The 135,693-nt window shown below is 43.0% G+C and overlaps 1 protein-coding gene across 1 annotated transcript; it reads left to right on the forward strand.

Annotated features, from left to right (window-relative positions):
* The first annotated feature begins 22,485 nt into the window (after window positions 1–22,485).
* LOC126212797 (uncharacterized) lies at window positions 22,486–90,323 on the forward strand. Its single transcript, XM_049940198.1, has 6 exons — window positions 22,486–22,556; window positions 22,680–22,827; window positions 65,163–65,321; window positions 69,917–69,937; window positions 76,311–76,784; window positions 89,549–90,323. Coding segments are annotated over exons 3-6 (1,272 nt in total). The 5' UTR covers window positions 22,486–22,556; window positions 22,680–22,827; window positions 65,163–65,319.
* Window positions 90,324–135,693: the final 45,370 nt, after the last annotated feature.

Below are 135,693 nucleotides of genomic sequence, written 5' to 3' on the forward strand. Positions count from 1 at the left end.
ATTATAAGAGATGAGTGGGCACCACACCACAGTAACAACATTTGTAATTGCTCTCTAAAACTACTGTGGTGTACAACAAAAATTGGAATCGGTAACTAGAACTGACATTCTATATAGGTCCATTCTAGTTCTCAATTGCCATATATGCTAAAAAAACGATCTAATTAATGAATCATCAAATGGCTGGAATCGGTATATAGAACTGACCTATGTTGTTGTTGTTGTTGTGGTCTTCAGTCCAGAGACTGGTTTGATGCAGCTCTCCATGCTACTCTATCCTGTGCAAGCTTCTTCATCTCCCAGTACCTACTGCAACCGACATACTTCTGAATCTGCTTAGTGTATTCATCTCTTGGTCTCCCTCTACGATTTTTAGCCCCACACTTCCCTCAGATACTAAACTTGTGATCTCTTGATGCCTCAGAACGTTTCCTACTAGCCGATCCCTTCTTCTAGTCATGTTGTACCATAAATTCCTCTTCTCCCCAATTCTGTTCAGGACCTCATTAGTTATGTAACCTACCCAACTAATTTTCAGCTTTCTTCTGTAGCACCACATATCGAAAGCTTCTGTTCTGTTCTTGTCTAAACTAGTTATTATCCATGTTTGACTCCCATACATGGCTACACTTCATTTCTTCAGAAACGCTTTCCTTGCCATTGCCAGTCTACATTTTGTATCCTCCCTATTTCGACAGTCTTCAGTTACTTTGCTTCCCAAATAGCAAAACTCATTTACTATTTTAAGTGTCTCATTTTCTAATCTAATTCCCTCAGTATCACCTGATTAAATTCGACTACAGTCCATTATCCTCGTGTTGCTTTTGTTGGTATTCGTATTATATCACCTTTCAAGACACTGTCCATACCGTTAAACTGATCTTCCAGGTCCTTTGCTGTCTTTTGACAGGATTACAATGTCCTCAGCGAATCTCAAAATTTTGTTTTCTTCTCCATGGATTTTAATTCCTACTACAAATTTCTCTTTTGTTTCCTGTACTACTTGCTCAGTACACAAATTGAACAACATCAGAGCTATGCTGTAACCCAGTCTTACTCCCTTCTCAACCACTGCTTCCCTTTCATTCCCCTTGACTCTTATAACTGCCATCTGGTTTCTGTACAAATTGTAAATAGCCTTTTGCTCCCTGTATTTGAGCCCTGCCACCTTTAGAATTTGAAAGAGAGTATTCGGGTCAACATAGTCAAAAGCTTTTTCTAAGTCTACAAATGCTAGAAAAGTAGATTTACCTTTCCTTACTCTATCTTCTAAGACTTATCTAAGTCAGAGGGTCAGTATTGCCTCATGTGTTCCAATATTTCTACGGAATCCAAACTGATCTTCCCAAGTTTGGCTTCTACCAGTTTTTCCATTCGTCTATAAAGAATTTGCGTTAGTATTTTGCAACCGTGACTTATTAAACTGATAGTTCGGTAATTTTCGCATCTGTCAATACCTGCTTTCTTTGGGATTGGAATTATTATATTCTTCTCGAAGTCTGAGGGTATTTCGCCTCTCTCATACATCTTGCTAACCAGATGCTAGAGTTTCGTCAGGGCTGATTCTCCCAAGGCTGTCACCAGTTCTAATGTAATGTTGTCTACTCTGGGGCCTATTTCGACTTGGTCTTTCAGTGCTCTGTCAAATTCTTCATCCAGTATCGTATGTCCCATGTCAGCTTCATCATATATATGTGTGGGCTGCAAAACTCTGAGTTTGTGCTAGTCACAGTTTTGCAGTCCTCGTCTGTCGCACGGACTTTCTCCCCTATCACTGCCAGCTTTTCTATATTGCAAACTGGGAAACATAGCACAAGTGTACCTTCAAGTATTGATCTTTTAAAGCGTTGCAAATTGGAGCACATAACAACTTCTGAAATGGTCGGCTGTGCTATTCTGTGGGTAAAAGACAGACTCGTAAAAGATTCCCCAGTCGCCAGGAAACGTAATGTTACAACCAGCCAGCATCATAACAGGGCATTTACCGGTACTTATTTGGGATCTAGACTGGTATGATCACAAAACGTATAAATATATGACTTAATTCTTGCTGTCGAGAGTGTGAGACAATCTCCCTCATGTCACCCTTGCAGGTCTAGATATACATACACCTGTATAACCAAGTGTCGTAACATAAAACTAAATGTTGAATCTCTAATTAAGAACACTAGTAACCTACATAAGAGAATAACAATTACTTAATAAATAATGATGAAAGCAATTTCTTATTAAACAGTAACCTTGAGCTCACAAAAATACTTTGCACGAATGAGGTTCCAACATGTCACATGGTCCCCCTTGTGTTTCGTGCAGTAGAACGAACGACTTTACAAGAGGTCAACAGCTCTATTTGCTTTTCTCGTGTTACTGCTTTCTACTGCGCATGTGCGCCGGGTACATCGCGAGTGGATGGTGTAACAGGTCTACACGAAGCAGCCTGCAGTCACAGATATGCACACTTGGAGCGCTGACGCATAGATATACGCTTTATGCGCATCGTGTAGTAGGGTCCAAAGACTGACCCTACAACCTGAGCTGAACTGTCCGCCATGTTCTTCCCACACGAGTTCTGTGAGTTTTCCTCTTCTTCTTCGTGCTCTACTTCCAGAAGACAAAACTTCCTGTATGCCTCCCAGCATTCTTCGTCAGAAGAGTCCTGTGTATAGTGATCTTCACTTCTCTTAGACTGCCAAATTTGCATTCTTTTATGATTTTTCTGGTTGGTCTCTAGGAGTTTGCGAAGTGGTTACAGCTGCAACATCCACATTCTCCATCATTCTACTACCAGTACTAGTTGCATGAGAGACACTTTTTCCGGATGAGACTATAATCTGTCTTCTTTTCGTGTGACCTTTATCCCCAGGAATGTTGAGAGTTTCCTCTCTTTGAAGAAAGAGCAGAAATGAATTGTTCAGATCGTCTTGTTGCACCTCTCTGTGTCTGATACTTTCAAGAAATGGTTCAGCACTACAGAGGAATGTCGCAAACTTCCTAAAGCCACTTTGGAGGTTACTTTATACATTTGACTGCATCACATAAAGAGTCCTTTTCAGCAGATCAGGACACTGTGTTTAGGAAGAACAGCACACTTCATTCCTTCAAGTGTTTGCTTCCGCTCACAGTACCTGCCGCCATGCAACTTTCATGGGATGAAAAGTTACATCTAAACGTTGAGTGAGATGGGTCGACTTTTGTGGAAGACACGTGAAATTATTGCCATTTTCTCTACACGTCTGGAAAATTTGGATGTTCAAATGGGTAGAGGGATTGGCAGCAATCACAAGCTTTTTTCCTTCCAGTTTCTTCAGCTTGGACAGCAGTATGGTCTCAGATCAGTCATTCTATGTCACTGCATCAAACCATCCTGAACTAGAATGATTGTAGGACGAGGAATTCCGTCTTATGCAAGACACCTTTTCGGTTTCGTTTTACCCAGACGTTTTCTGTGCTATCTTCAGTGGCTTATTTTATTTTATTACTGTAAAATTGTCGTTACATATTAGCATTTAGAGAAACGTTTGGTACAAAACATTTATAATTGTGAATGAATAACTGTTGTAAAATATTATACATCATTTGTTTACAGTTCACAGTTGAGATATGTAGTAACGACCTGACACACTTATGTTGTTTATTACATTATGTCTGAAGTTCTAGTTATAGCGTAATTGGCAAAAGAGTGGATGTATGCATTAGTTTACATACCTTACATGAAGCTATTGGGTATTTATGTTAGTAGCTAGTCTGCTACACACTCTACAACTTTTCATCTGCAAACAGCAAAACGGGAATCGGCAGTAAAGCTGCAAGTAATGAATATGATGAGTAGGGGCGCTATGAGTATAGTGTGGGACAATAAGTTGAAAAAGTGGGTCTCACGGGAGGCGTGTCAGAGAAAAGTCCTTGCAGTCGCAATATCCTCTGTGTCCTAGGTGGCTCAGATGGATAGAGCGTCTGCCATGTAAGCAGGTGGTCCCGGGTTCGAGTCCCAGTCGGGGCACACTGTTTCAACTGTCCCCGTTGACTTATATCAACGCCTGTACGCAGCTACGGGTATTCATTTCATTGTAATTTCATTCTAATGAGCTGCATGGTCACCGATGGTATCTGTTCTATCGGATATGTTCAAATGAACAGATACCTTCTTCATATATATAAAACCTTCTTTGTCACAATTGAAGATCTATACAAATAACACTCACACCAAAACCACTCATGAGAAAAAAATACACCCATTCTCTCTCTCTCTCTCTCTTTCTTTCTCTTTCTCTCTCTCTCTCTCTCTCTCTCTCTCTCTCTCTCTGCCACAGTGCTGAACACACACACACACACACACACACACACACACACACACACACACACACACCCGCGCACGCACACACACACAAACAAAACATCAAAAACGCCAAATACACTTCAGACTTGGACGCATCACCCAGACAAACACGCCACGAAACAAATGAATACTACAAAGCTACAACAACACGTAATGGCGGCGAAAACTCTACCCATGTTGTAAGCTGGCTATGATTTCGCACCTTACAAGCACTCGTCTACATACTTTGCCCTGATCTTCAACCACAATTAGGTATCATTTGATAGGTTGTACATGGTATATATGAATATTAAAGAAGACTGACATTGTCACGTATGCCTAGTAAATAACTGTTAACGCTTTTGCATGAAAGGTGATCGAATGTGTTTATTATCAAAACAGCGTAATGAATGATTATTGCCTATACTAGTAGAGGTTGGAATGCCAGTGGAGATGAAACGGCAGACGCAACTCGAGCGCTGGGTGGAAAGAAAGACCGCATAAAGGTGCTGGTTCTGCTTGACACAGGAAGTGCCAAGACGGACAGTCTGGACTCCTGGGTGCGGAAACACAATACAGCGGCGGCTGGCCAGTCGTGTAGCTAGGCCAGAAGGATTATACTTTGGAAACGATGAAAATCTTGGATGCAGCTGAGAGGAACGAGGAAGTGTCACCTCGGAAATCACGCAGGCTGGGTTATTTTCGCGGATTTTACTCAGAAGCGTACCATTTCCTAGCAAAATTTCTGCACTGGATGACAAAAGACTAAAATACGATTGGTCGGCGTACAGAAGAATCTGTAGAGAGGGTGGGGAGCCGAGCCTTGCTGGGGAGCCAACGGTGGAGAGAAGAGGACTTCCGTTTTCGAACGCCCTTGCGTGACGTTCGCTCAGTGTCAGCTTTGTTGCTACAGGCCGGCTTGCTGTCTTTGCTCTCAGGAGAGTTTACAGTTAGAAGGGTTAGGCACTGTACTGTTTCGAACCTATATGATTCTGGACTCGGCCTCCGGGTTGGAAGTCGCCACTGAGCACGTAGCGTTCAGTGATTGAGAGCATTTCTTCTGTATACACTTACATCGAGGCGTTATTTGAACTCCACCCTTGTGGCTGGGAGTTCGCGTCTCTCGTCTGTAGAACACAGACAGGAGAAGACAGTATTAGAGTATATTAGTCAGAGGACTGCCTTCTGCTGTCCTAGTGTTTGAAATAGTTTTATTTTGTGGCTGGAGTTCTTCCATCATCGTAGACATGTACGAGAACTATCATTCCAACGAATCGGATGCAGTACATACGATGATAATGCTAATTGCTTCAGGTTATTAGGGTCATGGTAGTTTATTTCCACTGAGGTTCCACACCTCCGTAGATTATCTTCTAGTGTTTGGTACGAAGATGATGTCAGTCATTTCACGTTATTTATGTTAGATCACGTGGCCATAAAAATGGGCAGAGTTGGGCAATTGATCATCAATTTTTAGTCAGGAAATATAGACAATTGTATTATAAGGGGTTGTTTTTTAATCTACAATAAATGTAAAATGAGAAACAACGTTTATCATTTAGTAGTATTAGTTGCTTTAACCATTCATTTATGATGAGGTTGTAATTTATATGTTAAAGAACATTAAGAGCTCCTAAGATCTGCTTCAGGATGTAGTCAGACAGGGCCAAATCATCATTTTAATGTTCAATATTTTCCGTTGCGCACATCAATTTTACACCCACCTGGAGTAACATCAAGGAATGTTTGAAAATCCGTAGAAGTATGTGTTGTCAAACGACCAAAAGTCACAGAAATCAGTGTATTCACCTTGTCAAAAATATATGATAAAATACTACAACATCAAAGCCGTAGGGTACACACAAAAATGTGATATATTCTCATTTCCGTTCGTAAATGCATAATAAACAGAAAAATAAAAATTATGCTTTGCTGTTAGCGGATGACGAGCTGTAGATTGTGTAGCAGACTTGCTACCAACATAAGTACCCAACAGCTTCATGTAAGGTATCTAAACTAATGCATACATCCACTCTTTTGCCAATTAAGGTACAACTTGAACTTTAAACATAATGTAATAAACAACATACAGTGCTTCATGTCGTTAATACGTATCTCAACTGTGAACTGTAAACAAATCATGTATAATATTTTACAACAGTTATTCATTCACAATTTTAAAAGTTTTGTACCAAACATTTCTCTAAATGTTAATATGTAACACCAATTTTACAGTAAAAAATAAAATAAGCCACTGAAGATAGCACAAAAGGTGCTGAAAGTTGATGGGTAAAGCGAAACCGAAAAGGTGTCTTGCACAAGGGGGAATTCCTCGTCCTATTTTCATAGCAAGCACGGACATAAGAAGAACTGCAACACCACAAGTTGATTATAATGACTGTACCTGCATCCCTTTGGACCTCTCTCCATCCGTGTGTTCCACAGCTGCCTAGACTTGAAGTCAACATAGGGCGGCAAAAGTTACTCTGCTGCACTGCCACACATCATAATGGAGCAACTAAATTTAGAAAAGTACAAATTCTTTCCGGGTATTTTGCACCTCGGCGACAAATAACCTTGCTTTTACCAGGATCATCTATGAGATTCGTCTCATCGAAATTCCAGATGTGTGACTATGTCTTATCTGTCGCTACCGGTCAGATTTTCAATGTATTTACCGGACACAGTTTCATCAACTGCTGCCCTGCTGTATTTGATGTTGGCGCCAAATCTTTCAGTCAGTTGAGGATGTCATTGAAGGAAGTCTTTTGTCTAATTTTTCCGTGGTATGTTGTTGGAAAATGCTTTCACTTTACACTACGTTCTATCCAGATAAGTTTTACTACATAATGCAGATCAGCAGAATTTAGGGGGAAGCCGTGATCACTCATCATTTCTATATACGATATAAACGCATTCTCCTCATCTTCATTAACAACCTGCTTCATTCCTGGGGTGTTTTGGTGTTTTTTGTTTAAGCTTGTTAAAAATCGCACATCTTGGGATTTTGAAGTGATTTGCAGTCTTTCTGCTGGAAAGTGTACCACTTTCCAGGCATTGATCTAACTGTTAGGATGAATAATCGATGTATTGACATGATCCTGGTTTCATTTTGTATTCACGAACCATATCTATGAGAAATAATACAAAAATATAACTAAAAACATTTCATAGAAATGAGTGGGGCTACTTTGCTCCATTTTATGAGTGGTGCAAAGTAGCTCCACAATTGTTGAAATTATATCCTAACTTATTTATTTTTGAATAAGAGAAAAACAAACGCAACCACATAATCAGACTAGGTAAATTTTAATTCAGCATTAAATTCTACAAGAAATGGTTGTATACTTACCCATTCAGTAATAAAATTTTTTTCTGCTAGAGACGACTTTCCAAACGCAACTTTCAGTTTGATAAAAAATACTTCAACTCCATGGCTTCCACTCAGCAAATTAACACAAAATGGCAAATCCAGAAAGTACTGAAAGGAAGACTGTGATGCCATCTAAAGATTGAAAGATGAAAGGTATTGATTTTAGTTGAAGACTTCCCCTCCAGAGGAGTTTGAAAGTTTTTTTCATTTCTGGAGCAAAGTGACCACCATAGGAGCAATGTAGCCTCAGTTTACGGTACTATTTAAGATTCCCATATTTCAGCATTGTGAAAGATACCTTCACACAGTGCATAAATATTGCGTACTGCTGATATTGTATGCCGACAATATAGTCCGCCAACATTGCGGCCACACGAGTAGTTGCAGGCGCATTTACAGGACACCCTTGTCCGGCGATACATATCTGGGCCACAAATGTTTGCCAGGGCCCACACTACTGCCACGGAGCGCGCGACTGCGAGCCGCTGGGATGGAGCGCACCTTGCTCGCGCTTGCGTTTTACAAGCAGTGAACTGAGAAATAAAAGAGAAATCGGTCAGTACAAATACCTTCTTTTTTTAAAGTAAGCGGAACACTTTAGAAAACGTAACCCGTGAACTGATACATACCGTTTCAAAGTCCCACCAAAATTTCGCCACGAAAGTGGGTAAAAAATACGCGAGAAACTGGTCATGTGCGAGTGGGCCTCGGACACCGAGGGTTCCGTACAAAATTTAATTATATATATGTAGCCAGTCCATATGTATCGCGAAGTAAGAATCTCGACGGTTTCTGCCTGCTATCAGCATTGATGCTGACAAGGTATCGGTCCCAGGAGTTCAAGAATTTCGAGAATGACTTAATTTCAAGCCTGAAGTCGGATAAAAAACGACAAAACATGTTTTTTCATGTTATATAATTAGAAATTAATACTTTTCGGACTTTTTCTTTACTTTTACTGTGAAACCTTGCCCGCTGGCACGAGTTCACGACCCTACGTCAACAGGAAACAGCCTGTAGGTTTCGGTGAAGCTGGGATTGTTTCCAGCTACAGTCCTGCAGGACTGTTTGTTGCTGTGCGTTTCGTTGTAGTTGTGCTGTGTCGTGCTGTGCTGCGTTCGCGTGTCTTAATTTAGAAAGTGCGTCGAGAGGCCATCCCTGGACCGACACGAGGTTTTTCTTGTTCCCCGTCGACTCCTAAAAACCGACAATTCGCAGCTGTGAACGAAAAATGGTGGACATTGTACTAGAGTGCTGTGACTCGGTGCAGGAGAAGAAAGGCCTACTCTACACAGTCTCAACTGAGGGCTGCTACGCGTGCGGGAAAGTACACAGCCGAGGAGGTTTCCCGAACCTCGTCTGGGCGAATCACCTACTGGATTCGAAAGAAAACGTAACTGGTGCTATATTATTATAATTTTAAAAATTTTCAGTATTTTCCCATGTTGTTGTTGTTGTTGTGGTCTTCAGTCCTGAGACTGGTTTGATTCAGCTCTCCATGCTACTCTATCCTGTGCAAGGTTCTTCATCTCCCAGTACCTACTGCAACCTACATCCTTCTGAATCTGCTTAGTGTATTCATCTCTTGGCCTCACTCTACGATTTTTACCCTCCACGCTGCCCTCCAATGCTAAACTGGTGATCCCTTGATAACTCAGAACATGTCCTACAAACCGGTCCCTTCTTCTAGTCAAGTTGTGCCACAAGCTTCTCTTCTCCCCAACTCTATTCAATACCTCCTCATTAGTTATGTGATCTACCCATCTAATCTTCAGCATTCTTCTGTGGCACCACATTTCAAAAGCTTCTATTCTGTTCTTGTCTAAAGTATTTATAGTCCACGTTTCACTTCCATACATGGCTAAACTCTATACAAATACTTTCAGAAAAGACTTCCTGACATTTAAATCTATACTCGATGTTAACAAATTTCTCTTCTTGAGAAACGCTTTCCTTGCCATTGCCAGTCTACATTTGATATGCTCTCTACTTCGACAATCATCAGTTATTTTGCTCCCCAAATTACAAAACTCCTTTACTACTTTAACTGTCTCATTCCCTAATCTAACTCGCTCAGCATCACCCGACTTAATTCGACTACATTCCGTGATCCTCGTTTTGCTTTTATTAATGTTCATCTTATACCCTCCTTTCAAGACACTGTCCATTCCGTTCAAGTGCTCTTCCAAGTCCTTTGCTGTCTCTGACAGAATTACAATGTCATCGTCGAACCTCAAAGTTTTTATTTCTTCTCCATGGATTTTAATACCTACTCCGAACTTTTCTTTTATTTCCTTTACTGCTTGCTCAATATACAGATTGAATAACATCGGGGAGAGGCTACAACCCTGTCTCACTCCCTTCCCAACCACTGCTTACCTTTCATGCCCCTCGACTCTTATAACTGCCATCTGGTTTCTGTACAAATTGTAAATAGCCTTCCGCTCCCTGGATTTTACCCCTGCCACCTTCAGAATTTGAAAGCGAGTATTCCAATCAACATTGTCTAAAGCTTTCAGTTTTGAATAACATCATTTTTCAATAACATAATTTTTCAGTAACACGTGCTCTATTGTTCCTAAAGCCAGCTCAGTTCAACGTGCAGGGGATTACTGTACACGCAACGTAGGTCTGACGTGTCGCACGCCGGGATGGGAGTGAACGTACAGGAGTCTCCCGTTCCTCCAGTCCCAGTATTCCTCACGTGAAGTAGCGAACTGCAGTGCACGTACGTACCGTTAAATTTTTACTGGTAATGTACTCTCAGTTCTGTCCAGCTATCTGACGAATGTACGTGCTTTCACTTAAGACAAGGCGTGATGAAGTCATGCATGAAAGAAACGATTTCAATATGCAGGACATTCGAAACACTCTGGAGGAGTTCTACAGCTAACGGGAGCTTTTGCCAGTTTTGCGAGAGAAGATTGTGCTGTAACTGCGACCGGGACGGTCGCGGGGTAGCAATGACGAAAAGCGCAGAGAGGCCCGCGAACAACAACACAACAGAAGAGGACGGACACGACCGACGAAGGACAGAACGAATACAACAAGATCGAACAACGGAGTCACAAGGAAACAAACACGCCCACCTGTACACAGAACAAGGAAGTAAACTGTCCAACGAGAGGCGAGGTGTCAACCGACGTACGCGAGATTAGACTGACTGGCTGAGCTTTCCTTTTTCTTTTTTTTTTTTTTCTTTCATTGATTTTCAATTCCCCCCGAAAGGGGCGGGCTGGCAGCAGCTTACTACGCTGCTCTACAGCCTACAGACTTTTTTGAAGAAGAAAGAAACAAGGAAAAACAGGCGATAAAATGGTGATTTTAAGTGTAAAATGGCGTAAAAATGCGGAAAGTAAAAACAGAAAGCATAAGGGGGTTGGCAATGTTGTTAAAATACACAGGAATCAGACAAGTAACATAGTAGTCACACAATTAAAAAACATGGCGACAGTCTGGTTTCTGTTCGCAAGAGGTAAAAAAAGCACGCCCAGCGACAGTATGATGGCTGTTCGCTACACTTCCCAAAAGACACAACACGGAGCACTCACTGGAAAAACACACCGTAAAACACTGCACGAAAATGGCGGCACAAAGATGGCACCCCTGATCCAAGGCAGTTGGGGGGGGGACACCTGGAGTAGGGGGAAAAACAAGGAGGGAGGAGAGGAAAAAACGAAAAGGGGGGGAACCAAGGAGGGAGAGGACTAATAAAGGGTGGAGAAGGGCAGACGCCAGAGGGAATGAGAGGAGGCAGAGGGGGGGGGGGAATGTAAAAGGACTCGAGGGACAGAAGGGGGCAAAGACAAAGGTGGGGAAGAAAGAGGATGGAAGGGGGGGAGAGGGAGCCCGGGAAAAGGGCAGAGGAAAGGAGGGGGAGTGAGGATCAGAGTTGATAGGAGGGATAAATGGAGGGAGAGAGGGCATCATCCGGGAGGGGGAGTTGATGGAAGCCACCTTGGGAAAGGAGATGTAGCTGGCTGAGCGAGAGGCAGGCGCTTACGTGCTCTATCGGGGGCGCCGCTATTGGCCGCTGGGACCACGTGTTCCGCTGTGGCGCCCTCACACTAAAGGTGGGCTAGGATGCGTGCGCCGCCACAGCTTAAGCTGGGTTCACACTAGCAAGTCGCTTGCAGAAGTTATTGCTGCAAGTTATTGCTAGCTGCTTGCAGCTGTGTTTACACAGCAGCGCAAGAATTAAGCAAGATCTTCCGCAAGTTCTTTGGCAAGAAACTTGCGTCAACAACTTGCTGACGCTGTTCACATATGATTTCAGTACCACTGCGAGTGTCAGCCGAAGTGTAAAATGACAAGTAGGCGGGTGAGATATGCTGCTGCTCTTGTAATTGTAATGCAAAGCGTGAAAAAGAAAAGAGAAGTATTTGGGTTAGAGAGTAGATAATGAGAAGATCGCAAAATGGTGCCTGTAATAACCTTTTGCAAGAACTTAGTATCGAGAGCTCGGATACTTTTGCAGAATGTCCTCAAATGATCTGGAGTATTTGTTGATGTTAATAGTGCACGTCATATCAAAACGAGACACAAACTTCGGAACTGCTATTTCAGCAAAGGAACGTTTGCTAGTCACTCTACGATTTATAGCTACCGGTGAGCTACGAATAAAATAGGCATTTCATTTATTTATGTGAAACACTCAACCAAAAAAAGTTTGAATTTTGAAATCTTTTCTTTGTAGAAGACTCACACAAGTCCCTAATGTACTTGTTTCATATTCCCGTCAGCACGATTTCTCTGATTGTACCCGATGTATGTAGAGCCTTTTTCAACGTCTTGAAAAGCGTAAATTATTTGAAGGTATGTGAAAACACAACAATGAAATTAAATTTTTATTCAAATAAACTGCAATTTACAGAATGATATGCTTATAAAAATGTTTTTTTTTTTCTAATTATCATAAAATGGAAAGTGACAAGCTAAGTAAATAGAACATGTAATAGTGACACATCGTCTTTTTCTAGACTCCTAAAACAACAAGCGAGTGGATGCAGGTGGCAAAGGGGTTGTCTCTTCAAGTTATGCTACTTTCTCTGTACTTTTATAGATGTGTCGAATATTAACGAGATTTCATTTAATGCGCTCATCTTCCTCACTCTATCCTTAAAGTCTCGGTTATGCACGTTCCGTATTTCGGGGCAGCTCTCCACGGCTTCAATAAAATGTTCTGTATCCTCCTTCATCCATTCCTGTTTCTCCTCCATTTCTGCAATTTGTTTGCATATAATACGTTAGATGGTTGCATAAAATTGAGTCACCACATCAAGTAAAATGTCAAATATGAGTGTTATGCAGACGACACACTTACTATAACTTGCGCTTCCTACTTGCAGGAAATAAAAATAAATCGTAAAAGCTGCAAGTTACTTGCAGATGCTTCTCGCGTGGTGTTCACACTGGAAGCGGAAAACGTGCAGCAAGTCACTTCCGCAATAAACTGCTACGGTCGCAAGTCGACTTGGCGATATGTTTAGACTCGCAAATCTCGCGGCAAGTTCCTCTGCGCAAGTAAATTGATGCAACAGCTTGCTGGTGTAAACCGAGAATTGCGGCGCCATGGTGCAGAGACCTCTATGGCTCTTCGACGTCCATGACGTCTGGCGCGGATTCAAATGCCGCTGCGCGCGGTACCAGAGATTGGATGCAAATGGAGACGTAGTTCCCTCGCAAAAGTTTTGAAACCGGTGGGTTTTGTTTGGCGCCGAGAGCGCAATAAATGATCTGGAGCGTCGTGACATTGTGCCTCGGCATTACAGCCTCCTGGTACAGGTGAAAAACGGCAGGCGGGGTGCCAGTGAAGTGTGCTACTTGAACGAGTCTCTGACAGGTAACGACACGACGTTCGTCAAATACTAGCGAGCAGAAGGTGTCACAGGTACGGCCGTCGATATTTTTTAAAATATCAGGAATCCGATATCCCTCCCAGAGGACACCGGGACAGCCCGTGTGTTCCGTCCGAGTCGAGAGCTTTGCCGACAGTAGCGTAGCTACTGGCAGGGTCACCCGGGGAGACATTCTATCTCGACAGAGGAGCCAGATAGAGTGTGTCCCACAACATAGGGCCGGGAAGGCAATTTCTCTAAAGCAGTAAACCCGATACGAGTCCTTGTCCTCCGAGTAGGGAGTTGGGCAAGCGGCTAAGATCCCCTTCCCGTACAAAAACCCTGTTCAGTAAACTCAAAGTAAGGAAGCCACACTGATATGTGGACAACGACACAGCACTGTTAAAGGGGAAGGCAAAGGCAAATGGAAAACGGAAAACGATATGTTTATTGGAACCTGGAATGTAAGGTCTTTATACAGGGTGGGGAGGACACTGCCAGAACAGCTCGATAAAACCGAGACACGCATAGCTACCCTACAGGAAATGTGACAGAATGGACACAGAGTGCTCAATATGGGAAGCTGGATATTTTTCTACCTCGATCCCGAGAGCGATTGTGAATTCGCTACAGCCTTCGCAGTAAGACAAAAATTTACACATATAATGGGTGGATTTACTGGAATAACATCTAGAATATCACAAATGAGATTGAAGACCCAATACGCAAACTACTCATTGACCAATGTATGTGCACCTACAGAACTAGGAGATTACCAGAACAAAGACACATGTCACGAGAACTTTGAGAGTACCTATGACAGATGCCCTGGGCTTGATGTTAAAATTATTATTGGACACCTCAACGCACATATTGTAAAAGATTATTATTGTCCAGCAATAGGAAAGCATAACTTCCATGGATACACAAATGGTAATGGGCACAGAGTTGTCCAGTTTGCACTACCACATAGCGTGGCTGCGGGTAGCACTAAGTTCCCACACAAAAGGATCCATAAAACAACATGATGCAACCCTGATCAGCATACCCTCAAGCAAAACGATCATGTAATTATTTATGGCAAGTATTTCTCAAACTTACTAGATGTACATACCTATGGAGGAGTTAATGTGGATTCAGGCCATCATCTTGTAATTGCAAAACAAAGACCTCGAATATCTAATGCGAGGAAAGTCAGAGGAATGTCTCAAAGAAAGTATATGGTATAAAAGGAAAAACTGAAATGATTGCAAAAACGTACTCTGAGAAGGTTACTGGGAAACGTGTGGTATACACTCCTAACGTAAGTGATACTCTGGATCAGGAATGGAATGCTCGCAGGGATGCAGAAGAAGTGCTAGGGAAAGAAGGAAAACAACCAAAAAATTCCTGGTTTGATGAAGACTGTAAAAGAATAAGTAATGAGAAAAACTCGGTTGATAGGAAAATGCTAGATAAATCGTATAGATGTATAGCGGAAAGAAATTATCAAGATAAAAGGAAGGAAGAGAAGCAATTGGGTCAGAAGAAGAAGAGGGAATGGAAAACAAAGCAGACTGAAGAACTGGAGACAGCTGAAAAAAAAAATGATGTCGAAAATTCTGTCAGACAATTGACAGTGAAAGAAGAACATTTAAGCTGCATGTTAATAAATGAAAAAGTAAAAATAGAGAATTATTAACTGATGACCAAGAGATATTGGAACACCAGGTTGAATATTTTAGTGAACTGTTGGATGCTCCAGAGCAGCCAGTAGAAGATGGTGAGGCCACACACTTCCCCCCCCCCTCTCTCTCTCTCTCAAGGAGAAAAGAAAAAATTAGCCTGACTGAAGAACACTAAGGCACCATGGACTGATAATATAGCACCAGCATTATTGAAAGCCAGAGGAGCTGAGTTAAATCTCAGGGTATACAAGATTTTGTGCCTTATCTGGCAAAAGAAAGAGTTGTCAGAAGAATGGAATGTAGCGATAGTGTGTTTGATACACAAGAAAGGTGGTATATGTAAATGCAGTAGCTACAGAGGCGTAATACTCCTAAATATTACATATAAAATATTGTAAAATATCTTGTTTGGTAGACTCCCACTAATAGCAGAAAACATTATTGGACATTATTAATGTGAATTCACACCAGGAAAGTCAACTCTGAACAAGATTTTTACTCTCCACAAATACTAGAAAAGACCGACGAATTTAATGTTGGTGTGCACCATCTTTTCATTGATTTCAAATCTTCATAAGACACAATAAACAGGGCATAAACTTTATGAGGCAATGCGAGAATTTCGGGTGCCGAAGAGGTTGGCGTATTTGATAGGCGTTACCCTAAGGCACCCACAGTGTACTGTGTGAGTTCAGTAAAGGCCATCACCCCGGTTTCCCACATCAACTGGGCTAAGGCAAAGTGATGGTCTTCCCTGCCTGCTCTTCAATCTGGCACTTGCAAAAGTGGTGTGTCAATTGGGTATCCAAGCAAGAGGTACTATCTGCTATAACTCTGTACAATTGTTGGGATAAGCAGATGATTTGGACCAAATAAGTAGAACATTTAGAGACTTAGAAAGTCCCTTCTCAGCTCTAAGACTGAGGGCAGAGAAGATGGGCCTGAAAATTAATGAAGGATGTATAATGGTACAAATCAACCTTTACAGCCCACAGTAACCTTCGATGGTCTGACTTTTGAGTGAGTGAGACGTTTCAGTTATCTGAGAGCAAAGACAGAAGCAAATGCCAGCACTTTGACAGAAATTAAGGCTCGCATACATGCTTCAAATCGATGTTATTTTGGAATGCTGTGACATTTTAAATTCAAGCTTCTATCACGAGAGACTTAGTGCCGATTCTACAAAATGCTGATACACCTAGAAACGTGGACGACTGCAAAGCAGGGTGGAGGTAGACTGACATCATACGAAAGGAGAGTACATTGAGGAGAGCCTTTGACCCTGTGTATGAAAATGGGAGTTGGAGAATGCAAAGGAATGATGAGCTTTATGTCTGCTGTAAGGAGGACGGTGTGGTCAAGTTCATAAATTTGTGGAGATTGAGATGGGCTGGACATGTAATACGACACAGTGAGACAGATCCTGCAAGGAAAGCCTGCTGCAGTGAACCTGGAGGAAGAAGAGCAAGAGGACGGCGAAGGCTGAGATGGAGTGATGAAGTTGGAGAAGACACTGCCCGCGTTGCTTGCCATAACTAGAGGTCTGCAGCGCAATCCAGAGAGGAATGGCAGAAAATTATCTAGGAGGCCAAGTCCCTACCTGGGATGTAGTGCCAATGTAAGGAAAGGGAATCCGATATATCGATATTTTGTAACGGTATAGTTATAGGACGTCGATGTATAGAAGAAATTATCGATATGTCGACAGGAAATATATCGACATACCAGCCAAAAAGTACTTGCTGCACATTCTAAATATACTGCCAGCTTTAGAGCTGTATATTTAAGATTTGATGTATTATTAGATATTCTGTACATTATGAAGTTAGCAGCATTCCCCTTAGAGCAAGACCTGAAGGGAAAACGGTGCATGTTCATGCTTGGTAACAACCACTTTGCTAACAATGTTCAAAAAAATGGTTCAAATGGCTCTGAGCACTATGGTACTTAACAGCTATGGTCATCAGTCCCCTAGAACTTAGAACTACTTAAACCTAACTAACCTAAGGACATCACACAACACACAGTCATCATGAGGCAGAGAAAATCCCTGACCCCGCCGGGAATCGAACCCGGGCGCGGGAAGCGAGAACGCTACCGCACGACCACGAGCTGCAGACTGCTAACAATGTTAACTGCAGGTAAGTGGCACAATAAAAGGTGCCTGATGAGTCTGTCGTTCGGTTTTGAAACATACCTGATTTGTCTGGAACACTTCATGTCGACTTCCTTGTTTTTTTTTTTTTTTTTTTTTTTTTTTTCTTTTCTGCAAAGGCCAGCGGCCCAACAGTTGTACTGTCAAATTTGCGTGGTGAAGCTGGAGGTTGCACTTTCTGTTGGCAGCAACGTCAACATTTCGTCTCACACGTCCTGCTCACCGCAAAGACCAAACTTGTAATTTAGATTTTTGTTCATTAATTTCAACAATTGTTTTTGAAGAATGTCGATAAGATGAAATGATATATAAGTTGCGTTAAAAATTGTTTTTTAACTGAACTGGTGTACTATTTCTTTATGTCGGACATCTTGTTATTCCATTCACACCGTCCCCTATAGGACTTCTTCTTTGTGCCGTCTGTATTTGCTTCACACAGTCAAAGAGAAAGACTGGAGGGGTGAAAGCTCAAAAAGTAGTAGGACTATTTCACAGCGTGAATGTGAAATTATGTTCTACTAGTATTTCAACTAACAACTTCAAATATTTACCGGAAATTGTGAAAAAATAATATAAACTAATAATATCGGCATTTGATGTTGCAATTTCGATATCAATATATCGATGAAGAAAAATTTCGCCGACTATAAAGCCCGGTCCACACGCAACGATGTGTCTGCGCAGACATCGGCGCAGATGTCTGTACATGCAAAAGATCGCTGCAAATGTGGTGTGTTCACACGACACAAACCCCAATCCACTACTCGCCCGCCATCTGTCGGTGTAGAAAAGAAATATCAGTGGCAAGCGACTACGCTCCCCACATACGTCAAAAATTTAATTCAGTTATTTTGAAATATAGAAATGGAGGAAGTTCTGTTGTGGTCTGTGTTCGCAAATTGTGTTGCAAAAAAACATTCAGACCAACCGCAGGAAACAGAGAAAGCGGTCAAAATGGTGTAGACAGTGGCTGCCAAAGCGAAAGCAGTTTTCTCACGTAAATGTACTGCGAGATTTGCACGGCGAACCTTAAGAAAGCCAAGCAGATCAAAATACCATAACGTTGGCTGGTATACTTGATCTACTCCTACACCAGATCTTCTAGATTTCTGAACTTTGGATAACTCTTTTCGGTAAACAGTTCGCAACGCATTTTTTTTTTTTTTTACTGTTTCTCTGTTTGCCGAGGCGTCAACTGCCCGCAGTTTTTCAATTAGAGCATTGTATGGTGCTGTTTTTTTGTCGCGGTCACTATATTCTTCACTTTTAATCTTCCACGAACATGGGTGGTTTCTATATACTTCAATGAATTCACTAACAAACTCTCGAGAACACTGACGAGTATCGGCCATTTGAATGCCCTGTGCGCACAAATACAAACACTAGACTGAGCAAACAGCTGTTTCGCGCCAGATTTGCGGCCATCTCCTGTCCACACGCTCCAACTTGTATGCGCAGACATGGTTTGAGCCCACAGATTTGAGAGGTTTCGCTCAAACCTCCAACTCCAACTCGCAGGTTTGCACACACCTCAGGTCGGTGCAAATCTTCTGTCCACACGCAACGATCTGTCTGCGCAGATGTGATGTGCGCAGACAGATCGTTGCGTGTGGACGGGCCTTACGGTACAATTTAAAAAATATCGATATATCGATATGTTATCAACAGCCGTAGTTAAAGGTGTTATTTTGCAAAAACAGACATAATGTCTTAAGGGATAACAGCAATCAGTGATTTTATAATGTTACTTAAAGTCCGCCTTGATTCCAATCAAGACGGACTTTAAGTAACACTATAAAGGTGTTATTCCCAGTGATCTCCATACTACTGGTTATGCCGTAGGATAACGTCAGAGGGCTTGATTATTGGTAGCGTAGGATCGGCAAGCAACCACACCTCCGGTTTTGGGTGAAGTCAACTGCAGATAATTTATCGTGGACAAATGAACTCCACTGATTCCGAAAAATGGTTTGCAGGTATGGTAGTTCCTAATATTCCACCCAATTCTGTAGTGGTGATGGGTAATGCGGCATACCCATCGAAGTTGACAGAGCGCCTAATAAATAAGGTCTCAGGATCACGATGTTAGAGTGGTTTCGAGACAGAAAAATAAAATGCAACGACTGAGAAAGGCCGAATTGTTAACTGAAATAAAATGAAACAAACCAGCCTAGGCCATGGATAAAATCGCTGAGAGCAGAGGCTGTTTGCTGCCCTGTAACTGCGATCTAAATCCTATAGAATTGGAATGGGCCAAAATAAAACACGGTTTCAGGAGAAAAATGTCACTGGTGACATGTAGAAGGAAAAACTGCAGAATCTTGTTAAGGCTGCCCTCTTTTTAGATACTGCACAGAACTGGCGAGGTTACTGTGGAAAGGTGCAGCAGCTGAAGCAAGACTATAATTATAGAATGATGGAAATGACTACTGACGAAGTTATCATCAATACCACACTCTCAAGAAATGACGATGATCTTGAATCATGCACAGATGACAATGATTTTAAGTGAACATCCTATTGACCATTCTTTCGGCATAGTTTCTGCTAGGATATGTTTAATAAATGCAATGTGCAAACGTTCCAAAAATGAGATTTTGTCTACCGATTTATAGTGCCGTGAACTTTACATTCATCTACTTTCATTTTTCATTGTTTCAGGTTAATAAATAATACGTAAGTTGTGGATGAAAGTCTTGTGCATGAATACGTCTTAATAGTCCCCCCCCCCCTCCCCCTGATGGACAACACAGGAAACCCTCGTCAGCTACGTGCAAGTCCACCATGGGAACCGTGTTCGGTGCATCCAGTGTTAATACTGGCAGTCATCAGAAAAATGAAAGTATATAAATGAATCCTAAATGTTTTTTATCGAATTGTTGTACTGTTTCTTTCAGGGTAGCAGTTAAAATTACGGTCCTGAAGCCAATACGTAAGTTGTGGATGAAAGTCTTGTGCATGAATACGTCTTAATAGTCCCCCCCCCCCTCCCTCTGATGGACAACACAGGAAACCCTCGTCAGCTACGTGCAAGTCCACCATGGGAACCGTGTTCGGTGCATCCAGTGTTAATACTGGCAGTCATCAGAAAAATGAAAGTATATAAATGAATCCTAAATGTTTTTTATCGAATTGTTGTACTGTTTCTTTCAGGGTAGCAGTTAAAATTACAGTCCTGAAGCCAATCGATCTATTTTGTCAACAAATACAGCATCCAAAAAAAATTGTAATGTTTACACAAGGTGAGGCTCAACAGCCATACGATATTATATAAAAGGCATTTTAACCATCAGCTGTTTATTTGTCCCATTAGTCATCTACCAGTTTCGATTACCAGTCATCATCTAGCACGTAGGGTACAATAGATTAGTTAAAAGTATCCCATATTCGTTTGAAGCTGAACAATATTGAAATTATCCAGTGTAATTGGTGCAAACAATTTGTCATAGAATACCGACAGTCATATCTTATGCCAAACAGACAGACATCGTGTTAATGTATACGACCCCGCTTCTGACACCAATGTTAATGTATACGGGCAGGGAAGGGGGGACTGGGTAGTTACGTATGCCTAGTGGGCATCCAGGGCTGCCGTTAAAAGACAAAACAGGAAATTAGGTACAATAAAGAGGATATATTTCAAGGTACAGCGTACAAGGGGCGCGCCTAGGGTCGCAAGTTGCCAGGTTCAGGCCAGTCTAGGAGGTCTGACAATTAATTGAAACAGGCAACGGAAGGGGAAGCGGTTCAAGTTAATGTACGTTGATGGCCGGTCATGAAAAGCAGAGCCAGAGGCTCTGCCTTCCAAAAAGACGTATGTTCTGCTCGACGTCTGGATTACAAGAGAGAGAGGCAGCTGTGTTCCGCACCGCAGAACACTCCACCATCCACAAACGTGACCTGTATTCCAAGCACGCTATTGGCTAAAACCAATGGCGTGAATTCGCTAGCAGTTTCAGCAAGGCGTCTCTTGTCAGTAGCTTTGCCGGCCGCGGTGGTCTAGCGGTTTGATGTGTCGGCAGCTGGGCCAACACCTTGTAGATAGAGGTGGCTTAAAGGGCACGCGAGACTAACGCAGACGGGCGTGAAGTACTGGAACAGGATACGTAATTAATGCTATGAAGAAAAGAATGGAGCTTCTCATATACTTAGCTTTAATGTATTCTTGTACATCTCTATGGTGAACACAAGTGAGACTCTAATTACAATCACTGTAAGGCTAATGGCGCCTTGCTAGTTCATAGCCATGAACTTAGATGAAAGCTATTCTGTCTCTCGGCTAATGAGAGAGAAAGGCTTCGTACGTCTAATCGCTAGCTCTGTCGTCCGTACAACTGGGCTCAGTTCGAGTCAGTCTCTCGAGACCTGCCTTGTGGTGGCGCTAGGTTTGCGATCACACAGTGGCGACACGCGGGTCCGACATGTACTACAGGACCGCGGCCGATTTAAGCTACCACCTAGGACGTGTGGTGTCTGGCTGTGACACCACACGGTTCTAGGCGCTCAGTCCGGAACCGCGGGACTGCTACGGTCGCAGGTTCGAATCCTGCCTCGGGCATGGATGTGTGTGATGTCCTTAGGTTAGTTAGGTTTAAGTAGTTCTAAGTTCTAGGGGACTGATGACCACAGATGTTAAGTCCCATAGTGCTCAGAGCCATTTGAACCATTTTGTCAGTAGCTTTAACTGGACAGAAATGCCTCGGTTTCGAAAGACAAGAGACTAGTGTTACGTAGGCACAGCGTTAAGTTGCTCTAGGAGTAAACTTGTAAAGATTTGACTGGGCCTTCGAAATAAATTTTTTAAACCAATTCTTTAAAATATTCCTTGACTGGCCGCCACCATGTACAATCACAGGAGAAACTAGTCTGCTGTACCCTCTCTCATGGATAATGGTTAATATCCGAAACCGGTAGTTGACTAATGGGGCAAACAAGCAGCTGAAGGTTAAAATGCATCTTATAAACAAAATGTATGGTTTTTTGCCAACCCACGCATGAACAAATAATGCGTGACTTGGAATCTTCTGCATGTACTGCATAGTGGTTCGATGTAGATGAAACTAGATTTTAAAATTATTTCCCGCGTTGTTATTGACCTGTTTGGCAGAATAACCGGTAGATGGTTCTGCAGTGTGCGCAATTGGACTTGTTATCGATCTGATCCGTCTGTTGTTGCCGGACACGAGTCAAGACAATTGGGCGTTGACAGGTGACGAAATACTTGTTGATGCTGTTTTATTTACATTTCACGTTGGCATCGAAATATGGCTTTTGTTTAATGTTGCTTATGTCAGTATGGGCTGTAATGGATTTTACGACTTCATGTTCACAGTTGCACACCACCAATTAACGGCGCCCTTGCAGCCGTTTCTTAGTTGAGTATATATGCTTCGCTGACACTCTGAGCATGAAAATTTGAGTTGGAAATCGCCAACACGTCTTAAATCAACTGTCAGAAGAAAGACAAACTTATATTCCAGGTTAGCAAAGCTAAACACTGTCAAAATATGGCGGTTGGTGATCGTTAGTAAAAAAAACATAAATTTCTTTACGTTAGTAGTTAAACTTCACGTATGCAAATCTAAGGCAGATTCTTGAAGATTTCCAACCCTCGGTGTGTGGCGGACCGTATTGAAATTCAGTTAACGCCTCTGCCACTTCGAGGCAACACTTTTACCGGTATTTCCAACTGTATAATGTAGTTTGGCAACAGATAGTTTGATCCTGTACCAGAAACTGTTTTAGTGCAAATGTTGCCTGTTTGTTTACACTTGTATGTGATATGATAACATAATACCGTTTGAGTAGATATTTGTGACTAACCATTTTGATTTTTCGCCATTTCTATTCTTGATCAGATTTTGACATTATGTTAAAAACTTCAACCATTACTGTGACTCCTGTATTATTTCTTTAGTGTTCTTAGACAAATACAAGATTTTATTTTGGGTGGTTACACACTACGTTGCAGTTTGTCATGTGTGCAATCAGTTATCACACAAAAAAATCAGGACATCTGAATGAGTGATTTAGTACTTATTCATTTAAATTTCTTTTTGTTTGTTGTAAACATATGGTGACTTTTGAAAACATCAAATTGTTTACAAAGGTATGGTACATATAAAATTTTTGTGTACAAAGTTTTAATACATAACATATATATTTACATAGATTAATCGATAATATATACAGCTTAGATTTCTTTCGGTGAATACAGACATTTATTTACAAGGAAATTTTTAATTTTGTTTCAAAGGGAGTGTCAATGTGTGCTCTATGGATTCCGGCAATTTGTTTCACCAGATATATGGACAGAAACTGTATTTATTTCTTGTTTTGTGGTTATGTACAGCATGACATTTGGGTGTGTCATCCTGTTAGACAGTTGGCTGTGTAAGTACAACGTGCTGCTCATTTTCTGTTGTAAAATGTGGCACAGTTTTCCCTCTGAAGATTACCATCCAAGTACAAAATAATATATTTAAAGTCTTCATTGTTTGTACTTGAATTCCACAAATATTTCCTACACATCTGTGGCATGAATTGCTTTCTTTGAACTGCAGTAACTGTGATTTTGTTCTATTGCCTTTTAGGCCCTTGTTACTAAAATATTTACTAGTCACTTCTTTTGTCCTGTGTGTTGAATGTTATATCCTCCTCATTCTCACCATAAAGCAGCAGAGAGACTCGTCAGCATAAGTAATTATATGTGACTTAGAAGTTTGTACAATACCATCTACACACCCCTGGTGCAAGCACCCTGCATTACTGTTTCACTCGTAGACTAAATGTTAATTTTTTTTATATATATATATATTTTATTTTTTTATATAATTTATATTTGTACAGTATTTATGTCATTTTAGGTATGTAGACAGGAGTTCCTGAGATGAGTGTTTGATATTACACGCCCTCAGTTTCTACAACAGAAGTGCACAGTCCACCAGATAGAAAGCCTTTGTGAGATCTAAAAATGTGTCTACAGTAGTAGAAATGAGAAGATAGATTATTCCCCTGATACGAGATCTTTAAATACACTTCAGTGATAAGAAACTCTTTTATGCCACGTCATAACGGCTTTGTTTTAAATTTTTTAAGTACCTCAGAAGTCAGTTATAAGTTTCGATACCTGTGTAAAGAGGCCTGTTGTCTGTGCTGTGTCTTGCCAGTGATTGTCAGATCTCTCTCACTGCTATAATTTTTGCATTCCCGTTTAGGTCGTATAGCGCTTATGTTTTGTAGTTAGTTGTGTACTCTCAGAAATGTATGTGTATTGAACATACCAGCTGACTGTGTCCCGTGATGTGATGATGTGGTGGCAGTTTGTGTTATATGTTTGTGAACAGGAACAAAAAAAGAACATCTGCAATACTGCCTTTGTATCTGTATTAATTTTTGGAACATAGGTTGTGGAGACAGACTGATCTGTAGAAGTATAGGTCAGATGGAAAGCAGACAGTTCGGTTGAGAGTTGAAAAAACTGACGAATGTGAATATGAAGTCTAAGTTGTGGTGACATTCAGATCTTAAGTGTAGACTGAAATCTAGATTAGGTCGAAATTTGACAGTAGTTAGTTACATGTTCCGTAAATCGTTCAAATGATTTTATTAATTGAAATTATGTGGAACGAGGCAGTTTACAAGATGTGAATATGTGATTAGTGTTAACATTAATGAATGCATTATCATCTTTAGTCCTGCTTGTGCAACAGTACGGTCGTGAATTGGTGCGGAAGGCTTCAGTATAATTAATTTGGTACTGTTGAACAGCTCTTTATACAACTCATTGTAGCTGAGATTGCACAGAATCCTTTACTAACTAATTTTGAGGGATGGACGCAATTTGAATGTTTGGCTGCAGCACATCCCCATGTGTGATGAGTGGATGCTCTGATGTACACATTTGCTCACGATTCAGAACTGAACATTGTATTCAACTTCATAAAAAACTGCATGTGATTTTACCAAGGCAGATGTCTGCCTGATATTACGTCAAGGAAAGCTGTTGTATAATTTCCTTGCCATTGTCAGACCGACATGCCAATGAATCCATCCAGATTTACACCTTAGTCGGAAGTATGCCAAGACTTGGTCTTACTAAGGTTTGCTGCCTAGGCAATTACTTTCAATATAATTCACTGAGAAGTGTAGAACACAAGAAGAATCAAGTGCCAGATTATTCTAATTAGATTGCAAATGCATTGCATCATGAATTTCATCTTAATTTGTTTGTGTTCTTGTTTTGTGTAAAAAGTTAGGTAAGGAAGTACTTGGCGTTTGTGTACACGGCATTAATGCAGGTCTGTTTTGTGTTAAGGTCTTACAAGGTTATTCAGTGCCAGAAGTCACAAAGGTAGACCTAGTCTGTTTACAGTGGACACTGGTTGTAAACACAACTGTAACAGGCCACTAATACATTGAAACATATATGTGTGTAATTGTTAATAGTAGTACGACTGTCAGTGACAGATGTGTATGCTGCCACAGTTAGTTAATAGTTTGGCGTTGGTATGTGACAGTTATGAATTCCTGATTCACTGGGGTGAATATTTATTTCATATTGGCCCCATGATACCTGATGGAAATATCGGGACCTGTCAGTAAATGACACAGAATGAAACATTACAAAATCGTGTAGAGTATCGTAACATTTATGCAGTTTACGGCGTGATCTTACAGACAATGAGTTTGGCATTAAGTATGTATGAGTAGGCTAAAGTTTGCAATGGGCCGTCCATGCGGAGATGTTGGATGCCTACGATTAGATTAGATTGCTATATGGCTGTCTGTCAGACTTTTGATGCTATTAGGTAAGTGACCAAAGACTTTTGTGGCAGCATAATTTACCCCCTTCTGAGCCAAAGTTAGATTTAACCTTGAGTGGTGAAGATCATCCTTTCTCCTAGTGTTGTAGCCATGTACACTGCGATTACTTTTCAATTCGTTCCGATTGTTAATAACAAATTTCATAAGTGAATATATATATATATATATATATATATATATATATATATATATATATATATATATATATATATATATATATATATATATATAATGATGTGACTTACCGAACGAAAGCGCTGGCAGGTCGACAGACACACAAACACACACACAAAATTCAAGCTTTCGCAACAAACTGTTGCCTCATCAGGAAAGAGGGAAGGAGAGGGAAAGACAAAAGGATGTGGGTTTTAGGGGAGAGGCTAAGGAGTCATTCCAATCCTGGGAGCGGAAAGACTTACCTTAGGGGGAAAAAAGGACGGGGATACACTCGCGCGCACACACACACACACATATCCATCCACACATATACAGACACAAGCAGACATCTCACAAGCATATTATATATAAAAAGAAAGATGATGAGACTTACCAAACAAAAGCGCTGGCAGGTCGATAGACACACAAACAAACACAAATATACACACAAAATTCAAGCTTTCGCAACAAACTGTTGCCTCATCAGGAAAGAGGGAAGGAGAGGGAAAGACGAAAGGATGTGGGTTTTAAGGGAGAGGGTAAGGAGTCATTCCAATCCCGGGAGCGGAAAGACTTACCTTAGGGGGAAAAAAGGACAGGTATACACTCGCACACACACACACACACACACACATATCCATCCACACATACAGACACAAGCAGACATATTTAAAGTCTGCTTGTGTCTGTATGTGTGGATGGATATGTGTGTGTGTGTGTGTGTGTGTGTGTGTGTGTGTGTGTGTGTGCGAGTGTATACCTGTCCTTTTTTCCCCCTAAGGTAAGTCTTTCCGCTCCCGGGATTGGAATGACTCCTTACCCTCTCCCTTAAAACCCACATCCTTTCGTCTTTCCCTCTCCTTCCCTCTTTCCTGATGAGGCAACAGTTTGTTGCGAAAGCTTGAATTTTGTGTGTATATTTGTGTTTGTTTGTGTGTCTATCGACCTGCCAGCGCTTTTGTTTGGTAAGTCTCATCATATTTCTTTTTAGATATATTTTTTCCACGTGGAATGTTTCCCTCTGTTATATATATATATATATATATATATATATATATATATATATATTGTGAGGCTACAGTGAAGATTTCTAGCTCTTTAAATAAGTGTCTGCAGGATGATCTTGGATGAGCTCCAGCAATCATTCTGATTACACGCTTTTGTGCAATGGACACTCTTTTACTCAATGATGAGTTACCCCAGAATATGATGCCATATGATAGCAGAGAATGGAAATATGCATGGTAATTTACTCAGCTGTATATCGCCAAAATTTGCAATGACCCTAATAGCATAAGTAGCTGAACTCAAACGTTTCAGCAGGTCCTCAGTGTGTTTTCTTCAGTTCAACCCCTCATCAATGCATACACCTAGAAATTTTGAATATTCTGCCCTAGCTACCAATTTCTGATTGAAGTCTATATTTATTAATGGTGTCATTCCATTTACTGTGTGGAACTGTATATACTGTGTTTAGTCAAAGTTTAATGAGAGCCCATTTGCAGAGAACCACTTAATGATTTTCTGAAAAACATCGTTTACAATTTCACCAGTTAATTCTTGTCTGTCAGGTGTGATAGCTATACTTGTATCATCAGAAAAAAGTACCAACTTTGCATCTTCGTGAGTATAGAATGGCAAGTCATTAACATACATTAAGAACAGCAGAGGACCCAAGACCGAACCTTGTGGCACCCCATTCTTGATTGTTCCCCAGTTTGAGAAATCACCAGTTTTTGCATATTATGTGAACTGCTTATTTCAACTTTCTGCACTCTTCCCGTTAGGTATGATTTAAACCATTTGAGCGCTGTCCCATTAATACCACAGTACTTGAGCTTATCTAGAAGCTTTCCATGATTTACACAATCAAAAGCCTTTGATAGGTCACAAAAATCCCAACGGATGACTTCTGGTTACTCAGAGCATTGAATATTTCATTAGTGAAAGTATATATAGCATTTTCCATTGGAAAAACCCTTCTGGAAACCAAACCGACATTTTGTTAAAACTTTATTTTTACAAAGGTGTGAAGCTACTCTACAGTACATTATGTTTTCAAGAATTTTGGATAAGGCAGTCAGAAGAGAGATTGGGCGGTAGTTGTTGACATCAGACGTGTCCCCTTTCTTATGCAGTGGTATAACAATGGCATACTTCAGTCTATCTGGGAAAATACCCTGCTTCAGTGTATGATCACTTATCTGCACCCATCCATGTACCTGGCCCTATGCTTTAATTAAGGGAAAAAAACAAAAACAAATCATACCAAACATTAATTCACAATTCAGCTGTTCCACCATCTTAGATATCCCCAACGGGCCCTTGTAAAGTTTTACCTATGAGGATATTAATGCAATATCTTAAGGTAATGTGACAATTTTATGTTATAAAAATTGCACTTCATTTTTCAAGGAATTTACTTACAGTGTAACAATGGTGGTCCATTAGAAATCACTCAAGTATTATTATTACTTCTATTTTCTCAGACCTTAGGTCTGATTAAAAATGGAAAGTGACGCGGACCTTCATCAAGCGTGACTTCCTTTTAACTGTATGGTATATGTTATATTGTATTTAGGAACTTTCGGGTTATTGAACACGTATCAATAATTATGGATTTCTGTAGTTGTATATATACGTTTGGATGTAGCTGTATTGCATTGATGTACTGGTGGATATTGTGTGGTATGACTCCTGTTGTTGACAGTATAATTGGTGTAATGTCAACTTTATCCTGATGCCACATGTCCTTGACCAGCCAGTTGGATGTATTTTTCAATTTTTTCTCCTGTTTTCTTCTGTATATTTGTTGTATTGGGTATGGATATTTCGATTAGTTGTGTTAATTTCTTCTTTTTATTGGTGAGTATGATTTCAGGTTTGTTATGTGTTGTTGTTTTATCTGTTATAATGGTTCTGTTCCAGTATAATTTGTATTCATCATTCTCCAGTACATTTTGTGGTGCATACTTGTATGTAGGGAACGTGTTGTTTTATTAGTTTATGTTTTATGGCAAGTTGTTGATGTATTATTTTTGCTACATTGTCATGTCTTCTGGGGTATTCTGTATTTGCTAGTATTGTACATCCGCTTGTGATGTGATCTACTGTTTCTATTTGTTGTTTGCAAAGTCTGCATTTATCTGTTGTGGTATTGGGATCTTTAATAATGTGCTTGCTCTAATATCTGGTGTTTATTGTTTGATCCTGTATTGCAATCATGAATCCTTCCGTCTCACTGTATATATTGCCTTTTCTTAGCCACATGTCGGATGCGTCTTGATCGATGAGTGGCTGTGTTAGATGATACGGGTGCTTGCCGTGTAGTGTTTTCTTTTTCCAATTTACTTTCTTCGTATCTGTTGATGTTATGTGATCTAAAGGGTTGTAGAAGTGGTTATGAAATTGCAGTGGTGTAGCCGATGTATTTATATGAGTGATTGCTTTGTGTATTTTGCTAGTTTCTGCTCGTTCTAGAAAGAATTTTCTTAAATTGTCTACCTGTCCATAATGTAGGTTTTTTATGTCGATGAATCCCCTTCCTCCTTCCTTTCAGCTTAATGTGAATCTTTCTGTTGCTGAATGTATGTGATGTATTCTATATTTGTGGCATTGTGATCGTGTAAGTGTATTGAGTGCTTCTAGGTCTGTGTTACTCCATTTCACTACTCCAAATGAGTACCGTAGGTCAATATTGGTATAGCGTAAGTATTTATAGCTTTTGTCTTGTTTCTTGCTGTCAATTCTGTTGTCAGTGTTTTTGTTAGTCTTTGTGTATATTTTTTCTTTCAGTTCTTCTTTAATATTTGTATTATCTATTACTATTTTCTGTCTGTATCCTAGATATTTATAGGCATCTGTTGTTTCCATCGCTTCTATGGAGTCACTGTGGTTATTCAATATGTAATCTTCTTGTTTAGTGTGTTTTCCCTTGACTATGCTATTTTTCTTACATTTGTCTGTTCCAAAAGCCATATTTATATCATTGCTGAATACTTCTGTTACCTTTAGTAATTGGTTGAGTTGTTGATTGGTTGCTGCCACTAGTTTTAGATCATCCATGTATAGCAAATGTGTGATTTTGTGTGGGTATGTTCCAGTAATATTATATCCATAATTTGTATTGTTTAGCATGTTGGATAGTGGGTTCATAGCAAGGCAGAACCAGAAAGGACTTAATGAGTCTCCTTGGTATATTCCACGCTTAATCTGTATTGGCTGTGATGTGATATTATTTGAATTTGTTTGGATATTAAGTGTGGTTTTCCAATTTTTCATTACTATGTTTAGGAACTGTATCAATTTAGGATCTACTTTGTATATTTCCAATATCTGTAGTAACCATGAGTGGGGTACACTATCAAAAGCTTTTTGGTAATCAATGTATGCGGAGTGTAGCGACCTTTGTTTAGTTTTAGCTTGATATGTCACCTCTGCATCTATTATCAGTTGCTGTTTACATCCTCGTGCTCCTGTGCAGCAGCTTTTTTGTTCTTCATTTATAATTTTGTTCTGTGTTGTATGTGGTATTAATTTCTGTGTAATGACTGAAGTTAATATTTTGTATATTGTTGGTAGGCATGTTATGGGGTGATATTTGGCTGGGTTTGCTGTGTCTGCTTGATCTTTAGGTTTCAGATAGGTTATTCCATGTGTAAGTGTATCAGGGAATATGTATGGGTCTGCAATGTAACTGTTAAATAATTTAGTTAGATGTGAATGTGTTGAGGTGAACTTCTTTAGACAGAAATTTGCTATTTTATCTTTTCCAGGGGCTTTCCAATTGTGCGTAGAATTAATTGCTCGGGTGACTTCATGTTGCAAAATTATCACTTCAGGCATTTGTGGTATCATCTTGTATGAGTCTGTTTCTGCTTGTATCCATCGTGCATGCCTGTTATGTTGTACCGGGTTTGACCATATGTTGCTCCAGAAGTGTTCCATGTCTGTTATGTTTGGTGGATTGTCTATTTTAATGTGTGTGTTATCTATTGTTTGGTAAAATCTCTTTTGGTTTGTGTTGAATGTTTGGTTTTGTTTCCTTCTATTTTCACTTTTTTTGTATCTTCTAAGTCGTTTGGCCAATGCTTGTAATTTCTGCTTCTTTTCATCTAATTGCTCTATTGCTTCTTGTTGTGAGATTTTACCTAACCTTTTTCGTTTTTTGTCTGATATTTCATTTCTTATAAATTGTGTTAGCTGTCCGATGTCTTTTCTCAGTTTTTCTATTCTGATCTGTAGCCTGTGTTGCCATGCTGGTTTTGTGGGTTTCTTCTGTGTGTGGGTTGGTTCTGATCTCTGCCTAGTGTGTATATTTAGTGTAGTGAGTGCTCTTACGTAAACCAGTAGTTGTAACTCTTCCATAGTTGTATTTTCATTTATTTTGTTGTGTATGATTGTGTTGATAGTTGTTATTGTTGTTTCGACTTGTGGGTTATTTGCAAGAATGGTCTAATGTCTGTATTTGTATTCTGTATATGTCAACTGAAATTTTTCTTCTATATCTAACATGTGTGTCACTTCATGTTCTATTTGTGCTTGTTCTGGTGGCTGTCTTACGATTTCGTTTTCCTCTGATTGTTTAATTGGTGCGTGTTGTTCTTTGTTTGTTTGCTCTGGGATGTTTGAGTCCATTACTGTATTTTCTTCTTTTAATTGCACATTATTTTGTTCCAGTATTTGTTGTACTTGTTGTTTGATGTTTTCTAATTCTGACTGGGGTATCCTGTTATTTTTTATTATTACACGGATCTGATCAGCTAGTCGTTGTTCTGTTAAAAATTTTAATTCCGGGTATCTGGTAATAAATGTTGTGTATACTTGTGATCTGTATCCAGTTGTGTTGGTTCCTAGGTTTGTTGGTTGGTAATAACAGAACATGAGGTGTTGATTAACTTCATCTGACCATCTCATCCTCTGTCTTTGTTTTCCTTCTAGGGTGGTTGCAGGAAGCATATCCTGCAAAACACCTCTATTTGCATTTAAATCATTTTCCAGTTGGCTAGCAGTGTTGTTACCATTGTGGGCGGGCATAGGGTTCAAGCGTCGTCCCTGACCATGACTGCGCTTGTCCGAGGCTTCTTTAGTTCTGTCCTGAACCAAGTATTATTATTATTATTATTATTATTATTATTATTATTATTATTACTACTACCTTCTTTCCTTTCTCAGACGTTATGTCTGGTTAAAAATGGAAAGTGACACGGATCTTGATTAAGCGTGACTTCCTTTTAATTGTATGGTATATGTTACATTGCATTTAGGAACTTTTGGGTAATTGAACATGTATCAATAATTACAGATTTCTGTTGTTGTATATATACATTTGGATGTAGCTGTATTGCGTAGATATACTGGTGGATATTGTGTGGTATGACTCCTGTAGTTGATAGTATAATTGGTATAATGTCAACTTTATCCTGATGCCACATGTCCTTGACTTTCTCAGCCAGTTGGATGTATTTTTCAATTTTTTCTCCTGTTTTCTTCTGTATATTTGTTGTATTGGGTATGGATATTTCGATTAGTTGTGTTAATTTCTTCTTTTTATTGGTGAGTATGATGTCAGGTTTGTTATGTGGTGGTGTTTTATCTGTTATAATGGTTCGTTTCCAGTATAATTTGTATTCGTCATTCTCCAGTACATTTTGTGGTGCATACTTGTATGTGGGAACGTGTTGTTTTATTAGTTTGTGTTGTATGGCAAGCTGTTGATGTATTATTTTTGCTACATTGTCATGTCTTCTGGGGTATTCTGAATTTGCTATTATTATTATTATTATTATTATTTACTTTCCTTTCTCAGACCTTAGGTCTGGTTAAAAATGGAAAATGACGCGGACCTAGATCAAGCGTGACTTCCTTTTAACTGAACGGTATTTTTTTTTTTTTTTTTCTTTCGAATAACCCATTTGGAGGGTACGATGAATCAACTTTGGCTACTCTTCATTGTATTAGATTTCTTCAGTTTCCAAATTTCCTTCATCCTTTTAGAGTGTTGTTCCCTTTCTTCTTGAGTCCACTTTCGTCTAGTTATTTTCTTTCTCTCCTGAAATTCTGCCTTTTGAACTGCCTTTCTGAAATGTGTTCTGTTTTCTATTGTGTCTATTGTAACTCCAGCATTTTCAATGTCCTTTTCAGTCTCTATGAACCATGCTGGCTTGGATTTTTAGCTATTGAGTAATGTGAATATCCGCTTGGTTAGTCTGTTGTTATCCATTCTGAATATATGTCCAAAAAACTGTAGTCTCCTCTTCCTCACTACATCAGTTAGTTTCTCCGTTTTCAGATATAGCTCTCTGTTTGGTCTTAACCTGTATTCAGCATTATCGTTTCTTTTAGCTCCCAGTATTTTCCTTACAATTCTTCTTTTGACCTTCTCTAGTTTCTCAAGATCTCCATTTCTTGTTAGTTTAAGTGTTTCTGCCGCATAGAGAGCTTCAGGTCTGGCCACTGTTTGGTAGTGTCTTAATTTCGTGTTCCAGGACAAGGATTTTTTATTATAAATGTTTTTGGTCATATGAAACACTCTTTCCATTTTGTGCACTCTAGTTTCTGTAGCTATCTTTTCTTTGGCATTGTATGTAATCCACTCTCCTAGGTATTTAAAGGAATCTGTTTTGTGTATTGTGTTGTTGTCAACTGCAATATTTTGAGGAGCATCACAGATGTTTGTCATAAACTTTGTTTTTTCGTAGGATATTTGTAGTCCTACGTTGGCTGCTTGTTTTTGTAGTTCTCTTATTTGTTCTTGGGCACTGTCTAGTGAATCTGTAATCAATGCCATGTCATCTGTGAAGGCTAAATAGTCGACAGTGATCTTGTTTGGATTTCTCCCTAGTTGAATCCCTTTAGTATTGATGGCCTTCCTCCATTCTCGAACTACCTTCTCCGAGACACAATTGAAAAGACAGACCATCTCCCTGTCGAACACCTGACTTTATTTCAAACGATTTTGAGAGCTCTCCCCTAAATTTTACTTTCGATTTTGTATTTGTCAAAGTACCTTTAATTATTGCATTTGTTTTAGCATTGAGTCCCAATTCTTTTAAGATATCAAGCAGTGTATTTCTGTCAATTGAATCATAGGCTTTTTTTAAATCCACAAAAGTAATTACATATTTTAAGTTCCTGATTTTCCTCATTTCTATTATGTTCTTTAAATTTAGTATTTGTTCTGCACATGACCTGCCCTTCCTAAATCCAGCCTGATACTCTCCTAGCTGTTTGTCAAGTATCTCTTCTGCTCTTTTTAAAAGCGCCTTAGAAAAGACCTTATAGGTCACTGGTAAGAGGGAGATTCTCCTATAATTGCTAGGATCTGTTTTCTTCCCTTTTTTATGTAGTGGATGTATTAATGCAGATGTCCAGTCTGGTGGTAGTCTGTGTGTTGTCCAGATTTCTTTTAGTATTTCTGATAGACACTGTATCATGTTGTCACTAGAGTACTTCCATAGTTCAGCAACTATATTATCCTCTCCAGGGGCTTTATTATTTTTAAGCTCTTTTATGATTTCTTTTATTTCTTCTGTGGTTGGCGGCTTGGAGTCTGGTGGTGTTGGGTTTACAATATTGAAATTAAATTTTTCTTTCGGTGGATAACAGTTATGTAGTTCTTCAAAATATTCAGCAAGTATTCTACAGTTCTCTATGCTACTGTATGCAGTTTTCTGCGTTTTTGGGTCCGTGAAAAATAGACTAGGAGGAGAGTATTTCTTTAAGTTACTTTTGAAGGTTTTGTAAAAGTCCCTAGCATTGTTCTGTTTGAAGTTGGAGTCTATTGATGCTAGTTGGTCTTTTATGTATTGAACTTGGATCTTTTTAAGGCCTTTTGAAGCTTGCTTCCGGGCTTCTTTTAGGGAGTTCCTATTTTTATCATTTTTGTTGGCATTCCAAATGTTCCAAGCTCGCTGTCTTGTTAGGATTAGTTTGTCACACTCGTCACTCCACCAGGCATGTTTCCATTTTTTGGTAAGGAGAATGGTTTCTTCTGCTGTCTGTACTATATCTTTTTGAAGTTGTTCCCATGTTTTAGGTGTTTTCTTTTCCAAAAGTGTCCTGAAATTGTGTTCCTTGGTTAATTTCTGAGTGTCAAACTTTTTAGGTTGATATTCGCTCTTTCTTTTATATATTGGTCTAATTTTGAATTTAACGACAGATAGATAGTGATCTGAATCTAAACTTGCACTCTTAGCAACTTTTACGTTGAGTATCTCTGATGCAGACAGTCTGCTTATAGCAACACGGTCAAGTTGTTTCTCCCCAAAGACTGGATTCGGGGATACCCATGTAGTTTGTTTTCTAGGGAGTTTTTTGAAATATGTAGACTTTAGAACTATGTCACGTTCTCTGCATAAACTAATAAGTCTTTCTCCATTTGCATTGGTTCTTTTATGTGCAGGGAATTTGCCTACTACGGATTGGTGATGACGTTCTTTGCCGATTTGAGCATTAAAGTCTCCCAACAATATTATTGTGTTTTTGGATGAAATCTGGTCTAAGGTGTTTGACTGTTCCTGCCAAAAAATTTCTGTCTGTTCTTTTTGTGTTCTGTTTTTCTCATTTTTTGGTGCATGTGAGTTTACAATGGTATACAGTTTGTTTACTGATTTGAAGGTTAATGTTGAAAGCCTTTTGTAGGGTGTAACACGCCCTTTTATTTTATTTTATCGTTATTCCCGCTCGTTCGGGATCTAAATAGCAGCCCAAATTTAGATAATTTATTAATGTGACCGTGTACCTAATGGGCTGGCAATCGGATTGGACTGCTCAGGGGATGTTACATTCCGTATTGTCCTTCGCAAATACTGTAATACGTACTGTTTGGTGGTAAGGAGGACACAACACAGTTTCACAAACAAGATCTATATTCTTAGCAAAAGCACAAAATAAGGAGACAGCCACTGCCTTCGTCAATACACTGTTAATGACGGCTAATCTCGGCACAGGTTTCTCCAGTTATCCTCAATCGTCACACGCAACATCCGATCACTGTAATCCGAGTAATGCCGGCGCGGTAGACGCGGAAGTTCAATAGCGGCACTCAGTATCACTGAAATCACTCTGTAATTAAACTTTCTCACTTTCCCGTATAATACTAACACAAAGGGGTTAAACCGCGGCGGTGGCCACTCCCTTTGCCGGTAATTTTCCTTAATTCAACTGCCGGCTTCCGCACAGCTCTTCCCGCCTCGCGGGAACCTACCACACCCTGACTCCGCACTCTCCACACTGACTGCTCTCCGCCCAGTTCCTCCCGCCTCGCGGGAATCTACCCGAGCAGCAGTGGGCACTCCGGTGAACCCCCTCTAGCTCTCGCGACCTGCACACACACTACTCGATAGTTGCCCTGTCGACCTGTGTGAGCGCAAACTTAGTAGTAAGGGCCTGCGGACCCCTTACATCCCCGCCCTCAAAAACTTCTTTTGAACCGCAGGTGAAAAAGAATCGGCAAGGGATTTAAAAACATTGCTACATTTGAACAGAACATGCAATACAAATCATTAATGAATTTACAATTTGCAAAATAGTCCTGGACTCCGGTAGTGGGCTGTCTCCACTACAATTTCTACAAAAAGTTATTACATCACATAAATAGCATTGTCCAAATTACAATTTTTTTTTCCTCAACCAGCAATAGTCCTCTATAGTCCAATATCAAAATGAAAACACACAACATATACACTCAAAAATTATTATCTAAACACAGAATATATGAACACTACACTACCATTTAGCTATTACAGTTTTTATATCTATCCTTAGATAGTCTTTGACACGAAATATGCAACTCTAATTGTAATACATCACAAACACAATGTAAATAAACACTTCCCTCTTTCAAAAGCCCATTTTACAGCTAAATGCTCTAACCCTGTCCTATGCCACTACTTCAAGGAGCTTAGACTCTCTCAGTTCATACATTTGCCCTAATCGAGTTCCTCTTCCTCATCTGGGTTAGTTCTGCTCTCGTGCGAGTAGTACCTTTTTATGTTTTCCACGTGCTCTTTACCGTGCACTCTCTTTGTCCGTGCATATTCCAACTCCACAGTGTTAGGATGACCAATTTTTATAATTCTGTACGGTCCTTTATAAACGTGGTTAAACTTATGTATTTCAGAGTTTATTTTCTTTGATCTAGCATGAACCTTTACTAATACCAGGTCTCCCACTCGGTAAGTTATCGGTTTCACTAGCTTGTCGTGTCTCTCCTGTCTTTTCCTAGCCTTCTCCTTCGTACTTAATTCCACCAACTCCAACTTCCCTTCCCAGGTCAATGAACTTCCTGGTGGGTAGACTACCAACTCACGAAAAATACTATCGGGTTCCTGATTGAGCAATACTTCACATGGTGCAAACCCTGTAGAATCATGTGGGAGGTGATTCCTAACCCGCTCAAATTCTTCCAGATATTCTCTCCATGAACCATGCTTCCTATGACAGTAGGTTCGGCATAAACGGTTCAACTCTTTCATTGTTCGTTCCGCTGGGTTAGAAGCTGGCCTATACCTAGAAATGGCAATTTGCTCTATTCCGTGCTCCCTTAGCATCTCTGTCCATTCCTTTGACCTGAACTGTGACCCATTATCACTCAATATTCGCTTAGGTATACACACCTTTTGAAAATAGTCTTTCTCAAATTGGTTAATGATGGTTCTACTAGTAGCTTTCTTCAATGGGTAAAATTTTATGTACTTGGAAACCAGTTCTTCCGCTACTAAGATTTGTGTGTAATTCCCTCGTGAGGCAGGAAGTGGCCCAAAGAGATCCACTGCAACTATGTCCTTAATTGCTGTTGGTACAATTGGATGCATATATCCTTTGTGCTGTACTGTGGTCGTCTTAGATTTCTGACAGGTGTCACATGTACTCGGTATTTTACGTATACGCCTTCCCATGTTGTTGAAAGCACAATCCAACTTCAACTTTTCCAGACACTTCTTCGGTCCATAATGCGCGTTACTATAGTGCGTATACCAAATTAATTTTTCTACCACATGCTCAGGCACACAGAGTTTCCAGTTCTCCTCATTCTCCCTGTTTCTTTTATAAAGTATCCCATTGTGAATATAATAAAATGTGCGAATTCTTTCCTCTCCTGCACACCTGTATTTGTTTTTAATTGTCTTTAATTTCTCGTCCTCGTTCTGTTCCCTACGCACATTCTTTAGGAACTTTCTTATGAATTCTTCATACTGTACTCCCTTCATCAGGTTGATTCTAACTCCTTCTCCTTCCGGCCTGTCCATCAACATTCCTCTTGAGTCAGCTGGTAATCTTGACAAAGCATCAGGTATTATATGTGTTGCTCCTGGTTCATAAATTATCTCAAAGTCATAGTCCTGTAATGCCAGGGCCCATCGCGTTAGTCTGCTATGCCTCAATTTGCTTGCAGTCAGAAATGTCAGGGCCTTATGGTCAGTCACGACTTTCACATGCCTCCCGGCCAAATAATACCGGAAACGTTTAAACCCCCACACAATTGCCAATGCTTCCCTTTCAGTAATCGAATATTTTCTCTCCCAAGCATTTAAACTTCTGCTACCGAATGCTATTGTTCTTACTCTCTCACCTTTTCCGCTCCTCTCTACTTGGTATAAATGTATTCCTAGTCCATAGTCAGAGCTGTCTGCTCCTAAATAAAACTCCTTGGAAAAATCTGGGTGGTACAATATATCTGCACTATATAGTGCTTCCTTGATATTCTCAAACTCGGTTTGGCACTCTGCACTCCAATGCCACGGCATCCTCGCCCTGGTCAATTCCCTCATACTCGGGGCATTAAGTGCAGATCCCTTGACAAATTTTCTATAAAACTCACAAACCCCAAAGAATGCTCGCAACTGTTTCTTACTATGGGGGGTCGGAAAATTTCTAATAGCCTCCATTTTACTAGGATCAGGATAGATACCCTCCTCGGATATTATATGGCCCAGAAATTTTATCTTTGATTTGCCAAATTCCGACTTGTCCAGATTTACAGTTACCCCTGCGGTTTCAAAAGCTGCCAAGATTGCATCCAGTCTATCCAAATGCTCTTCCCACGATTCGCTTGCTATCAAGAGGTCATCTACGTAGACGGTGACCTTCTTAAGTAACTCCTCGCCTAGTATCTTATCCGTCACTCTTATAAACTCAGACACTGACACATTTAGTCCAAATGGCAACACTCTAAATTAATAGCACCTTCCTCCATAAGTAAATGCTGTATACTGGCGAGACTCTGTGGCCAATGGTATCTGCCAGTACCCAGCAGTCAAATCGATACTACTAAGCACCTTTGCCCCTCGGAATTTTTGAATCAGTTCTTCTATAGTTTCTGGTTTGTCCCTCTCCGGTTCGATGATTTTGTTCACCGTCCGGGCATCCAAAACTATCCTTACTTTTCCATCCTTCTTATCAACAACAAATAGGGGGTTGTTGTATTGACTATTGGCCCGTTCGATAAACCCGAGGTCCATCATCCTCTGTATTTCTTCATCTACTGCTCTTCTTTTCGCCTGGGGAATGGGATACTGCTTTATATTGAACGGTTTATGGTTCTTTATTTTTAACTTACACTCCACTCCTTGCATGATACCTGGCCGTTGAGAAAATACTTTACCACGCCTGTATAATACTGTAGCTAATTTCTTCTTAGTCCTCTCATCTAGGTGCTTCATCTCCTCCAATTTTTTTCTGATCTTGTCCTCTTTATGTCTATCCTCTCGTGCTAGTCCCTCAAGGTATATCAACACTTCTGCTCCTGGTTCCTCTTCCCCGTATCCCGTGGTGGGTTCCTCTTCGTGACACAAATTTATTCTTCTGAATTCTTCCTCTTCTTCGATTGCACTCCCCTCAGCAAATTTCAACCTCTTCTCTTCTCCCTTTCTTCCTTTGACTTTGATAGTACCTTCATCAAAACTCACTACCGCATCAACTTCATTCGACCAATCTATCCCTAAAATAATCGATGTGTTCAATCCATCCACCACCAAAAACGTTGTTTCGTATTCTTCTCCCTCTATTTCGAATGTAATTAACACTTGTTCTTTAATAGGTTTACTCTTTGCACCCAACGCGTTCACAATTCTCACTCCACTCACTGGGAAACTAGGCAAGTTAACATTCGCTTTTAGTATCTGTTCATATAACCTTTTGGATATTGCACACGCTTCACTTCCTGTATCCACTAATGCCTCGATATTCAGTCCACATAACTTGATCCCTATCATGGGTAGCCTGGGTTCTTTGGGAATCTCACTTCTTTCCTCCAGTAGATCCTCTCTTAGGTCTCCGCCATTGTCGTGTCTTAGTAGGTTTATCCTGGCCCTCGTAGTTCTCACTCCCGATCGGACCTCATCTGGAGTGTTATTCAGTTTTCCGGTCTCTCCTCCTCTTCTATATGCACCGTGTCATTCATTCGCCTATCCCATCTTCTCTCATGATCTCTTGGTTCTTCATTCCTTCTCCAATCATTTCTCCATTGACGTTCACCACCATGGTTCCTGTATCCATGACCGCCACCTCTTCCTCTATAATTAGACGAATTACCGAAATGATTCCTGGGGTCATTACCTCCTCCTCGGTTTTGATCATTAGGTTGATTGTGTCCCTGTGATCGAACAGATTCCAACTGTTCCAGTATCTCCATCAAGGCCTCCCTATTTTTAATTAGGCTCCCGGATATAGTTTCTTGCATTTTCTGATTCAATCTTCTTTTTATCGCAGATATCATGACGTTATCACTCAGGGGTTGTTCCAAGGTCTCGTTCAATTCCCACAAGTGTTCGGCAAACTCTCTCAACGTTCCCCTCCATGTACTAAGTGATTTGCGATGGAGTAGGTCTTCAATTGCTGCACATTGATGACTTGTGGACCAGTATTTCTTCAAGAATTCCTCTTCAAACTGGTCATAACTAGTAGTTCCTTCCTTCTTCCGGACCCCCCAAGTGAATGCCTCACCTTCCATTCTATCTATTGCAAATTGAATCTTGTCTGAGTCCTTAAGTTGTGCTGGGAAAACTCCTTTTAGCCATTTCATAAATATCATTGAGTGCAACCCTCCTTTCGGTCTAAATTTCTGCCCTGTATTACTTTGGATGCACCGATTATCACTGCTCATTAATGTAACGACCTTACCTTCCCCAACGGCTAAGGTGGCATTGCTAATTCGTCTATCAATTTCTTCTGTTTTGCTTTCCAATTGCTGCACTCTCTTGTTATCCTCTTCTCGTTGCACAGCTATAGCATTTCTCAGATTGACAGCTAATTGGTTCTGCCTATCTCCTATCCCCTTAACCGCCTCATTGCATTGTTTCTGCATCTGCGTCACCTTGGCGATTCGATGATTGCAATTTGTTTCCACTTCGTTGATTCTTTCTCCCAATTCGGCTTTCGTTTCTTCAATATTGTCTTCTATTTTTTTTGTTAATTTTCCTTCCACCTTCTCCACGTCTCCCTGGACTTGGTCTATACTCTTCTGTAGCTTCTTCTCTTTCTCGTTGACGTCCATCTTCAGTCGTTCTTGTAGCTCCTGCATTTCCTTCTTCAGATTACATTCCATCTTCATCTGCGATGTTTTGATCTCTTGTGCTATAGTCTCTTGTAAACGCTTCTCTAACGATGCGTTATTTTCTTGTATACTTTTTTCTACTGATTCTCTCGTTTCTCGTGAATTCCTCTCTAGCGATGCGTTAGTTTCTTGTAAACGCTTCTCTAACGATTCTCTTGTTTCTTGTGAATTCTTCTCTAATGATTCTCTGAGACCTTTCTCTAATGATGCGTTATTTTCTTGTAGCAAGGCTGCCAACATCGACCGTATATCTTCGCACTCTGAAACTGGCCTAGCTCTCATCGTTTGTCCCGGTGTCTCAGGATAACTAGTTGAATGTGCTGATGGGCTTCCTAATGACAACCCACAATCACTGATTCCCGAATCATCTCTGTTCTCCTGTCCTATCCCTTTTCTTTCGACTACTGCCTCACAGATCTGCTTATCTTCAGTAGACATGTTCGGTTTATTTCTGATGTACAGACAAGTAATTTAATATAACCTCTAATAATCCAAAACACTCCTAATTATCATGAAACTAATCAAACAGTATCTGCAATCCTTTCATTTAGTTCCCAAAATGATACAACATGCATGAGTACTGAACATAACAGCTCTCAAAAACCTAAATATTTTCAATAACAATTTCCACATACACAGTTTATGTAAAACTGTTTCAAACAAGATAATCATAACACTCACAAAATCTATAAATGCAAATTCATCAAAACAATTACCATTTATACAGTGCAGTGCGCATAAGTAAGCATGCTATACTTCAGAGTATGTTTCGCAACCTTTCTGAAATTATTGCAATTGAGCACTTTTCCTAATGTAAATACCAGTTAAAAACTGTTTATTTATCGCAAATATTGCACACTGCAATTTACTGTTACGTTAACCCGTCGTCTTCACTCACCAACCGACGTTACCGCGAGCCGCGATGTTTTGACGTTTGAGATGGGCGTGGCTGTGCCGTCGCTGGAGCTCGCGTGAAGTTGAAGATCAGCTGCAAGGCGACGTAGTTCCTCGTCGGCCGCTCCGTGGCGCTGCAGGCGGGCGTAGTTCGTAGTTCGGCCGCTAGATGCCAGAACTGCGCTCGTTGTCTCGAAGTTGCGTCGCTCCGTGGCGCTGTAGGCGGGCGTAGTTTGTAGTTCGGCCGCTTGATGTCGGGACTGCGCTCGGTATCTCGAAGTCGCGTCGCTCGCTGTGGTGTCGTGTGAAATCACCTCGCGGATCGAAGTTCTTCGGTGCAACTGCTACACGGGTCTGCGTGACGTCACTCACTAATTGCGTCGCCACAATACCTTGTCGTCAGCATAACAGTTTGTGGGTCCACACGTAACTGTCCGATTTTCATCGTTCAAAAGGCAATTTCGGTCACTATATTACTACAAAACACCTTTCTAACAACTTTTGTGACGAAATCTTAGCTCGTTTTGCTATTTTACTGTTCACACGTGTCTTTCTTTAGCGTCCACTTTTCACAGTTTTTCGTGCGAATTTTTGCATTTGCACTTTACCACACAGTTTATTGACGCTATTTGGCTATTTAATACGGCAAGAAAAACAATTTAGTCATAATCGTGCGATATTATTACTTCGTATTGTTCAAAAAATGCACTGTTCCTTATCGCGATTTTAACGTTCATGCACTGTCCCGATTCCACATTGAAAAATTAGTACGACTCGTCCGAAAATTGCACTTGTCCTTTCACGGTAAGCCAAGGGTGTAACGTACCCTTTTATTTTATTTTATCGTTATTCCCGCTCGTTCGGGATCTAAATAGCAGCCCAAATTTAGATAATTTATTAATGTGACCGTGTACCTAATGGGCTGGCAATCGGATTGGACTGCTCAGGGGATGTTACATTCCGTATTGTCCTTCGCAAATACTGTAATACGTACTGTTTGGTGGTAAGGAGGACACAACACAGTTTCACAAACAAGATCTATATTCTTAGCAAAAGCACAAAATAAGGAGACAGCCACTGCCTTCGTCAATACACTGTTAATGACGGCTAATCTCGGCACAGGTTTCTCCAGTTATCCTCAATCGTCACACGCAACATCCGATCACTGTAATCCGAGTAATGCCGGCGCGGTAGACGCGGAAGTTCAATAGCGGCACTCAGTATCACTGAAATCACTCTGTAATTAAACTTTCTCACTTTCCCGTATAATACTAACACAAAGGGGTTAAACCGCGGCGGTGGCCACTCCCTTTGCCGGTAATTTTCCTTAATTCAACTGCCGGCTTCTGCACAGCTCTGCCCGCCTCGCGGGAACCTACCACACCCTGACTCCGCACTCTCCACACTGACTGCTCTCCGCGCAGTTCTTCCCGCCTCGCGGGAATCTACCCGAGCAGCAGTGGGCACTCCGGTGAACCCCCTCTAGCTCTCGCGACCTGCACACACACTACTCGATAGTTGCCCTGTCGACCTGTGTGAGCGCAAACTTAGTAGTAAGGGCCTGCGGACCCCTTACACTTTCATTGACAGATTTAAATTCTACTATCGAGTTTAATATATTATGGATTACAATGAATCCTGTTCCAAATTGGGCTACATTCTTCATAACTCTTTTTCCTGGCTTCCCTTTGAATATTCTGAATTCCTCTGAATCGAATGAATGTTCATCAGTATACCTTGTTTCTCGGAGTGCAGTTATCATTATATTTTTCTGTTTTATAAAATTTATTAACGTTTCAAGTTTTCCTGTTCTTAGAAGTGAGTTTACGTTGAACGTTGCCAAGTAGTTTATATTTTTGTGTTTAACTTTACTTGTTGCTCGCTTAAGGCAGGTTTCAGGATGCTCCGACTCATCCTTCGCACATTGCTGTAGGACCCCAGAATCCGAATGCCTACTTTTAATTTCCTTAGAAATTGGAGATCGGTTACTCCCTGGGGTAAAATCTCTTACAAGGTGCGTATCCATTGTCGATTGTTTGTTGGGTTAGGGGAACGAGTCCCCTAAGGATTCTACTCGAGGTTATTAGCTCCGAGGAACGGTTTCCAGCCGCACCACTGGTGGACAGACGCTGACCACTCGGCCGCTCGGTTCAAGACAGACGCCAAGTGGATTTTTTTCTTCGGTTGCCTCTCGTGCTAGTTCCGCCGCACTGAGAACTATTCCCTCCGCCTTCACTACCGTTGAGGTCCTCACTGTAGTCCTAGCGAGGAGCCTTGACAAGGTGCTGTCACCCGGGCCAGGTGAACCTTGGTTTTTTAACGAGGTTGTTACTCCTCCCCCTCCTCCTTCCTCACCTCTCGTACGGTGAGGCCCCGGGATTGGGACCGGCGTAGCGGAGTACGGTCCGGTATATGTTATATTGCATGTAGGAACTTTCGGGTAATTGAACACGTATCAATAATTACGGATTTCTGTAGTTGTATATATACGTTTGGATGTAGCTGTATTGCATTGATGTACTGGTGGATATTGTGTGGTATGACTCCTGTAGTTGATAGTATAATTGGTATAATGTCAACTTTATCCTGATGCCACATGTCCTTGACTTCCTCAGCCAGTTGGATGTATTTTTCAATTTTTTCTCCTGTTTTCTTTTGTATATTTGTTGTATTGGGTATGGATATTTCGATTAGTTGTGTTAATTTCTTCGTTTTATTGATGAGTATGATGTCAGGTTTGTTATCTGGTGTTGTTTTATCTGTTATAATGGTTCTGTTCCAGTATAATTTGTATTCATCATTCTCCAGTACATTTTGTGGTGCATACTTGTATGTAGGGAACGTGTTGTTTTATTAGTTTATGTTTTATGGCAAGTTGTTGATGTATTATTTTTGCTACATTGTCATGTCTTCTGGGGTATTCTGTATTCGCTAGTATTGTACATCCACTTGTGATGTGATGTACTGTTTCTATTTGTTGTTTGCAAAGTCTGCATTTATCTGTTCTGGTATTGGGATCTTTAATAATATGCTTGCTGTAATATCTGGTGTTTATTGTTTAATCCTGTGTTTCAATCACGAATCCTTCCGTCTCACTGTATGTATTGCCTTTTCTTAGCCATGTGTGGGATGCGTCTCGATCGATGTGTGGCTGTGTTAGATGATACGGGTGCTTGCCATGAAGTGTTTTCTTTTTCCAATTTACTTTCTTCGTATCTGTTGATGTTATGTGATCTAAAGGGTTGTAGAAGTGGTTATGAAATTGCAGTGGTGTAGCCGATGTATTTATATGAGTGATTGCTTTGTGTATTTTGCTAGTTTCTGCTCGTTCTAGAAAGAATTTTCTTAAATTGTCTACCTGTCCATAATGTAGGTTTTTTATGTCGATGAATCCCCTTCCTCCTTCCTTTCAGCTTAATGTGAATCTTTCTGTTGCTGAATGTATGTGATGTATTCTATATTTGTGGCATTGTGATCGTGTAAGTGTATTGAGTGCTTCTAGGTCTGTGTTACTCCATTTCACTACTCCAAATGAGTACCGTAGGTCAATATTGGTATAGCGTAAGTATTTATAGCTTTTGTCTTGTTTCTTGATGTCAATTCTGTTTTCAGTATTTTTGTTAGTCTTTGTGTATATTTTTTCTTTCAGTTCTTCTTTAATATTTGTATTATCTATTACTATTTTCTGTCTGTATCCTAGATATTTATAGGCATCTGTTTTTTCCATCGCTTCTATGGAGTCACTGTGGTTATTCAATATGTAATCTTCTTGTTTAGTGTGTTTTCCCTTGACTATGCTATTTTTCTTACATTTGTCTGTTCCAAAAGCCATATTTATATCATTGCTGAATACTTCTGTTATCTTTAGTAATTGGTTGAGTTGTTGATTGGTTGCTGCCACTAGTTTTAGATCATCCATGTATAGCAAATGTGTGATTTTGTGTGGGTATGTTCCAGTAATATTATATCCATAATTTGTATTGTTTAGCATGTTGGATAGTGGGTTCATAGCAAGGCAGAACCAGAAAGGACTTAATGAGTCTCCTTGGTATATTCCACGCTTAATCTGTATTGGCTGTGATGTGATATTATCTGAATTTTTTTGGATATTAAGTGTGGTTTTCCAGTTTTTCATTACTATGTTTAGGAACTGTATCAATTTAGGATCTACTTTGTATATTTCCAATATCTGTAGTAACCATGAGTGGGGTACACTATCAAAAGCTTTTTGGTAATCAATGTATGCGGAGTGTAGCGGCCTTTGTTTAGTTTTAGCTTGATATGTCACCTCTGTATCTATTATCAGTTGCTCTTTACATCCTCGTGCTCCTTTGCAGCAGCCTTTTTGTTCTTCATTTATAATTTTGTTCTGTGTTGTATGTGTCATTAATTTCTGTGTAATGACTGAAGTTAATATTTTGTATATTGTTGGTAGGCATGTTATGGGGCGATATTTAGCTGGGTTTGCTGTGTCTGCTTGATCTTTAGGTTTCAGATAGGTTATTCCATGTGTAAGTGTATCAGGGAATGTGTACGGGTCTGCAATGTAACTGTTAAATAATTTATATCTAAAAACAGAGATGATGTGACTTACCAAATGAAAGTCCTGGCAGGTCGAGAGACACACAAACATGCACACAAAATTCAAGCTTTCGCAACAAACTGTTGCCTCATCAGGAAAGAGGGAAGGAGAGGGAAAGACGAAAGGATGTGGGTTTTAAGGGAGAGGGTAAGGAGTCATTCCAATCCCGGGAGCGGAAAGACTTACCTTAGGGGGAAAAAAGGACGGGTATACACTCGCGCACACACACACACATATCCATCCACACATATACAGACACAAGCAGACATATTTAAAGACAAAGAGTTTGGGCAGAGATGTCAGTCGAGGCAGAAGTGCAGAGGCAAAGATGTTGTTCAATGACAGGTGAGGTGTGAGTGGCGGCAACTTGAAATTAGCGGAGATTGAGGCCTGGTGGATAACGGGAAGAGAGGATATATTGAAGAGCAACTTCCCACCTCCGGAGTTCGGATAGGTTGGTGTTAGTGGGAAGTATCCAGATAACCCGGACGGTGTAACACTGTGCCAAGATGTGCTGGCCGTGCACCAAGGCATGTTTAGCCACAGGGTGATCCTCATTACCAACAAACACTGTCTGCCTGTGTCCGTTCATGCGAATGGACAGTTTGTTGCTGGTCATTCCCACATAGAATGCGTCACAGTGCAGGCAGGTCAGTTGGTAGATCACGTGGGTGCTTTCACGCGTGGCTCTGCCTTTGATCTTGTACACCTTCCGGGTTACAGGACTGGAGTAGGTGGTGGTGGGAGGGTGCATGGGACAGGTTTTACACCGGGGGCGGTTACAAGGGTAGGAGCCAGAGGGTAGGGAAGGTGGTTTGGGGATTTCATAGGGATGAACTGAGAGGTTACGAAGGTTAGGTGGACGGCGGAAAGACACTCTTGGTGGAGTGGGGAGGATTTCGTGAAGGATGGATCTCATTTCAGGACAGGATTTGAGGAAGTCGTATCCCTGCTGGAGAGCCACATTCAGAATCTGATCCAGTCCCGGAAAGAATCCTGTCACAAGTGGGGCACTTTTGTGATTCTTCTGTGGGAGGTTCTGGGTTTGAGAGGATGAGGAAGTGGCTCTGGTTATTTGCTTCTCTACCAGGTCGGGAGGGTAGTTGCGGGATGCGAAAGCTGTTGTCAGGTTGTTGGTGTAATGCTTCAGGGATTCCGGACTGGAGCAGATTCGTTTGCCACGAAGACCTAGGCTGTAGGGAAGGGACCGTTTGATGTGGAATGGGTGGCAGCTGTCGTAATGGAGGTACTGTTGCTTGTTGGTGGGTTTGATGTGGACGGACGTGTGAAGCTGGCCATTGGACAGGTGGAGGTCAACATCCAGGAAAGTGGCATGGGATTTGGAGTAGGACCACGTGAATCTGATGGAACCAAAGGAGTTGAGGTTGGAGAGGAAATTCTGGAGTTCTTCTTCACTGTGAGTCCAGATCATGAAGATGTCATCAATAAATCTGTACCAAACTTTGGGTTGGCAGGCCTGGGTAACCAAGAAGGCTTCCTCTAAGCGACCCACGAATAGGTTGGCGTACGAAGGGGCCATCCTGGTACCCGTGGCTGTTCCCTTTAATTGTTGGTATGTCTGGCCTTCAAAAGTGAAGAAGTTGTGGGTCAGGATGAAGCTGGCTAAGGTAATGAGGAAAGAGGTTTTAGGTAGGGTGGCAGGTGATCGGCGTGAAAGGAAGTGCTCCATCGCAGCGAGGCCCTGGACGTGCGGAATATTTGTGTATAAGGAAGTGGCATCAATGGTTACAAGGATGGTTTCTGGGGGTAACGGATTGGGTAAGGATTCCAGGCGTTCGAGAAAGTGGTTGGTGTCTTTGATGAAGGATGGGAGACTGCACGTAATGGGTTGAAGGTGTTGATCTACGTAGGCAGAGATACGTTCTGTGGGGGCTCGGTAACCAGCTACAATGGGGCGGCCGGGATGATTGGGTTTGTGAATTTTAGGAAGAAGGTAGAAGGTAGGGGTGCGGGGTGTCGGTGGGGTCAGGAGGTTGATGGAGTCAGGTGAAAGGTTTTGTAGGGGCCTAAGGTTCTGAGGATTCCTTGAAGCTCCGCCTGGACATCGGGAATGGGATTACCTTGGCAAACTTTGTATGTGGTGTTGTCTGAAAGCTGACGCAGTCCCTCAGCCACATACTCCCGACGATCAAGTACCACGGTCGTGGAACCCTTGTCCGCCGGAAGAATGACGATGGATCGGTCAGCCTTCAGATCACGGATAGCCTGGGCTTCAGCAGCGGTGATGTTGGGAGTAGGATTAAGGTTTTATAAGGATTGAGAGGCAAGGCTGGAAGTCAGAAATTCCTGGAAGGTTTGGAGAGGGTGATTTTGAGGAAGAGGAGGTGGGTCCCACTGCGACGGAGGACGGAACTGTTCCAGGCAGGGTTCAATTTGGATAGTTAATTTCAAGTTGCCGCCACTCACACCTCACCTGTCATTCAACAACATCTTTGCCTCTGCACTTCTGCCTCGACTGACATCTCTGCCCAAACTCTTTGTCTTTAAATATGTCTGCTTGTGTCTGTATATGTGTGGATGGATATGTGTGTGTGTGCGAGTGTATACCCGTCCTTTTTTCCCCCCTAAGGTAAGTCTTTCCACTCCCGGGATTGGAATGACTCCTTACCCTCTCCCTTAAAACCCACATCCTTTCGTCTTTCCCTCTCCTTCCCTCTTTCCTGATGCGGCAACAGTTTGTTGCTAAAGCTCGAATTTTGTGTGTATGTTTGTGTTTGTTTGTGTGTCTGTCGACCTGGCAGCACTTTCATTTGGTAAGTCACATCATCTTTGTTTTTAGATATGTTTTTCCTACGTGGAATGTTTCCCTCTGTTAAATAATTTAGTTAGATGTGAATGTGTTGAGGTGAACTTCTTTAGACAGAAATTTGCTATTTTATCTTTTCCAGGGGCTTTCCAATTGTGCGTAGAATTAATTGCTCGGGTGACTTCATGTTGCAAAATTATCACTTCAGGCATTTGTGGTATCATCTTGTATGAGTCTGTTTCTGCTTGTATCCACCGTGCATGCCTGTTATGTTGTACCGGGTTTGACCATATGTTGCTCCAGAAGTGTTCCATGTCTATTATGTTTGGTGGATTGTCTATTTTAATGTGTGTGTTATCTATTGTCTGGTAAAATTTCTTTTGGTTTGTGTTGAATGTTTGGTTTTGTTTCCTTCTATTTTCACTTTTTTTGTATTTATTATTATTATGTTTTCAGATAGGCTTTCAAACACAAATTTGGTATTATTTGGAGGGTGGTTGTGCAATCGTATTCCACACTGGAGCAGAGTTTTCTGATATACAGGATTTCTGGGTTCGGAGACAGGAATATTTTTACAGTTTTTGGTTCTATGACTATTCGTAGAGCTGTTTGCTGATGTGCACTCAGTCGTGGTAAATATATTGTCAGGAATCTTTGTACATATTATTGTCGAGACGTGTTTTTGAGTTTGGAATGCAGTTTGAGTGCAGGGTGCATTTCCCAGAATGTTACTCCCCACCTGATGGCAACCTGGATATGCCTCTAGTGGTGTCTTTCTGTTACAGCTTATTTCTAGCACCACAGCTTATAGAAATCAAATTATAGTTTAGCTGTTAAGTGTGCTCCAGTTTAAATCAATTCAGGTAGAGAAAGATAACGGTGGGAGTAGGACAGGGCTCGGTTTTTTTCCCTACTGGTAATTTACTGGTATTTGGCGGCACACTTCAGGCGAGCCGTACAAAATGTAGAAATACGTACAAAAGTGAATAGAAGAGCGATTAATGCTGACAACACACTATTAGTAACAGAGAACATAATGTAGCTGTGAACACTACTTACAAAAATTAAGAGTCGGCAGTGATTTTGGTTCTCAAAATGAATTTTAGTGAAGTCAGATACACGATTATTGCTGAAGCTCCCAAAGATCTGATTAGGTATTACAATTAACACCGTACCCACGGAAAGGTTATCAAAATATAAATGTTGTGCCATTCAGACCAGTGATAAATTCCACCAGACCTGGGAAATCAGTAGCAGAACTGAAAAGACTACTGCTGTCTTTTTAAACGAGACCTTTCTTTACCATCTGTAATTTAAACTCGGAACTAAGGCGGCTCTTCCGAACAAACGAGTGCTGTACAGTACCGATACTCTCGTACAGACTGGAGATGCGGACAACTAATGAGGCAATAACAAAGAAGGCTGAAGCATTTGAAGTGTAGTTGTGATGACGAGTGTTAGAAATTTTCTGGATGCAAAGAATTATCGACAAAGACATTCTGAGGCAAAAGGAATACGGGGACACGATTAGAACCGGAAAACTAGTGTACTGTGGCCATATTAAGGCAAGACAAAGATACGGTGTTCTAAGGCTTGTAATCGGAGGTAAAGTTGTAGGGAAAAAACCAGTGGCTTCAGAATGTGAGGAAGAAGTTCAGATAAACTTTCCTGCAGCTGTTTGAATCTGCAAAGTCAGGACCAAGATTAGCTCTAATGACGGCCACCTTGTGCAGAAAGATGGCACTCGAGAAGGAGAATGCAGAGATTATGGCTGCAGAAACTGATGAAGCTTTGGGTGGGTAGGGGGAGTGGGAAGAGTAAAGGGGCGACGAGGGACCAGTTTGCACGGGTCTGTAACAGTCAGGCTGCAGAACGAACGTGCGGAAGGGGAAGAGCCTCGTTCGGTGACAGAACGACGCGGGGGACGGCGGACCGGCAGTAAGGAGTCGAGGTACGGAACGAAACCGAGTCGAATAGGAGGAGGGACGCAACGGCGCTAGGTAGCGGTCGCGGGGTGGGCTGGGATCGGAGTGGGTTACTGCGAGATCGCGCGTGACGTACGTGGAGCGCCAGTCTCGACCGGGCGGCCTAGCGTGCCGGAACACCGACTGCAGACCCGGGCAGAGGTGCCGGCTGTCAGGGAGTGGGTGGGTGGCCGCCCGTCACGACCGAGGGTGGACAGCGGAGCCGTGCGAGTGAGCCGCCCGCTGTGAGAATGTGGGATCCGGCAGTCCGGTCGACTGCGGTCAGGAAAACTGTTGGCTGAGCCAACTGGGTGGGAATTGAGCTGGTTGCTGCCTCTTTTGGGTGGAGCGAGACAACAATGGGGGGGGGGGGTGTCAAAGAAACCAAATGGTAATCTGAGTGCTCTCTCTCTCTCTCTCTCTCTCTCTCTGTGTGTGTGTGTGTGTGTGTGTGTGTGTGTGTGTGTGTGTGTGTGTGTGTGTGTGTGTGTGTGTGTGGACCACTGTGAAGTGCATGGCAGAGAGTATGAGGTTTGTCCAGAAAATACGTATAAAAGTTGAAGAATAACTTTATTTTACAATTATTCAGGTATTACAATACGGTCTCCTTCAAAGTACTCGCCCTGAGACGCGATACACTTCTGCCAACGCCGTTTCCACTGTCGATAACATTGCTGAAAGTCTTCAGTTGTGATGTCGTTCAGTTGGCGTGTCGTTTCCGCCTCGGTGGCTTCCACATCTCCCAAGTGCCGCCCCCGAAGCACCATTTTGCGTTTCGGGAACGTGAAGAAGGCACACGGGGCTAAATTGGGTGAATAAGGCGGGTGGTCTGTCACGGTGATTCAGCTTCGGGCCAAAAACTCGCGGACAACGAGCGACGTGTGAGCGAGCGCATTGTCGTGACGAAGGATCCACCTGCCCCCTTTTGCCAACTCCGGTCGAACTCGGGCCGCACGAGCTCTGAGACGTGTCAGAACTTCGACGTAAAAATTTCCGTTCACTCTCTGGCCTGGAGGGACAAATTCCTTGTGAACAATGCCCCTAGAATCAGAGAAAGCAATCGACATTGTCTTGACATTGGAGCTCGATTTTTGTGACTTTTTTGTTCTCGGTTGTCCTGCTAGTTTCCATTCCTCGCTTTGAGATTTGAGCTCCACATCGAATTCGTAAAACCGGGACTCGTCTCCCGTGATGACTCGGTCGAGAAAGTCCCCTCGTTCCTCTGCTTGCAACCGATCCTCACAGCACTCGACCCTCTTCGCTTTCTGTTCTGGCGTCGAGAGCTTCGGTACAATTTTTGCACACAATTTCTTCATTTCAAATTCTTGTGTCAGGATTTCGCGAACGATTGTTTTGGGGATTGACAGCTCGTCAGCAATCATTCTGACCGTCAATCTACGGTCTTTAAGAACACAAACCTGAATTCGTTCGACATTTGCATCGCAACTCGATGTCGACGGGCGTCCCGGGCGAGGGTCACCGTTCACTTCTTCTCGGCCGTCCCGGAACCTTTTTAACCACTCGTTCACGGTCGGTTCCTTCAGAGAATTGTCTCCGTTAACCTTTCTCGAACACTCAAAAATCTCACTGCCATTCTTGCCTAGCTTTGCAAGAAACTTGATGTTGACCCGCTGTTCCTCAATGCTGACGGTAGGTGAAAAGGATAACTGTCAACAAGCTGCTGCACACTCCCAACTTCACGCTGAGTGCTCTGACTCGAACTGAGCATTGATGGGATCGATTACAGCAGTAGTCCCACCTGGCGGTGACTGCAACCTGTAACATAAAGACATTATTCAACTGACCGATGACCGTAGCAGTCTGGTCCCTTTAATCCCACAAACCATTATTCAACTTTTATACGTATTTTCCGGACAAACCTCGTACATCCCATTATTGTACAATTTAGTGGGATTTCTTCCCATTCCATTGATGCAGAATGCGTGGGAAGAATTCCTCTGTGTATGCCGCGATTAATCTAGTCTCGTGTGCCCTAAAGCAAAACAAAACAAACAATCTAGTCTTGTCCTCGTGATGCCCACGTGAACAATAAGTAGGGACTTGTCGGATATTTCAAAAGCCATCATTTACACTCGGTTCTCAAAACTTTGTAAGTAGACTTTCTCAGGATGTTTTACGTCTGTCTTGTTTGAGAATCTTCACGTAAGTCTCCAAAATGAGTAGTTCAGATGATAAAATAAAATTTATATGAGCAAAAGTGAAAAGTGAAACTGGAAATACCCGAATTAATCCGAGGACGTTGTCGTTAAAGGAATCCCGATAAGTACGGGCAAATCACAATTACGCCACGTGCTGCCGAAGAAATTAATACTGCGACAGATTCCCTCGAATCCGGAAATTCTCATAGAGTTGATACTATCTCGTAAAGTAGCAAAATAATGTTCTTCACATATATACGATGTGTTCGATCACGTATCCGTTACAGCACTTTCGTTAATGGTATTTTCAGAAGGACTGAAAAACTGAACCTTCTGTCGGGCTACAACTGTGTGCCAAACCTCACCGTTCGCAGGCGCCTGCCCGAGACCTGCTCTCAGAGCTTCGTTATCGAGTCCGCCTACGAGGGCGGGCTGTGTACGCGTCCCGGGTTCGGCAGGTTTCGTATCGGCGCACACACTGCCACAGTGGGAAAGTTCGTCCCGAAGACGTGGATATGCTGTTGCTTGACCCCTTTACGGTGAATGCAGTCAGACAGATATTAATAACTGCTCACCAGTCTCACTACTTACTTCCTTCTAAGAGATAGTGCAAGATGTTGGAGAATTGTTGGGAATATATTCTCTAGTACAGTTTGGACGAGAAGAGAATAGAAGCTTTCGAAATGTGGTGCTACAGAAGAATGCTGAAGATAAGGTGGGTAGACCACGTAACTAATGAGGAAGATTCAGGATTGGGGAGAAGAGAAGTTTGTGGCACAACTTGACTAGAAGAAGGGATCGGTTGGTAGGACATGTTCTGAGGCACGAGGGGATCACAAATTTAGCATTGGAGGGCAGCGTGGAGGGTAAAAATGGTAGAGGGAGACCGAGAGATGAATATACTAAGCAGATTCAGAAGGATGTAGGTTGCAGTAGGTACTGGGAGATGAAGAAGCTTGCACAGGATAGAGTAGCAGGGAGAGCTGCATCAAACCAGTCTCAGGACTGAAGACCACAACAACATCGACAACAACATTTTCTCTGGTGTTTCAGCAGATATTTGCAATTTCATTGTTACGTTGTGGGTTGGAGTCAGATTAGACAAATATTTCTCATCACGTCTTTCATGCGATGCTCACTGATGAGAGAAAGCACCGATATGTTTCCCATTATGGCCTGAGGTGCTGGAGTAGTTGATCGTGTGTGTGTGTGAGGTGTGGGCAGTCGTGTGTGTGTTGTGTGTTCTTGCTCTTGTGTACGAATGGTGTGTTTGTCTTTTTTACTGACAAAGACTGTGGCCTAAAGCATTACATAAATGTCTTTTAATTGTGCCAGTATGCAACTTAACGTGTCTTCTTTACGGTAAGTAGCAATCTGTCTTCACCTACATTGTTGATATTCCTACTTGGAGTTTTCACTGTTTGATTTTTGGCATTCTTCTGTAGTGCCACATCTCAAAAGCTTCAATTCTCTTCTGTTTCAGTTTTCCCACTGTCCGTGCTTCAGTACCGTACAATCTTAAATTAAAGCCCTCGTTTGACATCTGTAGACTCTTTGCCCGGGTCCGTCTGCTTTTTATGTCCCTCTCGCTTCGTACGTAGTGGATTTTATTCCTTAACGTCATCTACTTTGTGACCTCCACGTCTGATGTCGAGTTTTTTGCTCTTCTCGTGTCTACTACTTCTCATTACTTTTGTCTTTTTCCAGTTTACTCTCAACAGTAGGGGCAAAAGACTACATCCCTGTCGTACATCCTTTTCAGTCTGAGCACTTCATTCTCGGTCTCCCAGTCCAATTGTTCCCTCGCAGATATCGTATGTCGCCCACCTTTCTCTGTAGGTTGCCCCTATTTTCCCCAGAATTTCAAACGTGTCGTACCGTATCACATTATCGAACTCTTTTTCTAGATTGACAAATCTTAAGAACGTATCTCGATATTTCTTAAGTCTCGGTTCCATTACCGAGCACAGTGTCAGAAATGCCTTTTCGGTGCCTCTATCTTCCGTGGAGCCAGACTGATCGTCATCTTAGGGATCTCAAATTTTCTTTTCCATTCTCCCGTACATTATTGTCGTCAGCAGCTCGGACGCACGAGATATTTGGCCGATCGTGCGATAGTTTTCGCACGTATCTGCTGTTGCTATCTTCGGAATTGTGTGGATGATATTTTTCCAAAAGTCTCATAGTTTCTACACACCCATTCGAATAGTTTGGTTGCCATTTTTCCCAAAGGTTGTAGAAATTCTGGCAGAACATTATCTATCCCTTCCACTGTATTTGATCTGAAGTCGTTCCAAGTTCTTTCGAATTCTGACTCTAATACTGGATCCCGTATGTCTTCGTTGTGAACTCCAGTTTCTTTTTCTGTCATCAGATAAGTTGCCTCCTTCATAGAGGCCATAACTGTACACTTTCCACCCCTCCTCTCCCTCTTCTGCATTTAACAGTGGAACTCCCATTGCATTCGCAATGTTAGCACCCTTGCTTTTAACTTCACCAGTCTGAGTCAGTGCTTCCAGTGACATCCCCCCTCCCCTCCACAATTTCTTCACTTTTTCCTGCAGCCATTTTGCCACAATTGCCCTGCACTTCCTATTTATTTCATTTGTAAGTCGTACACATTCCTCTGTTTCCGGGAATATTTTTGTACTTATTCGTTTTGTGGATCAGTTGAAGTATTTCTTCTGTCGCTCGAGATTTCTTCAATGCAATCTTCCGTGTACTTACGTCTGCCTGTCCGACATTTGTGATCGGCCATTTTAGATACGCTCATTCCTCATCTAGTGCAGTGCCCGCTACGGTTCTCGTCGTCGCAGTATCCGTACCGTTAACGAACTTCGGCGTCTCTCGTCATTCCTCCGTACTTCAGTATCCCACTCCCTTCCGCACCGATTCTCCTGTAAGATTCTCTTAAACTTCAGTGTACTCTCCATCATTACTTAATTGTGGTCATCTGCTTCTGGGTACGCCTTTTGTGCAATATCCGATTTCGGAATCTCTGTCCGACCGCGATTTAATCGGGCCGGAATCTTTCCGTGTGTCTGTGTCTTTATTCGAGTATAAAGCCTCTTCTTGTGATTCTTAAACAGAGTATTCGATGTTACTGTCTGAAAATTATTGCAGAACTGAATTAGTCTTTCTTCTGTCTCATTCCTAAACCTTTCTTCTGTTCCTTCCCCTACAACCGCATTCCAATTGTCCGCGATTATTGGGTTTTCATCTCACGTTATGCAAAGAATTACCCGTTCGATATCCTCGTATACATTCTCTGTTTCTCCGTCTTCTGCTCGCAGCATCGTAATGCACACCCGAACTACCACTGTCCGCCTCGGTCTGCTGCCGACTCGGACGGGAACGACGCTGTCGCCGAACTGTTCGCAGTAGCTCCCTCCCTCGCTGCCCTACCTCCCCATTCGTAACGAATCCTGCCTCTGTCGATATTACACTATATCTGTGTGACCAGAATTCCTTTCCATTTGACTTCACTGACCCCCACTATATCTAGATCCAGTCTTTGTGTTTCCCTTTTCAGATTTCACAGCTTTAATACTACGTTCGAACTTCTGAAATTCCTCGCACGGACCCTCGGACTATCATCCTCCCGTCAGTTATTCCGCCTTTTTCTCACGGTCACCTTCCGCGTGGCAGTCACCTCCGAGAGGTCTGAACGGATAACTGATCTGGAATCTTTTTGCCGACGGAGAGACCGTCACGCCACTTTTCTAATTAAAAGCCACACGTCCTGCGGATACGTGCTACGTACCTTTAATACGGTGTCTTCCACTGTCTTCTGCACTGTCACACCGTCGATGACTCCTCCCGAAGACACGAGTGTGCCCGTAACTGTGTCTGCTCCTCTGCCTCCTTTGACAGAGCCGTCGACACAGCGAGGGTGACTTCTTGCCGGAAGTTTTCGGCTGCTGTTGCTGGTGATTTCTATTCGGAATGTAAGCAGTGGCCGGGTTTGAACTGGAACTTGTGACGTTGCAGTAACTAATCGGTGATGCTACCCCCTAGACCGCGGGTCACAGGTAACCTACTTCTCTCAAAATAAGGTACTTAGTTTCAGAAGCTGCTCCTCTTTCTGTCAGTTGCGTGTGGACCGTCAGTGAATTTAGGCGGATCACAGTAAGCACCACGCAGTTAGAAATAACGCACGAGTGTTAATGGTTAAATGAAACAGAGTATTCTAAATTTTTAGGTGTTTATTTTGATAAGGACTCCAAGTATTTGTGTATTACCGCTCTTTTTTAAATGTCTGAGCTCTGAATCTTTTATTTTTCAGATAGTATGAGATTTTGAAATAGTTGGCTTCCTTTGCCTGTTATTGTTCACTGACGTCTTGCGGCATCGTAGTCCGAGTTAAAAAAGTGTTTACTTAGTTTTTTAGATCTTTCCACGTTCAGTGGATCATATTTGTGAGTACTAACTGTAATATGGAATGAGTCGGTTTTGCAGTTACAGTTCATCTGCTCAGTAGAAAATGTGGCATTGTTAATGTATCCATTTTTCTTGTTGTTGAGCTCTGTGGTTGTGAATTTTATTGCTTTCGAGAATACGAGCCACTTTGTTATGTATTTTTATTAAGTATGTATTAAACGAACTGAAGCAAAAGCTCAGGATGTAAAGAAAAATACGTACCAGTGGGGCCCTTTCTTGTACTTCTAACAGTAATATGGCTACATGCTGACCAATTAGGTGATTTATTAAGTTTTTTTATCATCATCATCGTCATTATTATTATTTAAAGAAACCCCTACTTTGCTTTGAGACTCCTTTCTGTACCACAAAAAGGCTGAATGATCGGTAATGTATGCCATTTCTCTCTACGGTATTTTATTTGTGAATGTTGCTGTTGTTTTAAAACTGTTGTCGACTGTCGGCAGCAAACTTCATTGGGGTCTAAATGTGCTGCAAGTTTGTTGTGGGTACGGTCACCTGTTTGAAGAGCTGTCTGCTGGAGGTTCCACACACTGTTCTCACTCCACACTTCTGTGCAACAAACGATTCCTTTCCCTCTGACGACTTACCCCAGGTATGATCCCGTAGGTTATTAGTGAACAAAAGTAGGAAAAGTGATTCGACCTTTTTGCTTTTTGACCTCCGTAATCTGATGTTACACGTAACACAAAATGTATAGAGCTTAAGATTTATAATGTGTGACTCGTAATTCCGGTTCTCGTAAGTATAAACACAGAACTGTTTAATAAGAATAATGCGTGGTGCTTACGCTACAACCTCTTCCGGACAGCTCTTTAAACAGCCGAGCATACTGACAACAAATAGGCCGACAGCACATTTAGTCCCGTACGAAGTTTGCTGCCGACAGTGTGCCACGACACTAAAACGGCGACAGTGCTCTTAAATGTAATACTAAAGGGATAAACGACTAACCACCTCTTGGCCTTAGTGTACTTCGTAAAGGAGTGAGGTATTCAGCTACGAAGGGCAGTCAAAAAGTTTGATTTTGAGGATGGTACTGCAGCACACTGTGAGCCCAGCGTGGGTATATAAGCCCCGACACGTAGGTGAGGCAACGGTACGGCGCTCGTGTCTCTCCGACGGGTGTGCGTTAAATGCAGTAATGTGAACTGTGCCGACATTGTTACCGAATGTCTTCCCTCGGCTGCCGGAGGACGGGCACCAGTAGATACCTTACCTGTCATAAAACGGGCAGCACGAGTGTCCAAAAATGCCGCAGTGAGACGGTGCGGAGAGTTCCCCGCCAGTCGCAGTTCGGCACGAGATGCGGGTCGCCGTGGGAGGCACTCGAGCACCTGCCGTGTTCTCCCGATTTCTCCCCCGTTTAATTATCGCGCCGTCAGTCCCTTACGAAAGGCCTCGGGAGGTCGACGATTCCCGTCGGACGAGGATGTGCGGCAGGCGGTTACGGTGTCCTTCGCGCGGCGGGACGCGGTGCTTCACCGAAGGGGCGCTGTCGACCCGCAGCGTCGGTGGGACGGCTGCCTAGGTGCTCGCAGCGATTTTGACCGACCGGTGTACTGATTCTGGACTGCAGGACATTTGGAGGTGAACTTTTTGATCATCTGTAACATAGAACTTCTCGACCGGCTACTCGTTGTGATGTAAAGGATTTAATGGATACTAAAATTAAACACGAACCAAAATTGTAATTGCTCGATGTGTGTGGCTCAGTGGTTAGGCGCTAGACTACAAATCCGAAGGTCTCGGGTTCGATTAACCGAGCTGCACTGCGATTCAGAATTTGCGTCAAACTGCAGGCCCCCTGTAATTGGGCTGTGTGTTTCAGTTCTCCAGATCGGCGGACGGCTGCCTCCGACAGGACTGTCCCCGGCACGGCACTCTCGTGTTCAAAACAACTCCGGGATTCTGTGACAAGTCCTCCTCCTCAGTAGGAGAATTTTTCAACATGTGCATGCAGGAGAGAGAGAGAGAGAGAGAGAGAGAGAGAGAGAGAGAGAGAGAGAGAGAGGGAGAGAGAGAACCATTGAACTATATTCAGTACAAATAATGGAAAAAAAATTGAAATATCACATAAAGGATTAACGCGTAGTCATACTTTCTGCCGAGAATGTGTACTGTGATTGTAAAACCGATCCATTCCACGTCGTAGTGAGAGGTTGGAGTAAAGATACAAAGAACGTGCGAACGACTGGTTCTGTCATCCGTTCTGTCAAGTAGCTCTCCGCTGTTCACTGTGGGCGGGTTGCTTACGTGTAGAGCGAACGGTAAAGGCCCGGGGACCGATCCGCAGTGCGCGACTCACTTCGCAGTAGCCGGACGAGAACTGTGCCCTTCGGAAAAGTCGTTCCCCACGTGTTCGCTCTCCTTAACCGGATACCTGCCTCGGACGTACAATTGTCGGAGACTGTTGGCGGACTCTGCTGGCCGTATTGAGATTTGACTACTATTACTGTTCTGTTCTCTACTCGAGCTTAGAAAAACGAATATCGTACTGCTGACGAGAGGGGCCAGTAATGTGCGTTTCAGTTTGCAGGTACTCGTCTGCCTCTGCCTGCAGGCTGCGCGTCGACTGTGTTTGTGCCGAACTGGGGGCGCCTCTCCTGCACTCCTGGGAGAGGACGCGAGGGATTGCCGAGGTCATTTCGGTCTTCCGTCGTCCTTGTGTAAGTTGGCTCGGACACCCTCAGATTTCTTGCAATATTTGCTTGTGAATGTCTGTGCTGACCAAAAGTGCCCAAGAGAGGAATTTTTTCATGGATATTTCTTGGTCTCAATCATATTCACATAATAATAATAATAATAATAATAATAATAATAATATATGCAACATCGTATGGTTTTGCACCTACTCAAAAATGGAGAGTGCTACAGTATTAGATTTCAGACACATTGCAAATATATTTTCTAAACATGCTATGAACTTTATATTACTTTTCAATTTACGTAAATATTTTCTAATTGCTCAGTTTTTCCTCAGAACTGTAAGGGGGCAATCAAAAAGTTTTCATTTGAAGGTCATACGGGCAGAGATCGGTTTCCCACTGGTGCAAAATTGTGGCAGCATTGAGGTCATCATCTGACTGACACGTGGGGTTGACGGTGTCTGTTCAGTTTACACCCTGTTCCACTGCGTGAAGAAATCCGTAACTGCCTGCTGCACGTCCTCTTCCGACAGGAATTGCCGGAACTTCGGGGCCTTTTTTTGAGGGACCGAACGTGTGACAGTCACACAGGAAGAGGTACAGACTGTAGGGCAGGTACACGACTGTCTCCCAGTCGAGGGGGCGTAACTTCCGCATTACGAAATTTGTGACGAGGGGGTATGCTTTATCGCGAAGTGGCAGTGCCCCATTCTGAGGTGTGTTTTTTGACGGATGTGCTGCCTTGTAGACATTCTTCGTTTCCTGACTGTGTTCGTGCTTCGGCAGGCAGGAAAAGACTGATGGCACCTCGGTCCCGGTTGGACCCCTTTGGTAATAACGTCACCGTAGTTCACATTTCGGCTCGTGCCGCACACGTGTCGGAAAGACACGAATGCGACACTCGTCCCTCGCCTGTGTGACGTGTTTATACACGCGTGTCGGAGTTGCTCTGTTTTGCATACAAGCTGCAGCAACGGCCTCAAACGGAAACGCTTTGATGGTTCATTATACATTATGCTTTACTAATATTACAGTGTATTGAGAGGAAGGCATATTGCATAATATTCAGCAGGACACAGAAAAAAACAGTTGGACACATTTTTCTTAGTATCCAGTGGAACACATGTAAGATTTTTTATTCTGCCTGAAATAACATTACTACAGTTAAAAATGTTACATTATGTTGTACTTTTATTAGTCCTCTTTCATTTTTTGCACAACATACAATAGAATAGGAAGCAAGTTAGTTGAGCAGTTATATATTGTTGATATATATTTTATACTGTATACTATAATACCGCAAAAGTCTATATAAATAATTATATAACACATGAAAACTTATTTTCTTGAAGTTGTTATACATGCATAAGCACAATATAGAGTTTCTGTATTGACAAAAAATTAAATTGTGTATATGTGTCTCTGAAAACAACCTGTGGTCTGGAAACACCTCATGTCGGTGAATTGTCAGAATTACTGCAAAATTTTAAAAGGGTCCTAAGACATGTTGCTACCCTAAGAATTCATATAAGCAATGGCAAATTAAATAAGCCTCCAATCGAACTTTCCAACTTTAAAATTTGATAAAGTATCTATGGCAAGATGGCAAGAAAACACACGTTCTTCAACGGTTAGCAGTTTAACGGTGACAAAAACGAAACAAACGAACAAAGGAGCTAAACTGAAACATTGACGTCAATACGTATGACACACACCAACATTACTACTGACGCTGGCTGAGATGAACGAAACAGTGGAATTTCGGGAGAGTCCACTCGAAGGGAAGTAACCCAGGCAGGCGAACAATCGTACGGCACGTACGTCTATCGATGAAACGGCACTGCGGAGAGACTTTTTGAACACCGCGTATTTCCATTGTTCTTCTGCTGTCGAACTAGTTGCTCGAGACACTTTTTGGAAAACGTGTTCAAAACTGCTTCGCAACGTCGTCTGTCTGGACCTCTGGACGCCCCCCCACCCCCTCCCCGCCTCCCCTCTCCCAAATGAATCCAGACATCCCAGTCGACAGTCAAATAAAATCTCACATTTTGGATGGGATCGAGACTGGCCGATCTAGGGAGCCAGTCGAGGTGCGACACGAGGCACGACTGGCACCTTCTCAGGAGCGTCATCGTGAAGCTGTAGAAAACGGGGAAATGTTCGGTTACCGAGAATTTGAAATAAGCCTCCTGGTTTGTTTTCACAGTAACACAAGTGAACGGTCAGGTTGTGGTACAAAAAAGACCGCAAAATCTCACTGAAGCACTTTGGACCAGAACTGCAGCTTCCAGATCGTGGGGGTTAAATGCCTCGTCGACCTGCCAGTACATTCGGTGGTAAAGAGGCTAAATAGTGATACATCTGGCCGTACGACGTGCCTCGAACTGTCCGCCGTCGAGTCCGTGTCGTCCGACCTGTCGGAGAGGCGCGGCTCCTCGTGCTGTCGCGAGCGGTGGCTTTCTGCGGGATAACCGACTAGAAGCGTCTGTTATGCAGTGTTCGCTCTGCAGTGTTCTTTGCAAAACTGGACGAGATCGGCTCGTGTTCATCGAAGGTCGCGATTCTCGTAACGTTCGAAACCTATTGTCACCACTGAGGTCAGATCGTCGTCTCTGTTTGCTGTCGGTTAGGACCTTTTTACGACCACAGTTCGCACGCCGTCATTACGTGGCCGTCCCTCGTAGACACGTCGGTACACCGATTGACTGCGCAACTTCGTTCGTGTTGCAGTCGTCGGCACATCCGAACGGGATAGTTCCTTTCTGCTCTCCTGTTACGTCGTAACAGTGCCGTCTCGTCAGGGCTGTAGCATTAATGAGGGTACCTATTCTACGAAGTGGAACGTCATCTCGAATTCAGTAGAAATGTCAGTTACCTCGAATATCTCCGTACGGTTCCGTTTTTGTCGATTCTCGACGCAGTCGTCCTACTGTGCAGTGCCCCCGATTATTCTGTCGGACTCTGTTCCAGTGCAGCGGATAGACTGCTGTAAGGGAAGTCGCATTCTGTATCGACCGGCTACGAAGTCGTGTAACAATGTTTTTGATAATTATTCTGTGTTTTAATGTTTCTTGTAAAGTTTTGTAAAATCATTTAAAGAGAACTCTTATCTACAATGTCTTCATAACTCACGACAACTCGGCAGGTGACGTACGGAGGTAAAGGTAAGTAATTGAAAAACAGAATTTATAACCAGCTTCTTCAGTTTCTTCTTCTCCGGGATGAAACTGATGTCATTTGAAGCTCTTCTTCCGCGTAGCGGTCTCCTTCTCTGTAGTTCCCGTCACGCCGAGCCACAGTGGCGAACTGTAAACGATTTCTCCGGTGCGAGTAAAGATAACCGTTCGACGTTGTGTGTCCCTGGTGGACTGTGTTCACATTTCTCCTTCTGTATCTGGACATCAATTGAAAATCAAACGTGTGCACAGTAGAAATTCCTTTCGATAATTCCAACTAAAATCAAATATCTCCACGGGAAATTTTTATTGATATAGTAGGAGGTTGCTACCTTAAAAACAAACATAAACCTCTGCAGTGGTGGCCCACCTTGCTGCACTGCGTGAATACAACACACACACACACACACACACACACACACACACACACAACCATCTGCTCTGTGGGGGTGGCTGATACCCATAATACCCAGTGATCTTCCACCACACGTACAGCATTCATCCTGAAGAGCGTGAGACGCCTGCAGTTGGCAGTGACAGCTGTCTGCGTTTTGCACGAACAAAACTTTATCCCTAAAAAAGATCCCTCACATGCCTCTCAACGGTATCTGCGTCTCCAGTGTCACATCAGTCCCGTGTCGTTCCAGAGCGCCGTAACACCACGTCGGGGAGTCTCGCCTGCCGTCTCCTCCGCCGGAGCCCGAAGTGACGCCGCCCTGCCGCCGACTCCGAGGCGCCGTCTGCCGCTAGCGGGGGATATGGAGGACGCGCAGATGTGAGACCCGAGTTCTTCTGCACCTCAGAATGTGAGTTTATCTGACTTGCATAAGACCCACTCTAATTCAAACTACGTATTTGACCTAGTTCTCACCTGCCTTGTTGCAAGAACACATACACAGAGAAGGGGAGGGGGGGGGGGGAGGGAGAGGGAGGGGGGGAGAGAGAGAGAGAGAGAGAGAGAGAGAGAGAGAGAGAGAGAGAGAGAGAGAGAGAGATGTTTACACAGGTTATCGCTATGGTAGCTCTAAAAAATCAAAAGTTGTCAGTTGTGTATGCGATTACTAGAAGAAAACATTAAATTTCAGTTACAGAATAAATTGTACAAATCTAAATGCTGTCAGTTTAACTAAATAATTAGTGATTACAATCACGAACAACTTAAATTCGAACCATCACATAGCTAATGTGGGGTAGGGAACCGAAGACTGTATATTTTGGCAGAACACACGACAGGTCTGCCAGAGCGACTGCCCACACTACACTCGTCCGTCCCGTGCTCGAATATCACCGTGCGGTGCAGACTCGGTGCCGCGTAGGGTCGACGGAGGACGTCGAACGGGTTCGCAGGTGGGCAGCTCGTTTTGCACCGTCACAAAATAGGAGAGTGAGCGTCAGAAATACGACACACTCGTCGAGGTTGCTTTTGTCGAGACGGGTGCATTTTTTGTCACATCGACATCTTTTCACGAAATTTCGATCGCCGGCTTTCTCCTCTGGAGGTGAAAATACACTCCTGGAAATTGAAATAAGAACACCGTGAATTCATTGTCCCAGGAAGGGGAAACTTTATTGACACATTCCTGGGGTCAGATACATCACATGATCACACTGACAGACCAACAGGCACATAGACACAGGCAACAGAGCATGCACAATGTCGGCACTAGTACAGTGTATATCCACCTTTCGCAGCAATGCAGGCTGCTATTCTCCCATGGAGATGATCGTAGAGATGCTGGATGTAGTCCTGTGGAACGGCTTGCCATGCCATTTCCACCTGGCGCCTCAGTTGGACCAGCGTTCGTGCTGGACGTGCAGACCGCGTGAGACGACGCTTCATCCAGTCCCAAACATGCTCAATGGGGGACGGATCCGGAGATCTTGCTGGCCAGGGTAGTTGACTTACACCTTCTAGAGCACGTTGGGTGGCACGGGATACATGCGGACGTGCATTGTCCTGTTGGAACAGCAAGTTCCCTTGCCGGTCTAGGAATGGTAGAACGATGGGTTCGATGACGGTTTGGATGTACCGTGCACTATTCAGTGTCCCCTCGATGATCACCAGTGGTGTACGGCCAGTGTAGGAGATCGCTCCCCACACCATGATGCCGGGTGTTGGCCCTGTGTGCCTCGGTCGTATGCAGTCCTGATTGTGGCGCTCACCTGCACGGCGCCAAACACGCATACGACCATCATTGGCACCAAGGCAGAAGCGACTCTCATCGCTGAAGACGACACGTCTCCATTCGTCCCTCCATTCACGCCTGTCGCGACACCACTGGAGGCGGGCTGCACGATGTTGGGGCCTGAGCGGAAGACGGCCTAACGGTGTGCGGGACCGTAGCCCAGCTTCATGGAGACGGTTGCGAATGGTCCTCGCCGATACCCCAGGAGCAACAGTGTCCCTAATTTGCTGGGAAGTGGCGGTGCGGTCCCCTACGGCACTGCGTAGGATCCTACGGTCTTGGCGTGCATCCGTGCGTCGCTGCGGTCCGGTCCCAGGTCGACGGGCACGTGCACCTTCCGCCGACCACTGGCGACAACATCGATGTACTGTGGAGACCTCACGCCCCACGTGTTGAGCAATTCGGCGGTACGACCACCCGGCCTCCCGCATGCCCACTATACGCCCTCGCTCAAAGTCCGTCAACTGCACATACGGTTCACGTCCACGCTGTCGCGGCATGCTACCAGTGTTAAAGACTGCGATGGAGCTCCGTATGCCACGGCAAACTGGCTGACACTGACGGCGGCGGTGCACAAATGCTGCGCAGCTAGCGCCATTCGACGGCCAACACCGCGGTTCCTGGTGTGTCCGCTGTGCCGTGCGTGTGATCATTGCTTGTACAGCCCTTTCGCAGTGTCCGTAGCAAGTATGGTGGGTCTGACACACCGGTGTCAATGTTTTCTTTTTTCCATTTCCAGGAGTGTATTTTCTCGATGCCCCGCTACCTACGGAGGGGCGATCGTCGTAATAAAATAAGACAACTCTAAGCTCGGACAGAAAGATTCGAGTGTTCCTTCGTCCTGCGCCATTTGAGAACGGAACCGTAGAGTGGCACTTCGAAGCTTCTGCCAGCGACTCGAGTGTGAATTCCAGAGCACTCGTGTAGGTCCGCAGAGAGGATCCCGTGCAGCATTCTGCAGTATATAATTGGATGCCGGTAACGACGTACGTCAGGTGGGGCACCCACCGGAGTCACGTGACACGTGGCGTGGCGAGACGCTCGCAGTGCGGGGCGGAGCCGCGCGTGCCGGACTGAGACGCGCTGCACCCTTCACAGAATCGTTTCTGTCCGTGTTCGAATACCGGTACGTTCTGCCGCCAGAAGTTACTGACGGACAACTACGGAGCAGTTTGGAATAAATAATAAAATATAGTTGTCGAGTGTTTTCTCTAACGGTTAGAGATCTGATTATTCACCACAAATTTCGAGAATAACTGTGCACACCTTACTACAAATGAACGTGTCCGTAAATCGCTGTCAGCAAATGCACTGAAGTAATATTTTCAAACTGGTGAATGTAACGAATGCTTCTGACAATTTCTGCACGACACGGGTGCGTGTGACCGCTCCTCCACCAAACAGTGGCTCCCTTTTCACGTAGGTACGCGTGACCGGTAGCCTTCGGCCACTGACGGTGTCAGATACGCTGCGGAAAGGCACGGTCGACTTCCGAAGTCCCGGAAACTGGCGAAGTGTGAGGAGAACAGTTTACTCTGTCCGAAAGTCGAAGACAGCGGTACTCCCTGAGATTCCCTCGTCGAAAGACGTAGCGGTACGCTCGCGGTGTACGTGATGCCGTAGGCTGTCTCCTTACGTACGTACGTACAGTGATTTGTGCTCGTATCGAAGTAATCCTGAGTCGGAGAAGTTTTGAGATGTCCGCGGCGACAGGGACAGACGGTGCTCGCACGACAAAAGGTCGGCAAAAGTAATGGACAGATAGTGTCGTTCTCTACGGGAGGTGGCGAAATTTGCGGCCGTCTCATTCGGTACCGAAAAAATCGAGAGGAGGTCGGACACTCGAGCCGGCCACGTGACGGGACCTCCCGTTCTGATCCTCTGCCCGAGATACGTAGCGTCGTGTCGTGTCAGTCACGTACTCGGACAGAAAAGTGTGCACGTGCTCTGCCGTGTCGCTTCTCACGGTAGATATGTTATCCTTGCTGCACTTGAAGTGCGTGTTACTGGCATTCCCAAGCTTCCGGTGGCTCGGTGTTACTTCCAAGACTGTAAGTTTCTATTCCAAAGTAGTTGTATTTTCACTCCTCCGTTGACTTCTTCCAGTTGAAGCCTGTGACTCCCGTCTTTTCTTTCTCCTAGCCACTGTGTGGATTGCCTCTCGATGCCCGTTTCCGTTTTAGAGCATTTCTCCTTCCCACGACATCCTGAATGCCTGTAATTGCTCTCGTGTCTTCTCTTCTTTTCCAGTCTTTCTTAGTGAGACCTAGGTGCATAATTTCTGTAGTTATCTGAGCTGTTCAGAATTTTCTTTTCCAAAACTCATTAAAAATCAGAGTTCCACAGATTAGTACAGGAAGAACGCATTGTTTGAAAATGCCCCTCTGTGACTCTCTCATTATTAACAATTTAAAAACTGTCGGGAGTTCTTCTCTGAGTCCTCCGGCCTAGCCCGGTTTCGAAGAAAATTTTGGGTTTCTATTCGCCTTCGATATCAGTTAACTGACAGAGATAAACGTACTTGTCAACTTTTTTTAGCCCGGCGTTCGGCAAACTCAATTAGAGGGATCTGTCTATAGACAGTATGACAGTTGAAATTTCTCCTGTGAGCCAAAATATTTGAACTTAAGCTACGTAAGTAGATATGTTGTCATAACTTAATTAGGTTACTACCAAGTTATTCGTTGCTAAAAAAGAAAAGCCCTCAATCTGATTGAGATAAGTTCACTGAGGTCGACCCCTTCCAACTCTCCCGGTATACTTGTTTTGTCTATCTCCTTTCATTTGTCCTCTCTGTAAATCCACTTAATAAATTTTAAGTAAAGTTAAAAAAAGTTGTACTTAAACTATAGAATGTTCGATGAATCTCAATATAGTGTGTAATTCGTTGAAAATATTAAATTATAAAGTGTCTGTAAAATTACATTGTGACAAAGACTGGCAGTGAGTAATGAGAGGAAAACCTCGCATCTCCTCGGAAAGTCGGGTAAGTCAAGTTAGTAAGTTGTCTTTAATTTTAGGCACGATTCTAGGTTGTTGCAGACAGTACAAGTTCTCAATTTACTTTTCGTATGGTACACGTTTGAAAGTGATAATTTGCACAAATATGTAGATGTAAATACAGAAAGAGCAGCAAAATCTAGTTTTTTTAGCTAATTAGATGAGTCAGGAATACTATTCGAGGTATTAAAAATCCACATATCTTCCTTCTCCAGGTCTTTCAAAGGAAACCACAGGTACTGTGAATTAAATTTACATTTGTTTTTTTCCCAATGTGTTGTATCAGTACAAAGACCTCAGATTTCAAGGTCTACAGATCTCTTTGTTGTTGTTGTTGTTGTTGAATCATACTGTGTAGGCTTTCACGGCCGGTGTTGTCTTCAGTTGAAACTTCCTGAGAGGCCGTGGTCGACGTATAAAATTTCCACCTAACGTTTCGTCTCCATCTGTGGGAGACATCTTCTGAGGCCGTCCGGCTACTGCCACTGAGGCTCCAGCTACTCTCGCGTTTACAGAGCACACAGAGGGCTCCACCATTCGTCACGCCATGCCGACAGTATGCCTGTCTTTGGAAGGTGTCGTCATTCTGCTGGCGCAACGTCGACATCCGTATTTTGTCCAACTTTCAAACTTCCTGTTTTCTATTAAAATTACTATGGTGTTTGCAAATCTCTATTGCTTCTCTTTACATGCGTGCACGATAATGGGACGTTCGTGCTAGAACGCCTGTGGATGTCGACATTGGCGCCAGCAGAATGACAGTCGATTACTCTTAATAGAGAATGACGACGCCTTCCAAAGATAGGCATACTGTCGGCATCACGTGACGAATGGTGGGTGCGCTCTGTAAATGCGAGAGTACCTGCAGCCTCAGTGGCAGTAGCCGGACGACCTCAGAAGGTGTCTCCCGCAGATGGAGACGAAACGTTAGGTGGAAATTTTATACGTCGACCACGGCCCTTCAGCCCGGAAGTTTCAATTGAAGAATTCTTTTGGGGTTGCAATAGGAGGCTCGCATCACTTTGCTGTCTCTGAATTCGTATTTATAGGTATTGCTTTGACATAGCAAATATCAGTGTGGAAATTATTTTCTCGAGGATATGTCAACAGGTTAGAAAGTGAATAAAAGTTTCTATTTCAAAATTTTGTACAAAAAGAGAGAATTTGTTTTCTAATGAAATAAATTTTTCTAACAAGGAAAAAAATACATTTCCTTTCTCCCTCAGTTTAGAGGAGACGTAATGTCCACAGTGAGTTAAAATGTCCGGATGCACTGAGTGTTTGTTAGTTCCGCATAGTGAACACCCTTCTCGAGGAGAATTGCTTTAATTTCTCGGTAACCGACTCACCTCGTTGGGTGGCGGAAGATGTACGTACTCACTCCCTGTCTCACCTAAGAATTTGTTAAACTGGTGAAGATTGAGAGCTTTAGTTAAAATGGAGTTCATAATCGCAATCACCAATTGCCTAACTTCGCAAATTTCTTTTAGAATTTTCTGCATACAAAGCGCTTCTTGGCGAACGATGTAAGTACCTCGCGATCGGAATATCGTATTTTTCGATGCACTGCTATTCAGTGTATGTGCTGTAACTTTTCCGTGTGTTTGCTTTGTGAGGGGCAATCGTGCTGGACATTCTGCTTCAGAACCTGCAGAAGACATAAACTGTGCAAAAAGTGAAATGTGCCGCATCGTTTATGTCACAACACCCACTGACGGCTTTTGATAAACCTGAAGTCCGTTTAAGATCTGCAACATCTCGGTTGGTCATATTTTAAGACATCTTGACTGTTGTTGCACTGCTTTAGCAGACAGTGATAACTCTTTAATGTTGTTTAGATTATCTGTATTATTCTTATAATCCCAAAATAGCTCTTCAGAAGCGCGTATTAGACATCTGTATACAGTTTTCCTATCTCAGTGATCGCCGGACTAACCACGAGACTTGCAATATTGGCACTCTTAGAAGATTGCGTTCTGTAATTAAATACAGAATTTGATTTTTCTTGACCCTGCTGAAGTTCTTCAGTTGCTTTCTTCCTCACAGTACTGATACCCTGTTAATACATCTCCCAAATTTTATTTCTTGTTTTGGGCTAATTTTTCCTGACAAATGAGGCAGCTCAGAAGACCATTTAAGTTTTGAATAATGACGAGCCTCGGTCAGTTCAATTTTTAAAGTCGAGCTTTTCATTTTCCATTTATCTCCGCTTCAGCTCTGTTGCCGTATCAAAAGTAAGTAACCTGTCGACACAAAATAACCGTACCACCACCGGGGCTCGAGTGGCAGAGGGTGGGTGCGCGGGGGAAGGTTTCGCGACGGGGACGATTGCGCGTGCCGAGAGAGGAGGTGCCGGCCTGCAATCCTGGCTCGTGATTTATTACTTTCCTCGACCGAATCTTCTTTCGGAACAAAGTGAGTAATTAGTGAAACAGTTCCCCACGTAATGATGTTTCACCGAGAATCCGTAATGAAATCGAGCAAAATTACAGGGTGTTTGGAAAGTTGTTGTGCTCTCGACTAGAGAATGTAAATGTAGATTACATTGGAACTTCAAAAGAAATTGGCAGAACTGTTTTTTTCATAGATATGTGATATCCTTTTACTCATTCTTAGATTACGGTGCTTTCATCTGAGGGACACAGTTCTCTCGTCTGACACATGTTCGACAATGCAGTAAATACACAGATTTAGTGCAGGGGGCATTTGCTCAAAAATTCCTAAGAACAGCTGGACCTCACAGTAATGCGGTTTATCGACAAAATTTTGAGAGACGGACTCAGTGTTAAAAGCCAAACAAATGGGAATACTCCCCCTCCCCAAACTAAATGAAGAGAAGTTGTCGGCTATTTCCGATTGTACAGCCGATACCAGCTAAATCTCTGCACCGTCGGTTACGAGAAAAGATATCGGGCTCGCAACTGCACGTAAAGTGCCGAGGCAAACGTAAATTGAAAGATGCGGATCGTGAAAAACAAATCTGTTACTACAATCGGTTTGTATCTCTTGTCGATAGGAATGCAATGTTCTCGGTGTCACCTACTGTGCAGATGCAGCCCTGCTCAATCTCTCGGGTCACTTTAAGCCACAAAATACACAGTTACTGTCAGTGGAGAAGTGTTGTTGCACTATCAAAACACTGGAGTGGTTGTAGCAATATCCGTATGATGCATTGTCGGACATTAATTTTTTTGAACAAATGGTGAACGGTGATATTTGTTCAGACTTTTTACTTTTGGGAGCAGCAATCACCCAGTGCACTTTTTGATTCAGTACCTGAAACAACTTTATATATGAGAAGTGTGTCACGATCAGAACAATGGAACATGTTCAGATTCGTATAGCCACCTGTAACTCCACACAGAGTTTCTGAACACCCTGTGTAATGTATACGTAGCCGCAAAACTGAATCTTTAAATGACATTTCCACTGGATCCATAGAAATTGTGTATATAACTTCGTAGAAATTGTGTATATAACTTCGTGAGGTACTGCCTGCTAATTGAGCACAAATATTTATACTTTAAATATGACCAGTGACAAACCTCCGGATAAGTATTTGTGACTATAAGTAATTTTAGCGTACTGGAATATTCGTTTCGTCTCCGGTAGTCCTCTCCGTAGATGCCAGGGTGTAAATCTGCCTTCGTGACGTGAGCATAATTTATGGGCACTGGGTTTTCTAAAAATTTCCACAAACTATAAAAATACCTGCCTCTGCAGCTCGTATGCGTATAAATGCAAAATATAAAATATTGATATTCTTCTTAATTACAAATCGTCTTTTGCACGTAATATTATCATCAGTTCAAGTAATATTGCTATATGCTCATCAAATGGTTTTTTTACGAACTGAACAGATTTTGACAATACGTGAAATTATTATATCTTTTTACAGTACTTTTTGTGAGCTTGTAATTAAAATACGAATTACTTAAGTTTCTGTTACTCTGGTTTTATGTGGAATAAATTACCAACTTAACACCTAATAATGATTGTCTTGGATTCCACGGTTTTCTGTACAAAATAGTATAAGACTATAATATCTTTAAAAATATACTTGATACTAACAAATGGTTTTCAGCATGTAATAAGATAAATAGTAAAGTTTCTTTTCTCATCCATATACATCAGTGTCTGCACCCTTAGTGGCACTGAATTCCATCCCTCTCGGTGCACAATTCTAGACCTCCACGGTGACACGTTCAGATGCGTTTTGGACGCGTACCTTCACGTCCTATAGGTCTGTAACCTCGGTTCGGTACAACAGATGCTTTAAAAACCCTACAGGAAGAAATCTAGTGGTGTGAGGTCGGGGAATCGTGGCGGCCGCGGTATCGGACTGTCTCGTCCGATCCACGTATCTGGAAACTTACGGTTTGGAAATTGACAGGCATTTAGCGACCAGTGGGTGGGTGTGTCCCGTCCTGCCGGAATATGACATCGGGTTGCAGGTGTTCCGGTCGTGGCGCGGCAAACTCTCGTGACTTGTCCAGGTAAACACTGCCACTGACGGCAGACAAGATAAAATAGACCGGTGCTGCAGTTGTGCAGCAGCCCGCACCAAATGTTGACCACAGGCCCGTCTCTTCCCATTTCACTTGTAATGCGAGGATGCTAGGAAGCCCACGTACAAACGTTACGACTATTCAGTTTGACGGAGACACGAAACGTTGCCTCGTCGGAGAAACGACTCTTTTTTTTTTTTTTTTTTTTTTTCTGTAAAGGCACTGTTTGCGTCAGTCTCGCCTAGCACGTCCCCTGCAAACTGTTCGTGCCGAGGTTCGTCCGTAGGCTTTAATGCCGGAAGCAGCTGCACCTCGTAGGGACACAGTCGTAGCCTCTTCTGTGAGGCACTGTTTACTGTCGAACATCTCATTTCTGACACACCGGCTGCCGTACGCACCGATTTTGTCAAACTCCTCGCCGACGCCCATTTGTACCTCGTCCGCGTCGGCATCCGAAATGGACCGACGACACACCTCCTTTTTATGGAAAACACCACCTGTTTCTGCAACCGACATATGCCGAGCTCGAATAGTCAGTAAGGGCAGCGGTCGCCCCTGATTTCCGATGTGTACCTTTTTTTCACAGAGAGCTTCTTAAAATAAAATAGTTAATAAATGATGATATGTAGGTTTCGTGATGACACGAGAGAATAGGTGCAGCACAGAAATGAGAAAAAGAATTGCAAAAGCTAAACATTATTTTTTTTTTTAAAAAAAAAAAAAGAGCTCAATGTTCAGTGAACGAGTCTTTTAGGGATTTAACTGATATACGGAAAGGAAAGAACCTAGGGGTATATCAACAAAGGAGGCAAAAGATACATCGTAAGTAACAGATATGAAATTCGTCAGAAAGTGAAGAGTGTGGCGGAAAGAAGGAAAGAGTGGTCGCAGACTTTGCGAGTCGACTGGCTGAGATTTCTCTGCTTGTCGGAAGATGCTTCACGTTTACGTGGTGTATCCTGCTTTATCACTTTTTGTTCTTTTGCCCCAATTCCCAGAAAAAAAGGTAATTTCTTACAGTATTGTACCGCAGTGCATCATTGTACATTTTCTACACTGGCATTTCTGTCCTGCTCGTGACTGCTATCTGAGTCATGGTGTTCTTAGTTTTGTGTGGTAACTCTCTGACTTGCATTTACAATATTTTCTCTAGTGATCATATAAAATCACCAAATACTGCGCGCGCGCGTGTGTGTGTGTGTGTGTGTGTGTGTGTGTGTGTGTGTGTGTGTGTGTGTGTGTGTGTGTGTGTGTGTGTGTGTGTGTGTGGGCTTGTACCTTTTTATTGAGTCTGTTATTAAGTACTATTTTATACCATGACTATTAGTGTCATTTTAATGAATGTTTATTAGTTTTGAAGCTCCCTCATCCGTACAACAATTTTTTCAGCCGAAACTACAGCAACAGACCTCATAATTCTTAGGGGTCGTCACTCGTTAAGTTTGTTTCCACAGTAAACATTGCAACACGTGTTTAAGAGCACACAGTGTCACAGCCTATCGTTTCTAGAGTCGTGTGATTTCTTGGTGCCGCGCTTCATCCGATTCGCCACTTTCTGCTCAGCTGTGCGCACTTCCTCACCTCTGTTTAGCACTGACACTCGGCACCCTCCATATATTCTGACATCTGTCTTTCTCTGCCAGTTTTGCCCTCTACAGTTCCTCAGATGTTATCCCCCGATAACTCTATACACGTCCCTGTGTCGTGTCAGTTCTTCTGATCACTGTTTTCCATCTATTCCTTTCCTCACCATTTCAGATGACATCTTTCCTTGTCATTAAAAATAATTTCTGTCATTCATCTTTAACACCTCGTCTCAGATGCTCCAGTTCTCTTATTCTGCACTTTTCTCACAGTTTGCGATTTATTTCTACATAGTTCAGTGCTCGAGACATACATTCTCAGAAATTTCTTTCTCAGATCAAGACTAACATTTGGTAGTATAGATCTTTTTTTTTTGTAAGGAACACGTCTTTTCCTTATGCCACTACCTTACTTATATCCCTCTCACTGTGTACGTCACACGCCTCCGTGCTCGTGACGTGACACAAATTTTCAACTTTCCCTCTCCGATGTCTACGTGCCCCGTCCCGGTTCGCAGACGCACGATGGCCCAGGCCATTGCCGCCGCCGCTGCCGCGGCGGCCACCGCCGCCCCCGCCACCCCCCCCACGGTGGACAGCCTGCCGGCCGAGGTGCTGCTGGAGGTGTTCTCCTACCTGCCCCTGGCGGACGTGGCGCGCGCCGCCACCGTCTGTGAGCGCTGGCGCGACCTGCTGGCACGCCACACGGCCGTGTGGCGCCACAAGGAGTACTTCACGCGCAAGAAGTCGAGCCGGGACGAGGTGGCGTCCATCGCGAGCAACATGCCACAGCTGCACTGCGTGCACGTGCTGCGGGACAACGAGTTCGGCGTGCACATCGCGTGGCCCGAGGCGGCCATCAGCCTCTGCTGCGACGCCCCCGCGCCGCCCTTCGTGCGACCACCGCCACGCCGCGTGCCCGGCCCCTACACGGTCGAGTTCAACACACGGCGCCTCGTGGTGTGCAGTGCCACCTTCCAGCACTGCCTCAAGTAAGTGCCGCAGCCCGAGAGGGAGGGAGCGGGGGCGGCGGGGCCGTTCGAATCCCCCCCCGCACCCGGTGTGACATCGACGTTCCGTCACTTTGCTCGGGTCCGGTACTAGGTGGCACGGGTCGGGTGTGTAGTGGTTAATAAAAAAGAAAAAAAAGAAGAAAAGAAAAGGTTGAAAATGTGGGAAGAAATTCTGAATAAAAATGGGGGTTTTAAACTCGTTAATGACCGTGAAAAAGGGAAAGAATGAAATGCAAGTCGGATTTCGTATTACAGAAAAGTTATCGGACTTTGTGATTCGGAAAAGCTATTGTTGGGGTGGTCCTTGTGGCGTTTCTGAGCAAAAGTCAAACCAATTTCCACTACAAAAATTATTTGAAAGAGAACAGAGAATAACAAAATGTGAGTAACAGGGGGAAATGACGTGGATAAGAGTTCATTCTTTACCACGTTAACACGTCTTCTCTCGTATGGTGGCCAGGTCTTGTTCTCCAAAAATTTCCCGTTTCATTTCTGCATGAAAAGTCGTAGCTGCCCCGAAATTTTGCAATCGTTCAGGGATCACTAATTTATACGAATCAAAACCATCTCGGTACTGAATGCAATTTATTTTACGTTGCTACTTCCATCCTCTGAATTTCATATTAACTTCCACAATACGTCTGCACATCAGTGAGTTTTTTCGTCTTAATCCGACCACGACTAGCTAATAAGTAAGTTGAGCTTCTGCTCTCAAAGACAAAAGCGGGTAGAAAAACAAAAAGAGTTACAATTCTAGTACCTTCATTTTCTTATATATTTTCTCTGCCGTCGAGCGCTCGAACAGCTGCGACGGTATAATTTATATCCGAGGGAACGAGTGTAGCGCGGCGAAATTCAAAGTTCCGCTACAGGTGGCCCCACCTCTGACGGGCTCTGCAGCTGGCACCCCCGTCCGAACAAACCTCTGCTCCGTCTGCATCATTATCGAAAATTATCTGTATCCCTAGATAAAAGCCAATCCCACCTCCCGTTCCCCAAATAGTGCGTCAGCCCCGGAATCGCTGCCTCCCCGTCGAATTAAACGTAAAAATTTCCCTGTCTGCGCACCACGTCTCGTGTCGGAAGTACTCAGATTTCCAGTTTCCGGCACGCCCTGATCCCTCACCCGACCGGTGCTACGGGAAGAAATCTCCGTGAGGCGGGCACCCCCGATCCACGGCTCCTCCGTTCGCGGGACGCCGCTACCGTTCGGTGTCGACCACCGGCACTGCGTCTCGCGAGTATATTTTGAAACGTCCGTGCGCTTCTCCACCCGCTTCCGCTCGGGGCGACGGTCCTCGGAGCACGCGCCGGCGCTCTCTCTCGCAGAGTTATTTCTGTCGTCGCCCCACCTCGGAGGCACACTCCGTTCCTCGAGACGACTGACCTGGTGCCGAATATTTGACAGAAACCGCAAGAAAGTTGTGCCGGCCCGCGTATTAAACCGTCGAATTGTTTCGTCTGTCTGTGAGCGTCATTTGTCCAAAAGAGAGGCAGACTCGGTTTTACGCGTGACACGTCCAAAGTAATAAGTAACACCGAACGTCCTATTCCCGTCTCGGAGCACGACTACACACGAACACCCGTCCTACCCCAGTAACCTCGTCGACCCGGACACTGCCCTACCCTACCTCCCCATCTGCACGTCCCCAACACCACAAATGGCTTCTGGTGATAAGTTACAGTGTTACGTGGCTTTATGCTTAATTACAGACTTACTATTTTATCAGTCGATTTGTTTTCACCACGTAACGTCCGCATTCTACGACCTCCTTCGTTGCTGAGCAATGTCTCACTTTTCGTTCCGACGTTGCAACTCTTCCTTTCCTATATCTTTACTACTTTTTATCTATATCGACGATGAACTATTGGTTTTGCCGTTTAACAACTTCTTAATAACTGTGGAAGTATTGCAGCCATTGTGTCCCACCTGTACGTTTTACACAAATCTTTCGAGACTCGATCGATCTGTTTACAAAGGGAAAGCAGAATATCTCTTCCTCTGACGTCGACCTGGGAAGCTGGACGCCCTCGCGGCCCGGGCTCTTCCGCGGCTCGCGGTAGTTGCGGCATTCGTTTTATTCCTCGCCCACTTGCCATTACGTCGAACTTTCGTGGCGGTTGTCGGGCGACATCTTCCACGTTATCTGCGACGTAAATAAACTTTCTGCCCACAGTATTTCTGAAAACCCGAGAACGTAATAATAGTAACTGTTCTTACAATTATTTGTATAAGTCTCAGTCGATTTAATGAGGGGTGGGACAGGCCTGAGCCTCGAGACACCACAAAAGCATCGATGTTGTCGGCATCTCCAGCCCGAAGACTGGTTCGACGGAGCTCTCCGTGCTACTCTGTCGTGTGCGAGCCTCTTTCTCTTCGAATAGCAACTGGAATCGACATCCTTCCAAATCTACTTAATGTATTCATCTCTCGGTCTCCCTCTACAATTTTTACCTCGCCCACTTCCCTCCGACACTAAATTGGCGATCCCGTCGTGTCTCGGAATGTCTCCTATCGCATTATCGAACTTTATTTGTCCGATAAAATGTGAGGGGGGACCAGAAGCTGAGGTCACTAGATCAATGTTTGTGTAGTACCTGTTACGGGGAAGTTACCAGTAGGCAGTATTTCTGATACGTGCAGTTGGCAGCTGCGCCGAGTTTGTCAGCCGGAACCTACAGAAGTAGTCACGGGCAAACACAAATACCGATTCGTAAGGAAAACCGGTCCCGCAAAGAAATTTGCTCGGTCGTTCAGTTTTTGTAGGCGAAACGTGTAAGTGGAGCTGAAATTCACTGACGGCCTGTAGAAGTTTACAGAGAGACTGTAATGTCTCATCGGCACGTCACGCGACAGTGTCGGCGGGACGGTCACTCGAGCGGAAAGCGAGGAGGCCGGTGACTCACTCCGGACGAGGAGGCGGTGTACCGTGCGACAGTGTGGCCGAGCACACGAGGGTGGGATTTTTTACTGGTAGCCGGTACTGGCGGTACAGAGTAAAATGTACAGTTTCACTGCAGGCGTTGTAACCCAAGTTTCTCACCGTCCCTCGTACACACACACACACACACACACACACACACACACACACACACACACACACACACACACACACACACACACAAATGTGTCAAACAGTGCTCAGAAGAGATTGCATAGCACCTTTTCACCTTATCCTTTGTTTTCTTTTCTTTCTAAGTATGAAATAATGTTACGGAACTGTATTTTTTCTCCTAAAGTAGTGTGAGTTTTTCACTGTTAAGAAGAGGTTTTAAATGAAAACTGTTGCGTCTATTTATGTTCCTATTTACGATACGAGTCTACTTTCCCTTTGTCCGGCCATTGTGAAACCTAATTATTTCCCACTTCTGTACACTCGGTCTCTCTCGTGGAACGACATTAGTACAGAAAGCATCCTCCGAGCCGCCTCGCGTGACTTACCCGACGTGTCACAGAACGGAGAAGACGGCGGGGTGCAGCTTACGATGACGCGGTGGCGCAGACTCCGCCACTGTAATGTGAGCGGGTACACCCGGCGGGGCGACAGGGCCGGTGTCGGCTCCCTCCCCTTGAGCAGCCCCGGCACTGGTGACTGTCGTCCTTAACTGACGTTTCGTTATCGAACTTTCTGCTCGTATCGGTTAAGTTAATAGTTTACACACTGCTGTTTACAATTTTGTAGTTACAGAAGTTTAATTTTAGTCCGTTTACTGCTGTAGTAACTATTACCGTATGTCTACCTAGGAGATAATAGACGTTACTGTGGGGAAAAAAAAAAATTACAGCTAAACATCATTGTGCAACAAAGCTAGATTTTAACAACAGTGAAATAAGATAGATTGCCATCCACAACATAGCAGAGCCATTGAGCAGCAGGTAGCCACATCTCTCTCTCTCTCTCTCTCTCTCTCTCTCTCTCTCTCTCACACACACACACACACACACACACACACACACACACATTTATACATGCAAAACTCTCACACATGGGGCTACTGCCATTGAATTTTTGCAGTTGCTAGTTTTGTACGACTTTAGTATTCGGAAAACAATTAGTTGATGAGCTATTTTGATTTGTCTCAGTTGTGTAATGGCTGTGGACCAATTTGACTTCCATTCATGTAGTAGTGACACTTTGCATCTATCAAAATCTTCACTAATTGAGATTTGGGATGAAAGAAATTGCCGTTTCAAATTGTGTCAATGGTCTTCCTTAAACATATAATCTTTCGTGACTAATTTTTATCTTCTCTCATTATCAAAGTATTTAAGCTTAACCGTTTCATGGTTTTTACTCATTTTTTAGAATTTATTAAGGTACCTCGGCTGTTACAGTGTCTTATTTCGGCCAGAATTACAAATATGCCTTCTAATAATTTTTAACTTAGACCATTTTGTAAAAAAAAAAAAAAAAAAAAATTGGTATGCATACGTCCCACTGATCATTCATTTCTGGAACCGATTTTCCTCACAATGAAGTAGTTACTACAAATTAGTGTAAAATTTATGAACAATGCTTATTTGCACCAGAATTTAACATAAATGTATTGGAAACGGTATACCCAATGGGAGGCCCTAGCCACACGACATTTCCATTTCCTTGGAAATTAAATGTAACTCATTTTTGCCAATATGCAAACATGTGGTATACTTTATTATTTCCAACAAAACATACATTTTGCTACTTAGTGAATATTACTTAAATTGCGTGAAATTTTGGAAAGCAAGGTAAAATACAAAGTGGCACATTACAGGGTGAACAAACATATTTTCTTCGTTTTTCAGTGTCTTTTGTGCTGCAAAACCTACACCGCGTCCCGGTCTTCTGCTCCTCAGGAATACGAGACCCGACATTCGTAAGCCTTACTTCCTGTGGCACTGCAGTGACACCTCTTTTGCTAAAACAGAAAACAGGTGACGGGCCCTTCTTCATTCTCGATTAAAATCCGTTTATCAACTGCCTCGCTCGTCTCATTCGAAATGACAGCCGGTTTGCGTTTTGTCTCGACAGTCGAAATAGTACACGAGAGTTGACGGTGGCTAAGTGAACAAAAAAATAAAATAGACGGTGCCGCCGTTTTACTGATCGCCTGCCGACCGTACACCTTTCTCGTAGCTGGTCAAAACGATCTACTCCACCCGTAGTGCTGTTATAAACGTGTACTACTTCAGGACATGAAATGCTGATTGTGGATCCGTCTTTCAATTTTCTTTTGATGAATACAACATCTTTAGGATTATGTGCAGTTGAAAGGAGACAGACTGCTTTGCTATCTCCCCACTCAGCAGCAGCAACACCAAATTTGACAGCAAATGTAAACTCTCCGCGGTTTAGACTCGGTAACTTACTCGCCAAAAATGGAGGTAGGCATTTTCTGTTTACTCTGACGGTACCACAGCTATAAAGCCCCTGTTTTCTCAGTTCCTTCATTAGTCTAAATGTTGATAAGAAATTATCAAAAACCACAGTTCTATTTAAATTAAAAAATGGTTTACAGAGTTCCACACTACTCTTCCACACATTTGGCAATCTTTGAATTCCCCTCTACTGGCAGCAGATTTACCTGTGTAGACACCAAAATTTGAAATAAAACCTGTGTTTGCATCAGCAAGGCACCAAATTTTGTAACCTCTTTTTACAGGTTTCATGGGCATGTACTGTTTCAGGCTTGTTCTTCCTTTGAATGTAACCATTGACTCATCAACTGCAAGTGAAGTAGAAGAGTGATATACTTTCAGACTTTTTTTTTTTTTTTTTTTTTTTTTTTTGGGGGGCGGGGGGGGGGGGGGGGCTGCGATAAGTGGTCTCATTTTGTACAACTTGTCATAACCGGGATCATTTGTTGCTGGCTGAAACAAATTATCATTGCAGTGAAGGTTCTCTATTATTTTCTTACGAGCAAGTGTCATAACATTCGATGCTGCATTTACATTTAGATGTGGGTCTGAGCTCCAGTAACTGGCTGCTGCTTCAGCTAATTGATGAATACCCATTACTGTGATCCTACCTAGAAAAGCTTTTAGTTCCTGAACTGTGAGTTCCCACCACTGTGCGCTATTCTTCTGTTTGGCATACAAATTTGTTTGAAAGCAGATCCGTTGCATCATCGAATCGTCGAATAATTTTTCAAAATACGCAAGTTCGTTGTCTGCCAAAGCAAAGTTTACTGTCGGTTTTGGGTCGAACACTGAGGGTAGATTTAGTTCTTCAAAGTGAGTTACATCACCGTCCCAGTGAGAATCTGTAAATTCACCAGTTTCGTCGTCTCGCTCAAAATTCACTCCACTTTCACTCGCAACACTGGTGTTTTCATCTATCGACAAATCTAGTTGCACGTCGTTGTCGACAATCTGTTCCGTATAATTGTGTGTCCGTGTTTCTAACGGTGTGCTTGGAGTAGACAAATGATCGCGAGATGAAAAACCCTCCTCTAGATCGTCATCATCACCAGCTTCGATGTCCGTTTCTTCTGGATTATCTGGCAGTGAAAATAAAAAATCCAGGATCTCGCTGTCTCGCAGCTTCTGAATAAAGTAACAGTAACGTGTCTTAGTTCTAAACCACATACCGTACTTTTACTAGCACAAAATGTTACAGAAAAAAGCTGTTTCTCTTAAATATAAGTCCTACAACATCCTAACATAAAGGAACTGTAGGGTCACACGATGGTTACTGGGACACACGTGTGTGCCACTAATTGTAACTGAGCTAAAAAAATATTTTAGAAGTAAAATATGTTTTAGAAAGAGTAGTTGTCATTTGTAAATATCTAAGAAATTGAAAATAGAAAAAATACTTACTTTGGACATTTTTAGTAGTCAGAATACGCCGAAAACTGTCTCGAGACAGAAGAAATTGAAGTTTTGGTGCGGAAACTCGCGCGACAACGCACTGCGACAGTCACAGCCTTCCACAGACTGAGAATTTCAGTGCCGCGATTTTTCTTTCAGAGTTCAGAAGAGCTGCGAACAGATGGCAGGACTGAGCAGAAATGTGCAACTCGCTTCCCAGTGTTTTAAATAAGGCCCAAAATTAGTGGGACATACGTGTCCCGGCAACCACGAAAGGGTCAAAACCTGGAAGGGCGATCCTTACCTTCCACCTCGTCATCACACCAGAGCCTCCATTCGGACAGATATTCTTTCAACTCGGGGAACAGGAGGTAGTCACCGTGTGCCGAGTCTGGACTGTACGACATTCTGACCGAAGACTCGGCGGAGACCGACAGTTCGGTGGGCGACTCGTGGAGAACACTTGCACTTTCCTTTGCCATTCCACTTGTCTCGTTCTGAGTCTCCTCAGCAGCAGTCGGTGTTCATTGTTGTCCCAGCAGGCAGAGAGTCGGCCAGTGGTGCCCCCTCCGTGTCGCAAACAAAAAAAAACCGACCGACCGAGGTAGCGCGCGGGACTCGCATTCGGGGAGCCGACTGTTCGAACCTGTATCCGGCCGTCCGATATTAGGTTTCCCACGATTTTCCAGAATCACTTTAAGTAAAAGCGGGTACGGTTCCCGTGAGAAGGCGACGCGGATTTCCTCGTCCGCTGCCCTCGCCCGGTCCGAGCTCGCGTTCGGTCCCCGACGAGACGTCGAACACTGATCTCCTCCTCGTCGTTCGGGTGTCTGGGATCCGCACCGGGTCGGATCGAGGAAGACGTAGGAGCAGTTCGGAGGTGGACTGCCGGATTTGTGTCCGGCAAGTTCGAGCGTCGCAGAGCCACTCCGTGAACTCGAACGGGAATCTCCGGAGGGAAGACGGCGCTCTTTCCGCGAGGCACTACTGCACAAATTCGGAAGAGTGGTTTCGAGGTCGACCGCAGAACGATTCCTCCGTTCGAGGACCACGGAGACGACACGCGGGAAGTTAGGGCCGATACGGAGGCTTACGGGAGGCTGTTTTTCCCTCGCTCTATTTTCGAGGAAGTGGCACGAGGTACCCGAGTCCCGCACCGTGCACCGTACACTGTACGGTGGTTTCCAGAGTAGAGACTGTCTGTACACTTTCGTCAATTTTTCACAAATCTCGACGAGTTTAAAGCTTTTTGCATTTGAAAATCAAATAACTGCAGGAACTTTGCACTCGGCAGCAACATTCGGCGGGAGCTCCATTTCGAATGCGTGCCGGGCAGAGACACAGCGCCCGAGTCGAGGACGGACGTGCGCGCGTATTCGGGACCGGAGGCGGCGCCGCTCGTGTCAGTGTGGTCGACGACCGTGTTAACGGTTCTCCTGTGTCCCCAAGAAATAGGTGGGATTTCCTGAGCCGTCAAGTTACAGAACAGAGTAATTTCTAAATAATTCTCGTTACGAAACAATTTAAAAAAAAAAAATCAAACTGAGAAATCGTCTAGAAACTTCTTGTACAAGTTTTTTTTTTTTTACCGAATTACTCGACTGCCGTAATAGACAAATATGCGACCGCTGCAGAATCCTGAGAAATGGCAATCGGGGTTAGGAATGTCGGCATTATTTTCACGCGAGGTGTCGCAATACGACCCGTATTAACCGGTGTCGCCCACTTCCGGACACGCAGAGGTCGTCACTCTCGCTGCGCGGTACTGGAGGAAGAGCAGAGTATCTCAAAACTCTGGAGTCGACTCGGCGCTGGAGCGGGAAGCGTCTGCAGTAGTGCCACTGAGCCTCGACCGGCAGAGTGGGCCGCGGCGAAGCCTTCCAAATCGGTGAACAATCCGAGAGACGTTGTGAGTCTGTTAGCTGCTGCCCAGCTGTTTCCAGTCGCTTTACTGCTCGGGAAACGGGGCAAAAGCACTCGGACATTCCGGAACATTTGTTTATTCCATTACATTACACGGTAGCTTGTTGCCGGTAATTTAAATACGGGCTTCATTTATTCTCGCAGAAATTATACGGTGTACTTCGGTGCCGACTGCAGATAAGTCTCTTGGGGGAAGGATCTCGGAAAAGTAAATTCTGTCGCTACGGGAGCTGCAGGTAACAAACTGTTTGGACCGTTGCCTCAGACACAGAATTGAAGACAATTCGAGCCACACTGCTGAGAATTTTTGGAGCACCAGTATAAAGGGCGTGGCACTCTCTGAGAGGTAAGCCCCAGGTGGAGTACTCTGTGGGCCACTTTAATGCACAGACTGGGGGGGGGGGGGGTTCGACATTCTCGCACGGTTGTGGCGACACGCCACGCCTCCCTCGGTCCTGAGCCGTATCCGGCCTGTCCCAGTGATTTCCAGTGTCTTCCTCGGCCCTTTTCTCGGAGTGAACCGATCCGAAAGGCGCGGCACCAAAATAAATATGGCGACAACTGTCAGTAAACTAAATGCTACAGTTTGGACAAACCTCTCAGTATTGAAGAAAATGTGTCTGTTGTCGTACGCCGGAAACTTCGGTAGTAAAAAGAATTAACTTCGCGTGCCCGTACGAGAAATTAAATGGTGGATGGAATTTCGGCAGGCAAGTTATGCACACCTGAACATCACATCGAAATCACTGCAACTGAACAGATTTATCTCGACAGGTACGAGATAATATCAAACTACTGTAGAACCCGTAAAAAGAAATGGGATTAGCTACGTACACGAAAAGCGTAATTTAGTGCCGGGCCCTTCGGGTCGTCAAATGTCGTGTCGGACGACGTACCGAGTGCCGCGTCACGGGACCCGGTCGGAGGATGCGCGGCCTCGTGGTACTGACAGTGTGCACACCACTGGCAGGGAGTGTCTTCGGCACTGGAGGGCAGCTGGAAACGACTCCAGTAAGGTCGTGCCGGTTTAACTGGAAAGTCGTCATCCGTCAGTTAGTACAGATGGACTCCGTGTGGAGTTATTCGAGTCCAGCTTCGGATTATTTTTCGCAGTAAAATTACGGACGAGGGTCGGAAGACGTAGTGCGACAGCTGGTGACAATTTGTTTGTAGACCGAACAACCTGGAGTCCGTTATACGTAAAACCGATAGCCGCGGTTTATCTGACGGTGGTCAAATGTTAACAATAAAATTTACTGGCAGGCTAGGTCAGATTACGAAAGAAAAGTACCGTATCGCAAAATCGTAAATGGTGACTCGATAGCAGAGTCGGGAGAGAAATTGTGGGAAAAATAACGGAGAAATGTATAAAACACCCTATGTTGGAAAATTTAACTCTTTCATAAACTCATTCTTTTAAAAATTTGAGTCTTGTTTTCCCCTAAAACAAATACAGGCAAAATTGAAGAGGAGCGAGGGTGAGGGGGTGGTTGACTACTGGGACTGAAATATCCTGTGTTAGGAAGAGCGATCTGTACGTAATTCAGACAATGAGCAGTAGTGAAGGTCTGAAACTCTTTTATCACCAGATCTGTTGCAGCTCTCCGCACTACTCTGCTGTGTGCAAGACTCTTTGTTCTTTACACTGCTACAACGCAATACCTTCAGAAAAGACTTCCCAACACTTAAATCTATGTTAAGTATTAATGATACAATTATAATAGAGGGAAACATTCCACGTAGGAAAAATATATCTAAAAACAAAGATGATGTGACTTACCAAATGAAAGTGCCGGCAGGTCGACAGACACACAAAATTCGAGCTTTCGCAACCAACGGTTGCCTCGTCCGGAAAGAGGGAAGGAGAGGGAAAGACGAAAGGATGTGGGTTTTAAGGGAGAGGGTAAGGAGTCATTCCAATCCCGGGAGCGGAAAGACTTACCTTATGGGGAAAAAAGGACAGGTATACACTCGCGCACACACACACATCCATACAGACACGAGCAGACATTTTCAGTTAAGACAGTTAAGTATTAATGAATTTCACTTATTTAGAAACACTTTTCTTGTCATTGCCAGTCTCCATTTCACATCATCTCTACTTTAGCCATTGTCAGTTATTTTGTTGTGCAAATAGCAGAACTCGTCTCATACCTTAGGTGTCTGGTTTCCTAATCTAACTCCCTTGGCATCACTTTGTTTAATTCGACTACATTCTGTTATCCCCATTCCCCTTTTGTCAATATTTGCTTTATAACCTCTTTTTGAAACTCTGTTCGGCTGTTCTTCTGAGCCCTTTGTTCCATCAGTATTGCAATGTCACCGGTAAAACCTCAAAACCTTTATTTCTTCTTCCCGAACTTTAATTCCCTATGCAAATTCTTCCTGACCAGTGAACTGTTCGATAACGTCGGCAACAGCCTACGACCCTGTCTCACTCCCTTTTCGACTGCAGCTTACGTACGGTGCCCTCGACACTCGACGACTGCCGTACGCACTGACAGACGTCAGTAATTCAAAGGGAATGTGCCCTATTCCGAGGACATTTTACCCACTTGAGCCCTTCAGTGCTCTGTCGAACCCTTCTTGCAGTATAGTAGCCCGCCTCATCCCTGCCCGCTTCATCTTCTCTACCTGTAGTATGTCCCTAAACTTCCCTTCCCGTATAAAGACACTGTGTGTGTTCGTGGCACGTTTCAGGTTTGTATTCTTTGCTCGGTAGTGGCTCGCCATCTGAGCTCTCGGTAACCGTACTGCCGCTTCTCGTTCGTCAAAAACCCTGTCGAATTTTCCTGTGGGTGGTCTCTTCTTGTCTCCTTCTACTGCCTTTCATTTGTCCTCTAGCCATTCCAGAGTACTTGCTTTGCACTTATTGTCACTAAAAAAGCAAAACTAAAGTAGTATGCTCAAAAAAGAAAAAGAAGAAACAACCTGAACACTAGGACAAAAACTATTTGCGATGTTATTAAACAAACAATGAACAAAACTTCCAGACCAAAAGAAACTAACCCCCATAAAATAGCTGTGGTAGTAACGGTACTGGGAAATCGTTGTCCTCCAAATTCTGTGATTACTTCCTCACAGTGGCCGCAAACACTGCATCCAGCAGTAAACAACCAGACGTACACGCATCTCATTTTCCCCTGCAGATATTTCGAGCACCGTCAACAGACACGAATTTCAAAAATGCAACTCCAGACACTGACCTTGCCGTAACTAAATAAATGACGGATAAAAATGGTATTTCGAACACTTACACTTATTTAGCTTTTATCCTAAGTTTGCAGTTAATTATTAGATGAGGATAACTAGTCAGTACCACGAAGCTCTCACCCGTAGAATGTCGTGGCTCACTGTAATTAAATTAGGGTTGACAAAATAATTTGGTCATCACTCACATCTGCTTCTCTGTCGGCCATTTAATTCTCTTTGTATCGTAAATTAAACTTCTGTTGCGAAAGAAACATTTACCGGGCTCGTTCCGGACAAAAACACGAATCAAAAATTCGACAGCTCGCACCGACTTCCGACCTGTTCTGCAGTAACACGCAGTGTACAAAAATCCACATACTGGGACACGGAATCCTTATCGATATGAGTGACATTTCATCTGAGGAGATACACACAATTAACATCTCATTTTAGGGAAGCATCTGTTTTATCAATTTTATCTTTTTGAATGACTGTGAAACAATAAGCATTATATTAGTGACATATTATGAGAACGATATTATTAATAACACGAATTGCAGTATTAATTATTGTGTACTATTTATTATGCCTGTGATCCTGTCAGAAATCCGACGGAGTATTAAAATTATCATTATTGTAAGTCATTTAGTGTGCTCGTATACTTTGTGAAAATCTAAGCACGTGTCGAGTGGTTCCGTGACGGACCCTTCGGGAACTTCGGAACTCGAGTAACTGATAAGTAGCAATTTCGCCAGGTGCGTCAGTGGCTCTGACGGGATATTAGAGTCCCGTGCGGCGTTACGACTAAAGTCGAGACACGTCCGTAATCCCGCAGGTGGGTGCGGGGCGAGACGCTGGAGGCGCTGCGCGTGGCCGACCAGTGCGAGGGCGCGGGCACGCACCCGGCCAGCCCGTTCTACTACTACCGCGACTTCAGCGCCGGCAGGCACTGCTACGGCCCCATCTGCAGCTTCCGGGGGCCGGAGCCCCTGTTCTGCGCGCTCTGCGCCTACAGCCACCACTACAACTGCGCCGGCAGGGCGTGCCCGCTCGGCGGCCCGGTCGAGGTGGCGGACGGCGTCGAACTGTGGTGCCACCCGGGGCCGGGGCGCCCCACCGCCGGCGGCGGCGGGCGGCGGGGGCGCGCGGCGGAGGGCGCGTCGCGCGGCGTCACGTCGCTGGAGGCGGAGCTGGAGGACGCGCTGCGCCGCCCGCTGACGGTGCGCTGCCCGGCGCTGGAGGAGGTGACGGTATCGGGAATCGGGCTGGCGCCCACCGAGCTGCGTCTGCTGTGCGTGGTGGCGCAGCTGCGCGTGCTGCGCGTCGAGTCGGCCTGCCTGCGCGGGCTCTTCTTCCTGCGACACTGCCGCGACACTCTGGAGGAGCTGACGGTCACGGACGCCACGTGGCTGCCGCCGGAGAGCTTCAGGGACCTGCGGCAGCTCCGCGTGCTCAAGCTGCTGCGCGTCTCCAAGTTCCGCGCGCCGCGCGTGGCGATCGCCAAGTACACGCGGCACCTCCGCGGGCTGCGGTGCGTCCTGCAGAAGCCGCTGGAGGAGGCCGCCACGGCGACGCTGCCCGCCGAAGAGGAGGAGATCGGCCTCGAGTAGTGGCGCGCGTCTGTCCGCAGCGGTGCGGGTACGACCCGGTTACCGTAGACGTCTCTCTTTTGCGACCTGTCTGTAACTTCAGTAGTCGTCTCTGTCGGGTGTCGAATGCTCAGAGTTCCTCAGTTTTGAGTTTAATGTTACTTACCCAGTATCTTACTCCAGAAACTGGAATACATTTATTTCTTACGGTGTGCTGTTATTGTCTTCGGTCTGGAGGTCACTAGCCTGTCCCGTGTGAGAGACCGTGGTTCCGCCCTTTTGTTATTCGACTCAACCGTCTGATCTGCAACATTCTTCTGTGGCACCGTCTTTCGTAAGCTTATATTCTCTCTGTCTGTATTATTTACTGTCGCCGTTCCACTTCAGTACGAGGCTACAGTTTGGACAAATACCTTCAGAAAAACCTCCTTATTACTTTATCTCACAGGTTAACTGTCACAGTTTGTACTATAATTCCCTCGGCAGTGCCCAATTTAATTCGACTGCATTTCATTACACTCATTTTACTTTCAGTGTTTGTCATAATTTCCTTTTGAGACACTATCCGTTCCCCCTCTACTGCTCTTGAAAGTCGATAGCTGTACGTGACGAAACTGCGACGTCGTTGACAGACTGCGAAGACGTTATTTCTTCTCCGTGAAGTGTAATTCGTTAGGATTCTGTAAAAATAGAGCCCTCGTATGATTGCTTTGTTGTCTGTCTGTTGGGAACCCTTTTTTTTTTTCAGGAACGAGTAATTATCGAGTTCAAATTTATGTTACAATATTATGAAAAGGATAGTTGCTACTCACCATACAGCAGAGATACTGACAGAAAGACTGAACAGAAAGACTGTCGGAAGTTAGGCTTTGGCCAACTAGGCCTTTGTTGAAAACACACACACACACACACACACACACACACACACACACACCTGGAGCTAGACTTTGAGCAGCAGCACATTATGGGAGAGGCAACTGGGTGGAGGTGAGGAGGAGGCTGGACTGGGGAGGAGGAACAACAGCAGGGTAGTAGGGGTGGGGGCGGAGGATGGGGGGGGGGGCAGCAAAGTGCTGCTTGTGGGGGAGGAGGGGGCGGGGGCAGCTGTATGTAGCCGGGAGGTTAGACAGGTGGCGGGGGAGAGGGGGGTAGTGGAGTAGGAGAGAAGTAAAAAAATATAGGGCTGTGTAGTGGTGGAATGGGAAGAGGGGAAAGGGCTAGATGGATAAGGACAGTGACTGACGAAAGTTGAGGCCGGGAGGGTTACGGGAACGTAGGACTTACTGCAGTGTGTGTTCCCGACTGTGCAGCGCAGAAAAGTTGGAGCTCGTGGAAAGGGTCCGGCAGGCGCCGGAGTGAACGCCGTGTCGGGCGGTGTGCTCGGCGACACGGTGCTCTAGCCGGTTGTCGGCCACAGTCTGTCTGCGGCCGTTCGTCGGCTGTCGTGCCCGCGTAGAATGCGGCACAGTGGTCGGAGATTTGTTTGTAGATCGGATGACTGGTTGCAGATTTATGTCGCATATTGAGGTCTGTGGTCCCGTGGCAGTTTAAAAATTTTAAGCTTCTGAGGCAATTCGGTCAAAAGATGCAGCCGATTATGTTACATATTTTGATAGTTGAAAAGCTATAGTGTAATTCATGAAATTTGGCAGGAAGTAAAGTTTCAGAGTGCAAGTAAACTGAAAATCCGAAATTGTTAATTTCGTAATTATATCACACACAAAAATATTTCTTTCGTCATTTGTTATCCGACTTCAAACTCGAGATTAAAATATTCTGGAAGTCTCGAAATCACTGGGACCGGTACCTTGCCGGTGTCGATGTCGATAATGGGCAATAGTCGACAGTGTCCTCAGTTCCCAGAATGGACGACCTGACTGTACGCGTATTTAAGTTCTGTGCGCGAGTCCTACTCTCGAGTGTCCAATTTTTGTAAGATTTCCTTTACTACTGGTTCATTGTACAGACTGAATCGTCATTGGGGATAGGAATGTTGTATTAGAGATCGTCCTCAGAATTGCTTTCGTCTCAAGTTTCGGGAAGTTCACATTTTCTCGGGAATGTGGGGTCTAATAGATTAATGTTCCTCTACGTAGTAAAATACTTTGTCGTTACTCAATCGAAGACAACTGCCACTCATTCGTACGACAGATGATACAAATCTCTGTAGCTATTTTTAAACCACAATTGCCGAGTGAGTCATCCGTTTTAACAACTTTGTGCCGCTGTAATGGAGCTTACGTCCTTTGCAGATACGGCATTCTGCATCAGCTAATTACACCAGCGTGACGCTGGCTGTAATTTACAACAGATTACGTGAGACGTGTGCTGTTTGCTGCTTTGTCGGTTTCAGCTGTCGGAGTGCACCTGCCCTACTGCAGTGTCGCCATCCACAATGGAGGCCCCCCCCCCCCTCCCCTCCACTCGGTCGATATTGTCGACCACTCCCTTGACCTACCGTGCTGCCTGCACAGTGTAAGGATACAGATATCAATCCTATTACTGACGGATCGAAACTACCCCGGCTCGTCTCCGCTACGGCCTAGTGACGTCTGCGACAGGGTCACCTCGTTCTGCGGGTGTGGTTCCTGCGGAAGAGTCACTCCCGCTCGAGCCACCCTAACGAGCTGGTTGCGGGTGTGCGCTCTGTGCGAGATAGTGTGTAAAAGTGAAGAATTTGCCGGGTGGATTTAACTTCGTAACAGAAACACTTATTTGTTTTAAAGGCGACCGTCGAGTACCGAACGACTGCGAGAAACTCGAATACGACGGTGTCGAGTGAGTGGTTGTGACTGCAAAACATTCCTCGCGTGTAAGCCCGCCCTCGTGTGCTGCCGTATTCTCCGAGTGAGGTGCTATAAATTTGGACGTCTGGATACTTCAGACATTTCTTTAATAAAAAGGAGGAGTGGATTACAGTTGGTACGGGCCAAGTCTTTTTTCGTGTGCACCCTTTTTTACATATAACTGTGTGATATCACTGCAGCGATATGTGTTTCGAAACTGAGAAGGAACGCCTTTCTATAAATGACTCGAAAAATACTTAATGCTGATATGTACAAATACCACATAAATATGTACAAACCGTTACTCAGACATGAAAGAGGCTGCCTCTGTAATACGCACGTGCAGATTTCGCCACTCACTGCGAACTCTGAAAACTGAGAGCAGAACGAAGTACGGAGGTACCGTAGTGTGCGGTCAGGGCGAGGGCGGCAGGTAGCGGCAGAAGCTGCGGCCCGAATGGAGCTCCGAGTCGGCACTCGGTTTGCGAAATGCGACAGTGCCCGCTACGTAGCGTCTGTCGCCCCGCGACATTACCGTGCGAGCTGCCCGAGTGACGGGGGATACGACGGGCCGGCGTTCGGCACCACGGTGGTTCCAGTCTGTGTCCGGATTTGGGCCCTGCGTGGTCCCCCTAAATTGCTCGAAGCAAATTCCGGTACAGTATCGACGGTACATTCGACTCTCACTTCCCTTCATATTCGCATTTCTTATGGGTTTTTAAATACAGTTCGGCAACGCCTTTCACTGAGTCTTATATTCTTGTGAGGTATTTTACTGTTAAAAGGTGCCAAAGAAGGGGTCACGGAGGTGGTGTGCCGTACGACCGTTACACGGTCGGGTCAGTGTCCGGAATGCGGGAACGGGACATGTTACCGACATCAGACGACGACTGGGGGAGCTGTCAATATAATGTAAAAAAAAAAAATAGTAATAAATAATTTAAAGCAGACATAACTGCATCTGCAGACACAACCGGTGTCTCAGTTTTGCCGAGAAATGTCGCAGAGTTTGTGTGCCGACAATGAGGAACGTGGGTGTCAGAAACTGTGTGCGTACGAAGGAAGCGAGTGGTCACAATAGCTGGTGGACTGCCGTTCGTAGCAGAGAGATCGCGTAATAATTGGCGTGCAGCTGTCGGAGTTTGACAGAATTACTGATCCGGTGAAGATGGCGAGTTGTTCTGTTGTGAGAACACTAAACCTCAGGACTGTAGTCCATTATCTATGTTATCTATGTGTTTATATGTCCAAAATAATGAATTATTGAAGCTTTTCATACGTGTGTAGGTCTTACCTCATTTAGTTGCAGAGAACGTGCAGCATTGGACCGTTGCAGAAGTCTGTATTTTCTGTAGCATTAGGAAATGTCACTTTTACATTTACCGTGTGACTGCGTGCTCGCTTTATTTGTTACGAAGCTCTACGTGCTGCGAAGCCGCTGTACGAGTGTAAACTGTCATAGTCTTTGTAAACGAAAGAAAAAAAGAACAGTTACAAAGCTCACTTCATTCTGTGAAATGACTGCCATGTTGTTGTTGTTGGTGTTCTTGTTGTCATTGTGTGAATAGATGTATCCCCCCTCCTAGTCTATCCTGCGGAAGCCCCTCCACGACTGCTGCTCCCTGTTTCCGCTTGAACCTCTTTATTTTATTTACAAGCTGTGACGTGGTTCATAATAAAGGAAGTGATGAAGTAAGTACAAAATTTGTTTCTTTAATTCCATTTGATGATCACAAAAATTTGTCAGTAGACAGACACGATTAAAATATCTGAAGCCTCACAATATTTGTCATTCTACCGAGAGCAGTCTAGAGGTTCTGGCATGACTCTCACAAATTTTGATGAAATTTTGTGCGAACATTTGTACGTATTCCCTACAAACATTGATAAGGTTTCACACTCACTAATTCAATACTTCCAGTGATACAGGCATTTGTTTGGGCAGATAATTCAACTTTCGACACAGCAAAGCACAGCTCTGTTTTCAGCAACTTTGAGACGTAATATCTCGGGCAGTATTTTCTTGAAATGTGACCGTCTTGCACAATGTTTCACACTTTCTTACATAGAATAATAAAAATTTCATGACCGATTTTTGTGTAAATAATTACAAGTAAAATAGTTTGTAAAAATAGCCGCTTCAAAAGAAAAGTGAAGTTTCGCATTTTATGTGTCTGGAAGTAAGTTTACGATAAACGCGAAATTTTTACTGTGGTAATTTACAGACACAAAGCCTTTGAATACTAAATTTCTTTCTCCTGTTGCTTTCCAATAGTTTATAAATTTAGGGTAAAATTTACCATTAAAAAAAAACTGGATATGCCCGAGCTTACAGAAAGGTATTTTCTGGAAACCGTTCTCATTCGAAAGGCCACGTTCTAAACTGGCTAAAAACCACGCTTGCAATGCAATGATAGGAGATCCTAAAAAATAATGACAAGGTAAAGGGCAATGAAAATACGCACCTATGCCGCTGGTACTCAAATTAAATGACATTTTTCATAATGTTTTGCACTTGTTTAATACTCTAAGAAAGATAATGTTAAAAATCCTGAGAAAAAGGATGTGAGCGTAAGTCACAAGAACTCATCGTGACATACTTAAGCCAGTTTTTCTGCTGTAAAAATACAGAATCAAACTAGCTACAAACTTCAAAATTTAACTGTGCGTTGCCGAGATACTGGAGGTCACAGGACCCCAGAACAGCTGCAACGCACATTCTGTGAACTACATTCAAGTTTTGCACCTGTGTGATGTTCGGTGAACTTCAGTTTTGGAAAAGGATTCACTAACTTTGAACGTTTATTTTTATTTTTGCAATGCTGTTTATGTTGTAGTTTAATTCTAGACTAAAGTATAACACGTTTTCTGTTTGTACAGTTTGCAGTTTATGTGAAACATCATCGTATAATGCTACCTGTAATTACCAGACGACTAAATCCCCAAAAGTGTTACTCCTTTGAAAGGAATTAACGATTAACTGTGATTGTGGTGTAATGGAAATTTATCAGACAATGTTTCGACGTCTGAAAGATTGTGTTTCGGTAGGGAACCGTAGTTAATTTTACGGAGGTAGAACCGGTGCCGTTATGGCTGTAAAGTAAGACTATATTCATCTGAATGAAAGATGGCGACCAGACTAATTAGGCAAAATTATCCCGATTAGTTGTTGTATTAATCGAGAAAACTTCAATTGGGACTAAATTCTGTTCAGTAAATTGAACACAAAACAATAGTAGAATCTAGCAATTATTTGCAAAGTAGTTATTCATGAGTGACACATAAAAGCTTACACTCTTCTGCCAGCAAACTATCTCCCACTAACGAAACTATACGTCTTATACCGAGTGCAGAGGCGCGGTTCCTTTCGTCCTTTATCTGCACGTACCTGTGAACCTGTTGCAGCGGATTGGCGGTAGGAAAGCCGAGCAGAAACCTACCGGGCTGCCTTCGATGTAACTATTCCGAGAATTGGGAAAAGGTCTTAATTTTGAATGAAAGGTGGAAATGGTGGCAAAACGTCGGTATATTCTGAACCCCGACAATGAGCCCTTGCTAATCCTGACACAGTCACGCACAAACCCTTTGATTCGTGTTAGCGAGTATTTCCCGAAATCTGAACAGCTACTAAGCAGGGATTGTTCTCGAATGAAAATGCTCACCGTACTATTAAGTTTATCGGTGTCTAATGCACTCGAGTTTTTAGTCGCAGACCTGCTCAATATGCCACACGGAATTACCGTCTTTTCTCGTACACAAAATTACTTAAAAAATCTGCAGTTTCTAAAAAACACACCGCACTTAATATGCCTTCACTTTAAAACACTTTTGAAGCATGTAGCACAACTAGAACTGGCAAATTACAACTTCCTTTGGAGCTCGTACTGTACACGACCGTACCGTTGAAAGGCTGGGCTCCGACTCCTTAGACTGCTGTAAGCATTCTATATTTCCGAGAGAAAAGATGCGGGAAGAATACTCCGTTCCGATTGGTCAGTTTTCTTTAATGCCAATAGAAAATCATTAGTCTCCCACATTAGTCCGCACTTTCCGTCACTAACCGATCCACAAATAACACACTCTCGAACTGGACTTTCTCCCAAAATAAATATTTAAAATTCTGATATTTTGTTTATACTTTATGTTATTAACTATTTTCATTTGCACTCGAACTAGCTTTCCTTTTACTGTAAACTTACTTAACATATTACGATACAATATTCCCCGTAGTCTGCATTCACGCTGTCTTCAAACTTTCTGACACTACAGTGTTCATTAGTAGAACAGTGATCTACATATTTACTTTAGACCACATTCGTGCACCATTCAAACTACTAAAAGCATATACAAATTTGTACAAACCTAAATAAAACAAAAAAGCCTTCAAGAAATAAACAGACCAATTCACAAGGACATTGTCTCGAGCTGTTTCTCGAATGTCTCTGTGCGCTACTGACCTCTACCAGATGAAAATTAGGACTACGTACGCGACTGAACCCACTTCGGACCGTCTGCCACTGCGCACGCACGAGTCAGTCGTGATACGCGGGCTCTAGACGGGAGCCATATAAGGCGCCACGCCTCACGGGGAAGGTTCATATTTATTACACAGTACCACCAAATAAGAGAGGAGGACAGCCAAGTTAGACGTGAAGTGACTTTTAACACTCTACTCTTGAAAATTTAAAAATGCTCATCGCACTGTTATATTAATTAACACAATTACTATTTCTTTACTAACAAAGGGGTTAAGTCTTTGCACTGTGCAGAACATAAGTGAAGCACCGGGGCCACAAATCTCTTACGAATCAATGAGAGATCGATTCATTTTTCTGAGCAGGTGCTTTTCGGTGAGCTGCAGTCAGTTATATTAACAAAAACATAAATGTCTCTAAAATGCTTAATTCACTTATAAATACACTCCTGGAAATGGAAAAAAGAACACATTGACACCGGTGTGTCAGACCCACCATACTTGCTCCGGACACTGCGAGAGGGCTGTACAAGCAATGATCACACGCACGGCACAGCGGACACACCAGGAACCGCGGTGTTGGCCGTCGAATGGCGCTAGCTGCGCAGCATTTGTGCACCGCCGCCGTCAGTGTCAGCCAGTTTGTCGTGGCATACGGAGCTCCATCGCAGTCTTTAACACTGGTAGCATGCCGCGACAGCGTGGACGTGAACCGTATGTGCAGTTGACGGACTTTGAGCGAGGGCGTATAGTGGGCATGCGGGAGGCCGGGTGGACGTACCGCCGAATTGCTCAACACGTGGGGCGTGAGGTCTCCACAGTACATCGATGTTGTCGCCAGTGGTCGGCGGAAGGTGCACGTGCCCGTCGACCTGGGACCGGACCGCAGCGACGCACGGATGCACGCCAAGACCGTAGGATCCTACGCAGTGCCGTAGGGGACCGCACCGCCACTTCCCAGCAAATTAGGGACACTGTTGCTCCTGGGGTATCGGCGAGGACCATTCGCATCCGTCTCCATGAAGCTGGGCTACGGTCCCGCACACCGTTAGGCCGTCTTCCGCTCACGCCCCAACATCGTGCAGCCCGCCTCCAGTGGTGTCGCGACAGGCGTGAATGGAGGGACGAATGGAGACGTGTCGTCTTCAGCGATGAGAGTCGCTTCTGCCTCGGTGCCAATGATGGTCGTGTGCGTGTTTGGCGCCGTGCAGGTGAGCGCCACAATCAGGACTGCATACGACCGAGGCACACAGGGCCAACACCCGGCATCACGGTGTGGGGAGCGATCTCCTACACTGGCCGTACACCACTGGTGATCGTCGAGGGGACACTGAATAGTGCACGGTACATCCAAACCGTCATCGAACCCATCGTTCTACCATTCCTAGACCGGCAAGGGAACTTGCTGTTCCAACAGGACAATGCACGTCCGCATGTATCCCGTGCCACCCGACGTGCTCTAGAAGGTGTAAGTCAACCACCCTGGCCAGCAAGATCTCCGGATCTGTCCCCCATTGAGCATGTTTGGGACTGGATGAAGCGTCGTCTCACGCGGTCTGCACGTCCAGCACGAACGCTGGTCCAACTGAGGCGCCAGGTGGAAATGGCATGGCAAGCCGTTCCACAGGACTACATCCAGCATCTCTACGATCGTCTCCATGGGAGAATAGCAGCCTGCATTGCTGCGAAAGGTGGATATACACTGTACTAGTGCCGACATTGTGCATGCTGTGTTGCCTGTGTCTATGTGCCTGTGGTTCTGTCAGTGTGATCATGTGATGTATCTGACCCCAGGAATGTGTCAATAAAGTTTCCCCTTCCTGGGACAATGAATTCACGGTGTTCTTATTTCAATTTCCAGGAGTGTACATTATTGAACTACTGGCTAAATGTGAAGTGGGTAGACCCAGAAATTGTTGTGTACTGAACTCTTATAAAACTACCACTTCAAACCGTACACAGTAAACATATAACACACCCGAAGTGCTAACCTGTAAGCCTAATTTTTGCAGCTCGTAAAGAACGAACATTCGTGTAGTGTAAAGTTTGTCGAGTGATTTAATTCTATTTTCGAGGCTTTAATCTGTGTCGCAGTGTGCGATAAGTGTGGTTGTCGCCACAGGATAATCACAGAGGGAACGGTACGTGTAGACTGCGGACCGGAATTTCCCCGGGGTAGGGGAACCGGCGAGGTCGTCCGACGGACCTGCGGACCGAGCCGGAGGCGAAGATTCGTGCGCTTCGGCCCCGACTACGGGAGAGGGAGAAAAAGGTCTCGGTAAAGGTAACGAGGAGTGGGTGAAAAGGGAACAGCTCTCCGACGTCACCTACGTCGGAGCTAACAGTACGGAATAAATTCGACGGTAGGAGGGTAAGAGCCCCGTCCAGCTGTCGCTCACGTTAGAGTGCGGGCAGTGCTGGCAGAGAAACTCACTGTAAGGTTACGGTATATTGATAATTTTTACTTACGGACCGTCTGACAGCAACTGAATGAAACACAATTTCAGTGCCATACGCGTTTCGCCTTTATTTTCTGCAAGGCATCGTCAGTGGCCTGGAATATGTACATATGTTAGCTATTTAATTTACATTTTTGTCACTGTACCTATAGGTTATAAACAGTTCTGGTGGTTGGTATTTCCTATTAAGTAGTAATGTTTCGAACTGTACTTACAGGTTGCGTCGACAATTTCTTACATATTACGCTCCTGTTGTATTTTTGGTGTTGGTCTTCATATGAATGCCAATTTGCGGTTTTTTTTCCCCCCCACACTCCACAGCACTATGCACTGAACGCTTGTTTCAGTGTTGAAGATGTGACTGTAAGGTGGTACCGAAAGAAGTCTCGCTGCAAGGCGGTAGTCGTGGGGTGCGAGGGGTGTAGGTCAGACGGCGCGGGGCAAAGTAGGGAGGGGTGCCACGTCACGAGCGTCGTGAAGCCGACTGCTAGCCTTAGGGATGACCCGGATAAAATAGGAGTAGCAGCTACACACACAAACGTGAGTTTTGTGGAGGTCCTGCAGTGCCACGACCGGTCCCGGGCGAATACCGCCGTGAGCCGCGTGAGCGCGGAGTGGAGCCGGCTGGCGCCGACTGGAGTCGAGTCTCGTACGAGCGTGGTGCCTCTCGCTGTGACGGGGAGGTAGGGATGTACTAGCTTTGGCCTACGTCCGAATAGTAGAGGGGAAAGTACGTCGGCTGAGCTTGTCGCACGTAACAATGTGTGGAGCCGCCACGAGACGCGGCGAGATCCCCGTAGTTGCCGGTGTCACCGGGGCACCTTTTTTCTAGCTTAGAATCGGGATTCGTGCACCCTGTTTTGAAAGAAGTGAAAAATAACAGAAGAGCTCCACAAAATGCTTAAGAATGCACACAAAAGTAAGGTTAACTTACTTCATCAAAATATTAGAGGATTGAGTAATAAGGCAGAAGAGCTTCTTGTGTGTTTGGAAAACTTGGAGACCTCTGAAAAGACGGGCGTCCTGTGCCTGTTACGAGCTGCAAAAGTTAGGCCCACAGGTTAGCACTTCCGGTGTATTATATCTTTACTGTGTACGGTTTGAAGTGGTAGTTCTATAAAAGTTCAGTAAACACTGCACTGCACTATAGCAGCTTACTAATGCAGAACAAATATGAGAAAAAGAGGAGTTGTTGTATATACTAAGAAAACATAAGTTCAAAAACGTTGAGCCGAGTACGTTTTGTAGTATCGGCACATATAAGTGTGTGTGTGTGAATTAATACTGGAAAACAGTTCACTTTTAATTGTAACTGTATATAGATCCCCACTGGGAAATTCTGAACTGTACACTGTCAGACAGCAGCAAGTAGTTAATAGTCTGTTGTGACTGATGTAAAAATGCAAAGTTCCAAACGTAGTCTTCTGGTAAATATCCTCAATGCATGTCTAGATGATTTTGTATGAAACATTTGCAAAGATGATGTTTTAAATCTATGATCTCTAGCAATGATCGAATATTTCTAAAATTAATGGGGTCGATAAAAGATCTCGATCGAACAATAGGACCCGGGGCAGTGAGACTGTGAAATCCACCAAATGTAACAAATCTCACACATAGACTTTTGAACATTGATCAGTGTTCCACTGTTGTGGATATATAGCAGTTAGGGGGAGAGAGATAATGTGAACTATTCGGAGCTGATGTAGTTAATTCCTTTGAATTCTGGTGTACAGCCTGATGTTTATACCAATTCTCCCCAACAACACACGGCTATGCCGGTGTGTCTGCACTGGCTATTCGCTCTTCGTGTCGACTTCTTCTCCGAAAAGGTCCGATTAAAAATGCGAGTCCGCATCACACCGGGATGTGGAGATACGCGTGTAGCTCGGTAGGAGAATGACAACCTGTGACTTTCGTGTGTTGTAACTTTTAGTTAACACAATATTGGGAGATAGCAAGTACATACGTCTTTATCGCAGCAGCTCAAAAGACCGACAGGCACCTAGGTCGGTGAAAAAAAAAATAATAAAAAACAATTGAGGTACGTGGAAAAATTTATATTATAGCTTTCAGTTTTCTGTCAGCTTACTCAGATGTTACCGTACCTACATACGTTATCTTTGCCACACGGGGACAGCACGAATAAGAATCATTATAAATATTTATTTATATGCGTGTAATTCTTACATACCATTACCAATGTCTTCAATGAATATTGTTCCTGTATCACTAAACACAATAGATTAAATAGAAGGGGGTGGGGGACAGGTGAAAAATGTGGCTGACTGGTGTAGACCTGACTTAAAAGTATTTAAGAATTCTGTTAAAAATTTACTATGAAAAATCTTGCACTGACAATTAGTACAGACATTCATCTGCCATATTAATAAAGCTTTACAGAAAAGATATCATTTTTGCAAAGAGAAAACCCAGTGACATTTATATCCATCAGCTCGGCAGCAAATGTAAAGCAACTGGAAGAATAGTTAAAGTGGAAACAGAGCTACTTGCATAAAATTGACCTGTCCCTCAAAGTGCAAAAGAGCCAAATAATAGTTTCATAAATTCTGGGAAAATAGCCATAATAACAGTAATGAAAATTCCTTCAGCCCTCTGCCTTCCCCTTCACCTCTTGTGTTGGAAGGAGCCACTGGCTCTGAAACCTTGCCTAATTATAACCTTTTTGTATGTTTTTTTTTCCTGCTGTTGCTTAGGGAGTAAATTTCTTTTTATCTATCCAATTACAATTAGGGTAGACTTCCCAATTCACAGGAAACAGACCTGACAGTAGACTTGCCTAAATTTTGGTGGAGAGCTATCTATCTGAGGACATACTGTATGTAGTCAGATCACCAAGAAATTTCCATAACAGAAGACGGACACGGTTTCTCTAATTGTACCCTAAAGAAAGTAATGGATTCTATACGCATTCTACTGTGTACCTTATCAATAGGGTGTTTAGGGAGGGGAAATTTGTAGACTGTCTGAAATGACAATTGCCTTGGCCACATGCAAAAGGGGGGCACAATATCACCCCAAACTTACAGACCTATACCAATAGTACCAGTGAAATTGATGATATTGAAAATTGCTGAAACTTTGATGAACAATCGAATGATTTTAGTTTTGCAACCTACGTAACCAGGCCGAAAATGTATTTTGAAGTGGGCTATCGACAGTTACGGCAGTTCATGGAGTTTTATTATCAGTATTGCATGGTTATGAAAATAGGGAGCACATCTTTACCAGCCTAGTAGAGCTAGCCAATGCATTTGCCACTGTCTCGAGTAGTATTGTAATCGAGAAACTTGAAAGATGCAGAATAACTGAAATAGAACTAGCATTACTGAAATCTTATTTGTCAAGCAGAAACCAAATGGTGGTTGTAAAGTTAAATAAAAATCTGACCTGCTGAAGGTAAAATATGGAGATCCACAAGATTCTGTGCCCAGAGCTTTTGACCTGCCCAAATTACTACAATATAAAACCATACTGACGTGAGTGTTGTTGAACAAACAGGGAACTCAGAGACGGAAAAGGAAGCTCAGTGGATCTATGTAAATAGGTTGACATTAAATAAAACAGAACACATCCTCTCTGGCCTCAGACATATCGGTTACGGAAAAAATGAACTCGAGTGTTCTGTAAAATTGGTAGGCATATCCCTCCATTGTAAATTCTGTTGGAATATCCGCACAGAAAATCTCTACAGTAAGCTGGCAAAAGTTTAACGTCTCCTTAGGAAACTGGAGGACTGCGGAGTTAAGAGCGCTTACGTCAGGCTACGCCTTTCAACGGTTGCGTACCTCGGTCGGTGAAAACAGAACACTTACGGCGTCACTTTGTTCTCCGTATATCTAACTGTTTCTCAGGAACGGGTAAACATTTCAAGTTGAAACTGTCGCACATTACGTTCTGGTGATGTAAAAAAGTGAAGTGTCTAAGTCAGTGCAGTCAAATGATAAGGCCATTTATCTCACATATTTTGATATTCACACTACAACCAGAGGAAAAGATCTGAAAATTGTTAATTTGTAATTATGTAACACAAAAAGATATTTCTTTTTTCATGTGCTATCTGTTTTGTATTGTATGGTACGGAACAGGGGACCTAGACATGACGGAGAGGCTTCATCCCGAAACCCAGGGTTATTGTGCGGTTCAGCCCCCAGTGGGACCCCCCTCCCCAGGAACGTCTCATATCAGACCAGTGCACACCCCAAATGTTTGCACAGTAGAGTACACGGAGACAGTGTTTGCGCAGCAATCGCCGACACAGTGCAACTGAGGTGGAATAAGGGCGACCGGCCTGCTTTCGCCGAGGTGGGTGGAACACTGCCTCGAAAACCATCCACGGGCTGGCTAGCCGGCACGCCTTCCCGCTTGGGAAGCAGCACTTTAGACTGCACGGGTAGCCAGGCGAGCGTCTCACTTTACACTTATCGAGCAAAACATTTTGGGAAGTCTAGGAATCTGTGGGACCGATACTGTGCCAGTAATATCAATAATGGGCAGGAATCTTTGAGATCCTAGATTCCCAGAATTGATTAACGGTCTGTATACATAATTGTTTGTACAGAACCCTCAGTGCGAGTCCTACACAGACTTTTTTTTTTTTTTTTTTCTTCTCTCCGCTTGTGTTAAGGAATGTTCTTCGGGGAAAGACAGCTGGGACAGAAGAGGTGGAAGGAAGCCCTCAGACGTATTTCCGGTTTGAGCAGTTTAACTTTTACTGAACTCAAAGTATTTAGTGCCCAGCCAAGGTAGATATGCGTGTCAAACACAATACCCACATGCGTGAAAGTAGATCAAATGTGCACTCTCGTGAAACCAGAACAGGAACTTACTCGACATTTCTTGGACTTGCTTAAGTAAGTCCGAGGTAACTTTTTTACATACTGGCAAAATATTTTTCAACAGCTTATCACCTGACACAAGGTAATTGCAAGACAATAAATTTAAGATGGTGGTAGAGACAGGGCTGAAACAAAGACGTTCTACAACACGAATTTATATACCGCGGAAAAAGATCTTTTATTGTAAATGTGATAGTGAACAAATAACATTGTAGTTTACCGCATACAACCCAATTTGTGGTCTACATAATCTGTGTAACAAAACTAATTATTTGGTCAGTACAAGATAAGCATTATCTAAGTAATAATACTGTTAGAGAGTTCTTGTAGAACGTAAATACTTCTGGATTGAAGGACTCTGCTCACCAAAAACCAGACGTCACTTTGTTGATAGGAGCACTCAGCAGAAAGAAAACTTGCCAGCTTATGGACTTATCCTTTAATGAGGAGGGGGAAGGGGGGGGGAGGGACCCACCCACATCTATACTCTAGTGCATTGCAGAGGGTACGTTCCACTGTGCCAGTAATTAGGGTTTCTTCCCACTCCAGTCACATGCGGAGCAAGTGAAGAATGTTTGTTCGAATGCCTCTGTGTGTGGAGTATTTATTCTAATCTTATCGTCACGATCCCTGTGTGAGTTATACGTAGGGGATTGTAGTACATTGCCAGAGTAATCATTTAAAGCCGGTTCTTGAAACTTTCTCGACATAGTTTATGCCTGTCTCCGACAGTCTTCCACTTCAATGCCTTCAGTATCTCTCTGACACTCTCCCACGAATCAAACGTGCCTGCGACCATTTGTGCTGCCTTTCTCTGTATATGTTTAATATCCCCCCACTAGTCTTATCTGGTACAGGTCCCAACCACTTGAGCAATGTTCTAGAACCAGTGACACGAGTGATTTGTTTCGAGAACCGGCTTTAAATTACACGAGTCTCGCTCCTGTCGGTTCTGCGAGCGTGAGGTTACGTTAATTGCAGCACGCAATCACAGAGGCATTCAATCAGTCATTCTTCCCACACTCTGGTACCCACTTCGCAGTGGTTCACGGAGGGTAGATGTAGATTTATGACTATTTCCGTGTTGGCTGTCTTTTCACTTAAATATTCATTTTCCCCTTCTACGTCCACGGTAATTTCCGTCTGTAAATCATTTATCGAGCTACTACTGACAGTGGGGAATGTTTCGTTAGCACACGATTACATTTTGCATTACTGACGCTGCCAGTGTCATTAACGTACGATTTAAACATTAGTGGACTCTAAGTATATGAACTTTCATTTACTCGTAAACCTGTATTATTAACTGTTTTAACTGTACCGTGCATGTTGACAATGCCATTTGATCAGCTGATAATAAACATTCTAATTCTAAACTATTTACATATTACCAGAACTTGCTGTACCAAAATGAAGTTGTGGTTGTGTAGATGCAAGTATTACAAATTCGTGTTAAGTGAAGGACAGGTAGCATTGATCACAGTAGAAAAAGCTTCTATGGATACATTCTGTAGATAACTGCTTTTCTTGATAAAAATCAGTATTGTATCTGAATAATAAGGGACCAGCAGTAGAAAAATGGCAGCTACTTTCTTAAAAGTAGGTCCTTTCCTGCTAGTTCTTTTTGGGCCAAACTGAACAGAGCCATCACAAATTGTTTTCGGCAGCTTAGAAATAACTGATTGTTGCCCACAGATTCTCTCCACATAAATGTATCAGCTGACTCCGTGGATGACCCTGAAGATTACCCCTCCTGACGTGATGTACACAATGTGACGAATGAACTTGTGAATGGCCGGATACAGTGGCTGTGCCGTGTTAACGACGGTGAGGTGAAGTTGCTGTAAAATAGTCTCTCCTCCCTTTCACGTTTAATTTAATGACCTCTACATAAAGCAGCATTAACAAAATCAAACAGTGGAAAGTCCTGGTCGGAATATTAACAGTTACGGATAAAACAGATTGCAGGTCACTATAAAGATGTCGAGTTACAGACACTCGCGAGGTGTGCTCGCTTATGTGAATGCGCGTGCGTTTCTCTTCTTCTCTGACGAAGTTTTTGGCCGAAATCTTAGTGCGTAACAGGCTCTTTTCGTTGTGCCTGTTTGAAACTCGAGATATTATCTTTACAGTGATTACAAAGCTATCCTTCACATAATTACAGTAGCATTAATTCATTGATTCAATTACACACTGTGTTCCATAAGTTTCTGCATGGAGGAGAGGCAATCCATTAAGAGCCAGAAGCGTCCAGCACAAGCTACTTCAGTGAGGTATTGTAACCGGCACTGTACACACACACTGATGACTATATAAAGACACACAACTTGAGAAGAAAAGCCACTGTTCCTTTTCTTCTACTTTTTGTAACTTTACACAGACAACTATTTGTTTATATACTGCTGAAGTCAATACATGCATAATAGAAACATTAGTCACAAGGAATTTACATCCTTTCAAGTATTTTCTATGGGATGCCTGATGTTTGGTGGTAGCCTTTTAAAGATTCTTGCACCAGAATACAAAACTTCATTCTGATTCATTGTTAGGGATACATAATCTACAGTACATGGAATTTGTGTGTACTTCTAGCATAGTGCTTGTCAGCTGCGTAGTTCATCCTAAAATCACTTTTATCATAAACCATAAATACCATTAGGGAGTATATACAGTGGAAATGTAAGTGTAAGTATCAGTAGGAAGTACCGCATACACAATATCAGTTTTACACAATATCCGTATTGCAGCCTTCTGCAAAATAAACAGTTCTTGGTCTTTGCTGCAGTACCATAGAAGATTACGCCATAGGACAGTATTCAGTGTAAGTATGCTAACGATTCTGTCTGCACATAAAACAGTGAGGGAGATTTCTGAATGCAAAGTGGGCAGAACTGAGCCTTCTGGCTAACCCGTCAGTTTGTCGTCCACCTACGTCCCTTCAAATCGTCACACGTGGAGCTCTCGCAGTTCTCTTTCAAGCTGAGCACCGGTACTGTCTCTCGCATGAGCGACGCTTGCCGGTAATAATGCCCACTTACACACTTTGACTACATATATATCTAAATTACATTCCATAAGTAACACATTAGATAACAGGAGAGGTAGTCAATGATTTTTTTAGATGAATGAAGTGTAGTTTATCTTTTAGTTAGTAGAGGTCAAACCTGTCTTCAGCAGAGTGTCCAGTTATCACACACTGAAGCAGGAAAGTCGATTTTGTGTAATATACTTTATATTTGCTCAGAGCTTTAAACTGCAAATGATGTAAGAAGCCCACTCAGTTTTTCCCGCGGGCAACCTGTTAGTACTGTGTTCAGCTTGCCTGTTTCTAAATCAATTACTTTCACACCAAATTCATAGTTTTTCAGCACAATATTCCCGAAGCTATAGGGCGCAGGACTCGATTACAATCTACGTGTACATCAACATTCCTTTCCCCTTATTATGTTTCTACAATAACTGATCCTAGCTTGTAAGCATGTGTTTGATATAAACAATTCCCTTGTAATGTTCTGGAACCCTGTTTGTATTAAATTGTTCATCTTATTTAGCAGTATACAAAAAGGAACATATAAAAAAATTATGGTTTTTCAGACCGTTTTGTTTTTAGAAGTTTTTCTAAATTTTTATATGCTGCTAATTTCAAAATTGTGCTTCTTCAGCTCTCAGAAGCAGTAGTCAGTGGATCAGGTACACATACCGAAAAAGAGTCGAATGCACAATTTATATATGGCACGTAAGCTGATTTGTGGGAAACCTTTGTGGAATGGACGGAGGATTTAAAAAGAAACTACGGTATTGAAAAAAAGAAGTGTCGAATACTTCGAGAGGTGCTAATACTCGGCGAAACGAGAAAAATCCAATAAACATGGGTCCAGAAAGACATACTTCCGAGATAAACATTTATTTACAGGAAGGGACGCACGGCGCTCAGTTGCGGATATCGGTACAGCCATTGCGCTGGTGCTCCGTTCGGTGTGAACATATCTGTGACCGGCATCTGTGGGCAGACGTAAATCACCGAGAATTGTTAGTTGTCTTCAATCATTAGATATTGAACTGTGATTAAATGTACCTGCCTTCTTTAACTTGCAATTATATCAGTCAAAATAGTAATATTAAGTTCGTAACTTTCACAATTTAAAAATGCGTATACAACTTGTGCCAAAAAGTAAAACTAAAGTATATGTAAATACATAACTAGATATACATGTAAAATTAAACTTTATGTGCTTGTCAATGTTTGCTGCTGTTGCCATACAATAAATAAATAATTAAAATAACAGGACAGAGGGGATCAACACCAATTTTCAATCAACATACGGACACACATACTTGGCGATAGATTAACAGGGCCACACGTGTTACCACGAAGGTTAACTGAGGTGCATTATCTGGACTCTGTCATTAATGTATTGCCTGCCTTGCTGGGGGCTGTGTACAAATCCGGTTCACGCACAATGGCGTACCGACACACTTTCGTAATCTGATGCAGACATTGGGCTGGGCTGGGTTGGCACGCCTCGGCCTTGACCTCGGTCCCAGAGACTTCTGGTTAGGAGGGCACTTTAAGCAATTGGTCCGTGCCATGCCAATCAGTGAAGTGCAGACATTACAGGGCTGCATCATCAAAGAGTGCCAGCAAAACATATAAATGTTTCATTAAAAATTTGCTGTAAGATGCTCTACTCAATGTTCCGTGGGACAATTAACCAGTTTCCAATTACGCCAGCCCAAACATTAATGCTAAACTGTTCTTGAATTCTTGTCTCCAAACCTGAAAAAGTATTCTCACCTGTCCATGCGTGAGAGTTGTGAAAATTGTGCATTCCATTCCTGTTAAATTTTTCTTTGTCAATGGACAATATGACACAGAGAAAGTGTTGGTCTGTTGCACACATCCCTGGTAAACGAGTACAAAAAGCTTCTCTGGACTGAACAGCTGTTTCAGTGAGACCCTGCCCTCTGTGAAGGTGCTACATATAAAGGTGTCGCTCTCGTAGCGCTTCCCACACTGTCACAGGACTCGTATTTTCAATTTCTGCCGTTTCTCAAATCGAGTGTTCTAACACTATTTGGTCTTCCACAATGAAATGATCTTTTCTCAAAAGAACCAGTCTGCAAAATAAATATTCATGTATTCTTTGAGAGCTCTTATCCGGAAATCTTTCAACATACAAACATCTGGCTTCAGAAGCATTCCAGTCTGCAAATCTACGCATCAGATGCATGTCAGCCATCTGCAGATTAGAGTACATTTTATCCAGAAACACACAGTACACTTGTCCAACAAGAATACAGTCGAGCTGGCTCCGTGGCCGTCACTCGTGGAAGCCAGACGCCTCTCTCCGGCCGATGGCGCCAACGCACTCGTTCCGTAGTGCCCCTCCCGGAAATGGCCGATTTGATTCGTGGTGGGGGAACAGCGTCCAGTACACAATGAGCACTACTCCGACAAGAATCGTAGATTGAGCTTCAGCTACAAATTGTGTTCTCAATACGAGGATTTGTTTGTCTACTAGCACTGTGGCAACAAACATAAGAGTTTGAGGAGACTTCAACGTAATGTTCCCAAGACATACACTATTCGGGAAGAAAAACCACCGGTAGAAACAAGCTGGAAGTTTGAAAACAGAAAACCAGAGCATATAGGAACAATTGACAGGAATGGGGGAAAGAAATACAATAGAAGAAGAATAGGTAGCTCTGAGGGATGAAGTAGTGAGGCAGCAGAGGATCAAGTAGGTTAAAAGACGAGGGCTAGTACCAATCCTTGGGTAACAGAAGAAATATTGAATTTAATTGATGAAAGGAGAAAATATAAAAACGCAGTAAATGAAGCAGGCAAAAAGGAATACAAACGTCTCAAAAATGAGATCGACATGAAGTGCAAAATGGCTAAGCAGGGATGGCTAGAGGACAAATGTAAGTATGTAGAGGCTTGTCTCACTAGGGGTAAGATACTGCCTACAGGAAAATTAAAGACACCTTTGCAGAAAAGAGAACCACTTGTATGAATATCAAGCGCTCAGATGGCAACCCAGTTCTAAGCATAGAAGGGAAGGCAGAAAGGTGGAAGGAGTATACAGAGGGTCTATACAAGGGCGATGTACTTGAGGACAATATTATGGAAATGGACGAGGATGTAGATGAAGATGAAATGGGAGATACGATACTACGTGAAGAGTTTGACAGAGCACTGAAAGACCTAAGTCGAAACAAGGCCCCGGGAGTAGACAACATTCCATGAGAACTACTGACAGCCTTGGGAGAGCCAGTCCTGACAAAACTCTACCATCTGGTGAGCAAGATGTATGAGACAGGCGAAATACCCTCAGACTTCAAGAAGAATATAATAATTCCAATCCCAAAGAAAGCAGGTGCTGAGAGATGTGAAAATTACCAAACTATCAGTTTAATAAGTCACAGCTGCAAAATACTAACACTAATTCTTTACGGACGAATGGGAAAACTGGTAGAAGACGACCTCGGGGAAGACCAGTTTGGATTCCGTAGAAATATTGGAACACGTGAGGCAATACTGACCTTATGACTTAGAGAAAGACAATGTTGACTGGAATACTCTCTTTCCAATTCTACCCAAGGTGGCAGGGGTAAAATACAGGGAGCGAAAGGCTATTTACAATTTGTACAGAAACCAGATGGCAGTTATAAGAGTCGAGGGGCACGAAAGGGAAGCAGTGGTTGGGAAGGGAGTGAGACAGGGTTGTAGCCTCTCCCCAATGTTATTCAATCTGTATACTGAGCAAGCAGTAAAGGAAACAAAAGGAAAATTCGGAAATCCATGGAGAAGAAATAAAAACTTTGAGGTTCGCCGATGACATAGTAGTTCTGTCAGAGACAGCAAAGGATTGGAAGAGCAGTAGAACGGAATGGACAGTGTTTTGAAAGGAGGATATAAGATGAACATCAACAAAAGCAAAACGAGGATCATGGAATGTAGGTCGAATTAAATTTGGGAAGCAAATTAACTGATGATGGTCGAAGTAGAGAGGATATAAAATGTAGATTGGCAATGGCAAGGAAAACGTTTCTGAAGAAGAGAAATTTGTTAACATCGAGTATAGATTTAAGTGTCAGGAAGTCGTTTCTGAAAGTATTTGTATGGAGTGTAGCCATGTATGGAAGTGAAACATGGACGATAAATAGTTTGGACAAGAAGAGAATAGCTTTCGAAATGTGGTGCTACAGAAGAATGCTGAAGATTAGATGGGTAGATCACATAACTAATGAGGAGGTATTGAACAGAGTTAGGGAGAAGAGAAATTTGTGGCACAACTTGACTAGTAGAAGGGATCGGTTGGTAGGACATGTTCTCAGGCATCGAGGGATCACCAATTTAGTATTGGAGGGCAGCATGGAGGGTAAAAATCGTAGAGGGAGACCGAGAGATGAATACACTAAGCAGATTCAGAAGGATGTAGGTTGCAGTAGGTACTGAGAGATGAAGAAGCTTGCACAGGATAGAGTAGCATGGAGAGCTGCATCGAACCAGTCTCAGGACTGAAGACCACAACAACAACAACAACAAAAAGAGGTATTCTTGCACGGTTTGCTTCCAGTGATGTTTACGCCAAATTCGGTTCCTGTATAGTACTGGGTGGTTAATAATAATGTGCAGCTACACAGAGAGGACCAGTGTGGGCTGTAATTATCATACGGCAGCCAAACTTGGTGGATACTCCGATGGGTTAATGTGGAGCGAATTTACGTTGCAAAAAAATTAGTTTCAATTTTGGCCACAAGGTGCAAATCTGACAGTGAATGTGAGAGAGAGAGAGATATATATATATAGAAATATTTCAGTTTGTAATGGATCTGAAATAGTATGTGAGCAGAAAAGGTCCAACAAGTAAGAGAGGCATAAAGTTTATTATCTTAGTAACTGTAGCTTAAACTTGGAAATGACAGTGAGGTGCTGCTTCTGTAAAACGACACAATCAACAGCAGTTCCAGAGCAATCTTAGCAATGTACTCCCATAACAGGTTTGTGGAAGGTTGCTTTAAGCAGCTCTTTGACTGAGCGAGTGACACGAGCTGTTGTGTCATCTTGCACGGAAACAGTCGTTCCCACACACTCGTGCTCTTCCAAAGCAGGAATCACATGGCGCACAGGGAGGTATCGATAATGTGGAGACGTCACGGAACACCTCACTGGTCTTGTGGGTTTATTCTCTTCAAGGAGGAGCATACCTTTTGAGTAAACTCATTGATGACATTTACAATGTTTTGTTTGTGTTGGAATACGAACTGATTTTTAAAAACTGTCTTTTTTAGTACGGCATTTTTTAATTTGTTTTGCTGCAAAGTTCGTAAACGCCTTAGAAGGCACCGGCAGAAGAAAGACAGGCGTTAATTCCTCATGTCTTCTGTGTAGCCCGTTTTGAATAGTGGTTCTGACTCAGCATATTTTAATACGTTTGGGAACCATCCCTGCTTAAAAGATTGGTTTCTGATAACTAACAGTGGTTGTGAAATCATTTTATACACACTCTTTATTACAGATGTGGGTATTTCATCCCACCCAGACAAGGATTTGTTTTTTTGAAGACAAATTTCATTCTCTTTGGATGATTTTTTCCAAACTGTTAGAAAGATGTGTGTAGGTTGTTTTCAAGCTTATGTGTCGGTAGATCGCTATATGGACATCCGATGTCACTACATTTAAGAATTCCTTGAAACAATATGACATCTCGACAGGGGTTATTATGTATCATTTTCAAATCTAATTTTCAAAATCTCGTGACTTTGAATATTGGCTGGTAATTCTGACTGAACAGCTGACAACAATGCTTTTGTCTTACAACTGTCTTGGAGCATGAAAGTATTCTTGGCCATGTCGTTAGCTGCAATTTCAACTTTCCTGTACACAGCTTTATAGCATTTGACATGCGAAACAGAATCAGGACCTCTGTTTGATTTTAACTCGTTGCGCAGTTTTCTTTTTCTGTCACTAGCCCGCATCTCGTGGTCGTGCGGTAGCGTCCTCGCTTCCCACGCCCGGGTTCCCGGGTTCGATTCCCGGCGGGGTCAGGGATTTTCTCTGCCTCGTGATGGCTGGGTGTTGTGTGATGTCCTTAGGTTAGTTAGGTTTAAGTAGTTCTAAGTTCTAGGGGACTGATGACCATAGATGTTAAGTCCCATAGTGCTCAGAGCCATCATCCATCTGTCACTAGAAATATTTATTCCTGGTATAATCCACTTACGTTTACCCCTTACTTTCTTTTGCCAAGTTGTAGGAGGAAAAGAGTCATTAAATGTACCTAAAAAAATTGGGAATTTGTGACTGTGTAGTGATCTACAGGCCTGCTTACAGTACTTATTGCATCATGGAGTAATTTCACGTCTCTTTTGCTGAAATTCATTTACATATACAGGGTGTTACAAAAAGGTACGGCCAGACTTTCAGGGAACATTCCTCACACACAAATAAACAAAAGATGTTATGTGGACATGTGTCCGGAAACGCTTAATTTCCATGTTAGAGCTCATTTTAGTTTCGTCAGTATGTAGAGTACTTCGTCGACTCACCGCCAGTTGGCCCAACTGAAGGAAGGTAATGCTGACATGCGACTCATTGCTCTACAGTACTAGCATCAAGCACATCAGTACGTACCATCAACAGGTTAGCGTTCATCACGAACGTGGTTTTGCAGTCAGTGCAATATTTACAAATTGGGAGTTGGTAGATGCCCATCTGATGTACGGATTAGCACGGGGCAATAGCCGTGGCGTTTGTATCGAGACATATTTCCAGAACGGAGGTGTCCCGACAGGAAGACGTTCGGTTCGAAGCAATCGATCGGCGTCTTAGGGAGCACGGGACATTCCAGCCTACGACTCGCGACTGGGGAACACCTAGAACGACGAGGACACCTGCAATGGACGAGGCAATTCTTCGTGCTGTTGACGATAACCCTAATGTTAGCGTCAGACAAGTTGCTGCTGAACAAGGTAACGTTGACCACGTCACTGTACGGAGAGTGCTACGGGAGAACCAGTTGTTTCCGTACCGAGTACAGCGTGTGCAGGCACTGTCAGCAGCTGATTGGCCTCCACGGGCACACTTCTGCGAATGGTTCATCCGACAATGTGTCGATCCTCATTTCAGTGCAAATGTTCTCTTTACGGGTGAGGCTTCATTCCGACGTGATCAAATTGTAAAATTTCGCAATCAACATGTGTGGGCTGACAAGAATCCGCACGCAATTGTGCAATTACGTCATCGACACACATTTTCTGTGAATGTTTGGGCAGGCATTGTCGGTGATGTCTCGATTGGGCCCCACGTTCTTCCACCTACGCTCAATGGAGCAGTTATGATTTCATACGGCATACTCTGCCTGTGCTGCTAGAACGTGTGCCTTTACAAGTACGACACAACATGTGGTTCGTGCACGATGGAGCTCCTGCACATTTCAGTCGAAGTGTTTGTACGCTCCTCGACAACAGATTCGGTGACCGACGGATTGGTAGAGGCGGACCAATTCCGTGGCCTCCACGCTCTCCTGACCTCAACCCTCTCGACTTTCATTTATGGGGGCATTTGAAAGCTCTCGTCTACGCAACCCCGGTACCAAATGTAGAGACTCTTCGTGCTCCGACCACTCACGAGTCCGACCAGGATAGCCAACCGCATTGCTTGTTCGTAATTTCCTCCAGCCCTGGCCACTGCATTTGAAATCGTGACACAGTCAGAAAAAAACAGCCGAATACTTGTGACGGCAAGGATAGTAAGCACGAGCGATTCTCATCGGCTACCCTGAACTGACACTCGAGCCGCACGAGGCTTTCGCCACTAGCGTAGTGTCGCACAGTCACTCGCCGCCCCGTTGCCGACACCTGCTGCGGCACCGTTCAGGCGGCCGTACAGGAGTGCGAACTGGGCGCCGGCGTGACCATTTCGTCCGCCTGTCGGAAACTAGCTTCGGTGTACGGGTGGGTCTCACCGGTGCCACAGTTTACAGTCGGACAGCCGAGTCTCCCAGTGAGTGACGTCAGGTGGCAGTCGAGTACCTGTTTAGCCGATGTCGGGGCACGACACGTTGACGCTCCTGCTTCCACTGTGCCACAGTTCCTTAAGGATTGAAATGGGTTTCGAGCATCCGGGGTGTGGAAAACTGAGGACTACCGGTGCTCGCTATCTGCAGGGTGGCACCGCACTCGTGTACCGCACTCTTGTGCCCGACCCCAGCTCTCGTTGTCCAGTTATCAGCCAGCCAGCCACATTTCTCTGCTGCACTAATTTAGATAATTCCACATGCAGTTATGCGCGTCCACTTTGTATAGGGTATTGTTAAATTGTAAGAGTTGAACATTTACTTTTTGCAACTTTTAACATATTGTCCACAGTAGAAGATTAATTACAGGCACCGAAAAACTGGCTGTCGAGCTCCCGAGCGTGTGTCCCGCCGTCAAGTATTCACCGTACTCCTTTACTGCACAACTTCCTCCTCCGGAGGTTAACACGCACCACAGGCACTGTGGAGGAGACCGAACGGCGAGGTGATCAGCCTCGTCGGATTAGGGAAGGAAGTCGGCTGCGCCGTTTTGAAGGAACCGTCCCGGCATTTGTCTGAACCGGTTTAGGGAAATCACAGAAAACCTAAACCGGGATGCGGGATCGAACCGTCGTCCTCCCGAGCGAGAGTCCGGTGTGCCGGCCTCGGCGCCACCTCGCTCGGTGCCCGTCAGCCACAGAGCTATAGGAGAAAACATAATCATTACTTATCACTCAATCTGCTGACAGCTAAAGAAAGAGTTTGACGATAGTCACAAAAATTTCTTTTATTTGCCAACTAATATAAAACGTCCGACAGGAAACGAGACAAATTCTAAATACGAATTGAAACTGCTTCTTCTGGACAACACCTGCTCTGTACATAAATAATGTACTAAAATCTTGTAGCGTACATGGGACAGAAGACAGAAGTGACTGCGTCTGTTATTAAGATGTAAATACCCCTGAACAGTAGCACGAGTAACGACACAGACTAACACGGCCATTATTATTACTTTTAAGGCACTGAGCTTTCGGGTAATCTGTAAGTGGCTAGTACCTACCTATAAACGTGTAGATGACGTAATACATAGCATTTCGCAAGAATAAAATCGTGTCCCGTCAAATACATCCGATCTCCTGCGGGAATCTCGAAGTAGCGAGTACGAAGGACACAGACAGGGACTGCGTATACGTGATGCTCGGTGGAACTGTGGGTCGGCTGAGGCAGTCCGTGCAGCGGTCGACGCGTCACTGCCCACCCAGCGGCAGACCCCGTGTCGGACTCCTGGCTCGGCACACGTTTTCACTCGTCGCCACCGATTCTGCATAGAGTCTCGGTGCAGCTGACATCCGCGATCCCTTCCCTTCGCTCCACCTACAATCCACTTACCGGTTACTTATCTTTGATTTCATAAACGAGCATCACATCCGACTGCGTACTTCAGTCCTTTGGGAAATACTCGACTTGCTAACCGGTTACAAAGGTAACTTGAGGGGTTTACTGAACACTCCCTTTCACAAACAAATAATTGTTGGAAACACTTGGCAAAGAATTTTATTTGATCAACAGAATTTTTCCTCTCTTCTTTCGGAATTAAACAATCGCACACATAATTAAACCGTGCAATACAAGGTAGTAAAAAGAAACCTTTCATCCAAAGACATAAATATAGCTCTTTTCAATTGTTCATACTACCAACATTACAATTAAAATAGTGTACATATATATAGGAAGTAAGCACTGAATCCAAAAGCGTGAGAAATCAATACTTCTTTGAAATGACTCACTTAGAGAAAGCAGTTGATAACAATGCACAAAATAGATCCACACCAGTAAAAGAACTCTAAATAAATGCATTCGAGCAAAGTAGCCCCCACTTAACAAATAATGAAAGCAACAGCAACAGTAGAACACAATTTAAGTACTGCAGCAGTGATTAAAGACAGAAAAAATTGGAGCACTCGCGTCACCCGATTCACTCTTCACTCAAGACACACACAGCCAGTGATAGCTTTCATCGCGAAAAACATTTTCCGAGTTATTCCCGATTGTTTCTGAGAATTGAACGGGGCAAGTCTTTTGACATTACACACAATGTTTTGGTTGTACATGTATCGGCTTACAGATAATAGCTGTACCGTGCCAGAAACGAGGACAAAATTGCCGGGAAAAAGGGACTAAACGATAGTGTCAAAAAGTAACCCTATCCAGACATCTTACAGAATGACCCACGGATTTATCAAAGGTAAATCCATAACCCTAAACTGCTATATCCATTCAATTTATCTGCATATATTTTTATGTGTTTTATTTTTCTTTTCTACCATGGGTTGGGTGTAACCAATTTTTTTCAAAACTGACAAAGTCAATGTTTTGGGAAAAATTCAATAAATTACTATAATTTATTTGAAAGCAAACATATATACTATGAAGTATACATAAAATACTTGAAAAGAAATTTTAACAATTTGAATTGAAAAATGAAACACTAAATAATGATCTGGATTTATCATTATATCTTAACAATAATATAATATTTTATTCACAGCTGAAATTTTAAGCAACTGTAGTATAGAGCTCTCGGAATAAAATCCCGTTGGCAGCAGAACTGCTTGACACATGCATAGATGTGATTCAGTTACTGTAAACTGTCAGTACGTGTTTACAATGATCACACGATATGTACATTTCTGGGCACATCAAGGTATCGACACATCTGCAAAACCAATACTAAGCTTCTGAACACAAGTTAACTGGTAAAGCTTACTAAAAATGTATCTGCAAGTGATGACCGAATTTTATTCTGAAAAATACTACAACAACAACAACAACAACATTGTCCACGGTACACAATATTACTGTGTTTAATTTAATTTTTGGAAATGTGATTAAATTACTGCCATTTAAAGAAACCAACAGGAGATGCTTCTGCGTAGTGCAAGTGACTAGTGCAGTCTTTTTAACTGGAAAAGTGTGTGTAAAATCACTAACCATATCCACGAAAATGCTAATTTGTTTTTCTTTTCTCGGCAGACACCGGTACCTTTGTGCAAGACGTGTTACACAGAAGAACAGGTCGCCACCATTCGCGCACGGTGACGCAGAAAGTCGTACGACAACGGCAGAGCAGAATTTGTGCACACATTTCACAAACCGGCTCCGTCGACTGCACACAGTCGTCCGCCCGCGAACAAATTTACGCGTACCGGTAGCGAGTGTGACGAGGAAAGTCACGGAGGACCACGCGTATCGGCAGGATCGGACTGCCACCGGTAGGAGTCCAGAGGCGCCGACTCGACACCTCGGTAGGGAACCGAATGTCTCTCACGACACAGTGTGGAAAATCCTACAGTTCACTCCACGAAAACATCTCTATCACATTCGGGATCTGCACCCTCTAGAGGACAACCATTTCACCCACTGTCGGATAATGCGGTACGACTTCCTGGAATTCGTAAAGAATTCAAATTTAATAGACAACATACTATTCTCCGATGAAGCCACATTCCACATTTGTGGGAAAGTGCACAGACAAGACACAAACAGTGACAACAGCCGAATAAGGGCACACGAAGAACGACACGAGGTGTTGATGTGGGAACGTAATACACCAAAGGTTAATAATGGGTCGGGTACGACAAAAGCAAAACTGTACGGTCCATTTTTCTTTGCCATAAGCTCAATAACAGGTAATAGCTACCTCTACACGATAGAACTCTTCCCTGAACCGCAGCTTCAGGACGACAACGTACGGGATACAGCACGATGGCGTGCCTCTACATTTTGCACCCACAGTCCCTGATTTACTTGAACAGAACCTTTCCTGGAAGGTGGGTGTAGGCAGAGGGTCACCTCAGCCGTACGCTTCCCATTCACTGGACTGTACTCCTGTAGACTTTTTTTTTTTTTTTTTTTTTTTTTGCACTGAGAGAGAGAGAGAGAGAGAGAGAGAGAGAGAGAGAGAGAGAGAGAGAGAGAGAGATATCCGAGCTTACCTGCAATAACATGCAGTACGGCATGAAGTATAGTGTGTAGCTTTCAAATGCATTTTGATCAGCTGATGAACTTCAGATACAGACTTGGGAGGCAATGGAAAGGAATGAGGAAGACGAGAAGCAACACACTTTACTGCGAGGACAATTTGACTGACCACCAAAGTACCTCGGTCCGAGAGCAGACTTATCGAGATCCTTCGGGGAACCGACCGAGGCAAGTTTACTCCACCTGCTTTAGGAGATATACGAGACAGTCAAATTGCATTAGGGCTTACACGAGAATGTAACAGTGCCAATTTAAAAGAAGTAAAGTCCCGATAGGTGTTACTATTGCATCACCAGTTTGATAAATCACGATTACAAAATACTTCGATACATTAAAGTCCGCTGCTCATGGTATCGCAGTAGGGCTTTGGCTTCCCGAGCGCGGGGTCCCGGGTTCGATTCCCGGCGGGGTCGGGGATTTTCACCTGCCCGTAGACTCCGGGTGGTCGCGTGTCGTCACCGTTCGTGCCCGTTACGGTGGGAGGACGGCGACGGCCAGCCGCCCCCGTGAGGACCTCGCCTAGTGCGGCAGTGCGGGTCTCCGGCACCGTTCCCTACGCTCTGTCGAGAAGTGTGGTGACTCCGTTTTCGTTTCCAAATTAATTAAAGAATAATGGGATAAAATGAAGTTTTAAATGTCCTTTAACAAATATACGGCTGCAGTGCCTCACACGAAGAAAATCACGGTTACGTAAGAACGGCAGTAAGTAGAATCTGCAGCTCGAATGGAACTGATCTGATTTACGGTTCCAATTTATTCTATTTATTATATTTTTTTTAGTGGAAATGTGAGTGAGAACAATGATGCCAACAGCACTTGTAAAGGAGACATTACTCCTTGCATTACATACATTCTCTCTCCTGATATCTGAAGGATACTCTGTTAACAAAATGTTGAGACTGAAAAACTGTTGGTACTCTTTTACACCTTTGGGCACAGATGATAGAAACGTGTCCAGGTCATACAGGCAGCAGACTGCACGGTCTATAAAACCCACCAGACAATTGTGTTCTAGTACTCTTCAAAATTTTATGCTGAACATTAAACATTATATTCTCAATTGGTACCTTATTTGCTACACGTAATTTCAAGCATCATTCAAAAGTCAGTCAAATGTTTCTCCAATCTTATTTTATTACTTTTACACAAACCATTTCACAAAACATTTGTCTGTGTTTTTCTAATTTTTTAATTTTCACATTTTGCTCAGAAAGAAAGAAATATATTTAAATATAAATATGTATTCTATTATTCTTTTGAGTATACGGGTTAACAGAAAGCAAATGAGGTGCTAATTGAGAATTTAAAGTTCAACATATAACATGGAATTTTGAAGAGTACTAGGGGGGTACTTTACTGGTGGATTTTTCTTATTTACCCCAGATTACTTTTAAGCAATTAAATCATCTTCAGAATGCATTTTCATTCTGCAGCTTGGTGAGGACTGATTTCAGTGTTCCTGGTAGATTAATGTTGTGTCTGGATCAGGACTCAAACCCGGACCTCCGCCTTTTTCAGGCCAGTGTTCCACTCGTCGAGTTACGGGTGAGTGCGCGACTGCCGACCGTCCCTCACGGCTTTACTTCTAGCAGTACCTGATCTACCTTCCAAATGCATCTTCTGAGAGCGTTAGTCCCACAACGATTGCAGGAGAGCCGATGTTCAGTTGGGAAGCTAGGAGACGAGATACTGGCAAAAGTAATGCCGTGAGGGCGGGCCTCGAACCGTGGTCCCGTAGTGAAGTTTTACGTGTCGTTTAGGCCGACGACATTTCACACTCCTCGTGTAGTACAAGGAAAGACAACTGTGAAAGAATAATATTGAGTAGGGAGTAAGTTGCAGAACACATACTGTGCGCACGTGTTTGTTCTGGTATGTAGAGGCATTAAATGGGAGGTGTAGTATACAAAAAACGGCACGAGGTGGTGACAACCAGCTTCACCCGCCTTTTACATTTTGGCGTCACGGCTCAGAACTAAAGACAAAACGATTTTGTGAAAAATGGAATATTTTGTAATCTTTACTGTCACCTTGAACTGTTGAGGCGTATATTGTACATAAAGTTGTGTTCTACTCAAATTCTCGAGTCGCACTAACGATCCTGTACGTCCATCCGAGGAAACACACATTCGTAAAAGGAAAGTGGTGGACGGGCTTTCTCGTGATGTGAGTAGAAGTTACGGTTTTTTGCTCCAACAACAGTTGCAGAACGTGAAAAAGTCAAGTCTTTCCTTGGCTACACACAGGATTTCAGATGCACCGATTAGCAGGACATCTACTTCGAGAGGACAAAAAGGTGAATACTTCGGGTGTTACATCAGGTGACACATCTTGTGAAGTGTTCTGAATCGGTTTCAACTACCAGGAGTGAGACAGCATCTACATAAAACCCAAACCTACAAGAAAAACATTTCAGTAGCTCAGTCGGTAGAGCACATTCCCACTGTAGGCGAAGGTCCTCGGCTACAGCCCCAGTCTGGCACACAGTTTTAACCCGGTAGCAAGTTCAGATAACATAGTTTTTGCACAACGAGACCTCACGCTGGTCAGTATGACACCCATTTGTCCATTTCCCACTTTTCATTTGGCTTCAAAAATGCAGTCAAAAATCAAATGTGAATTTATACCAACTGTGCGCTTTTGCTACACTCAAAACATTTGGCCAAAAACTGGGTGAAGATCAGTTTCCTGTCCAGACAAATTTATGAACATGTGAGGTGACACTGGTCCTACAACTTAAATACATTAATGCATTCCACGCAGAAAAAGTGCTAAAAAGTTTCACCTCCTTCATGCCGTTTACTCAAAGAAAATTATTCATTATTCATACAGTATTATCTACTTTGATAACGAAAATAGCCCCTTTTACAAGCTTTCAGAGCCAGTGGCTCCTCTTACTCAACAAAAGGGTTGGAGGGGAAGGAGGAGGGGTGAATGGAAAGGACTGGAGAAATTTACATAAAGGGACACAGTTCAGGGAGGCGGCCACAACTCCAGGTTAACGGAGACTTACTGGAGGGGACAAGAAGGAAAGATTTATTGTGGGGAACTGCACTGGCCAAGGTTTGAAAACATGAGAGCTCGAAGGCGAAAGACGGGGTAATACGCGAAACAGATTACTGTCGAAATGTCACGAACAAGTTAATACGAGTGAACAGTTAAGTGCATTGTACGTAACGCACATGGGAAGAGGATGGCGAAAAAAAGATGGCTCGGAGAATGAAAGATGTAGAAAACTGAAAGGGAGTGAAGACAGGAGTAGTTACTGTAAAGCGTGCTCTGCGACAGGATGTTGTGTGTTTCCTGTAGACACCTCTGCCTATACTGATTCATCCCGATTGATAACTGGGTGTTACCCATCGCGATGTAAAAGGCCGAACAGTGTTTACGGAACAGCTGGTATACGACGTGTGTTGTTCGACAAATGGCTCTCCCTTTGATAGGCTATGTTTTGCCAGTTACAGGGCTGGAATAGGTGGTGGTGGTGGTAGGAGGGTGCACAGGGCAAGTCTTGCGGCAGAGACGGTCACAGGGGTAGATTCGGTCTCGTGCTGGCGATAGATTCGTGCAGTAACACACTGATATCCAGAAAAAAGGCTGTGCACAAAACTTCAGTACGTAAGGAATGTGAGAAACGTGTTCAAAAGGCCATCATTTGTGTGAAATGTAACTTCTGGTGGCACGAAAGATGGGCAAAAGTTAATTTAAAATCTATTGCTGACATTTTTTGTGATCTTGTCGTGACTCTGAATGTGAAGAAAAGTTGGAACTGATGGCGCCGAATGAAATTCGCGAGTGTGTTAGTTCCAGTAATAAATGTAAATTTAATGAAGAAAAGTGTGCATTTTGCAGAAATGTCGGTTGGTATTGTGACCAGTTATGTATTACGTGTTATATTGTGTTAAAAGTGTCTGAAAAAAACTGTGATGCATCTATAAACTGTGAAAAAGAAACCATGTTGACGATCGGTAAACAGAACAGCACGAGTTCCGCAAATAAAAGCAAACAATCCGAAGTTTGTGTGAAGTGTAAGAAGTTCGACGTATTTAGTGATGGGAAGTGCATCTCTTGTTATTTAATTATGAAGGTGGTAGTAAAAAATGAGAAACTCAGTGTTTGCTTAGCATCAACTTCATCATACAGCCACGAAATTGCGCTTAAAGAAATAACAAACAGCAAACTATGCTCATGCAGAAAGAAAGTCGTTACAGGTATTATGTGCTTTAAGTGTAAAATTGTTTATCATTATAACTGTGCAAAGGTGGACTCAAAACAAGAGATATGGAAATGTGATAATTGCGTAAAAGTGGGCACTATAGACAGCAAGGAAGAAATAATTTCCGTGTTGTTAGAAGAACTGCAAAGACTGAAAGCTGAAAATGTCACATTGTCTGCCAGAAGTCGACAGAACAAAAGTGAATCCCAAGACGAGAGCACAAATTGTCACCAGCCCAAGAAGATACCAAAACATCTCGTTTCTCAGCAGTTATATCATCTGAATACTAGCAACCGTTTTAGTGCCTTAAGTGATAAAATTGATGAAACAGAGAAATCTACTCAGGTGGTAGGACGAGACAAAGTTCCTAAAAATTCGACAAAAAGACCAATTGAGAGTCAGCCAACGAATAAGATTTTATTACTATCGGACAGTCATGGGCGAAACTGTGCATCATTGCTAAATGAATTTTTGAAACCCAAGTACTACACATCATCTGTTGTTAAACCAAATGCATGCCTCAGTGGTGTAGTTGAAGGGGCATCAGATCTTACTAGTGATTTCAATTTGGACGATGCAGTTATTATCCTTGCAGGAATAAATGACATTCGTAAGAAAAACAACTTTATTCCAGACTTGGAAAAGTTGACTGCAGCACTTGATCATATAAAGCTATTGTTATGTACCGTTCCCTACTGTTATGACAAGCCAGAAGTCAACGAAACAGCGTACAGATTTAATGAATATATAATGAATTTGTCATCTAATTTTGTTAATGTGAAAGTAATTGATGTCAATTTATTCTTGCAAAGGCCTGATTACACTAATCATGGACTACACCTGAACAAAACAGGAAAGCTCAGACTGTGCAGGAACATTGCTTCATCAGTATCAAACCCATGGAAACGGTGTGATGTAGTAAAAACACTTACAACCAGCTCTGCAAGAAAGGTCAGATTTTGTACCGGTACAGTAGAAACCAATTCATGCCAAGATAGACAGGGAACCAATGTGAATACAAGAAACAGATGTATAGCTGTGTCTCACCCTGTCACTGCCAATGACATATTAATACCATATGATGAAGTTCCACCCAAAGAACCTCAAGGACTGGAAAATAATTCCGATGCAGTATCTCCAAGGATAAAAGGTAATCCCCGATTTTCTACGAGAGAAAGAAGAATTCCAAAAAGAAACAGTGATTTTTTATGGCCAGCACCCACCCGACCTCGCCAACGACATCTAGTGAACAAATCTCTTAATGTATCCAACACAGTTTTGAGTGCAACGGGGACTTACGGTGTTAATGGACAAGCAGACCAGCAGAAGGGCAGTAGAGAGAGGTAGCTATAAGAATCTTATTATTCTTCATCAAAATATCAGAAGTCTCAAAAGTAAATTAGAGTTTTTATCTGTAAATTTAGGGGACATGGACACTGTTGACCGTCCTCATGTTTTATGCCTTACTGAGCATCATGTAACAGTTGGAATTGATGGGCTGCAGCTTGATGGGTATGATCTAGCTACTCATTACTGCAGAACAAGTAAGGAGAAAGGTGGTGCTGTAATTTATATAGACAGTAAAATCATTTATAAATCTTTAGATCTAAGTAAGTATTGTGTAGATCAACATTTTGAAGTTTGCGGGACTGAAATTTCTGCAAAGGACATGTTACTTACTGTGCTTGCAATTTACAGAGCTCCAGCAGGGAAGTTTTGCATCTTTATGAATAAGTTAGAATCTCTTTTGACCAAATTGTTCTCTAAAACTAGAAATTTAATAATTGTAGGTGACTTTAATGTCAACTTCTTAACTGATAACAACCTCAAAACTGACCTGGACCACTTAATGAATTCTTACAACTTGGCTGCGATGGTTACCTGGCCCACTAGAGTTACAGAAAATTGCAAGAGCCTTCTTGATAATATTTTCATTGACAAGAATAGAGTCAACAGTGCTAGTGTGAGCAAAGTAATTTATGGCCTGTCTGACCATGATGGACAACTTCTGAAAGTAAACAACATCAGTTTGTGCAATAAAATCTCCCACACCTATAGGTCCTATAGATGTATAAACACTGAAACTGTGTCTGCCTTTAACGACTATTTGTCACAGATAGATTGGGAGCCAGTGTACAGCACATCAGATGTTAATGATAAATTTAACCTTTTTTTAAATGAATTTATATCTGTATATGAAATGGCTTTCCCAAAAAAAACTGTCAGAAAGAACAATGAGGTTTCTTCCAGTAAACCATGGATTACTGGAGGTATAAAAATTTCTTGCAGGACTAAGAGGGAGTTACATGCCTCACTAAGAGTATCAAATGATCCCCTTGAAAGGTCTCATTTTAAGTTATATTGTAAAATTTTAAAAAGGGTGATAAACAAATCCAAGAGCCTGTATATTAAGTCTGAAATTGATAAATCTGAGAACAAAATAAAAGCAGTTTGGAATGTTATAAAGAGAGAGTGTGGCAAGAGTAACAAGAATGTTAATACCACAGAGATAAGCTATAAGGATGAGGTTATTCATAATCCTGTAACAGTTTCCAACATATTCAACAATCACTTCATAACTGCAGCAGAACAAGTAGGTTGTAACGGTTCCTTAAATGCTGCTACGCATTTATTACACAGAGCTAACCCTAACACGTATGACCCAATTTGTATTGCCCCAGTTACTATTACTGAAGTTAAAAATACCATCAAGGCCTTAAAAAATAAAAATTCCACTGGTATTGACAACATTTCACCAAAAATACTGAAGCATTGTAGTGACCACATATGTCAAGTCCTGTGTCACATTTTTAATGAGTCTATCCAGCAAGGTGTTGTCCCAGAGAGATTAAAGCTTGCCGTTGTGAAACCACTTTTCAAGAAGGGTGACAAAACTAATTTATCTAACTACCGTCCAATATCACTACTAAGTAGTTTCTCAAAAGTATTAGAGAAAATAATGTATACAAGAATTGTAGAACATCTTAACAGCCACAACATACTCAACAGAAACCAGTTTGGTTTCCAAAAAGGTAGATCAACTGAGCAGGCTATTTTTTCTCTCACAAATGAAATTTTAGAGTCAATAAATAATAAAATGTCACCTATTGGAATTTTTTGTGACTTGTCTAAGGCCTTTGACTGTGTGGACCACAACATTCTCTTACATAAGGCTAATTTTTATGGCTTGCGAGGTAGCATTGGTAGATGGATAGAATCATATCTGCAAAACAGAAAACAGAAAGTGATAATTAATGGTGCCAATGATAGTCCCATTTCTTCTGATTGGGGCACATTAAAGTGTGGTGTGCCTCAGGGGTCCATCCTAGGACCTTTGCTTTTCCTTATCTTCATCAATGATCTCCCACTTTGCACAGACACCGAGTGTAAATTTACTCTTTTTGCCGATGACACCACTATTCTGCTTGAAAGTCGAACTAACAGTGACCTAGAAAATAAATGTAATGCTGTACTCGTTGACATCCTACACTGGTTTAAGTGCAACGGACTAACTCTAAACATTCAGAAAACTCAGTATATGCAATTTCACACATCTCAACAAGAAAATGAAGTATGCCACTTAAACTGTGGTAACCAAAATATACTACACTGTGAATCATCTAAGTTCTTGGGCATTCTAATTGATGGCAAGCTGAACTGGTCTGAGCATATCTTAGACCTACATAGAAGGCTCAGTGTGGCAACTTATGCTCTGCGTGTAATCACCCCCATTGGTGATGAGGACGCTACTAAAGCTGCCTACTTTGGTTATTTTCATTCTATCATGTCGTATGGCATAATATTTTGGGGCAACAAGCCTTTAGCCAAAAAAATATTTACTGCACAGAAGAGAGCTGTTAGAATCATGAGTGGTGTTCATCCAAGATATTCTTGCAGAAGTCTGTTTCATAAGTTACAAATATTAACACTTACCTCTCAATTCATATTTTCTTTGATGATTTTTGTCTCTAACAACCTATCTCTTTTTAAAACTAATAGTGAATGTCATGATCATAATACTAGGTCTAAAAATGATCTACACAGGGATCTGAAACATTTAAGTCTTGTTCAGAAAGGTGTTCATTATTCAGCCACAAAAATTTTCAACTCCCTTCCATCAGGTATTAAAGATCACATTAATGTCTTACCTACTTTTAAATGTAAATTGAGAGAATACCTAATGGTAAATTCCTTCTATTCTCTTGATGAGTATCTACAGATAAAGCAATGATTTTTTATACTGATAAAAATTTGTTTGCTATAGATCACATTAACTGTTTAATTTGGAAAATGTACTATATTTCCTTTTTAGGTATTGTTTTATATTACTTGAGCTATACCTTTGATTTGATTTTAACCTACAAACTTATTCATAATCTTATGGTACATTTTTGTCATTTTATATATGTGTATTATTTGTTTAATTTGGAAAATGTACTATATTTCCTTTTTAGGTATTGTTTTATATTACTTGAGCTATACCTTTGATTTGATTTTAACCTACAAACTTATTCATAATCTTATGGTACATTTTTGTCATTTTATATATGTGTATTATATCTGTTGTATGTAATCATGACTCATTCCACATCCTTGTGATTTATCACAATACGGATTAATGGAATACGAAATAAATAAATAAATAAATAAATAAAAATAAATAAAATGATGAAATCTGTGAACTCGAAAAACGAAACTGTAAAGCAATTAAACAGTGATATGGGAACTCTCAAAAATGAAATTGCGTTATTAAAGGAAGAAATTGCGAAACTATCTAGTGAGAAGAAAACACACTCTGAAGTCATTACATGTAGGTCTACAAGTGAAATTAATGAAGAAAATGAGAAAGTCTTAGTAAAAGAACGATCATATTCTGAACCCTACAAACAAAATATTAGTCATTCTCAGGAGAAGACACAAAACACGTGAAATAATCCTATGAATGCTGAAAATTGAGAAAAAAAGGACTCGAAAAGTGTGAAACCACCAAACATATACAAATGGACAAACAAAACCATTAATTATGAAGAGAAGCAGTGTGTCGAAAACGAATTCCTGTTACCTGGCAATTCTCTCGTGAAAAACATCGAAGTCCTGAACTGTAAAATCTATGTTCGACCTTGGATAAGGCTACATTAGAAGACTAAACACCTGAAAAACATTTTGAAGTCCAAAGAAAATGCAAAGGAAGGTGAAACCATGGCCGACAACATACATGTACATGAAGGGACGAATTCTCTCCGCAGATGCAGTGTAAGTCAGCTGATTAACGATACAAGAAACATCTGAACAGCCAAAAGTACGTATCCCGTATCGAAGATAGTGAGAAGTGGAATTTTTACACAGGAGATCAGCGAGTGATATGTACATAGTCAGGATAAATGACTGGGTGCGAAATCAGTGTGATTTTTAGGGACAGTATTTTTAGATCTTAATAAGTTTGTCACCAATAAGTGTCTACGACAAGATGGACTTCATCTGAATAGGTTACGATCCAAAACTTGCAGTAAAGTGTTGCAAAATGTGAGTGCTTTTGTAAAAAAGAAGGGAAACTGACTTTTAGTATAGGAGGTGATAATTTAAATAAGACTACAAAAAATATTAGCTGTGTTTCCACCAGTAAAACAGATCAGTCAAAGGTAAGCGCTCAACCATGAAATCCAGAAAAATGGTTCATAATTTTACACTGTTCCATCGGAATGTTCAATCTCCGTGCAATAAATTAATAGAAATGGACATAATGCTTTCAAATGAATTAAATGATGCTTCTGTGCTGTGTACTATGAATTGGCAGCCTACACTTGTATAAAGCAACTTCAATCTGATGGAAACTGCATCTTTGTCGTAAAAGGGATAGCGAGAAAAAAAAAAAACAACAACAACAACAGAACAACTAAAGACACTACATAGGGAAAAGGATTTTGAAATATCGTCCATAGCACTACCATCACCTGAAACAACTGTAGTATGCCTTTACAGATCTCCTGATGGAGACAACCTTTTTTCCATGTGTTGAAGCAAGTTTAATTCTAACTGCAAAAAATAGACAAACACTCCTCGTATGTGGTGATTTCAATACAGACTTTAACAAACCCCATAAAATAAGAACGGAACTATTGAATCTGTTAGTGTCTTATAACTTGAAAATCACAATCCATTCCCCACCACGAGAAACTTGCTCTACAAAATCCACAATAGACCAAATAATAATTAACTCTAATGAACAACATCACAAAGCAGAAATAATAAAGACTGGACTTGGAGACACTATGGGCAAACCATAAGCTTCAACACTGAATGTGTTAAGGCCAACAACCTGACAAGTACATATGAGACCAGATCTTACAATGATCAGAATATTGAAAAATTTATAAATCATTTTAAAAAATAATCATGGGGGCAAATTTATCATGCTGGAAATATATCTGACAAATTTAATATCTTTACGAATACAATTAAATATCATTTTGCTATAGCACTTCCACTTAAAATTAGGAGGTAAAAACTCACTCTCACAAACAAATGGATCACTAAAGGTATCAAAATCATGTGCAGAGAAACGATTCCTCTACAGAGCTACAAAAACATGTCACACAACACCAGAATTTGAAAGGCATTTTAAAACTCCATAAAATAAATCTCAGGAAATTAATAAAAAGTGCCAAAATGATGGGAAATGACAGATACATAATAAATGCATCCAATAAAATGAAAGCTGTTTGGAATATTGTAAAGAAAGAAACAGGAAGTAACAAAACAAAAACTAAAAACACAGTTGAATGAAAATTCGCACACTATCTGCAAACCAAAGGAGGTAGCAAATACATTTAACAGTTATTCCATATATGTAGCAGAAAAACTTATCGAGAAAAAGGTCACCCATAAACATCCCTCACAAATAACATCAAAAATTTAACAATTAGAAAAAACAATATTTCTCCTACCAACTAATACACAACAAGTACAGCCTCTAAAATCAAAACATTCGTCAGGAATAGCTAACATACCAGATTCTGTTGTAAAAAAAAAAAAAATGTGTAGACAATTTCTGAACCACTGACGACAGCTTTCCAACACGTTTAAAAATTGCTAAAGTTAAACCACTACACAAAAAAGGAACCCAGGAAGAGGTGTCAAACTATAGACCAGTTTCTCTACTGGTCTGTGTTTTCCAAAATTCTAGAGAAACTCTTATAAAACATTATCAAATTTCATAAATAAATATAATACACTAATGGCATCTCAACATTGTTTTAGGAGAAATCATTCCACTTAAACAGCAATCTTTTCTTTTCTGTATGAAACTCTACAGGCCCTGGGCAGATAGGAACATACCTCAAGTATATTCCTAGTTGTGTCAAAAGCGTTTGATACCATCAATCGTGATAAATTACTAGGTAAGATTCGGAGCTGGGGTGTAAGGGGAGCAGCGCATAACTGGATGAAATCATACCTCCATGAAAGAAAATAGCTCATAGAGATAACCAGTGAAGTAAATGAGACAGTCAAAAGTCATCAGTCACATTTATTAGTTGTCAAATATGGAGTTCCCAAGATTTCATATTGGGTCCAATTCTGTTCTTACTGTATGGAAACGACTTACATATAAACAGTGAAGGCAGTAAGCTGTATCAGTGCATGACACCAGCATCTTAATTACAGAAAAAGCAAAGAAAGCTTTGAAAATGTCACTCAGACCATCACGGAGAAGACGGTACAGATTGAACAGTTTTTCCAGATTTATAATCACTCGGAACAGGACACCAGCTAATCCTCCTGTAGAAATAAGTGGACAAAAAACTAAAAAACAGGGAACACAAAATTTCTCGATATACGGATTCGACAAAACACGAAATGGGACACACACGTGGACCATGTGAACAAAAAACTGAGCAAAACAAGTTTTGTAATGAGAGAAATAAGAACTTTTATATCACATGATAATCTCAGGACCATATATTTTGCTCAGGTTCAGTCAACATTGAAATATGGTGTAGTGTTTTGGGAAAATTGTGGAGCTAGTCAGAATCATTTTGATTGCAGAAAAAGATTGTTATATTAATGGAAGGATCGTCGTGCAAGCCACTATTTAGTAAAAATAAAATACTACCACTTCTGTGTATTTATATACTTGAAAATGTAATTATTATAAAAGAAAAATTAAACAGCAGGAGTCGGAGAATCACCTGCAATGAATCTGTACACAGCTACCACACAAGACAAATAAATAATGTACGTGTACAGCAGAAAAACGCAGCGCTATTACAGAAAGCTGTACTTTACTCTGGCATCAAACTGTACAATGCACTTCCTGAAATCCACAAAGATAATAATGGACTTAAAAAAGTTCAAATCAGCTGTGAAGGATTACTTGCTCGAGCACTGCTTCTATACAGTAAGGGAATACCTAGAAAAACAATACTGCCTAATCCAATTAAGACTGTTTTTATGAAATGTGTAGAGTAAGAAAATATCGTATAATTTTACCTTTTTTTGTTAAAATGTCTGAAAAAATTTAAAAAGCAAGGAATGTGTATTGCAATTAATTAATGGTCCAATATCTTTTGTACACTGTACAGTCCTAGATTCACAGGACCAATAAATAAATAAATTCGTAGGGAAGGGAGACGGGCGCAGAAGGAGCGTAGAGTCTAACAAGGATATCGCAGAGATCGGGAAGGCAACGAAAAGCTATTCTAGGTGTGGTCGGCAAAATCTCATACAGAACGAATCTCCTTAGGAAGTCACGGCCTCGTCGAAGTAGCCGACTAATACATTCGAGACCGGGATAACGCCGGGCGTCCAGCGGTGTGGTGTGCTCTGAAGTTGCTTTTTTGGAGGGATCGGCAGTACCAGTATGTGTTGTGATGGCCTGGGAAATCTGCATCTAAAGTAGGCTGGTGTGGTAATTACATCCAGTGAAGAGAATGGTGCAAAGAGTCTGCACCCGAACAAACACATTTGCCTCCAATCTCGAGGCTGTACGGAAGAGAATGTTTGACACAGAAAGGATGGCAACTGTCAAAATGCAAGTACTGTTCTTTGTCAGTGGGTTTAATGTGGATGGAAGTGGGTAGATGGCCTTCAGTGAAAACGACATCAACATCACGGGATTCGAAATACGATCACGTGAAATTTAATTGGAAAAAAATATTTAGAGATTCTGGGAATTTTGACAGGTCAGCCTCACCACGAGTCCGTACAGCAAAGACGTCACCGACGTACGTAAGCCGACCCGGGGGCCGAAGGCGAACGGATTTCAGGAAAGCCCCACCGAGCGACCCGAGAAAAGGTCGGCACAGGAAGGAGCCGTCCCCGTTCCGTTTGTGCGTCTACCCCTCAAATGCAAAGTAATTGTCGGTAGGTACGAAGTTCATTGAGGCGCACGAGAAGGATGTCGTAGGTCCGGAATCGGGTGGGTGCCGAATGAGGAAACGTTCGGCAGCAGACGTGCCACGTACATAGGGGATGTCGGTACAGAGGGACGTGGCATCGGTGGTGACAAGCGAGGTGTGTGGCGGGAGTGGGGATGGGAACGGATTTCAGACGATCTAGGAAATGGTCGGTGTCCTCAGTATAGGAGGAAAGTCTTCGCACTACGGGTCACACGTATCGATTAACTGTGGCAGATGTAAGTTTGGCAAGTGCTTTGAGGCCAGCAACTAGAGGCCAGCAGGGACGATCGGGTTTACGGATGTCGGGAAGAAGGTAAAAGTTACGGGTGCACGGTGAGGGTCGGGTAAGAAGTTCTACGGATCGAGGTGTCAGTCCTCGAGAGGGGCGTGAGGTTTCGAGGTGGGGACTGCAGGGCAGTCTGAACCGCAGGGACGGATCTCGACGGCAGACGCCGATCGTGGAGGTGTCGGGCAGCTGGCACTCACACCTTCGCTAATGCGCGCTTGTCGGTCCAGTACTGCAGTGGTAGATCCTTTGTCTGCTGGGAGGATAATGATGGAGTCGTCAGGCTTTAGCAGGGAGTTCTGCAGAGGACAGGTCAGGGTCACGCCGTACAGACCTGAGGAAAGATTGTGAAGCAATTCTGGACGAGAGGAATTCTCGGAAGGATCGTGAGGGACGATTCGGAGGTTCTGCGGTCTGAACCGCTCGAGGTAAAGTTCACTGTCTGGTTTGCTGTTAGAAAAGTTTTGGGATCGGTTTGCAAAGTGATATTTCCCATTAACATTACTCATTTCCTCACTCCATTTTAGTTTTTCCACTTCTTTCATCTTCTGACCTGTCTGTTTTTCACCGTCCCCCCTCCCACTTCTGTTGCACGCAATGCACTCACCTTTTTACTCTTAACAACTCACGATCAATGTTTTAGTAGTAATCTCCGTCTCGCACATTACCCTGCCTTTCGCCTTTACGTTTTCAAATCTCATCCAGTGCAGTCCCCGACAGTCGGTCTCTGCTTCCGACAAGCCTACCCTGACCCGGGGTTGTGGGTGACTTTTCTGAACTTTCTCTAAATCTCTCGAGTCCTTTTCCTTCACCCCTCTTCCTTCCCTTTCAACTCTTCTGTCAGAAGAAGGAGCCACTGGCTCCGAAAGTTTGTAAAAGTTAAGGCCCTTTGTGTGTGTGTTCTCCTGCCACCGTTTGGCGAGTAGATTTTTTTTTTTATCTATCCATTCGCATCACATTATGTACTTTATTATTCACGATACGTAACTAATTCGTTTTTACTAGGAAGCTGTCTACGGTCATTCGTTTCTGCAGTTGCTTCAACACTCGGCGAAAATGCGACACACGTTATCGTCAAATTTGTAGCGAGCGTAGCCACTGCTTTACTGGGGTGACGATTCCCGTGCTTTCGGCATTTCGCTTATCGTGCCAGAAGTTTGCTGCTCTGCTGTTACCAACGCCTCCTCCCTGCTTCTCCTCCAAAGAACTCCTCTCCACAGCTTCCTGCTGTGAAACACACTGCAACTCTATAAACTCTTCGGTGGTCATTTCTTGGCTGTGACCTTCCGCAAGCTGATCAATGTCACTTCTAGTTCCACGAACTTTGCAAAAGACACAGCCTCACTGACTGCAGGCTCCACAGGTATCGACTGAGAGTCACTTTTGACAACGCACTCCGGCCAAACCTCGTTCCGAGCAGAAGTGAAAGTTCTTTCATTAACCCGTTACCACGCCTTTTCGACCGTCTCGACACGTGCAATGACGACAAAGTTATATTTCTGAAACTCTCCGAGATCGGTAGTTTCGGCCGACTCGGAGCAATGCTCGAAGGGTGCTTTAACGCGGAGCTTATAGAAATAATCTGCCGGTCCCTACGCTGGAGTAACAGAGTGGTGCTGGGAGGCAGAAATTGGATCCTGACGAACTGAAATCATTCGAGGATACGGTCTCGTAGGCCTGGAGAATGGGGCAGGAGTGTTGTTCGTAACAAGCAGAACGTGGAGTGGCAGGTTAATCTCGAGCAAATATTTCTTCACTAGAGAACCAAACACTTCATCGATCCGATTGCAAAAGAGATCACGTGTTACACAAACCTCGTTATCGGACCTCCACATCGCATTTAACCTGCTC

Source organism: Schistocerca nitens, chromosome 11 (genome assembly GCF_023898315.1).
Source record: "Schistocerca nitens isolate TAMUIC-IGC-003100 chromosome 11, iqSchNite1.1, whole genome shotgun sequence".
In the NCBI taxonomy this organism is placed as follows: domain Eukaryota; kingdom Metazoa; phylum Arthropoda; class Insecta; order Orthoptera; family Acrididae; genus Schistocerca; species Schistocerca nitens.

What these genes read in the sequence shown, in the direction of transcription:
- LOC126212797 (XM_049940198.1), top strand. An exon ending in TCTTTCAAAGGAAACCACAG is followed by an intron (nt 69,938 to 76,310) that starts GTACTGTGAATT and finishes CCCGGTTCGCAG; the next exon opens with ACGCACGATGGCCCAGGCCA. An exon ending in ACCTTCCAGCACTGCCTCAA is followed by an intron (nt 76,785 to 89,548) that starts GTAAGTGCCGCA and finishes GTAATCCCGCAG; the next exon opens with GTGGGTGCGGGGCGAGACGC.